General features: G+C 36.6%; 4 protein-coding genes across 8 annotated transcripts; 3 read left to right on the top strand and 1 right to left on the bottom strand.

The window, feature by feature from the left end:
* The first annotated feature begins 17,814 nt into the window (after positions 1–17,814).
* On the top strand, positions 17,815–55,171 carry LOC122015126 (probable anion transporter 3, chloroplastic). 5 transcript variants are annotated; one of them, XM_042571833.1, is made up of 10 exons: positions 18,140–18,272; positions 37,471–37,948; positions 43,609–43,835; positions 43,972–44,338; positions 44,422–44,466; positions 44,534–44,680; positions 54,069–54,206; positions 54,324–54,357; positions 54,464–54,634; positions 54,907–55,171. In XM_042571833.1, coding segments are annotated over exons 3-10 (1,053 nt in total). In that variant the 5' UTR covers positions 18,140–18,272; positions 37,471–37,948; positions 43,609–43,686; the 3' UTR covers positions 54,909–55,171. The 5 variants fall into 5 exon arrangements, with proteins under 5 accessions (XP_042427764.1, XP_042427765.1, XP_042427767.1 ...); XM_042571830.1 differs by lacking the exon at positions 37,471–37,948 and having other exon boundaries at positions 17,815–18,272; XM_042571832.1 differs by lacking the exon at positions 18,140–18,272 and having other exon boundaries at positions 32,980–37,948.
* Positions 55,172–59,712: 4,541 nt separating this feature from the next.
* Positions 59,713–64,289, top strand: LOC122016863 (DNA damage-binding protein 2-like). Its single transcript, XM_042574293.1, has 11 exons — positions 59,713–60,074; positions 60,157–60,247; positions 60,378–60,505; positions 61,002–61,124; positions 61,219–61,307; positions 61,387–61,507; positions 62,422–62,513; positions 62,873–63,002; positions 63,130–63,378; positions 63,537–63,733; positions 63,806–64,289. The coding sequence occupies exons 1-11, from the start codon at positions 59,865–59,867 to the stop codon at positions 64,017–64,019; spliced, it is 1,644 nt and encodes a 547-aa protein (XP_042430227.1). The 5' UTR covers positions 59,713–59,864; the 3' UTR covers positions 64,020–64,289.
* Positions 64,290–71,830: 7,541 nt separating this feature from the next.
* LOC122016871 (cyanelle 30S ribosomal protein S10-like) lies at positions 71,831–89,875 on the bottom strand. The gene is made up of 3 exons (XM_042574300.1): positions 89,631–89,875; positions 89,501–89,560; positions 71,831–72,355 (listed from the first exon to the last, which is right to left on the bottom strand). Exons 1-3 carry the CDS (start codon positions 89,823–89,825, stop codon positions 72,044–72,046), a joined length of 567 nt encoding a protein of 188 aa, XP_042430234.1. The 5' UTR covers positions 89,826–89,875; the 3' UTR covers positions 71,831–72,043.
* Positions 89,876–97,372: 7,497 nt separating this feature from the next.
* Positions 97,373–98,858, top strand: LOC122015597. The gene is made up of 3 exons (XM_042572582.1): positions 97,373–98,139; positions 98,227–98,399; positions 98,478–98,858. The coding sequence occupies exons 1-3, from the start codon at positions 97,468–97,470 to the stop codon at positions 98,629–98,631; spliced, it is 999 nt and encodes a 332-aa protein (XP_042428516.1). The 5' UTR covers positions 97,373–97,467; the 3' UTR covers positions 98,632–98,858.
* The last annotated feature ends 45,321 nt before the right edge of the window (positions 98,859–144,179 follow it).

The raw sequence follows: 144,179 nt of genomic DNA, 5'->3' as shown, positions 1-144,179 counted from the left end.
AGTCGATTAATCAAAGCTTGCTAGTCGGCGATGTCTTGTATGCTCTTTCTTCTTTGGCAAGTTCGGTGATGCGGCAATGGAGGGAGATCTATTTGGCACAAGGTTAATTGTCAAGGTGGAGATCAAAGTCAAGGTGGTCAACGTTTGGATGCCAAAGAGGCGAGCGGAGGTCAATGGCAATAGTCAGTCAGGCAGTCAGACCCCGACCGGTAGGAGATAGGTCCGAGTAGACCTCCAGTCTAGCTCAAAATGATGTGTAAGATAGTCGACGATCGATACGTAACAGCAAGACGTCGAGGGAGATCAGATAGCATGTCCGAACGGGGGAAGGCAGGTGCTACAAAGCCATCACATAGAAGAACCACTGAGGGTAATAGAGCATATCGGAGAGGTCCCGGTCGAGCGGCTACCCCGCTTGGCCAAGCAGCGGGACCTGACCATGGACCAAAAGGAATCTCGGCCGAGCGGTTACCCTGCTCGGCCCAGCAACGGGACTACTATAGCACCTCTCGATATTCTTTTGAGAGGTAGTGTCATTAACACGAGACATGGTCGACAGGCGGATCGTACGATTGAAGCTTCTACTATCTTGTTAGGGATATGCATGCCTTATTAAGATATGGTGTCGGAGGTATTTTCCTGACAGACACTTTCATGGGACACATTGGAGAGCATGCCCATGCTTCGAGAAGCGCACACATCGCCCACTAGGGCTCTATATAAAGCAGGTTTATCATCGGTGGAGGTATGCATTGTTTACTGTTTGCGCATAGTTCTACAGTTGCTCCACTTTTCTCCACATTCTGGTGACTGACTTGAGCGTCGGAGGGTCAACGTCGGAAATCCCTTCCCTGGCCCGGCATTAATGTTACTTGTTTTCCAGAGCGGAGCGAGGTCTTCAGCCGGTCAGCGAAGTCGCCACCTCCCTAACTTTCCAGCTTCCCGCTTTCAGACAAGATCACTCGGAATGTATGTCAATATGAGTGTGATGTCCCAAACATAGAGAGGATGTTTCTCCATATTTAGGCGCATTTATTTTATTTTATGAGCCTCTAATATATATCCTCACTTGACTTATAATAAAATTACCTTCATCCAAATAAATAAGAAAATAATACAAGTTTAAAGTTCTTTTTGGGACTTGCTTTCACTTCACATCATTCACTTTCATTGCAATTCATTAACCTTCAAAGTTGTCTTTGCTTCTTTACTTATAGCCTTCATGTCCTAGTAACAACTTATAGGATCGGATGGACCGACTAAGGGGATGAATAACTTACAAGCTAATTAAGAATTACCACTTCTCTTGCTTTCTAATTAGCAAGGACATTCTTAATTAAACAAAAATAATAACATAAATTAAAGTAAGGAGGCTAGAAATTACTTCGTTACAACTTATGTGATTGTTAATCCAAAATAGATGAAAGCATTAAAAAAAAACCCCTTTTTTGACTAAGTCAGAGGCGGAGAAACCCCTTACAACAATTGGAAGTTCAAGAAAAGAATATAGAAACTGAGTACAAAGTGTGTTTTAAAACTCCTAGTTCTAGAGTGCTATTTATAGCATTATGGAAAAAATTTACCATTGCAGACGTGGCATTGGAGGCACCTCCATATGGATAAAATATTATCCTCGTCACAATGACTACCTAATGACTATTATTCAATGGTGGTGCCCCGATCAGCTGGAGGCGCCTCGGCTACTATTTATCAAAGGCGCCTCCAGTCTCATTTTCAGCAACTTCATTAGCTGAACATTCAAAGCACCTCAAAACATTCGAGGTGACTGGGGTCTTCAAGTTTCCATGGTCAACTTCTATTTCTAGACTCTGCTTGCTTGGGTGATGCTTTAGTCGTCTGAAGTTGAAATCACCCAAACTCAACTCCAACCTTCTCCTCGAGCAGGCTTCCTCCTTGGATTTTCATTTGTCGATCGAATGTGTCGCATGCATTCTTCTCATCCACTAGTGTACTCTTCCGCAGCTCCTCGTCCCTCGGATGCACCAAATTTGTTAACTCCCTTCCTATGTCATCCTTTTCACTTGTTGTGTCTTCCACTCAATTTCTTGTGTTCCTAAGTCCCTGTATACTTAGACACAAGACATTAAATACACAGGGTCTAACTTAACTTAGTTGACTACATTAAAACTAACTCAGGGTACTTACACAGCTTGTTGTTCTTTACTTATTGCCCAATTGATTTCTTTATTTAATCAACTACTTTAGCAATCTCTTCAGCCTTCTACCTACTAATGAATATGTTTGTCAAATTTATATGCATCCAATCAACTATGCTACCTAATAATGGATACTTTAGTTGATTGATCAATTAGTTCACAAACCATCTGACAACACTTGCCAACCTCTATCAAATCATTCATCTTCATTTAGCTTCCAATCATAACAATAATTGATTGCTCAATAATTGATTTTACCTCAGTCGACTTCCTAGTAAACTAACTCACAAATAGAAATATTTTATTCACTTGCAATATCATAACTTGATTTCCTAGTCAACTTACTCACCAGTCGATTGATTCAGACCTTTAGTCAATTGGATCATTGACTATGGCTATCAGTAAGGATAAGTTGTCACCTAAGTCATGTTGATCGAAAACTCAAAGTATAGATCATTCATAAACTCTCATTTCACTTAAATTTTCATACCAAGAGGTCATTCCTCCAAGATTTCCTCATCTTGCCAAGAGGCCTTACTTTGACGCTTCCTCGAATAAGAGAGCTCAACTATGAGACTTTATCATCTATCTAGTATCCAATCTACCTTAAAATGCCAAACCCTCACTTTCCAAAATGTCTCACCTCTAAAACTTCTTCTGTCAAGTATTTGATCAACCTTGAACCATTACTTTACAAGCATTAGGCGAACCTTGACTTATTGGAATGTCTACTTTTCAAACATTCAATCATCCTTACCCATTGAGATTTCATTTCTTAAGCATCCAATTATTTCCACTTTCTAAGCATCCAATCAATCTTAATCTTTTGAGACTTCATTTGCTAAGTATTTGATCAACTTTAAATCGTAGAGATTTTCACTTTCCAAACATCAATCAACCTTGACACCTTGATCTATTGCGACTTCGTTTGCTAAGCATCCGATTAACCTTAAATCGTCTAAATTTTCACTTGTCAAGCATAGTCAACCTTGTGTTGGAACTAATGTGAATGCTTATGTTGGGACGAATGTATACAAATGATTAGATAAGCTAGAGGGTATAAGTAGTGATTTTACCTATAATTATCAATTTATACAACTCTTGTTCATGCTTAGCAAGGTCATACAAGGGTTAGTAGCAAATAACAATTGCACCTACTACAATTGCTAACACGGTACATAATGTAGTTCAAAACTCTAGTTCTTACTCCATGACTTAACTCATAAGTTAGATACTCTTAGAAAGTTCACTATCTTTCTCCTTGATGATAACCTCTACAAGTGGAGAAATCTCTTACAATATAATATGAACTCCAATTAAAGATTCAGAGGAAGGCTTAAAAGATATTACAATGAAAAGTTTCAATATGGTTTAACCAATCAACTTTAAAGATCCATCTTACTCCCCTTTGTATAGTGTTCAATCTCTTCAAGCTTTGTTTATTTTTCTATTAATTTATCACCAATCAATCGATTAGTTTCTTGATCACTTTAATTTGTATAAGGCAATGACTACTTGAGCCAACTAGATTCCACCATTAGTCAACTGCTCCACCATAACATTTAGATCATTCGAATGTTGCAACACGATATTCTTAGATCAATAACTCCTTGTTTTCCTATTATAGTATTAGTTGACTAAAATTTTTCGTTAGTCGATTAACCATAAATTAGTCGATTATCCAATCAACTCAACAACAAATAGAAATATTAAGTTCATTGACGAATTAGCTTGAGCCAATCAATTTCACCAATTGATTAGAATTATCGCTAGTCAACTAGAAGTCTACTATGATCATCCTACTGATTGAGTGTTAGCTAAGTTAAGCTTTATCCTCTCCCGAGGATATATTCTCTCAACTCTCACATCTCACATACTAGAACTTATCTTTCGAAGCTTTACTTCAACACCAAGGCTATCTCTTGTCAAGTTACTCATCCCTTAAATGCACCAAGGCTTGTTCCATAAGTCATTCTTGATGCTTCACCTATAGTTTGTCTCTTTTTTCATCGTTGATGTTGTCATAGATGTTCCTCGACCTTAGTCCCTTGGATGATTTATACCATCCTTCTCTAATCTCCACAGACCTCAGTTTGTCTCTTTTGCCATTGTTGATGTTGTGCATAGATGTTCCTCGACCTTAGTCCCTTGGATGATTTATACCATCTTTCTCTAATCTCCACATACCTCAAGCCATCAAAATACCAACATCATGCTAAGTTGTGCTCCATGAGCTACTTTGACATCAACTTAATGCTTCTTATCCTTTGTGTTGGTGCAGCGGGACCGATAAGAGGGGAGGGGTGAATTGCCTGCAATAAGAAAATACCCTCCTCGATCTTTCAACTCTAAAATAGCAGTAATAAAATAATAACAAATAAAATAAAAGAAGCAAAAAATAAGAGACTCAACAAATTGACTTGGTTACAACCTAGATGGTTGTTAATCCAAGACGGTTGAACAAAACACTAAGAATCTCCTTCTCTAAAGGCGGAGAAGTCTTTTACACACTTAGAGAGCTCAAGAGTTGCTAGGAAATTGAATACTAAGTTAAATGATTAATTTCTAGCTCCAGGGGCCTTTATATAGCTCCTGAAAATCCTATCTCGAGTCTTGAGGACGTCTCCAAGGGGATAAGCGGATAAAACTTTATTCGCTTGTAAACGGTCTGATTGACCCAATTGAGGGTGCCCTCAATGCTGTTGAGGGCGCCCTCAAGCTGAGAGGGTAGAGGCACCTCCGACGATTGTTGAGGACGCCTCCAGTTGCTTTTCCAACATTTCTTCATCTTCTCTTTAGCTTCCGAAGTTCCGATTGCTTGGGTGATTGGGGCCAACCGAAATAGTGCTCACCCAAACCCAATTTCCGACCTTCTTCTCGAGCAGACTTCTGCCCCGGCTTCTTATCCCTCGAACATCGCGCACGTTCTTCTCGCCCACCGGTGTACTCTTCTGCAGCTCTTTCATCCTTTGGACGCACCGAGCCCGTCAGCTCCCTTCCCGTGCCGTCCTTCTCGCTAACTGCGTCTTCCGCTCGACTTTCTGCGCTCCTAAGCTCCTGCACACTTAGACACAGGGATCAAAACCAAACAGGATTTAACCTAACTTGGTTGATCACATCAAAACAACTACGGGGACCAACAATCTCCTCCTTTTTGATGTGCATCAACCCAAGTTCAAGTTAGGAAAAAAATAGACAAGATGTAATTTAAAGAAATTACTAAACTAACATTTTAAGCATAAAGATTGCAATAATAAAATTTATAATTTTCTAAGAAAAAAATATTAACTTGTTCCTATCCAATTTTTTTTAAGTACTAATTTTTTAAAAAATATTAACTCCCCCTAAAGTTGTTTCTATCTCTCCCCCTTTGATCATAACAAAAATGGGGTAAGAATTTTTTAAAATAAATTCTAAGTTAACAAAGAACTCTAATCTTTAGGCAATTTAAACAAAATATTTTTGAGAAGTTTTCAAAAAAATGTTAAAAAAACTTGTTAAAACATTATCTAATTTCTATTTTCATACTTTATCAGTAAGTTAATTAAACATTTTATTTTAATATTTTGGCTTCCAGGCAGTGGCGAGGCACTAGACCTTCTTGGTTATTGGAGCAATAACCACTTTCTTCGACAAAGTCTCAAAAAAAAATTAACTGTTTAATTTTTCTTGCTGAAAGTGCTAACTTACAAAAATTTAATCTAGAAAAGATTTTGGAACTCAGTATAGGTTCTTTCCTACTGGATTAATCAAGTATTTAGGAGGTACATAACTTTTGGGAACTTTTCTAAGTTGTCTCTAATGTTTTCTAATATACCAATTCAACTTTCCATAAATTCTAAGTTTTGATTTTTGAAATTTGTTTGGTTTAAAGCATGCATCAGTTTTCAGATTTTCAATTTGCATTTACAAATTATCGTTTTCTGATTTTAAATTATCTAACATTAATTTTAAGTCAACAATTTCTTTTTCTGATTTTACTAAGTCTTTTGTAAGAATTTTGATAAAATGAAAAGACTGTTTAGGGGTTAGAGTATTGGTTGCTATTCGAAACACTGTTCTGTTTCCCCTATACAAAACTTTGTACAAACACAGAAGTTAACCTAGCTGCCCATGTGCTCTACTGAAGTTAAACTTGGATTGCAAACAATGCTTAACATTATTAATCCAAGTTGCTCTTCAGAAGTTAAACTTGGATTGGAAATGATACTTAACATTTTTACTTCAAGTTTAACCGATGTGATCTTCCTAAGTTAAACCATATTACAGAAGTTGATTAAATATATATTTCAAATATTGGCTTCCAGGTTAAACATAGCGAGGCACTAGGCCTTTTTGGTTATAGGATCATCTACCACTTCTTAGACAAAGTCTTTCAAAGAAATTAGATATTTAACTTCTTACAATAACCCTAGGTTTAACTATAGAGACCACAATAGAAACACAAAATCAAAACGCAAAATTGAAATATAAAATCGATAGCACGAAATCGAAACATAAAATCGCTAGGCTCTTGTGTTGGTGTTTCAGAATCCATGCAAAGAAAACTAACTAATTAATTCGAAGTGGAAAACATTAATTAGTTATACCTATCTTTGTAGCTAATAACCTCTTGATCTTCTGTTGTATTCCTCTCCTCTTCTTGAACGTCGTATGAGCGACGATCTACCAAGATAACTCTACCCGAACCACTTCTTTACCTCCAAGAAACTCGAGCCACCAAGGGATGCCAAAATAGGAAATTTCCTTCTTCTTCTTCTTCCCCTCTAAACAACCGGCCACCAAGGATATCTTCTTTTCTTTTCAAGTTTCGGCAACCAAGATGAGATAGGTGCCGACCTTAGAAAGAAGAAAGGGAAGAGAAGAAGATGGTGCCGCCGGCCTAAGAGAAGAAACAAAGTGAGAAGAGGAAGAGAGAGGGTCGGCCACAAGGAAGAGAAGAGAGGAGGCAAGGCTTAGGTTGTGTATCTCATGAGGTACCCTCTCCTTCTCTTTTATAATCCTTGGTCATGACAAAAAAGGGAAGTTTTAAACATAATTAAAACTTCATTATTTGTGGCCTCCCTTTAAAAAAGAAAATTTTATCAACAATTAAAATCTCTCTCTTTTAAATTTCCTATTGTACATGGCAAGAAAAGGAAAGTTTTAAAATTAATCTCTCTCTTTTAAAACATGTAGACAACTACAAAAAAAGGAAAGATTAATTAAAATTTCTCTTTTTAAATCATGGTTACAAAAAAAGAAAAGTTTTATAAAAAATTAAAATCTCTCTTTTAGATAACTACAAATAAGGAAAGATTTTAACAAAATTAAAATCTCTCTTTAATCCTTTGTAGATAGCTATAAAAGGAAAGATTTTAAAATTTTAAAACTCTTTTTTAAAAACCATGAGGATGACTATAAAAGGAAATTTTTAACACAAAATTAAAAACTCCTTTTATTCTTCATGTGACCGCTAAAAAGAAAAGTTTAAACAAAAATTAAAACTTTCTTTTAACTTATGTGGTCGGCCACATCTTGGACACCAAGATGTGCTTAGGGCCGGCCACCTCTTGGGCTCCAAATAATGCTTGGCTGGCCGCCTTGCTCCAAACAAGGATGCGTCTAGCCCATTACTTGGGCAAGAAGTGGACTTTGTGGATACAAGGTTTTATAGAGGCTACAACAGGGACTGAGAGGAGAAATTGGTTTTGGTCTCCCGATGAGCTTGAGCTTCCTGTGTTCGTCCCGAACACTCAACTCAAGTTCATCAATAATAACTCATACCACTAAAGAGTTATTATTGAACTACCGCATCAATCTCAAATTACATTATGTGCTCCTTCTTATTATGGGTGTATTAATCTCCCTATGTTTAAGATATCGAATGTCCATTAATTAAATGAGTTACTGACAATTCACTTAATTAATATCTAGCTCCAAGAGTAGTACCACTCAACTTTATTGTTATGCTGGACTAAGTCCACCTGTAGGATTTACATGACAATCCTTATGAGCTCCTCAAGGGGGCATCATCGACCTAGATTTACTAGGACACAATTGTTGGGGTTGCAAGGTTGCAAACATAGTTCCATATTGAAAACACATGGAAAAGATCATGGGTTTATAAGAGAAAGATATCTCCATTGGCATGAGGCCTTTTGGGTAGAGCCCAAGAGCAAAACCATGAGGGCTTAGGCTCAAAGTGGACAATATCATGTCATTGTGGAGATATCTAAATTCTTTTCGATCCTACAATTGGTATCAGAGCCCAGACTGCCAAAAGGTTTAATCGCCGACTATGCACAAGAGCTATGGTTTGATTGAACCATGTGAGTACAATATTAACCTCATGGGGGCTCCTATATTCGGATCAAGAGGACCAGACACCAGGCAGGAAGTCCTAGTAGGTCGGGTGGATCGAGGGGTGTAGGAAGTCCTAGTAGGTCAGGTGGACCGAGGGGTAGGAAGTCCTAGTTGCGGCTAGGCAAGGAAGTCCTAGTAGGTCGGGTAGACCGAGGGGTAGGAAGTCCTAGTAGGCCGGGTAGACCGAGGGGCAGGAAGACCTGGTGGGTCGAGGATCGGACGTGAGAAGTCCATGGTCTTTTGTTTGAGGGGGGATTGTTGGGGTTGCAAGGTTACAAACATAGTCCCATATTGAAAATACATGGAAAAGATCATGAGTTTATAAGAGAAAGATATCTCCATTGGCATGAGGCATTTTGGGTAGAGCCCAAGAGCAAAACCATGAGGGCTTAGGCCCAAAGTGGACAATATCATGTCATTGTAGAAATATCTAAATTCTTTTCGATCCTACAACAATTTCTTTTTATAATCAACAACATACCATATAAATAATATTATTTCCTAACGTATCGGGCCTATTGATTTAAAGAACTAAATCTCACCCATTGATAAATTAAAAAAATATATACTAAGTATATGTGCTTGTTATTATATCGGGATTAAGAGTACGCACATCCATAATAACAGAGGTTTTGTTCTTTTATGTAGTCAGTATAAAAAGAAACTACCTCAAATGATCCTGCTCAATACACACATAGTGTACTAGTGTAATTTTATAGTCAAGATAAACTAATACCAAATTACACTACAACCATTCCAATGGTTTGTCCCATTCCATCTTGGTTGTGAGCTACTATTTATAATTTATAAGGAACTGATAACATGATCTTCTGTGTGGCACCACACACCATGTTATCAACAATATAAATTAAATGCCCAACTACATTTAACATAAATACAGATATTTGACCAATATGATTCTTATGTTATACCAAAAGCTAGACTTTTAGTATACCAATTCAACTTTCTATAAATTCTAAGTTTTGATTTTTGAAATTTGTTTGGTTTAAAGCATGCATCAGTTTTCAGATTTTCAATTTGCATTTTCAAATTATCGTTTTCTGATTTTAAATTATCTAACATTAATTTTAAGTCAACAATTTCTTTTTCTGATTTTACTAAGTCTTTTGTAAGAATTTTGATAAAATGAAAAGACTGTTTAGGGGTTAGAGTACGCACCTTACTTACCTCTATTTCTGATGCTCCCCCTTCATCGTAGCTTTCTTTTGATGATTCTCCCCCTTTATCTATGTTCATCTCTGAGCTAGTTTCTTCTTCAATTTGATGGTTGGCCATCAGTGCTACTCCTGAGAAGGCTTCGACTTATGATTTGAAGGATGATGATTCATCCCATGTAGCCTTTAGGCTCTTGCGTTTAGAGGGCGTTGGTCTTTAAGACTTCTCCTTGTCCCTTTTCTTTAATTTTAGGCAGTCATCCTTGATGTGCCCTTCCTCGTTGCAGTTGTAGCATCGGACCATCATTCTATTGCGTTGATGCTTTCTCGACTGCGATCTAAATTTATTAGTCTTAATAAACTTATTTAACTTTCTTACCAATAGCGCCACTTTAGTTTCGTCGATTGACGCTTTAGAGCCGGGATCGTCTATCTCGGTTTGTAGGGTAATATTGAGATTTGACTTCTCTATTTGTTTAGGTTCTGCAATTCGAGATTCGTGAAGTTTGAAGGTAGAGAATAAATTTTCTAACGTACTTACCTCAAAATCCTTAGAGATGTAGTATGCATCTACTAAGGAGTCCATTCTGGAGTTCTTGGGAAGGCATTGAGTGTATACCGGATCGAGTCTCGGTTTGTTACCGATTCTCCGAGGTTGTTCAGGTGAGTTAATAGATCCTTGATTCTTGCTTGGAGTTGTGCTACCTTCTTGCCATTGTTCATCCAGAGATTTCTAAGTTTAGTCCAGAGAATGTCGCGCCTTGCTAACTTCGCTTCTGAGGTGTCTTCGTGGAGCTCCAGGAATTTTTCCTAGAGGTCTTTGGCAGAGTCGTAGCTTCCAATCCGACTTACCTCCTGGGGTGGCAGAACGTTGGGCAGATGGAACTCTGCCTTTCCGTTGACCTTGAAATCAGCTTGTTCCTTATTCGTCCAGTTGTATTCTTCCTTGTCTTTAGGGACTGCAAAACCATATTTCATAAATAAAAGAATATCAAATTCTATTTTGAAGAATACCTCCATTCAGCGTTTCCATGTAACGAAGTCTCCATCAAATTTTGGGGGATGAATACTTGCACCGACCATCGTCTTGATCTTGATGCTTCAGTCGGCGGTCAGTCCTTCTGAGGTGGTTTGGCTCTGATACCATGGTGTTAGCCTTTTTGCATGTCACGTGGCACATCAAATTAATTAAAATTGAAACTCATTAAAATTAATACAAGCGTTGTAGCAACGAGTCCCAAGTCGTATTTTTTTTCCAAGGGCTACTAGTTAACGTGCGATGCCTAGAATATAAAATTCATGTTGAACTTAATTCTGGAAGGAAGTTTGGATTTGTTTTAAATTCAGAATTTAAATTGCTAACTCTCAGAAACAAATGCAATAGAATTAAAGGAAATGCGTTCTTAATAGAATTTATTCTATGCTAAAACTTTTTATCCGAAATAAAACTAGCTTAGACTTAAAGAGATAATAGCAACTGAACTTAAGCTTGAATTCCTACAAAATCTAAACTACTGATACAAAGCAATTAAAACCTAACTGAACTTATTGCAAATTTCATTCAAACTGCAATGTATCATGGAAGAATCAAATTAAGGAAATAAATCTTGACAACAATTCTAAACTAAATTGAGATCTGAAAATTCGAAACTCATTAACAAAATTGAATCTAAATCACGAATTAAAAGTTGAATCCTAAGTATGAATCGGAACTCTAACTTTCTATTTCTGAACTCATTTTCAAACTAAACTCAATTCTCTAAGACAGAACTTCAAACAACAATTCATCATGAGATCTAACATAACATGTTCACTGGATTTTCTTGTAACGGAAAAGAAAACAAATGAGATCTAAAGATCTAACAATTCAAACTTAATAGAAATGCAATTAAGGAACATCCACAAATTCAAGCACGCTTAAACTCTGCCTCCCTGCAATCTCACAGAGAAATTCAAGAAAACTCCCTTGAACAATCACAACAATGATCAAATTCCGTAACTAAAGTTTATGAGAATTGAAACTAGCAGAAACCTCCCTACGAGCTTGCAATCTCATCAGATATTCATCGTCCGAAAAGCAGAGGAAATGGAGTCGCGATCCCAAACCGGTTGATCGGCTCCGATCTGGAAACGTGAGTCCTTGATGAATGGAATGTAGACAAGAACTCTGGAAAAACTCCTCCGAAGCTCCTTCAATTTGATAGGATCTTCCAGATCAAGAAAACTCCCTCGATCTAATTTTCCCGTGAATGGCGTGTTATGGTGATCGCAGCAGAGAAGAACTCCCTCTACTGAGATCTAATGATCGGAAGATGATCTACGGTTCTAGGATCGATTGCTGGTGATGGCCGAACTAAAATGTATCTCGAATTGTGGACGGGAGCCCCGGCATCGCAAAGGTTGAAGACGATGAACAGTGGTGAGAAATCGCGAACCGAGCTCGGGAAAGCACTGTAGCTTCTCAACGTTTTTAAACCTCTCCTCATCTGATCCAACGGTCCAAATCGATCCGTGCTTAATCAACGGTTGAATGAGCTCAGATCTGGATCAAAATCTCTGGATCTTCATCAACGGATAAGATCTGCTCTACATTAGGTCAGATGGTCCAGATCTTCAATGGATGATGTAGATCTACTTCAAACTTCAATGGACGATCCAAATCAATCCAGAGCTTGATCGCCTCGTTTAACCCTAAATCTGAGCCCAAATGCAGCCTAATCTGATCGGGTCCATGACCCTTTTGATACCTACAAGATAATGAACAAATATCAGCATCAAAATACCATGAAAATAGACTAATTTGCAATTAAGTCCAAAATTAACACAAAGTATAAAATGTAGTGTAATATGGGTTCTATATATGAAACTATATCAAATCATGATTGTATGAATGAAAATAATAAAGTAAAATCATGGTTATCATACCACTTGTTGGTGTAGCGAAGCTGACAAGAGGGGAGGGGTGAATTGCCTGCAATAAGAAAATACCCTTCTCGATATTTCAACTCTAAAATAGCGACAATAAAATAATAACAAATAAAATAAAATAAATAGAAAATAAGAGACTCAACAATTTGACTTGGTTACAACTTAGATGATTGTTAATCCAAGGCAGTTGAACAACGCACTAAGAATCTCCTTCTCTGAAGATGAAGAAGTCTTGTATACACCTAGAGAGCTCAAGAGTTGCTAGGAAATTGAATATTGAGTTGAATGATTAATTTCTAGCTCCAGGGGCCTTTATATAGCTCTTGAAAATCCTATCTCTAGTCTTGAGGGTGCCTTCAAAGGGGTTGAGGGTGCCTCCAAGGGGATAAGCGGATAAAACTTTATCCGCTCGCAAACGGTCTGATTGACACTGCTGAGGGCGCCCTCAATGCTGTTGAGGGCGCCCTCAAGCTGAGAGGGCAGAGGCGCCTCCAACGATTGTTGAGGGCACCTCCAGCTACTTTTCCAACATTTTTTCATCTTCTCTTTAGCTTCCGAAATTCCGATTGCTTGGGTGATTGCAGTCAATCGAAATAAGACTCACCGAACCCAATTTCCGGCCTTCTCCTCGAGCAGGTTTTCGCCCCGGCTTCTCGTCCCTCAAACGTCGCACACGTTCTTCTCGTCGGTGTACTCTTTCCCAGCTCTTTCGTCCTTCGTGTTGGGATCGTTTGTACTCGGCTAGAGAGGGGGGGTGTGAATAGCCGACCCCAAATCGTCGTTTCTTTCTACAAAACATGTTAGCGCAGCGGAAAATATAAAGAAACGAAAGAGAAGAAAACCAAACCTTAACACAAGGATGTAACGAGGTTCGGAGATTAGGGCTCCTACTCCTCGGCGTGTCCGTAAGGTGGACGAGTCCAGTCAATCCGTCGGTGGATGAGTCCCCGGAGAACCGGCTAATACAATATACTCCTTGTGGGTGGAGAAACCTCGCCACAAACGTTTGCAACAGCAAACAAAGAGTACAAGAACAGTAAGAAAAGCAATACAATATGAATACAATAGCACTCTACCAATTGCTTGCTTTCTTGTCGACTGGAGGTGAAGCAGCAACTTCACAACCCAAACGCAGCAGCTTGTCGACGACTGGAAGCTCACGCGAAGCTTCGGAGGTAAGCTCAATCAAAGCTCAGTTGAAGCAGAAGCTTTAGCAGCAGAAGAACAGAAGTTCTAAGAAAAGAGAAGAAGACCTTGTGCAGCAGCAGCCCTCGACCCCTTTATACCTGCGAAGAAGACAGCGAAGAAACTAGCCGTTGCGTCGCAACGGCTAGAACCCTGATCGGTCTGTGGACCGATCAGGGAAGAAGCCTTCGCTTCTGTTCCGTCCCTGATCTGTCCATGGACCGATCAGGGAACCTCCTGATAGTCGTCGTGGGGACCGATCAAGCCCTGTGTGATCGGTCCCCAGACCGATCAGCTTTCACAGAAGTTGCAACCTGATGGAATCTGATCGGTCCGGACCGATCCCAGCCCCGATCGGTCCGGGGACCGATCGCTTGGCCTGCATCGACCGAAGCCCGCAACCATGATCACCTTCGTTTGTCATCCGATCGGTCACCGATCGATCGACACAACGATCACCGGATCGGTCCGCACCGATCGAGCTTGGTTTTGCCCAAACCAAGTCCCAAACCTTCCAAACCAATATCCGGTCAACCTTGACCTATTGGTACATCATGCTTAGCATCCGGTCACCCCTTGACCTGCTAAGACTCCCCACCAAGTGTCCGGTCAATCCCTTTGACCCACTTGGACTTTCCTCTTCGTGCCAAGTATCCGGTCACTCCTATGACCTACTTGGACTTCCCATCACCGGATGTCCGATTACCCTTGATCTATCTAGATTTTCCTTGCCTTCACTCACCGGACTTTCACCTAGCTTCACTCACTAGGGTTTTCACACCGCCTAACATCCAGTTAGGACTTTCTCACCGCCTGGCTTCACTCAGGACTTTCCAACCGCCTAACATCCCAGTTAGGACTTTCCCCGGCTTCACTCACTGGACTTTCCACACCGCCTAACATCCCACTTAGGACTTTCCCACTTGCCAAGCTCCTGCTTGGACTTTTCCCTGCCAAGCTCCCTGCTTGGACTTCTCCAGCGCCAAGTCTCCATACTTGGACTTTTCACGTGCCAAGCCCCCTGCTCGGACTTTTCCAGTGCCAAATCTCCATACTTGGACTTTTCAGGTCAACCAGGTCAATCCTTGACCTAGGGTTGCACCAATAATCTCCCAACCATCTATTCTTGTCTCACATCAAGAATAGAACTCTCTCACGAGTGTCAAACATCAACATGCAACTCAACTAGGTCAACCTTGACCTAAGGTTGCACCGACAATCTTCCCAAATCAAACATCAAAATACAACTCGAGTCAAGTCACCTCGAGTCGGGTCAACCAGTCAACCTTGACCTAAGGTTGCACCAACACTTCGGATGCACTGAGCCCGTCGGCTCCCTTCCCGTACCATCCTTCTCGCTAGCTACGTCTTCCGCTCAACTTCCTACACTCCTAAGCTCCTGCACACTTAGACACAGGTATCAAAACCAAACAAGACCTAACCTAACTTTGCTGATCACATCGAAACAACCATGGGGACTAACACTTTGATCCATTAGTTGCTTCATGAAACCTTATTTGATCTTCAACAGAGCTATAAGCCACTAAGCATGCTATCTTTGTCAAACCAAGTCATACTCCATGAGCTGCTCTAACACCACCTTCGTGCTTCTTGTTCTTTAGTTCCTCGATTACCTCCTGCAACCTTCTTTGATCTCCAATGAACCTCCAAGCCACTAAGTGCATTGTCTTGGTCGCACTTGGTCATCATCCAACATTTGACCTTGTCAAGTCACGAACTTTAAATGTGTCCTCTCAAGTCCCTAATTCAAACATACATATCAAATACCTTAGAAGACCTAACTTAAATATTTTGAACCGACATCAAAACCTAAAATTCATTTGACATGATGATAAAAATCACACACAAAAACACTTGTAAATTTTTCTTGCAAACCTCCCCAACATAAAAACATTTAGCTATCAAAAATTATATATCATCAACAGAAAGATGCACATCTTTTTAGGCATGCTCAATCAAAAATCTAGAAAGTGCTCAAAATCCTAAATACATGTGTTTAGATTGTTAAGAACACCCTATCTATGTATACTCTATTGTTGTCAAAAATACAATGATTTGTAGCTATCCACAAGAGATGAACCATATAAGACATTTCTAAGTATTGTGCCCTAGTCAAACTTTGTGGCCCTCTATAATGCCTCTTAAAAACTCATAGCATGCACCAGTGGGTGGACATATACTACTGCATCCCATGCCATTCCCCATCTTGCTCCATGCCAACCAGCAAGTCATACACTAAAAGAAGATGTGGTCCATGTTGGTGTAATCGACTTTTAGTCAAGGTTGACTAAGTTCGATTTGGTTTCGATATTTAATCAATATATTTAATGGTTAAGCAAGGTGTTAAGTATGTCAAAATTAATTGAATAATTAACAATGAAGAAGTCTAACAAGAAGTTGGAAAGGGTGAAGTTCTAATAAGTCATAATTGACTAGACACTCGGTAGTTGAAAGTGTAACAAAAAATTAGCACGACTGAAATCCAAGTAGATCATGATTGACTAGACATTTGACAATGATGAAAGTCCTCATAGAACATAGATGAGATATCAAGGTAACACAAAAATTTATAAATATTTTACCTAACAATATTTGTGTGAGATAAGTGAGTACAAGAATGCTAAGGAATTATGTATGAAACTAATCAATCACTGGCACAGAAGGAGGATGAGTCCTAGGAGAGACACTTATTGCCTCAAGAAGAACATGGAGGTCGAGAAGTGCTTAACACCCTAGATGAAGGAAATTAAAGAAACATCCATCTCAGGGATTGAGAGATTATATCATATGTTTTGAGTGCAAAGAAAAGATGCACTATAAGAACGATTGTCCAAAGTTGACAAAGAAGAATGTTCAAGTGACACATAAGGAAAAGGAATCCGAACCCATGGTACGATAAGGTAAGGAGCATATAGTGTGCTTCTCATGTAACCAACAAGAACATTACCAAAATGAATGTCCAAGGGAGAGGAACCCAAATTAGGATAAGGAAGAAAGCTCAAACTTAGGGTGAGCCTTTAAGATAAAACTTAAGGTATCACTATTTAATGAAATTCCTTTATATCATGATAAAAAGTATGTTAACACTAACTATTATGATTTAAGTACTCACTATCCACCTCATCATATTTTTATTTATGAAAATATTCTTAGTTTTTGGTACGTTGTTATAGAAATTACCAGATCATAATTGTTATAACATTGACACTTCAACTATTAACTAACATACAACTTTAAAAATTGACAGTTGAACTTTTAAAATTGAGATCTGAATTATCTAAATAATCAATATTTAAAAAAAAAATGAATTTCCCAAGTAACTAAATTGAACTTTTAAATTCGATCAATTCGACCGTTAATTCTATTTAATCGACCTTTTGCTCATTCTTAGTCAATTAATCAATTATTCCTTTCGGTTGATTTATTACAATAGTCAGCTAGAATTATATGGAATAAACTAACCAAGTAAAAAAGTGACTAACTTAGTTTCATGAAAATATTTCATCAACCACTAGAATAAAATTTATGATACGAATAACATGTTTCGCAGCCAACGTCTTTAGGATTGTCTTGTCATTAGAGAAAATCAATCAGTTGGCGGTTGTGACTTACCAAGTCGAGATATCCTTTTAATATTAACATAATAAGATCTTGGTTCTTTTGTCCATTTAAAATAAATGCCTTTTTATAAAAAAAATGATAAGCAATAAATGGAAAGAACAGAAGAATAAAAAAGAAATCATGGAAAATTTAGCAATGTTTTAAGAAATTCTTTTAAAGGTACTCAGGTGTAGATAAGATTTAAAAGTTTTAGTCCTTTAAAATCCATGTCAAATTTAAAGATAACTAGTGTTAGAATTTCCGGTCGTTAAAATAGAACTTGATGTAGGGTAACGCAGAAGTAAAATTTCTCAAAACAAAAAGAAAAAAAAAATAGAAGTTGATGTTAAAATAGTTATTTACTTCATTAAACCGCCAGTCCTTATTCCGTACTCGATCTGTTCCGTCGGATATCAAGCCCTCGATCATGCTCCTTCGACCACCCGCCGCCGGTCTCGTCGTCTCCAGCCACCTCGCCATCCGCCGTAGAAGCGATGGAACCCTCCTGCCCTCACTCTGTGCTTCCCCCCATCCCCTTCATGCCGCCTTCGACCTCCAATTTCGGACCTCGTGCCGCCCCCGTGGCACCAAGAAGCTGCTCCTCTCCAGGCGCCCCCTTCCTCCAGTTAAATCTTCCTCCGGAGATGGCGCCTCCGGAAAATTTCTGCAGCTGGACGCTTTGCACTTCGTGGAGTTCCTCACCTCCGAGAGGGTAAAGGTAGTCTCCATGCTCGGCTTGGCCCTTGCCCTCTGCAATGCCGACCGCGCGGTCATGTCCGTTGCCATCGTCCCGCTCTCCAGGGCCCACGGATGGACCCAGTCCTTCGCCGGCATCGTTCAGGTGTTGCTATTGTGCTCTGATTTTCTGTTGTTGATTAAGGTTGGAAGATTAGATTCTTTTGACAGTGCGTTCGGGTATCGTTTGCCTGTTCTCTAAATTTACCCTCTCATCACCACCACTATGCGCGCACTAAAATCTTCTACCAGAGCTTGTTTTTTCTTAATGTCCTCACTGTTGGTAGTTTTGAGAGCATGAAAATTAAAACGAAGCAATTAAAATAAAGATAAAACAATGCGGAAACCATAAACACTTAGAGTGATCTCCCGAAGAACCGCAACCGAAGACGCCGATCGATGAAAAGATTGCTGCTGTCGGAAGCACGATCACGGAGCAACCGGAAAGTGCTTCAACGTTCACGAACCAAATCCCAGCCGAATGCTCTCCCTCGATCTCTCGATGCTCCCTGATCACAAAAGCTCTCTTTGTCGATCTGCACTTGGACGCTTCTTATAAGAAGACTAAGGAAGACGAAGGGGAAATGACGCCCTTTTGTCTCCCATGCGTTTGCAGCAAACATGCGTTTGCAGCAACGAAAGGGACGAATCCTTTCGTCTGCCAAGTGTAATGCCCAACATCTCCCACTCGTTCAAGTCAATCCATATGGTCATATAGACCATGTCAGTCACATAGACTTCAAGGTGATCAAGTCACGAAGACCGGAGCGAAATTAGTCACAAAGACCAAATAAGTCACGAAGACTTTATGAGGATCAAGTCACGAAGATCAGAGCAAAATTTAGTCACAAAGACCAAATAAGTCACACAGACTTTATGAGAATCAAGTCACGAAGACCAGATCAGAACATCCATTCCATACATTAGCGAAAATGGTTCGTGCGACAGCAAGCACAGTGAGCATTCAATTTCTAAGAAGATTGTCACACCTTACTTAGCTGCTCCATAGAACAAATTAGAGACATAAATGTCCATAGAACGAATCATAGACATAAATGGCTTGCCTTTACCCCAGATTAAATTATTTACATCATCATGAACATCTCTAATCCCTCATATTGACCATATGTCAAGAGCATGCTCAACACCTCCAATCAAACAAATTATTCACAATTACATTTTATGTACTGAATTAAAAATGTAACCGGTACCAGTGAATAAATGTCGCAGATGTAAATCAATCTTAATCTTCCTTTTTAGCTAGAATCCATTCATTCTAATCAGTTGCTTTCCTAGTTATGCTCCATAAACCGAATCATCCATAGCCAATAGGAAACATGTTAAAGTAGCAGACACTGATCAGAATTTCAAGTAGACAGCTAAATAGTCACTTAGGGTAAAATCGAGATTAACTTATAATCTCAAGGGTCTCACATAGTAGAGAAGCAGGGATCTATTCTCCTACAACCCTTCTTGTCTCCATAGCACATGTGGTATGAATCACATGCTACGATGTTATTCTCTTTACCAAAAAGAGCGCATGTTTTTCCTAATTTTAACATCGTACAGATTTCGATCTAGATATTCCCAATGTCTAATCCTGAATTCAACATATGAATTCTAATCTGTCTTCAAGCAGATTCAGTAAATGGTGGGTGCATTTACTCCAATCATTACACAAATGATCTCATCTTGACACAAATATCAAGGCGACCTTAACTTATGAGTATGTCTCTATTCACAGCTACAAAAGCTGTCCCATAAGCAACGGTCTTACCTCTATTCGTACTTAACAAATAGAGATGATTGTCCATGTGAGTGGACCAATCCCAATCTGCCAACATGCTTATCGAGACTTTTATTCGAATGTAACCAAGACATATACACTGAATAGATCATGGAAATTTTCATTTATCAAAATGTCTTTACAATTGTTACATTCTCCGAAGTCCCAAAGACTTCATATGCCCATGAAATGCCTCTTTAGTCAATGGCTTAGTAAAAGGATCAGCAAGCATATTTCGTGTAGGGATGTACTCAAGAATAATCTTTTTCTTGTCAACAATATCCCTTACAAAATTATACTTAATTTATATGTATTTTGCTGTGGTATTTGGGATCCTTGAATAAGCTATCGCACTTGACTGCCACAATACACAGTAACAGGACTCCCACATTCCTCAACAATCTTCGATGCTCAGAACCTTCTTAGTCGACACCTCTCGACAACACGACAAGCCACATACTGGCCCATCATTTAGCACATAAGCCTCGCTTCATTGCTCCATGAGATGGCGCCATCATTCAAGAAGACATAGCGGATGTGGATTTTCCGTCATCAAGGTCCCTACCCAATCTGAGTAGCCACTTAGGCTCATATCCGATCCTTGGAAGCAGAGGCAATAATCAACTGTTCCTTTAAGATATCCGAATATTCTCTTCACCGCTTTCCAAGTCTCGATTCTGGGTTTGACTCGAAACGACTAACTAAGCCAACATCATAGCTTATATCGAGACGGCACACAACATAGTGTACATCAAACTACCTGACCTGGCATATGGTTTTTCTTCATTTCTCAGAGTCTTGGGATACATACTTTGCTCAAGATAGTACCTTTCGCTATAGGCGTCTGTTCAAGATGCAATGTTACATATCAAGTGTTGCAGCATCTTAGTGATATAAGCTTCTTGAGACAAACCCAAAAGCCTCTTTGATCGGTCTCTAACGATTTTCACTCCTAAGATGTACTCCGCTTCTCCCATATCTATTATGTCAAATCTTGAGCCAACTTTGACTTCTATCACACACTTTATGTTACTTCCAGCTATTAACATATTATCAACATATAATGATAAAATGACAAGCTTTCCTTTTTCCTTTCTTAGGTACACACAATGATCCTCATTGATCATTTCGAAACCATAAGATAATATTACTTCATTAAATCTTATGTTCCTTTCTTTAATCAATATATAGACTTCCGAAGTCTACATACTCTTTTCTCTTGGCCTTCAGCAACATAACATTCCGGTTGTACCATATAGATTTCTTCGTCAAGATTACCATTAAGGAAAGCTGTTTTTACATCCATCTGATGTAATTCCATGTCATATTATGCTACTATAGCTAGGATGACACGTACTGACACAAACTTCACAACTGGGGAGAATGTCTCTTCAAAGTCAATACCCTCCATTTGGGTATATCCTTTTGCAACTAATCGAGCTTTGTATCGATTAATCGATCCATCTGCTTTCCTCTTTACTTTGAGAATCCACTTATTCCCAATAGCCCTTCGGCCCGGAAGAAGATCGACTAAATCCCAAACTTGATTCTTTCTCATTGACTCCATTTCTTCATCCATTGCAACTTTCCATTCTTTTCTAACTGAGCTTCTCAAAGCTTCCTCAACTATTCGAGGTTCCTCATCATCAACTGGGAGAACCATCAATGCCTCGTTCTCAATATCAAACCTTCTTCGAGGAATAATCTGACGACTACTTCTTAAGTTAGACTGTTGAGAACCGACTCATTCATTGGCAAATTACTCCCACTCGGTTGACTAGATTCTGCATCTCGACTCGTTGATAAAGGAACATTATCCTCCTTTTCTATCTCATAGAGGAATTGTCTTATCAACTTCACCTCGTGTTGAGAATTCAGCTAGAAAAGTAGCATCTCTTGACTCTATCTTAGAGATGGTTCCATCTTGTCGCTCACCAATAAAAACATAACCCTTAAAGTCTCGAATACCTTATAAAGATACACTTCTTACCGGGTCATAATTTTCCATATTCGTGAGTCTTATCATGAACATAGCAATGAACCCCAAGGTCTCGGGACACTCAACCGGTTTTTGCCCAACGTTCCGGGTAGATGGAACCGACTTAAGGCACTTTATATATAGGTCGAACTAATAACGATCTCCCCAATAGGAAATTGGCAAATTTTGCACCATCATAGACCAACCATTTCAAGAAGAGTCCTATTTCTTCTTCAAGAACCCCATTTTCACGTGGAGTTCCGTGGATAATAAGTCGCCTAATAATCCCTTTCATTACACATTGTCTTGAATCGATCGTACAAATATTCTCCTCCACTCGACAAGCAAGGTTTTAACCTTACGTTCCAATTGATTCTCAACTTCGTTCAAGTAAATAATAAAGCAATCCAATGCTTCAGATTTGTGAGAAATCAAATACACATGACCAAAACGTGTGAAGTCATCAATAAATGTAATGAAATAAGAACTCCCATTTCTAGCCTTTATATTCATCGGACCACAAATATCCGAATGAATTAATTGCAATGGTGATTCAACCCTAATAGCCTTACCAAACGGTTTCCTAGTCGTCTTTCCAGCAAGACAATGCTCACATACAGACAAGTTAATCTTAGCATGAGTGCCTAATAGACCCTCCTTAGCTAATCTATTCATTCGTTCTTGTCCTATATGTCCCAATCTAGCATGCCAAATTTCATCATTAACATCAGCATTACTAGTAAGAGCAATGTTTGAAAAACAACTATTATTATTTGGTTCTATATCAAGAACCATAAAACCATTTGTTACATAACCATATCCAATTAACACAAAGTTAATTCGAAGTTCCACACAACGACTATAAAAATTTACATTGTAACCTAAATCAAGAAGACAAATAACGGAAACCAGATTCCGTCGAATCTCAGGAGCGTACAGGACATCATGTAGAAATAAGGTGCCTCCACCACGTAGGTTGAGCTTGCAAGTGCCAATTCCTTTGACTTCAATTCTTGCATATTGTTTCCTACATATATCCATTTGTTGCTAATTGCTACCCGACGGTACTCCACATATGTAGCTCGATCACGAGCTACGTGGTTCGTTGCTCCTGAATCTACAATCCACAAAGGATACGAATCAGCTAACAACATTGTACTTGCAACATATTGCTCGTGGAAAGAAGACAAAAATGGATTTACCTTTTTAGCCTCAGTACAATCCCGAGCAAAATGGCCCTTCTTGCCACAGTTGAAGCAAGTCAACCTGCTCTTAGGTTTTTGTCCATATTTCTTTCCTTTCTTCTTGATTTGGTTTTTCGCAGCAACAGCCAAGGTTTAAAATTTCGACCCGTGCCGAGGTTTCGGTCTCAGACCGGAACGATACGGTTTCGGTATCGTATCGTACCGTGCCGATACAGTTTCGGTATTTTTTTATTTATCTATAGTAATTATAAGATAAATATGTTTATGATGTATATAAAAATAAATTGTATATTGATTTATTATAAGTTCTCAATTATTGAATAATTTAATATTATTAGAAAAAATAATTAAAAATAATTTTATTTAAATAGAATTGATATGTCAATCATTTAAATTAAAATGGAAGTATCTATAATAATAATAATAATAATAAGTATATAAATTAATACAAGATATTACTTTATATTAATAATAATTATATAAATTAATTATTTATTCATTTAATTAATTATTAATTAAATAATATATATTTTAAATAGCAAAAAATATCAAGTAAAAAAATTTTAAAAAAAATATCAGAGTATAAATATAATTTATTAGAATTCTTTTAAAAAAAATTAGAATTTTTAAAATTTTTTTAGAATTTTTAAATTTTTTTTTAAAATTTAAATGAAATTTAAAATAATAAAGAAAATATTAGAATATAAATAAGAATTATTATATTTTTTAAAATTTTTAAATTAAATTTACAATATTATTTTTTTTCAGAATATTAATTAATAAAATTTATTAAATTTATTTTAATTTTAAATATATTTTTTATATATTTTATTAGGATAATTTAATTAGGGTTTATAAAAGCCTCTTCGAAATAACCCACATCCTCCTTAGGAATTGTTTAATTTAATTAATTAAATAAAATAAATAAATATTAAAAAAAAAAAAAAAAATCGCGCGTACGCGAGATCGCCTGCAATCATCGCAGGCGATCTCGCCGGCGGTGTCCGACAGCACCGGAAGCGTCGCCGGACGCCTCCGGCGGCACTGGAAGAGTCCGGCGACACCGGCAGGGTCGCCGAAAGCTTTCGGCGACACCTTTGGTGCCGAAGGCGTCGCGGGACGCCACCGGAGGCGTCCCGCGACTCCTCCGGCGCCGACGGAGGCGTCCCGCGACTCCTCCGGCGCCGACGGAGGCGTCCCGCATCTCCTCCGGCGCTGCCGAGACGGGGACGCCTCCCGTGCCGGTTTCGGCCGCCCGGCGGAACGGTAAAAACCGCCCGTGCCGGGCGGCACGAAACGACATTTCATACCGTGGCAACAGCATTAGCCTTCTTTCCTTTCCCCTTTCCTTTCTTGAACCACTTGTTCTTATTCTTGGAACCAGAACCTTCAACTACAAAAGCTTGACCTGAAATCCTTGCGGATTCAATCCTCTCCGCCTCAAGTTCCACATGGCGTGAGACATCAGTGAAAGTCTTGATACTCTCACTATGGGTCAGGTTCTGTTTCATCGTTTCCCAAGAATCAGGAAGGGAACGGATAACTACTTGTCATCGATCAACGATAACCAGTAGTCTTAAGCTCGAATCATGTTACCCATCTCCCCGAGATGTTGGGCCATGGTAACATTCAAGCGCTTCTTACAACTATCAAACTTGATAGTTAGTGACGGAGCTTACTCCACTGTACTTCTCTCTAAGGGCTACCTAGACAGCATGAGCCGATGGTAATGACTCATACTCAAATACTAGGTCATCCACCATTGAACTAATCAATATACCCTTAGCAATGGAGTCCTTCCTTTTCCATGCCTTATAGGCATCAAGGTCACGTCTGTGCTGTGCTGTGGAACCATCAACCGGTTCCTCCATGATTTGGTTTACAGCCTCCAGAACTTCTTGTTCCTCAAGAACATATTGTATCTTGAGGTGCCATATTTTGTAGTTATCCCCATATAATTTCTCACTCTTATTGAGTTCAGCTATGATGTTTTTAGTTGCCATGATCTACATAAATAAACAAATTATTTATTATTTCAGTGTAATTCATATATGTGCAACTATTTATTGACTGAGTGTAAATTAGAGTTAGTTTACAAAATCAAGTGATAACATTGTTTTCACTCATCATTTGTATGTTCTAATCTAATCAACACTGATCAATTATATTACACATATCCCAACTAATGAACAAATCATTTTATATGAACGAATCATATCATGAAATGAACTAATCATTTCCAAGTTAGTTAACATATAACAACTTTTATTATATAATTCTGTTCGTACAAAATAACAGAAATTATTACATGACTCAAAAACTAGATGAGCTAACACTGCTCGTACATAACGACAGCAAACAGAACACTAATAGACTAGATAAGCTACCACTACTCCTACTAGGATAAATGCTAGAGCAGTGGGTAATTGCATCCCGTTCATCCCGGATTCTATGATGGGTGGATTAGCCTCAGATGCATCCATCAGATCCATTTCTGGATCTTCTACACATTCTTGAGGATCCTCCTCTGATTCTTCTGGATCCATCTCTAGATCCTCCTCGGGATCCATCTCTGGATCCTCCTCTGAATCTTCAGGATCCAATTCTGGATCATCTTCAAATTCTTCGAGGTTCATTTCCGGATCATCTTCAGATTCTTCGGGATTTGGATCCTCTTCGGAATCCATTTCTGGATCCTCCTCAGATTCTTCGAGGTCCATATTTTCGGGATTTGGATTCTCTTCAGATTCATCAGGACCCCATTCCAAATGAAGTAATTGTCTACACATCTCTGAATATGAGATGTGCCCTTCAGATTCATCCCAAAGTTGGAATGCTATCTGCCTTAGATGTTCTGATAAAGAATAAACCAGATACCATCTTCTTTCTGTTTCTGAACTGGATACCCTTCTTGCTCGAGATTCCAGAACAACCAATCGAGCCGACCAATAAGCCTACCGACTCCGTGATCCAGGTTATATTCCAGCTTCTTGATCTCCTCCCACAGCTCATGTTGTCGTTCATAGCGACCAGTCATCGTGTATATCGTTCTTTGTATCTGGAATTGAAAAACATGATGTCAGTACAAAACTGACTGACCAGTACAAAACCGGTCAAATTCAATTTCCACATATAGAACAAAATATACAGTATACACAAGCAATTAAGAAAAACAAATTTCCTTATTTTGAGGAGTCTCATGTGACTGACACATTGGATTGGTCGATCATGAATCCGAATCTTAAACTTAATCTATTGTCCTCATTAGAACTAATCTAATTGGACCTATGTTCTGTTATCGTTTAAGCCCATTTGAGTCAATCACAGACTTATTAATCAAACTCAGGTTCGTTTGACTCGTCCAATTGCCCATTGGATTAAGTCTGACTCATTAGAACAAATCCAATGTTTCTGATCAAATTTGACACAACGAAACTAATCCGGTCATATTTGATCAGCCCAACTTCTGTAATCAAGAATACCCAATTAATTCAATAATAAACCGGACTGGTTAAACCAACAAATAATTTAAACCAGCTTTAGGTATCATTGAATCAAATTGGTCTGCCTAAATCAATTAAAAATTTAAACCAGACCTGGGTTTGATTGATCAAGTTGGTAGGGTTCTATTTTCGATAAATTGAACCATGATTTAATTAAATATTTATTTATTAATTAATAATACATTCCTATATGTATTTAATTAATTAATAAAAATATTTAATTAAATATACCTACTGTTTGTGAAAAAAAAATAAAGGTGTGCGTGCCTTTTTTTTTTCTTCCACGTTTTTTTTATATATATTTAATCGATTCAAATTTGTAATTGAATCGATTCAAAAATAAAAAAATTTGCATGCGGCACTGTGCTTCGTCAAATTCAAGCAATGTTCATTCCGTTTTCTTTCAAATCTTGAATCGATTCAGCGAGTTTTTTTCTTACTGATTCGAAAAAACGGACATACTGTGCACTACGATTTTGAATCGATTGAAATTTATTTCAATCGATTTAATTAAATCGAATCGATTAATGAATCGATTCATGCACAGTTTGCGTTATTTTTTTTTTTTTCTCTGTCATGATTTTGAATCGATTGGAAAGAAAATTCAATCGATTCAATTTACTGTTCACCTTCTTCTTCGCGACAGAAGAAGAAAAAACGCGAGCTTTTTCGCATCGATTTTCATACTTTCAAAACTAAACCTGGCTCTGATACCATTGTTGGTAGTTTTGAGAGCATGAAAACTAAAACGAAGCAATTAAAATAAAGATAAAACAATGCGGAAACCATAAACACTCACAGTGATCTCCCGAAGAACCGCAACCGAAGACGCCGATCGATGAAAAGATTGCCGCTGTCGGAAGCACGATCACGGAGCAACCGGAAAGTGCTTCTACGTTCACGAACCAAATCCCAGCTGAATGCTCTTCCTTTGCTCTCCCTCGATCTCTCGATGCTCCCTGATCACCTCGCCAAAAGCTCTCTTTGTCGATCTGCACTTGGACGCTTCTTATAAGAAGACTAAGGAAGACGAAGGGGAAAGGACGCCCCTTCGTCTCCCTGGCGTTTGCAGCAAACATGCGTTTGCAGCAGCGAAAGGGACGAATCCTTTCGTCTGCCAAGTGTAACGCCCAACACTCACGCAATGTCGGACTTCTCTGATAGTTAGGCTATCACGACAGTCCTAAAGGCATTTTCTGAAAACAGAGTCAATTTTTTCGGGCAGGATAGGTTCACAGAAATCATTGTGAGTCGCAGACTTATTCTGTTTGCCTTCAAACGCCATTCTTTAATGTCGATTTCTTTACTGCGAATTTCTGCTTATTTGAGCAAACGCAGAATCTAACTGAAACACCTTCCCATTTGACACTTTGCATAGTAGGAGCAACCTGATGAGAAGACATATCATTAAAAAATTTATGCCACCTATGACCTGGCTTATTCCATCTCACAAGAATAAAGGTACCTCCCTACATCCTTTAGATTGATAGTTCTCACACACTAGCATGATTGATGCTCACGAGTCAAGCAGCTTGGTACCTCACTAGGATGCAAGGCCAATGACCTGGATCTACAGCCGCACCAAAGATCAGTGACGAAACTTCCTCTCGTGATGTAATTGGACCTGCACAAATTAACATGCGCTAGAGGGCACCAGGAGTTATCTCGGCATCTCTGCTTAAGTTATCACGAGTGCCATGAAAAAATTGAACTGGTAAAAATGTAGAAGGAAAATAAAAGTAGAAAAGCATGCTCTTGAACCCTAATAGGTTATTGGATCTCCGGTTTGCAGGTGCAGGTAGTGTACTGAAGGTGCATTATTAGGGTATCATTAGTCTCCCCCTTCAAGTCGGACTAATGAGTGGAATCGAATGAAGTTTGACTAAAGGAGCTTGGAGTGCTGTCTCACATATGCATTGTGGGGTGCTCGGGTTGCTAAGCTATAAGAGCAACTTGGGAAGCTAGGTCAAGGAGCCAGGCACTGAGCTAGATGGGGCACTTGGGATGTTGAGCACTCAAGTGTGACTCGAGATGTCACGCAGTGGGAGTGACTCAGGGGGTTGATCACAAGCACAGTGCAAGGGGCTTTGGTGAGAGTCCTTCTTGAGGACTTCATGCTCAAGTAGATTTAGTAATATATAAACATGTAATGAACTTGATCCATACATGTTTATATATATGTCCTCTTGCACTGTACGTATATTTGGTAGATTTAATACTTATAAATGTAATTAACTCGGTTCAAGTTCGGTTCACTCCGTACTTGGTCCATCTTTGTCTAGTTGTGTTTGTCTGCTTTCCGTTTTGCTTCCAACTCCAGGCTCTTGCAAAACAGCCATACAAAACACAGACAAACATACAAGTCTAATCCTATAAGTGTACCTGGCCTACTAGGCTACACAAGCCTAATCCTGTAAGTCTACTTGACTTAATTTCAAATTATTTAATTTTTGATTGTTTGAATTTGTATTATTAATTAAATTAATATTTTTTGAATTAATTAAATCACTAGATCTTTCTAACTTATTGTAAGAATTCGAAGAATCTAAATTATCATGCATTTTAATAAGGGCATTTTCTTAATTTTTAAATGTACTGACCTGAATTGCTTCCCTTAATTTATTTCTTTTTTTTTTCTTCTTATCCCTTCATTGTTTCTTATAATGTCTGGATCGCTTGCACTTGAAGCACACAATGTGCTCTTTGTTTATCCAGACTCCTAGCAACGGTTCCTCCTTTGCCGTAATTTTATGAGTAGAACATTTATTTTTGTAGTGCCCTCTCTCCCTGCATTTGAAATAAATAATATGGAATTTGAACTTCGTATTTAAAATCATACCTTTTACGTCTCTCCCCTCAATCTTTGGCCAACTTGCTCCTTTCGCGGTTAGCCCAATCAGGAGACAGTTGGCTTTAATACCAATTGTAGGACCATTAGACGTGCTGAGGGGGGGGGGGGGTTGAATAGTGTGTCTCGCTTTTTTGCTCATTTCATCGTGTTTGTTCTTTCTATCTAGTTAGTATGCAGCGGAAATATAAAAACAATAAAGACAAGAACAACACAAGACTTTTACTTGGTTCACAACCCGAAGGTGCTACATCCAAGGCCTACACACTTAGCGAGTCCACTATTTTTTCTCCTTTTCGGAAATCTTTTGGAGGCTGAGAAACCGCTTATAATAATAGATATGTGCACAAGTATTAAAATCAAGCACTTATTAATAGTACAAACATAGTTTGTCGATCCGGTCATCAAGTCTTAGTGTTGCGACACTCCTAGTGCTTCCCTGGTTGCAAAGCTTCGAGAATAGAGATGAGCTGTAGAAATTGATGTCTTGAATGTAGAACTTTCATCTCCTTATATAGAGTTGGATGTGACCTTTATCGGTGAAACTTTATCCGATCGACTGAAGACTTGGTCAAACTCTATCCAGACACCAAGCCTCGCGATCTCGTCTCTATCAAGTTTATCGGTCACCTCTTATCGGTTAACTGAACTTTTCTGTCACCCGATTCAAGAGATCCAGGACCCAAACCCGACTCGGGTTCATTCCATCCATTGGACCAGCTATCCGGTCGACCAAACCGGTTCGGGTTTGGTTCGACCCTGTTCAAGTCCGGTTCACTTTGGACTTGGTCCAACTTGGTTCGGTTGCATTTGTCTACTTTCCATTTTGCTTCTGTCTTTGGTTCCTGCAAAAAAACCTTAAAATTACGAACGACACACAAACCTAATTTTGAAAGTTTACTTGATTTACTAGACCACACAAGCCTAATCTTGTAAGTCTACTTGACCTACTAGGTTCATATTTTGCTCAGAGTTCACTTTTCCGAGACTTTTATGTAGAGTTCACTCCCCTAGGATTTTTCCGTTGTCAAGCATTCGATCACCTTGATTTTCTTGGATTTGCCACTTGCCAGATATCCGGTCATTCTTGACCTGACTGGACTTTCCCTTGCTAAGCATCCGGGGTCACCCTTGACCTGCTTGGATTTTTGCTAGTCATCCACTAGACTTTCCCTTTGCTAGTCATCCACTTGGCTAGACTTGTCATTGCTCATCATTCGATCAACCTTGACCTAACAAGATTTCTCACTTAGTTCACTTTCAAATATCTGGTCCTGTTTGGATCAACCCTTTGTCAAACTTGACCAAATACATGTATATTGTCAAATATCGAAACTTTGGAGGCCGATTGCACCAACAGAAATCTTCAACAAAGAGACCTTCAATTGCTTCCGCTTCCATCAAGTTGACAACCTCAGGCAGTACAAGCCATTGATAGTCTTGTCCTCCTTGTCCTTCTTGGAGCAACCCTTTTGGTCCTTGTGGTTTGGTAGGTGGCTGTGGAGTGCTTGCTACAAGGGGAAGATGAGCCTCCTTGGCTTGCTCTGCGTCCGTGATAGGAGGAGAAAGGAGTCAGTTGTTTTTGCTTTGATCCGAGGTGGAGCGATGATGTTGTCGTGTCTGGCCACATTGGGAGGTGGCTCCTCATGCAGCCATGCAACCCTCCAAAAGAGTTGGAAGACTTGTAGAAGACATAACAATATAGGGCCAATGATAGAAACAGGGGAGGCTCACCTTGGTCTCTTTGCCGGCCTCGGGGATGTGAAGTGGGCAACATGCTTGTTGGCCATGTGGGTGAGCTTGAGGCATTTGCAGTTTGGCTGAAGCCCTTGGTCGCCTGTTAAGGCCCTTGTCGACAGCCATGGCGATGGAGAGGTGGAAGTGGTAGGCCAAGGTCTTGGAGTGTAGCAATATACAAGATGTGGGCCTTGAGCTGTTGCGTGGGGGAGGAGAGGTGCTACGTGCTGGACTGTTTGAATGACAATTATGCCAAATTGCTATTGTCATTGTTTTTTTTTTTGTTGCAGTGTGGATTGACTTCGTCGTTGTTGTTGCTGCCCCCGCTGTAGCATTTGGTTCGGAATGCTAAAGTCCTAGCTTCCTCCTTTATGCCCTAAGGAAAAGCATTGATCCCTATGGTTCACATCAGGGAAAGAAAGAAAGTGGCAGCGACAACGACCTGCAATTGTGGGTTTTTACCCCTCTAAAGTTTCTCAACGTCTTAGCTTGTTTTCCCATAGATGATGCCAGAATAATGTGACAAAAATTTATAGTCGCACTGAAGATCAATGATGAAGCTTCCTCTCGTGATGTAGACTTGCACGAATCAACACACATCAGAGGGAGTTGGGAGTTATCCTGGTGAGATCCCTTCGATGTTTAAGTCATCACGAATGTCATAAAAGAAATCAAATTAGTAAAATGTAGAAGAAAGTTAACTGTGCTATTTATAGAGAACCATGCTCTAAAATCCTAACGGGTTATTGGATCTCAGGTATGAGTGTCGTGGGTCGTTCATTGAAGAGGCCTTATTAACCGGGGATTAGTTTCAAATAGATCTTTGAACTGATCCAAGCTTTTAAAAGTCTTTGTAGGTTATATGCTGCTGAGCCATTGTATAATGCCAATTAGTAGGAAAACACATCTGGGATTCATATTTTCTTTTTTAAAGGAAAGCTAATATCACTATATTGGAAATAGTATATAACATAATGTATCAAAAAATATGAGTTTGCTTCTACTTTATAAACCTGAACAATCAATATAAACAAAATTTACTTCTATTTAAAATAAAATTAATAATCCTAATTAAGATATGATTTCATATAAATATTTTGCATATGAATTTAGGCAGTACATATAACATAAAACATATAACAACCTATGTTAACCAACCAATGCAATCAAAACAGAAGAAAATTTGCATGTCAATCAAATGAATAATTACAATAAGTTGTCAAGTTACTGAATATAACTGAATGGGTATTAACTTGGGCATGAGCTGAAATATAACAAGTTTAGGATTGGTTTAATATGTATTATGCAATCATAAACAGATGTCATGTAATTTGCTAATGCATAAGGCTATGTGATTAAATAAGTGACTTATGCAAAGTTTTCTAAAGAATGAACTAGCCTTTGGCTTTTCCAACCTAATTTGGTGTTAGCCAACTTGACCAAATTTATTGCCTTCCTGATTTGGTTTTCTTGTTTTGTTCCTATGTTCTTTCAAGTGGACCAGGTGCATGGCAACTAAATTGGTGCTTTTCCTATTGGACATGGTGCTTGGCCTGACTTAGTCTCAGTTATGTTTAAAACCTAATATTTAAGGAGGGGCAAATCATCTCTGTGTGATTGGATTTATGTTTACTAGGACATGATAAAGATCTCACTTTGTTGCTGCAAATGTAAGAAATCTTATCAAACCATATGAAAATGTCAATCTCTTTTCTTCCCATCTTCTAAATTTTTAGGTTCTTCAAATTTTGTGTTTATATCTACTCACAATGAGTAAGATACTATTCGATTGTACTGAATAATATCACAGCTCTATCATTTCTATGGGAGTTGATGGTCATTGTTTCAAAGGTGATTTTGGCTTTTGAAAGATGTAGGTTTGACATTCACTGCAACTTTATTTTCAACACCATGAAAAAGAAGACCATGAAGTATTTGATGAAAATCTACCAGAGATATATTGCAAAATCATCTACATCATGTATGTTATTGTGTTAATTATTTAACCTTGAGATACTAAAAGATGCATCTATTGCAGAGCGCATCAATGAAATCTATAAATTCTCAAATCAATTGTGTTCGAGAGACATCACTTTTGATGTTGAAATTTAAATGTTAATCATGTTATATCGAGGCTACAATTGTAATTAGTATAATTGTGCAAGTAGTTTCAATGAATCTACTAAATGAAAGTATATTTTATCAGATATATCAGGTAAATATTTTTCAAAAAACATTTTTAGAGTAATCTACTAAGATTTTATTTTTTAAAAAAATTATTTTAGGGGCAAAACATGGATGAAGTTTTATGCTAAAATTTTATGAAAACTTTCATAGGTTGGTCTAGATATTGTATCCATTCAAGCATGTGTTGGTGTAAATAGGCACGAAGCTTGTTTTAGGTGTCTAGCTTGTTTTGACACAATTTTATGTGCTTACCTTGGACATGGAATTGACATCGGCAAAATGGGCTTATTTTAGGTGTTTTAAAGGTGCTGTTTAACTTAGGGTTGGTGGTGTTCTAGGTGCCACTCTTAGATTTTCTATGTTACCTTCCATAAAGTAATAGAAGACTAGATTGGCATTTTTGGGGCTTAAGGTGCCAGTCCTAGATTTTCTATGTTACCCTCCCTATTGTCATTTTTTATGGAGGGTAACATAGAAAATCTAGTAGAGGCACCTAGTATAGTCTTGCCTTTTTAGGGTGATTAAAGGGGTATATTTTTGCCTCCAAATATAAGGGAAGATCCAGACTCACCCTTGATCGAAGGATGAAGCTAGCCCGAGTAGACTTGAAAATCTCTTGCTCTGCGTATCCTTCCCGTTGGGGGTCATAGAAAGATACGAACTGCCTACTTGCCCAAGCTAGCTAAAACTCATCTGCAATCCCTCGCTACTTCTCTTACCTACTTTGACTCATATCTTCGGTATACTTCAATACTACACAGGAAAGAGCTTGGCCAGTCGCGAGATTATGGTTAGGTCACCTAGAGCGAGCTTGCAGGGGAAATGTTGGATATTTGAGATGTTGGATTATCTAATTCAAGACATTGAATTGTTTGATTTGGGACGGGAGGAAGGAAAGATGATTTCATCCAATTTGAGACGGACATAAAAAGGATTAAAAATGTATCCGTGGAAGCCCTTTAATTTTACACCAAGTGAGGGAAAATGTCTCATTTCTTGTGCAACCCATCCTTTTCTTCATCTGTCCTTTGGGGTAGCCAGAGCATTACTTACCATATATCAGGATAAGATGAAGGTGAGCTATGGTTGGCTTGGTTTGGCCATATCACTTGGACCTATTTCATTGGGATATGAGTTTAATGTTAAGATCTTATCTTTATCTTGTGTGTGTTTTTCTATGTCCAATAAATCTTTTTAGGCATATACTCATCTTCAATGCATTGTCCTTCAAGACTCTATTACCTACACTTAAACGCAACTGCGATGCTACTATGAACATAGAAATTATTAGTACATCACGATCAATCACAACTAAGATAGAGCGCATAGATGTATACTTTTTCTACCACTCTAATATGTTTAAGTCTTTATTATTTTGTTTTCAGTCTTCTTAATTTTCTAAACTTTTAAAATAACTTATGAGAAACTAAGCTTGTTGCCTCATGGAGTTTAATGTTTTAGACTCCATTTGGTTAACTTGAACGAACACTAGCACAATTAAAACTCTATGAAATATAAACATTATACCTCGATTTTAATGAGAAGATAATACTGAAGGTTGTAATGTTGGTCGAGGATCATATTTGCAGAAAATTAAATATGTTTTGTTTAATCTTTTTTAAAATGTGCATAGGTTTATTGGAAGTTTCTTAATTTTTAATTTTCATAATATTCACTTTTAATATTACAATATCTTACATAATCCTAGGATCTTAAAACATGGCTATACAAATAATATCTGGATATTAGAATAATATTTTTTTTTTAATTTTCTTTTATAACTTTAATAATCTTGTGAAATCGATTATAATATCTATAACTTTTAAACAAATAACTTATCATCCATGATGAATGATGCATTTGGTACGAGGTTGGGTTATATGCCGACCAAAAATCATTTCTGCAAGAAAAAAGAAATTCTAAAGTGGATACGTGCAATTTCATATAATCATTCATTAGTGTCTGTTGGTTAGCACTAAACCTGTTGGCTTTAAATATTGCCAATTGATCAAGATGTATCAAACGCAATGAATGTGGAAAAAAATCTACATGCTACCATAAATATCTCTTTTAAACTAACTACTATAGAATCCTTATTTAATGTATTATCAAATATAATCATTTTTTGTATTTATGTCATACAAGTGAACAGCATTAGTAAAATGTGTAGAAATAATATGACAAGTATGAAAAGTCAAAATTTTTACTACTAATTATTCATTTTTGGATATAGACTAATTGTAGTCTATTCATTGTGTAGTGCAACATATGTATAACTGTGTTATGACTATTATAAATATTAGAAACTAGTGTTGTTCTATATTTATGAGATGTAACAATATTAATTGAATTTTGTTGTGCCTTTGGAACATTTTTATTGTGTCAGAATGTATTGTGTTGTTAGATACTTTCCTAAAATGAGATTGGAGATATGTTCTCATAAATATTCGGAGACACGTGACTCAGATTTTATAATAAATTTTTAAGGACCTTTTCTTGCTTCCTTATTTTAAAAAATAAAGTTAGTTTGCCACTGTTAAGGGATAGTGTTACTTGTGCAACAGTTATCTTAATGTCATGAGACATATGTGGTTGAGTTTTAAGGCGACTAGTTCTGTTGGAAGATTTGCAAGTAAGCATTTTTTTGCAATTCTTGCTTTGAGCCCTTTATGATGGTAATCTTTCACTGGACTCTTTCTATTGGTGCAATCATGCTGCAAGTGGTTTGATCAAGTTGTTTTAATGGGTTTGATATTAGGTTCAAGTTAGATTTATCTTATTTTTCTAATTTGTGCATCAAGTGCACGAAAGCTTAACATAATGACATATGAACTTAGAGCTTGGTTGTCTGCACATGCATGCTGGAAATCTAGTGATTGTGAAGTCGAATTAAAAGAATGTTGGACTAAGAGGTTGAGGTCAATTAGGAGCTTGATGGAGAAGGAAAGGTTGTGACTGAAAGGGTGAGATAGATTCTTGTACTAAGAGGTAGAGGTTGACTAAGAGTTTGGCAAGTTGCTCATGGAGCATGAAAGTCTGTGACTCAACAGGCAAAGCGAAGGTGATGTAGTGAAAGCTTACAAGACGGTGCATTTGAGGGTTTGAAGGTATGATGTAATGAACTTGAGTGTGGGAAACATCAATAGATATAAAAAGTTAAAGATACATGTGTTGTGAGAGATTACAAGGGAATATAATTTTGGATTGTATCTCTAAGTAGGGTCTACCTAGTGGTTTGTATGATGAAGGAATAAGTTTTAAGTTATAGTCAATGTTTCAATTTTATCTTGAATTAAGTTGGGATGTTTGAGTAGACTTAATCGACTGTAGTGTTGTGATGACTAATCTAGCTCCTGTTTACTAGAGGAAGCCATTGAGTTGACTAGGTCCATTGGGCTGGGTCATAGGCACCCCACCCCTTTACACCACTAAGTTTGTACTATACCCTGTTTGGGCTTATGTTTTGCTAGGGATGACCATGTCCAAGAATGTTTTCTGATTAACACATGAGCAAGGAACTCACCTACATTCTAGGCTTGTCCTAGCACAACCTATTTAGGTCTAGGAATAATCTAAACATTTAAGAGTAAATAATTGGAGTTAACAATAACTAAGGGTAATTAAGGTATAATGGTTAATTTCTAAGACCATATTTAATATTTTTGAGGTGGATTAATACTGATCAGAAGCTAATTATAAGTTAAGTGGAGGTTTGACTCAAATTTGGGATGGGTTGACCTTTTTTAATGATGAACCATTGATGGTAATTAGGGCTTAATTGGAGTAAATTTGGTTTTAATGAGTTGATCAAGTAGGCCTTGTGGTTAGAAGTTAGTGAATTCAAATTGGGCTCGATTTGGATTAATTTTGCCCAATTTAGGGCTTAACCAAAATTATATTGGATGGAAATTGGTTCAGTCGGGTTATACTAAATTTCATAGAGTTTGGTAGAAGCCAGATCACCATGGGAACAACCACCATGAATGGCAGTGCTTCTCTCTCCCTCTTCTGACAGTCTCTCTTTCCTGATCTCTTCATGCCCTCCTTTCCCTTCATGCAGTGGTTCTTCCAGATTGCTACCATGAGTGAAATCCTACTGGCGCATGGCTTCCTATGCTGGCATCGGGTTAATGAAAACAAACTCCTTCCTCCTGAGTTCTTTCATCTTGAGCCTAGATCTAGAACAGATCCACTCAGACCACCTTTGATTCATTTTCTGAGTTCCTGTGATTGGGTAAATGCCTTTGCCAATCTCTTTATGAGTTTGATTTCTTGTTTCTTACAGATTTGGTACCTATTTTCTTCCTAAATTTGTTTATAGATGTAGCTATTGCTGTAGTCTTTTTAGCCTAATTTGATTTTTTGGTTCTGACCATTTCTAACTTAATTTGGTCAAGGATCATTTCCTGATGATTGCTCCTATTGCTGGAGACTGGCATTTGTCTTTTTTTTAGCAGTGATTCTCTTCTTTCGCAAATTCGAATCTATTTTGGGCGTGGAAATTTTGGCTGCTTTCTTCAATCCAAGATTACGAGTGGGTAAGAGTTCTATCTTGTTCAAAATTCTGTTTTTGGGTGGAATTGATGCCATGGTCGGGGCATCTTCATTGGATTGAATCCTTTGCTCTTGGGTGTTGATGCATCTTAGATCTTTTGATCCTACATGCTTCTCTTGTTATATGTTGGTGTTCACTTGGTTAATTTTGATGTTCAGGAGCTGTTGGTTAATATTGGGTGTTGATAAGTGGTTTTTTCTTCTCTCATTGTTGTTTGCAAAAATGATAATGTTTCTTGTTTAAATTAAGCTTGTGACAGTTGGGTTAGAGTGTTTTCCACCTTGCTAATAACTCTGTTTAAAGGCTATTTTATTGCTAATTTGTGGAGTTGGTTGACTGAGATAGTGCTAGTAGTGCATGTTGTCATTGGGATTGGTTATCTTGAGTTGGTAGGATAGTTAATTAGTTTAATACTTTGTTTTTGGTCTTGAGCATGTTTATGCTATTCTTGGTATATGGTGTTACTTTTTGTGGTCTTCTAAATAGTATTTTGTTTAATTGTAGTGATAAATATGGATAGAGCATGTTGATTATCCTTTTAGGTTTTATCTCTTAGTCACATTTTTGAGGTGCTTAAATCTATTCCTATACTTGCTTATTCTTGAACTCAGTTATATGATTCCTTGTACATGAATTAAATTGTGAAAAGATCATATATATATATATATATGCTTCCATAATTGTCTTAAAACGTCTAAACAACACTAAACTAGTTTGAAATGCTTAAACAACACTAAACTAGCCAAATAGGTTTTAAAAGAACTAAACTATTGGAGGGTTAATTAAATGATATTCTTTCCTTGCTATATTATCATGGCGGCGATTTTGTGGGGATTAACATGGGATTATTTTCAAAATATTGATACATCTAGATTCATATATAAAGTGCTTTATCCTCCATATAGCCACTATATGTTGCTGTCTTTGTTGATTGTATATTTATGCAATGAACACTATGCGGAAATTATCGACTTAAGTTAGTCTTTCAAAATAACCATTTCTTAAGAATGACATAGCTAAACAATAAGTGAACCTAAAGTGCAATAATCATTGCATGAAGACTCAAAGTGAAATAACAACTATTGTAAATAGTTAAAATAAATGTTAAAAGTGAAATTTCTAACTCTAGTCTTTTAATGACATAGTTAAATAATAAGTAAACCTAAAGTGCAATGTGTGAAGGCTGAAAGTGAAATAACAACTATTATAAATAGTGAAAATAAATGTTAAAATGTAAAATCTCCGAGTCTTGCCTTTTATTAAGAGTGCTTGACCGTGCATAGAGACACGGTAGCGTGGGTTGCTCACGGTCAATATTTATATTGCTCCATTAGATTACACTGAGTCAAGATGTAACTCAAGTGATTCACTTCTTAGTATATTTATCTTTCATAAATAAATGATGACAATTAAAAGTGAAATTTCTTATAACAAATAAATGGTGGTAATTAAATATGTATTTACTTGTGATAAATAAATGGTGACAATTAAAAGTAAATTTTGATGTGATAAATAAACGACGATAATTAAAGGTGGATAATTATAAGTGTGATCATTAGCAAGTGACTATAGTAAGTATGAATCAAAGGTCAAAATGTCAAGCAAGTTCTACTGTGTATCAGTCAACAATATTGACATTCCAATGTATGGTATTGGTGGCTAATTGGAAGTTGAAGGAGGAAGGAGATAAAGAGGAAAAAGTAGTATACTTAAGTTGAAAGTTTGATTTCCATCCATTCTACATTGTCTTGTATAGAGACAAATTAAAAAGATAACAATATTATGTCTATTTATCTAGCATGCCGAGGAGTGTTGAGTACTGGTATGAAATGATACTCATTGAGATGATTGATACAATGACACCAGAAACGTATGTGCCGAATAATGTTGGGTTTCAATAATTTATCAAAATGGTTTTGGCTCGACACGATATAAGATTTCAAATCGTATTATAAATACTGTTATTATCCTAAAGAATCTAATGCACATAATGAAGTACTAAAAATGAAAGTTGAATGGTATATTTCTTTGAGTTTTTAATTGTTGTTATTTTTTTGAGTTCTTAATTTAGGATAATAATTTCATTCACATCTCTATTGTGTACTGACGTTGCAATTTATACTCACTTTTTAGAGATTATTGACCTCCAGATGTTGGTCTTAATTGCGTCACCATTTTAGTTAGATTTGTGTCCCACTTTGCTCTAAGATTATTATAGACTGTGCGCGACAACTTGCTTCTAGACGGACCTAGCTCGGGCATGGTATAGACATCTTAAGTACTATGGATTATGTCATGCCAAGCTAGTCATGCAGTGCAGCTTGCTTGCTTGCTACCTCTAGGTTCAACATGAAGGCTTTTTTGTTTTTAGTAATGATGACCTAGTTTGTTAGTTGAATAAGAGATGTTATTGGTTAAAATAGACTTTAGGTAGAGGTACAAGGTAGGAGTAAAGCATGATTTCTATTGTATGTCAAGTTAAATATTGCTCTTGTATTAAGAGTTTTGCTAACTTTAGCTATATATTACTTGGATGATGTTAATTGCAAGAAGTGATATCCAAGATATCAATAGGATGGTTGAAAATCAATTATCAGTTGGATTTGCAATGCAAGACTTTTGTTAGTAATTAAAATTCTTAGTTTAATTTTTGTGACATAGATGGCAATTTTAGCACAACAGATATTGAAAGGATTTTTATCACACATGAATCAAAATCAATTTCAACCTCTTAGCAATCATGTCTATATAGAACAAATGCACTACTACATGACGGGGAAGTTTGATGGACCTTTTGTTGCTTGAGACATAAGGTATATCACTTTCTTTGAACATAAATCAAATGATACTATATGGCTTTTTAATACAATCTTGGGCAGAGATATTGGTTCTATGAGTACCGTTGTCTACATTTGTACATTGGGTGGTACTATTATCAACTAGGTGTCTTGGTTATTAGCATAGTTGGTCTTTGCCACAAGTTTTTGTTAAAAAAAAATGATTTGGCTGAAGAACCTTCTAGAGAGTCCTACAAAAAGTAGGGCATAGTGCCCAAAACACAATTAAGGTGTTGCACACCTTACAAGAAAAGCATTCTCCATACAAATGCAATGCATTATTAGCTGAAATATCATGTCATTCCTACATCATTTGACGATAAGATTTTCTAGAAAATACAAGAATCATAATTTCCAGCATACATGTTAGCCAAGGTAGTAATTGCAGAAATTGAGCCTTTGCAGGACCTCATTGTTTTCCATTATGTCCAAGGCTACAGAAAGGGCGAAGCTTGTGAACTGAATTGGAGGGAGATGATTCTTTTTAGTAAATCAATCACCCAGTGGGCGATTGTAAAAGTGGAGTTTGATTGATGCATGACATAAAGATTCACAATTTAGCTTGGCAATGAGCTCACCAATGGTGGGAGTGACATGGTGCAAGGGAAAAGCTCGAGTTGTAACAATTTCAATTTGGCCTTTGAGCATGTCTATCTTTTCCTCTTATTTTTTTGACCTGGCTTAGTGTTCTACCGACTCAACTATTTATGTGGAACATAAAGATTCAACAATTGAGCTTGACAGTGAGCTAACCAATGGTGCAAGGGGAAAAAGCTTTTGAGTTGTAACAATTTCAACTTGTGCCTATGAGCATGTCTATGCTTTCCCTTTTGATATTTTTTGACCTGATTTAGTGTTTTCAACTAGTGCTTTGATTTGTAGTAAGTGCATTGTTGATTTGACCTCTTGTTGTTGCCATCTTGTCTAGGTGTGCTGCCAATCTGATTCATTGCTTACTCAATTGAGTCTCAATTATATATTAAATATAGTATGAATGTTATGCTGTATGCACATGATCTGTTTATTTGTTTATTTTATATTTTTTAATAGTGTTGAAGTTCTATTTATGCCCCAGACACCTTGTTTTTGAGTGCCAAACATCTTTGGCTGATATAATGTGTCTGTTGTAGACATAAGATATCTTTGTGTGCTTTCATCAAACTACGTAAAATTTGAGTCTCTTGTTGATATTTTTTTCTCGTTTTTTGTTTTTTTCTCTTGAAGGGGAGTCTTGGCGCAACAGTAAAGTTGTGACCTAAAAGTCATGGTTTGAATCTCGGAAATAACCTTTTGCAAAATAGGGTAAAGTTGTGTTGAATAGACTCTTCTCTGGGCTCATTGGTGGGAGTTTCGTGCACTGGGTTGCCCTTTTTTTTCCTCTTCACTTTTTTGTATTTTTTATGTCACGCTGCATCTATGAGGGTTTTCATTCCCAGCAATCTAGACAAGCCCTTTAAAAAACTAGACCAGGGGTTACTTGATTGTCTCTTCATTTATTTTCTTTGTAATCCTGTCTAATACAGAGATTACCTACACTGTGAGTGGGATACCCACACTAACACTTTTTGAGTGAACACCCATTATTCCTGTTAATTATATGTAAAATTATATGAAAATAATTGTGCATAACACTTAGACCCACACCCATGTCGGATACGTACATGAGGTGAAGTAACATAGAATAAGCATATTTTTAACCTAACTGGATTAACAAAGAGTGCTCTTAGGCAGAAAAATATTATCCTTCCCATTGTTTTCTTTGCTGAGGCATTCATTGGTTCCATAAAGGGAATTCTTATTAGACATAAAACATCTACACAATTAGGGGAATTTTACATATTGGACCACTCTTCCACTTTATTTGCTTGTGTAATCTTGTGTGTCCAATGAACAAGTTGAGGATTCTTGTAAAAAATCAATGGTTCACAGCAATGTGTTGCAGGAAGTATGCATTTCGACCCGTGCCGAAGTTTTGGCCCTGGACCGGAACAATACAGTTTCGGTACCGTATTATGCCGTGCCGATATAGTTTTGGTACTTTTAAATATAAAATATATTAATTAAAAAATAAAATATTTAACATAAATATTTAAAAAATAAATAAAATAAACAATATAAAAAATAATCTTTAAAAAGAGAAAAGATATGAAAATAGATAAATAAATAAATAAAAATTTTATTATAATTTTTAAATTAAAATAAATGAAATATAAAATTTATTAGATAATTTATTAGGATTTAATAAAGTCTCTTTAGATTATCTCCATCATAGCTAGAAGTTGATTAAAATAATTAACTTAAGTATAATTTAAAAAATCCGAAATCTGACACCACTCATGAGCTCGCGCGACTTCGGCACTCCATCCATGGCCGCGGGGATCGCATGACTCCTCTGCAACGGCTGTACGGTCGCGCGACCCCTCTGCAGCGGCTGCAGGGTCGTGCAACGCCTCCGCGGTAGGAGTGGAACGGTTATGCGACCCCTCCGCTACTGTTGTGGGGTCGAGCGACCCCTCCACTGTAGCCACAGGTCGTGCAACATGTCCCAAGTGTTGTGGGTCTGGTGCCGGTTGTCGGGCGGAATGAGATGTTTCGGCCGTCTTGACCATCTTGGCACACCACTTTAAACCATGGCTTTAACTAAAATTCACTTTATGTGTGCCAAAATGAAAATGATTGCCTAGGCTCACCATCATATTTTGCTCTTAAATTCTTGTACTTTACTAGCTGTAATCACAAAAAATGTCCTCTAATAGTTGTGTTAGTATCATCCTTTTCTCTAAATTTTTATCAGCTTCCATTGTAGTCATCTTTCCTGTGGGGGTATCTCTTGTCACCCATAGCTGGAGGAGCTCTTGTAGACTATTATGGTGGCAAACTAGTAATGGCATGGGGTGTGGCTCTATGGTCTTTGGCTACTCTTCTTACACCTTGGGCTGCAGAGACTTCTTTATGGTCACTGCTTACCATGAGAACTCTTCTAGGAATTGCTGAAGGAGTGGCATTGCCAAGCATGAATAACATGCTTTCAAGGTATTGTTGTAGGAAAATTGTGTGAATAATATCTTTTCATTGAATGTTTGTGCTATGAGTCACCTCCTTAATTCTCTGAATTGCTTGCACTTATTGTGGAAATGTAAAAATGTTTTAACCAGCCTTTATCTTATAGGTGGTTCCCGCAATCTGAACGATCTAGGGCAGTGGGAATTGCGATGGCTGGTTTTCAACTTGGCAATGCAGTTGGACTGTTGGTTTCCCCGGTCATTATGTCACAAACTGGTACTTTTGGACCTTTTATAATATTTGGGCTATTTGGATTTCTCTGGGTGTTGATGTGGGTATCTGCAACATCAAGTACGCCTGAGAAACATTCCCAAATATCCAAAATGGAGCTAGACTACATTAAAAATGGCAAGAAAGAACCAATTTCAGGAACTAAGGAATTCACAAAGGCAAGAATTATCCCTCCTTTCAGAAAACTATTATCAAAGTCTCCTACATGGGCTTTGATCTCTGCAAATGCCATGCATAGCTGGGTAAGAAATATGACATTCATAAATTGATAAGGTACCATTTTTTTTGTTTGCTAACAGCTAGATTCTTGTGATTGTTTTTACAGGGGTATTTTGTTATACTTTCATGGATGCCAATTTACTTCAACACGGTAAATACTTTTAGCACTTGTACATGCTTCTGGTTTGTAAATTTTTGAATCAACTAATTGAGAACAGGTATATCATGTTGATCTACGACAAGCTGCATGGTTCAGTGCACTTCCATGGGTAATGATGGCTATTTTAGGCTATTTTGCTGGGGCTTTGTCAGATTTGCTGATTCAGAATGGTTTTAGCATTACCTTTACCAGAAAAATTATGCAGGTGAATGTGACCACATTCCTAGTAGAAATAGGATCTTGTCAAATGATGCATTTATGTTGTTGTAAACATTATTTTAAAAAAAAAATACTGTGGAAAATGAAGCATTTCACCTTCTATTCTTGATGTTTCTAAAGTAGTAACTAAGCCAATTTTGTTCATGTTTCCAATGTAAACCACCTACTCAACTTTGTACTCTAGTTCTAATAGAGAAACCTTTAATTTGGCGCCTTCACTTACCTTGTAAAGTTGTCGATTGATCTTTTGACAACATTTAATAATTTTCTAGTAGTTAGTTTTGGCAAAATATTATGTATTTATACTTCTATAATTTCTGAGTTAACATGCTAAATGGCCTTGTGAATTGTGATACCATACGAAGGATATACTGAATTATCTTTTAGAAACATCTATTTCTGGAGTTTGGATTAGGCATTAATTTTTGCGAATTACCTAAATAGTAAATACATCTCATTAGCTAAAAGACATTTCTAGTGGTGTTGTTATTTCAAGGTGTAGGAATGAACTTATTCTCTCGGTCATACTTTACACGTTACATGAGCAGTATAATTGGTATTGGTCCTTGTGTATACCAATAATTTTATAAGGTTATGGATGCTTTGTTTTCACAACTTTTCTTTCAATTAGGAACTAAAGTGAAACATTGTATGTCACACCCTAGGAGTGTAATTCATGTACTAACTCAAGATAAACAAGAAATTCAACAAACTTTATATATTTATTTATAAAATTTTTCACTACAAGTACAACAAAATTGAACTATAAAACATCCGATGAAAAAAAACAAAAAATACCACGAAACAAAAATCAAACAAGAATCAATAGTTTGAGTTCTCTATGCAACTATGCTGAAACTAGCTACGATATAAAAGGGTGCCTTTCTTTGCAAAATTGGAGGCCATGAAAAGGAAACGACATAAATTTATTAAGTGGGTAATCAAAAAAAGATATGCATAAATTTAATTTGTTTATGAGGTTAATGAACTAAAGAAAGTAGGTCACAATTTCATATTACAACTTAAAATTTTCTTTAGGTTCTTTTAACTTATACATATATGGATATATAGATATATATCTATAATCATCTACTATTTATTTTTGGTAATGTAAAAAATGTTGTCAAATAAAATGTTTTTTATAGGATGAGATATAAATGAGTATGTAGGAGTAAAAAATGAGGAATATGATAGAATGCATAAGGGTTATGCTTTTAGAATAAAAAAAAAGGAGGAAAAATTATATTGAATTTTGCGATAGTATTTGAATTTATAATAGCTAATATGTTTTTCTAAAAAAGAAATACTTTGTTGCATTTAAAAGTTGGAATAAGTCACAAATTGACTTTCTTATAGTTAGAAAAAAAGATAAAAAAAATTTATAAAGATTACAAGGTCATTTTGGAGAAAAATACCCAATATAGGTTAGTAGGGTTGGATATGCGCCTTAAGCATAGTATCAATAGAAGGAAAACATGTACGATTTCTAGAATCAAATGATGGAAATTAAAGCATAGGAAGCAAAACATATTTAAGGAGAGGATATGAGTACAAGTATTAGGAGAAATACATGATAGCTCAAATAAAATATGAGATAAGATGACATAAAAGTTAAAAATGGTAGCCAAGGTGAATCAAAAGGATGTGCATTACCGAGTAAGTGGAATGAGAAAGTACAAGAGAAATTGAAGAAAAATGAACAACCTTTAAATTATTATTCACTTGTAAGAACGAAGAAAACTTTAAAAAGTATGCAATAGCCAATAAAGAGACCAAGAAAACAATGAATGAAGCTAAGAATAAAATTTTTAAACGTTTGTATTCACAATTGGATACAAAAGAAGGAAAAAGGGCATCTATAGAATAGCTATAGCGAGTTAGAGGAAAACAAAAGATCTTATCTAAATAAGATGCATTAAAAATGAATGCAATATGGTATTAGTGAATGATGATGACATAAAAGAGCAATGGAAGAAGTATTTTCATCAATTTTTTAATGAAAATTTAAGTGACCAACTTAACATAGGTAATTTAAGTAGGTTAGAGGAGTAAGAATTTAATTTTTATCATAGACTTCAAGTTTTAAAAGTAAAACAGGCTCTAAATAGATGCAAAATGATAAAGTAGTTCGTCAGATGATATTCTGATAGAGGTATGGAAGTGCCTAACGAAAGAAGTTATTCAGCTTCATATTAAAAATTAAAAAAATGTTAGATCGAGGGTATTTCTAGTCCCCCTATATAAAAATAAAGGAAATGTACACAATTGTGTGAATTATAGAAATATTAAGTTAATGAGTCATACCATAAAACTTTAGAAAAGAGTAATGGAAAAAAATAAAGAAAAGAGACTATAGTAATTAAAAATTAATTTGGATTATATGCTTAGAAGGTCGACAATAGAAGCTCTACATCTTCTTAGTTAACTAATTGAAAAGTATTCGGCATAAAAGTATGACTTACATATGGTATTCGTCAACCTAAAAAAAAGCTTATGACAAAATTTTGAGAGAACTTATGTGAAAAATTCTAAAAAAAAGATGTGTTAGCGTATTATATATTGAAATACTGAAGGATATCTAAAATTTTACTTAGCAATTTATTTAAAAGCTTTTTTCAAATAGTTTACCTAAGACATTTTTTCACAAATTTATTTTGAAAAGCTATAAATTTTGGGAAACTCTAAAAATCAAGTGGGTATTTTTTCAAATATTGGCTGGAAATATAAGTTGCAAAAATATATTTTTAAAGGAAAACACTCTAAAATTTTTAAGTTTTATTCAAAGGTTATCTTTCACTTTGAAAAATTTTGTTAAATTTTTTTTTATAGTCAATATTTCTAAAATTATTATTTTACTTGAAAATTTTTGAAACTACTTTCAAAAATATTTTGAAACAATAATTTGCAAAGTCATTTAATTGTTTTAGTTTTTAAATCTATCTTGACAACTAGTTTGCAGAATTCAGTTACACAATCAATATTCGAAATGTTGAAAATCTTTAGAACAAAAATCACTTTTGCAACCTATTCTTTCAATAGTTTGAAAAGTTAGCTACTTTCGAAACTTTGAAATTAGTTTGCAAACGTTAGCTTTCAAAACCTATTCCAAAATTAAATTGAAATTATTTTGTTACTTTCCCTAAAAGTTTTGTAATTGTTTCGCAAAATTTTATTACTTTTCATGCTTACTTTGCATGACTTACTATATTATTTCATTCCTCTGTGTATTTTTTTAATTAATGTCAAAAAGAGATGGTTAGGATTTAAGTTAGAAAATCAAAGAAAATTAGGAGAACCTGATCCTAAAAATGATCAAGAGAACAAAACTAACCGTCTTATCTTAGACTTCTCTTAAAATCATTTTTTATATATCGTGGTGTGCTTGCATTGTGTCGGTCCGTGGGCAGAATGAGATGTTTCACTAGTATCGGGTAAAATGAAATGTGATTTGAAACCATGAGTGAAAGGTTTTAGGCTTAGTATAATAAAAGAGAAAATATGAAATTTAAGTTTAGCAATATTAACGTAATAAGATAATTGTTAAGATAAGAGATGACAAATTAGAGTTTTAAGTATTTGTAATCGTTTTTGTAATAGGATGGAGGGGTTGAAAGAGATTTCTTACATTGAATATAAGTAGGATGGTTAAAATGGAGGAGAGCATCAGGTGTTCTTTGTGATCGTAAATTATCTTTAAAATTTAACAAGATGTTCTACAAAATAATAATTAAATCTTTTATGTTATATAGAGTTGAATGTTGGCTTATGACTTGAGTACACGAGCAGAAGATAGAGTCACAAAGATGAAGATGTTAAAGTAGATGTGTGGACATATGAGGATAGACAGGATAAGAAATGAGAACATTAGAGAGAAAGTCGGGATTGCATCTACAACAACAACCAAGCCTTTTCCCACTAGGTGGGGTCGGCTGTATGAATCCTTTTACGCCATTGAGCTCTATCTCCTATTATATCATCATCTATATTTAAATAAATTTTATTCTGTTTTATTGTTGTTAACCAAGTCTTTTTTGGTCTTCCTCGTTTGATATGCATGTTTATCATAGTTTCACATCGCCTAACTAGAGCATTTATTGGTCGTCTAAGTACATGTCCGTACCATCTTAAACACGTCTCTCGGAGTTTTTCCTCAATAGATGCAACTCCGACTTTCTCTCTAATGCTCTCATTTCTTATTTTGTCCATCTTCGTATGTCCACACATCCACCTTAACATCCTCATCTCTGCAACTCTCATCTTCTGCTCATGTGCTCGAGTCATAGCCTAAAGTCGGGATTGCACCTATTGAGAAAAATTTTCGGGAGATACGTTTAAGATGGTATAAACATGTACTTAGATGCTCAATAAATTTTCTAATTAGGCGATGTAAAACTATAACAAATACACACATTAAATGTGAAAGAGGAAGACTAAAAATGATTTGGGTAATAATGATAAAATAAGTTAAAATTTATTTAAATATAGAGGATATAATTAAAATTTATTTAATTATAGAGGATATAATTAGGAAGGAGGTTTGGTTTGTTATTACATCTACACGTGTGTAGTTAGGTACTCAGGTATAAGGCTAGATTCAAAGTTTTTAGTTTTTAATATTTTTTTCTCCGTTTAACATCTTTATTATTTTACTTTAATTCTTTTTACCACGGGAAACCTTGGCGCGATAATAAAATTGCTCTCGTGTGACCTTGCGGTCACTTGTTTAAGTCGTGTAAATAAACTTTTGCAATGCAGGTTAAGGTCGCATACAATAGACCTAATGAGATCCAACCTTTCCCAGGACCCTATATTAACGAGAGTTTTGTGCATTAGACTACCATTTTAATTCTTTTTGCCATAATTATTCTATTTTTAGTTTACATCTTATCGGTTTGTGACCCACCTAAATCAACATTTTACGGTCGGTAGATAAGAGCTATACAACATCATGAAATTATAAATATTTATATTTAAAATATCAAATAGCATGGAAGGTCAAACAATTCTAATGACATATATCAATTGAAAAGTAATTCAAGATATCCATTTTAGTTTTTCAAATAACCTTTCGGTTGTTAATTCCTATATTGACCTAGATGTGAATATGAATAAACATTAATTTTTATCCATGATTTAATTATTTTAAAATCCATTTTATTATTGTAAATATTATTTTAGTTGCCTTTTTCAGAAATATACAAACATATATAATCTATTTATCTATTATTCATGCACAAGGAAATATATAGAAGTCATAAATCTAATAACAGTCGTAAGATGGATTTACCCATCTCTATATGAAAATAACTTAGAAAATATGGGATAATATCCAATAATGGTAATAATTCGATTTAATTTCAATTCCTACATGAGACCTCTACTATTTTCAAATAACAAATTTATATATTTACTCATTTTTTCCCCATCCTAAACTAAACAAACCAAACTAAACAAGAATTTAATAAAATAAAATATATATCTCGTAACTTTCTTCAACTTATGAAACAAGAGAGGGGTTTCGTTGATACAAAACACTTGGGCCCATCAAACCTAAACAAATACCATGATTAGTCGAATTAATCAATTAAATTTTAATAACAATCAAGCCTTTTTACGTTATTAGGCTCTATCCCATACTATATCATTATCTACTTGAATAAATTTTATCTTATTTTGTTGTTGATAACTAAGTCTTTTTTTATTTTCCTTGTTTGTTGTGTGTATTTGTCATAGCTTCACATCGCCTAACTGGAGCATTTACATAGCAGGTCTAACCGCCATTTTATAGAATATCTCTTTAAGTTTTAGAGGTACTTTACGATAATATAAAACACCTAATGCTCTCCTCCATTTTAACTATCCTACTTTTATTTTATATAGACATCTCTCTCAAGCACAAATGTTCCAAAATATTTAAAACTCTCGGTTTCAGACAACTTGTCATCTCCTATCTTAACAATTGTCTCATTACGTCTAATATTGCTAAACTTAAAGTTCATATATTTTATCTTTACTTTACTAAGCCTAAAACCTTTCACTTCTATAATTTTCCGCAAAGATTCTAGTTTAGCAATTACTCTTTCACATGTCTCATCTACCAAAATAATATCATCTGCAAACAACATACATCACGATATTGTGTCTTGAATGTGTCTAGTGAGTTCACCCATAATTAGTGTAAAAAGATAGGGACTTAGAGTTGATTCATGATGCAATTCTATCTTTATTGAAAATGCTTCAGTTAATTCGCTTGAAGTCTTCACTCTGGTCGTTACATCCTTATACATATTCTTAATTTGTTCAACATATATTTCGTTAACATTTTTTTTTTCTAGAATTCTTCATATAAGTTATTTGGGACTCTATTGTAAACTTTTTCTAAGTCAATGAATATCATGCGTAGATTTTATTTTTTTCACCCAATACTTTTTAATTAGTTACCTAATAAGATGTATAGCTTCTATCGTCGACCTTCCAAGCATGAACCCAATTTGATTTTCAGTCATCGTGGTCTCCTTTCTTAATTTTTTTTCTATTATTTTTTCCTAAAGTTTCATGGTATGATTTATTAGTTTAATACTCCTATAGTTTGTATAATTTTGTACGCCGTCTTTGTTCTTATATAAGGGAACTAGAGTACTTACCCGTCAATGATTAGACTTTTTTTTTTATTTTCAATATCATGTTAAATAATTTTGTAAGTCATTCAATATCTTATTTCCCAATGCACTTCTATATCTCTATTGGAATATCATCTAGTCCAACTACTTTTCCATTGTACATCATATTTAAAGTTTGTTTTACTTCTAAAAGTTTGAATTATGATAAAAAAAATTTAATTTCTATTCTCATTTGACCTATTTAAATTACTTAAGTTGGTCATCTAAACCTTCATTCAAAAGTTGATGAAAATATATTTTCCACCGCTTTTTTATTTCTCTATCGTTTACTAATACCTTATTACATTCATCTTTAATATAGTTTATTCGAATAAAATCTTTTGTCTTTTTACTCTCTCACTTTAGCTATTTTATAAATATCTCTTTCTCTTTTTGTATCCAATTTTCGATATAATCGTTTAGAAATTTCATTATTTGCTTTATTCACTACTTTCGTAGTTTATTTCTTGGCTATATATATATATATATATATATATATATTAAGTTTTCTTCATTCTTACGAATATATAATTTCTTATAAACTATTCATTTTTTCTTCACTTTCTTTCGTATTTTTTCATTCCACCATCAAGATTCTTTGCCTGGAGGTGCATGTCCTTTTGACTCATCGAGTACACTCTTAGCTACTATTTTCAACTTTGATATCATCTTATCCCATGTCATATTAAAGTCCCCTAATACTTGTACTACTACATTCTCCTTAAATATGTTTTGCTTTCTATCTTTTAACATTCACTAGTTAATTCTAAGAGTCGTAGGTTTTGCAAACCTATGTTGGGTAGTTAAGTTCGTTCCTCTTCCTAACCATAAGAAAGTCAATTTGTGATTGATTATTCCTACTTTTGAATGTGATCAAATGTTCTTCTCTTCTCTTAAAAATTATATTAGCTAATATTATGTCATATCGCAAAATCTAATATAGTTTTCCCTTCTTCATTTCTCGTTTGAAATTCATAACCCCATGCACCCTCTCATATTCCTCATTTTTCACTCCGACTTACCTATTTAGATCCCCTCCTATTAAAATTATTTCATTTGGTAGAATATTTTGTAATACTTCATTTAGGTTGTCGCAAAATCTTAATTTAGTAGCTTCATCTAATCATACTTGAGGTGCATGTATGCTAATTATGTTCATAGTTTCTTTCACCACTACTATCGTAAGAGCTATAATTCTATCCCTTTTTCTAATTACTTCTACAACTTCATCCTTTAACGAACTATCTTCAATATTATCCATTCCATTTCTTGTTTTACTCTTTGTTGTATACCATAATTTAAAACCGAGTTCTCTATCATCTTTGCCTTATCATCTACTCATTTTGTCTCTTGTATACACAAAATACTAATTCTTCTTTTAATTATCGCATCAACTATCTCCATTGATTCATGTTCCAAATCTTAAACTATTAGTTTTTCTATAATATTTATTCTTATCCAACCTATGATGTGAGAACCCGTACCTATTTAAGATGACACCCAAGTTCTCATAGAAATGTAGTGGTCATACGTTAGAGTCAGACCCTACAATGTGAACTCTTGCATATTTAGCACTACATCCGAGTTCTGGAGATGCAACAGTCCTTGTTGAGATGTTATAGTTGAATCCTATAATGCGTTCCTTCTAGAAAACAACCTTGCATTAGCACAATAATTTAATAGATTCATTCATTGAATATTTGTCTTAGTTTTAACGTTAGCCGGCAATCGAACTCAATCTTCCTCTTTTATCCGGACATGGAACTGGTCATGACTAGTGGGCGGAGTTATCAATTAAATTTTAATATTAATAAATAATTATTGATTTATCGATCATAATTGTTTAAGACAAGAAAATTTGTTCTCCCTATGATTTACCGATCATAAGGAGAAGGCGAAACATTAAAAAATAGGAGAGATAAAGGAGACCATCAAGTGAAGCAACAAGATTAGATGTTGAAGTTGGAGAAACTGAGATGGATCCATGTCCAAGTTGTTCCATTTTCAATTGTGTAAATTCAAGTCTTACTCTGGTTAACTAAAATATATTTACAGATATTAGAAGCTAGGTTTAGACATCTTAGGAAATTTAATCTAAGTCTTGTAAAATTAGAAGGCTGATCTCACTAGGATGCTAGAAAAAGTAATGGTTTCATGTTTTGCACGATACAGATTTTGGTATTACTAAGAAATAATCATTACTATTACTAGGTTTATATTTGAAGGGAAACAAGACAAGTTCAAGAATAGCTGCATAAATGACTTTGAAGGCAAAATTTGAAGTGATCACATTGCAACCACATATGGTATCTACACTTTAAAAATATTATTGATAAACCAATTGAAATCCAAATTGACATAAAATGCTAAACTTATAACTAACCTGTAATTTATAAGTTAAACAATTGTTTTGCAATTCTAGATATTAGAAATTAAAGTAATATTTTTTTTTATATTTTATATTGAAGCATATACCTTTGCATATGCCTCAAATACCACACGATGGTTCGATTGCATGTTCTGGGTATGTGCTTTTTGAAATTATTACAAACTTGTATTGGTCTTGGCATGCTAAAGTTTTCTAGGACACGTTGAATGTTGGGATGACGCCATATTAAAACTGTGCCATTTTGTCTGCAGATTAAAATTCTACTCATTTTAGACCTTACTTGTAGATGCAATCTTTTGTTGACTTCTTGATATTTATATATGCAGTCAATTGGCTTTTTGGGTCCTGGGTTGTCTCTTCTGGGCTTGAATGCAACTAAAAATCCTTCAGTAGCTTCTTTTTGGCTTACAGTAGCCGTCGGCTTGAATTCTTTTGGCCATGCTGGTTTTTTGGTGAACTTCCAGGTAGGATAAATGTTTTTTCTTTTAACTGCTTGTATATATATAAAAAAAAAATCTTGTTTCACGGTGCTCTCTTGTGATGCCCCCACAGTATGTATGACCATTCTTTTCTTATTTTAGGAGATAGCCCCACAATATGCAGGTGTGCTGCATGGTAACAACTTTGTGCTTTCTTCACTTTTTCTCACTCAATAATGTGTATGATAATTGTTGCGATGAACAATTACATACAACTTGTATTTTTGATGTTCGGTTAACAGGAATATCAAATACTGCTGGAACTTTGGCTGCAATAACAGGAACTGTTGGAGCTGGTTTCTTTGTTGAGAGGATGGGTTCTTTTAAGGGCTTCCTCATTTTGACATCATTCCTTTATTTCATCAGCACGCTTCTCTGGAACCTCTTTGCAACTGGGGAGCAAATCAGCATATGTAAGTTTGTGCTACACGGTTAAATCTTCATATTAGAATATTCTAGCCGTTGTTAATAAAAAAGGGGCAGTTTCTTAGGCATGAAGATCATTATTTCCTATCATAATTCCCATATAATGAATGCCTTATCGAATATAAAGTTAGATATGTGATTTCGGAAATATCTTCAAATACTGGACCCGACAATGACAACTCAATTATTTTGCATCCTCTATGAATCCATGGCTGCTACAACCGATGTCGATATTCATCTCAATATATTTCTGTGTCAGGATCGCTACTTTGAATCTTGTCTAGGTGATGCATGGCAGCCATTGCAATCAACAAAGAAGCTTTGGGCTCCTCTATCATGTACATATAATTGTAAAATAAAGCTCAGTTCTTCTATGTTATGTACAATTCATTGACATCCGCTACCATTGCTCACTATTACTGATGTGGATAATTTTTTTTATCAGTTTAGGATGGATATAAGTGTATTGAGATTGTAGAATCATCAAGGAGGAAATAGAAAATAGGCTGCTGTTTTTTTTCTCAGATATAAAATTTAAATCAAACATTAGGAATGTGTATTGGAGATAAAAATGTGCGAACGTGAAAGTGATAAAGAATAACACTTTTTAACATGAGAATTTGTGGATAATATTGCAGGATGAAGAAGTCTCAATCAAACCAATGAGATTTTAAATTGACAAAAAACCACAAAATGAATTCTTCGCTCAAGCAAATTAGCATTTTGGTTGATTTATCTTTGTATAATAATCTAATAAATTGATATGGAGAGAAACTCTCAAATCACTCTATAAGATAGAAATCCTAGGCGAAAAAAAGTTATTAAGAGATCTTTAATCACAAGTTAGAATACCAATAAAAGTTTTAGTTGCCTTAACTAACTTAGGATGACCAACTACGAGTGTTAGGTTTGTTGATGTGAAGATTGATGAAAACCATCCCAATTAATGGGATTTTTGTCAGTGGACTCAATTGAATAAGATCTACTTTGAGTGGCCTTATTTTTAAAATTGAAATAGTATTTTAGTCGACTAAATTCCTAAAATCTACTTATAAGTTAGATGGATTTTATTTTTGTCAGCCTACTATGGCATGCTGAAAAACTTCAATCGACTTGATCTACAATCCATTAATTCAATTGTTGTAAAACCCATGTGTACAATCAGGTCCCCAATCAGTTTAAAAATGAGAAGCTCTCCTTCTCTCTAGGCGAAGGGGCGACCGGACAGCTGTTGCAGGTTGGGAACTCAAAGTTGTGGGCTAGAAACTCCAAGGGTTGTGCACCAGTAGCAACTTGTGTAGCTAAACGAGAACGTAGTGTGCAAAGTTTACTCATCGGCTGAGACAACAATTACCTATGTCTGCACGCAGGTGGAAACCTCTAGTCCGCAAAGCAGGCGAGATCCTCGAGTCCACAAAACAGAGGATGGATCATAAAGAGTGATTGATTGATTTGGATATACCCTACTTATTAAATAGATAGGGCTCACCCAAATCAACTAATCAATGTAATGGTCTTCTGGATCGCACTCTGCTCTCGTCTGTACGACCCCAGCTTGTGCATGCAAGTTAGTTGCCGATATCACCAGCGCTAGAATTGCACAAAGGACACGGGAAGCCAAAAGCGGATGGACAGAAATTGACAAAGTGCTGAATATGTGTGAATGGAGAAGAGGTGGAAGAGGATAGAAGCTCCATTGTGAATGAGACTTTAGTCCCACATTGGGAGTTTCTTGACATATTAGTTGATTTATATTGATTCATTTACTTTGATGATGTGAACAAATGCATGGGGAGATGCTCTCTCTCAAGCGTGGGTATGCAGGGGGTGCAAATTCAGGGCTCGGATTGAACTGAACCATGTTGACTTGTGTGCGGGCACTGCGATTCTCGCAGTTCTGTTATTTCTTCCAATAATCTTGAAACAGTCTCAGTTCTGTTGAGTGCAACAGACTGTGTTTGAAAAATGTTTTCTTAAAATTTTTTGAAAACTAACTCTTATAAAACTAAGTTGTTTTTAAGAATTGGGTTTTACTTCTTATTGAAAAGTTAAATTTTACAAAAATTAGTTTTAAAAATTACTTTATTATTGAAAATTGTGGAAATTAGATTTTTCAAAACTTAAGTTTACAAACTAAGCTTCTCAAAATCATTTTCCTTAATTTTAAAAATTGAATCTTTTACAAACTTAGTGTTGAAAAATAAATTTCAATCAGTTTTGAAAAATAGATTTTTCAAACTTAGTTTTGGAATTTTGATTTTGAAAACTTATGTTTGAAAACTTAAATTTTTAACTTTGACCTTAAAAATTATACTTGAAAAATTAGCTATCTTTCAAAATTACAAAGTTATAAATCAGCTATCTTTCAAGACTTAGTTTTTTTTTCAAAGATTTAAGAAATAAAAGCAAAATAATCTATATTTTAAACTCCCCCAGATTAACTTGACATTATTTCTTACTTTGTCTGAGGTCTGTATTTATGCTTACTTAATCCATGCTTACTTTTAATGAATGCCAAAGGAGGAGGGTTAGATGGTTAAGTTAGCTAAACCAAACTCAAAATACAAACTAACTTAAAAACCACATAAATGCATGTTGTTACTTGTTTTTTCTTGCATATGTTTTCACTAACTTAGCCAAGTTGTCATTCCATCAAAAAGGGGGAGATTGTTGGTGCGGTTAGCACTAACGATTTAACCCAGGTTTTGATGAATGACAAATAGATTAAGTTAGGTTTGTCGTTATCTAATGCTTTGATCGAGTATGCAGGCTAAGTCCAGACACGTCGACGGGCTGACCGAATGTCTGGCACGAAGTCCAAGCGGGTCGACGGGCTGACCGGACGCTTGGCGAGAAGTCCAGCTAGGTCGACGGGCTGACCAGATAGCTAGCATGAAGTCCAAGCGGGTCGACGGGCTGACCGGACGCTTGGCACGAAGTCCAGCTAGGTCGACGGGCTGACTGGATAGCTGGCACAAAGTCCAGACGGGTCGAAGGGCTGACCGAACGTCTGGCAGGTAAGTAAAGGTAAGTCACTGGAGGAGAGTGACTGTGAGGACGCATCCCAGTTAAGGGACAGTAGGCGTCGGCCCAGTTTAGGTCCATTTTGGATCCCTAAATTGAGACCTGACTAGGTTCTAGTCTCGGGAAGACAGGACCTAACTCATAAATCTATATAACATGTCTATACATATATTTTTCTAACTCTATTTTGTAGATACAAATGTAGAGCTTCAAATTCTGCACGCGTAGCAATTGACAGAGCTTGATTCCGAGTTCGGAGTCAAAAGTTATGACTTTCGGAAGATGACTGTGTCAAACAAGTAGTTGGAGACGACTCGGATCAGCCAGATTCGAACTCTCCTCATCTGATCCGAATTTTTGGGATCTGATAAGCTCTGGAGACCCCTCCAAAGGGCTATAAAAGGAGGGGGTGAGCAAGCTTCAAGGACACAACTCTCAGAACGAAGAATCTGCTTCTTTGTGCTCCTGCTGCGCTGCGATCTCCGACAAGCTTTTCCTTTCTGTTCTAAGTCTTTTTATTGTCGGTAATTTTTCCTTATTAGCAATATTGTACTTAACTTGTAATCTCTATTTCGAATTGCTAGTGAATTGCCCAACAAAAGTACTCACGGAGTACGGGCCTTCGAGTAGAAGTCGTCACAGGCTCCGAACGAAGTAAATCCACTGTGCTCAATTTTCTTATTCCGCTGCGTTTATACTCATTGTTTTTCGAATCGATATTCACCCCCCCCCCCTCTATCGACGTTTCACGATCCAACAACTGTGACTCTCACAGGCCTCAGTCCTTTTTCCCGCTCAGGCGACACTGTTCACGAACTGAGCTTTCCGATCGGTTGTTTGCCCGCTCGGGCTCCTCTGCTCATCTAGCCGCTCAGTGGCTCTGCTGTTTGCTCGACTGACCACTTTCCAATTCGACCGCTACGCCTGCTTGAGCTGCTCTGTCCGATCGGCTGCACTACCCGGTCAGTCCACTCGGTCTCTCGCTCGGACTTCTTGGACGGCCATTCGCTCGGCAACACAGACCTGTTGCTTGGCCAATCTGTCCGCTCAGCAACACAGACCTGCAGCTCAGTTGATCTGCCCACTCGGCAACACGGACCTGCTGCTTGGCGGATTTGCCCGCTTAGCAACTCAGTCCGCTCTGCTGCTTGGCCGATTTGCCGGTTGGCAACACAGACCTGCTACTCAGTCAATCTGCTCGCTCGACGACTCTGTCCGCTCTGTCGCTCGTCGGCACGTAGCAGAAATCAACCCCTGCTAGCAGTTTAAGATTATACACTCAGGTCATCTCGATTGTAAGTTGAATTTAATTCAGTATAATTTAAATTCAATTAATACCTCGTAAATATCTAAAAACAAATTATTTCTTCCAACACAAATAAGGTTGTTGTGCTAGACAAAACCACATACCAATCAGAAGCTTCCAACACCCAAAAGGAGCCCGCACAACCCTTCATTAGATCTGAGCATGGAGCAGGGAGCACAAAGGAGCAACTTTAACTTGGCACACAATATAGCAAATCGAACTACTACCACAGGTACGTAATACGATCATGGCTATAGATTTGATGGACAACAAGGAGGTGGCTATTGGCTTGGTGGATAATATGGCAAAGAGAGTTGATCTTGATAGCCTGGGTGATACTACAACCACTGAACCTCGAGTGCAATTGGAAACACAAGGGGCACTAGTGGTGCAACCGAAAGCAGTGAAACAATGGGCTACCCTGCTCAAAGATAATCGGAAGGTCAGCATGGCGACTCCGTCACAACAATTTTGACGTGAAACAATGGGCTAACCAGTCATGGGGATTGAAATATTAGACATATAAGTGAAGTGCTGATAGGTAATGGAAAATCAAATATTAGGTATTTAATTTATTTTTATAATTATATGTTTTATAATATAATGTTAATTTTAATATGCATATATATTTTTTAATGATGATAATTGAATGTAAAGAAGAAAATCTAAAATAAAATAAAATTTTAAAATATATATTTTTATAAATATACATGAGTCTGGTTCAAGTTCAACCACGTCGGCGTCGCTACACCCGACGGCGGAAGCAGAGTATGTCGGTTGCCCTTGTTGTCAACCTCTCCTCCCTCTCATTCTCATCTCCCGCCTCGCACTCGCTTTGCCCTCTGTTGCCGTAAAACCAACCTCCCCCGTCTTCCTCCTCGGACCCCATGCCCTTCGCTTCTTCTTCTTCATCTACGCCCGGCTTCGTCCGCCGGACTGCGGAGTCCGATGAGGAGAGCGAGACCTCCTCATCCGACGAAGAAAACGGCTTCGAGGAGGAACCCCCGGTCGAGGAAGTCGATGCCGCTGAGGAAGCTGCTCTCCGCAAGAGGAAGCGCCCGCCCCCCATCACCATCAGTCTCAAGAAGGTCTGCAAGGTTCGTTTTTGTTCACCCTCGCCTTCTTCGCTCTCGCTTCCAACCTAGGGTTCACTTGATCACTGCTGCTATGGTGCTGCAGGTGTGTAAGGAGTCGGGCCACGAAGCGGGGTTCAGGGGAGCTACCTACATCGACTGCCCCAAAAAGCCTTGTTTCCTCTGCAAAATGCCTGGTGAACTATTGTTTCTCGTTTCATTTTTTTTTTAATTTCTCCCTTTTTTCATCTTTCTTAATTAGACAAGTTCAGTGGAACCATTCTTGCATGCTAGTTTGTCTTATCGTGTCCACGTTTAACTTTGTAGGTCACACTACGATGTTCTGTCCCCATCGGGTAGCAATGGAGCATGGGGTGATTCCGGCCCCTGAAAAGAATACTAAGACGTCATTGGATTATATCTTCAAGCGGCAAATTAATGATAAAATTCCCAAAGTGAGGAACTTATGTGAAAAAAATTCTTTTGAACCAATTACTAATGTTTTTTTAAAGGTAGCTATAAGAGCCCTCAAGCACTCATATCTTGGTGAAAATGAATTTTGAATCCAAGATCTTGGTAACAAATTTTTAGATGCTTACCAACTAAGCTAGCTAACACAACCAATTACATTGACAGCAGGCTTTTGTAAATAAATACAGTCGGCTACCTTCCCCATGGCCCAGCCACAACAGAAGATTCATTCTTGGCAAGGATCATGTGGTGACAGCTGTTAGTCAATTGATTTTATTTTTCTCAACATAAATTGATGACTAAACTCATAACATACCAGATGTGATCTTCCCTATCAAAACTTTTGTGAAGTCAAAGAAATTCAAGAACAAGCATTTACTGAATTTTTTTTTGTTTCGTTTTTCTCGTTATGTTTTTTTTTACATCCACTTAAGCTGTATAACTTACATGATGAATCTTTTCCTTCATTGTTTTTTCTAGATCAAACCTGAATTTGTGATCCCTGATCAAGTAGACTGTGGGTTAATAAGGTTTCATAGCAGACGAATAACATGCTTGGAATTTCATCCAACAAGGAATAACATTCTTCTATCCGGAGATAAGGTAAACAGTCCATGAAAATTCACTGATTGTTATTATTGTTCCATCTGTGTTTTAATCAGCACTTTCTTGTTATCTGATTTCTCCTTTGCCAAAGAAAGGGCAACTTGGAATCTGGAACTATGTCAAACAGCTTGAAAGGACAATTTATGGGTCCATACACTCATGCATAGTTAACAACATAAAGTAAGATTTCTTGCTGTAATAATGGGTTATACTCTCTCACTTTAGTCATCCAAGAAGTTATGGTTTCTTCCTCATTCAGGTTTAGCTTAGGCAATGATGCAATGGTTTATACATCATCCTCTGATGGAACTGTCAATTGCACTGACATGGAGACTGGAATCAAAACTCTTTTGTTTGATCTTAATCCTGAAGGATGGAATGTACGTATTGATTTCTAAACAATGAGATCTATTTATATTCAATGTTTGAGTGGCACGAGCCTATTTATTGCACTGTTGTTGTTGTTCTTGGCTACTATTTTTAATTTTGAAAATGATCTTCGGATCCAGCGAGAAGTAATTTGGAAGGGATTTTGTGTATACTACTTCAGTAATATCTTTGCTTTGATCCATATATTTACACTGTTAATAAAATGTTTGGTTGTGTTGCAAATGTCAAATCTTCATACATCTTAGTTTGTCATGGTTTTTGCCAGTTTCCTGGGAATGACAAATTTATCTATTGCTTGATATTCTAATAAACCCCTCGGCAATGTTGCAGTGTTGTCTGAATAATGTCACCAATAAAAGAATATCATTTAATTGTAGTTACATCTGTGTGTCTTTTAGATTAAATTTCCTTCTTATTGTTATTCTTGTTTTTCATTTTGTTCTTCTCTTGATCTCTTCTAGGAAGGAGAAATCAGTTAAGTCCATGTCTACTTGAATGCATAGTTGTGGTCCCCAACAACTCTTTACCTTTGCATCTTATGTTAGTTTGAAAGATTATCTAATGGTTTTTCTTTTTGCTGATTGTTTGATTTACCTTGCTTTAGTTTTTCCTTTATGCTGAGTCTTTTTTATGAGTTGGTCATGTATTCTTGCAATCTATCACTTGCCAAAGTGATCAACTTCAAAACAGGAGGTCAAGGGGAAAAAAATAAGCTATGTTATCATCCATGTGAAGGGTTCTAGAGCTTGTCTTTGTACACTTTAAATGTGTATGTGGATGATTTTTTAGAGCTTATCTTTAAATGGTTGTCATATCAAGTTTTGTTTTGTTAATATTATTTTGCTGAAGAGAGTTGGATCTATGTAAGATCTAGTTATGAGCTTTAGTCGTAATTGCATTTCAGGGACCTGCAACTTGGAGGATGCTATATGGCATGGATGTTAATATTGAGAGAAGTGTTTTATTTGTAGCAGACAACTTTGGATATCTCTACTCGTGAGTGCCTATCACTGATTTCCTACTCTGGTCCTTTCATTTTGTTTATAATTTGTCTCTGGTGCCAACATGATAGGAGGTTTGTTTTATTTTATTATTTGCATAGTCCTACTGTTGATCTGAGTACTTGCATTACTTCACAATAAGAGTAGGAAACATTGCATATCTTGAAACTAGCATCTTACCATCTTGAACTTAGCACTTTACAATCTTGATCTTGTATGCAAACACTGTAAGATTATCTGGTCCTTCTACATTGATAATACTTAACCGTGGTTACAATTCCTTGTCTTGCTAGCTCAGATTTTCCTCATTCATATGCAATTTTGGTGGCTATCACATGTTTTCTGTTTGATTAGTGTGGATATGCGATCAAACAAGCACACTGGCGAACCAATTTTAATACATAAGAAGGGTAGCAAGGTTGTGGGGCTTCATTGTAATCCTGTACTACCAGATCTTCTTCTAAGCTGTGGCAATGACCACTTTGTAAGTTTCTTAGATTTTTACCTCTGCCAATTCCTTGATTATTGTTTAAAAGGAGAATTTGAGGTGAATCCTATATTCTCTTCCTTTAAACAACTAAACCTGCTAAACCTTTGAGTTTGCATGTCAGGCTCGGATATGGGATGCAAGACGATTAAATATTGATTCTTCTCTCGCTAGTCTTGCACATGGACGTGTTGTTAACTCAGCATATTTCTCACCTTTGTCTGGAAACAAAATCCTAACTACATCTCAAGACAATCGCATTAGAGTGTGGGATTCAATTTTTGGCAATTTGGAATCTCCAAGTAGGGAGATTGTCCACAGCCATGATTTCAACCGTCACCTAACTCCTTTCCGAGCCGAGTGGGATCCAAAGGTTGGCTTTATTTTCTTCACAAAAACTAAATTAATTATGCTTAAGGAAGGAATAAAAGATGTGTTTGATATCTATTACCTTAGCAAATGGTCAAATTTATGATGATTTTGTATCTATGAGATGCAAACATCCAACTCTGAATTTGGTAATTTGTTCAGGATCCTTCTGAATCTCTTGCTGTTATTGGTCGTTACATAAGTGAAAACTATGATGGAGTGGCTTTACATCCTATTGACTTTATAGACACAAGTACTGGCAAGCTTGTGGCTGAAGTAATGGACACAGATGTAACAACAATCACCCCTGTTAATAAGCTTCATCCTCGCGAGTATATTCTGGCATCAGGAAGTTCAAGGTTTTGACTTAATTTTTGTTTCTCAGATTATCGGTGCTCACATTTGACCGTTTTAACTCTATTTCCTTGCAGAACAATATTAATTTGGAAGATAAAACCAGAAAAGTGGAAAACAAAGACAGAACCAGAGAGGAAGCAATTCATATTTAACAACACTGAGAAGAAACGTCATGGAAAAGTTGACAGTGACAGTGATGGTGATTCTGATATCGACCCCAAAGGGAGACGAAGCAAGACTAAGAAATGCCAGAGTAAATGCACTAAATCTGGTATGAAGAAATCTTGACCCCGAAGGGAGACAAATACACTAAAGCTCATATGAAGAAATCTTCTAATCGCTGATGACTGGTATAACTTAATTGAAATGTGAAGTTTGAATGCCTATGGCTTGCATAGTTTTGATGACCCTTATTTTGTAGTTGGCCACATTTTGTTTGTCCCTATTGGCATGTGGCACTAAATATAAACCTCTTTACATTGTAAATATTGTGTTGTGGGGCTACATCAGTCGCAGTTTTTAGTTACAGGATATCTGCCTAATGTGGATCTTTCATTACCATCGTTCCGAAAGTTTAATCAGTATTTTCCTTAAAAACAAATTGAGCATTTGAGGTTCTGTTATTCAGCCAACTTCCAAAATCTCAGCCATGTTCTCCTCAAATGTTCTTGTTATGGTAGTAGAAGTATTAGAGATTGTAAAAGATTGTTCATTTCGGAAACTTAACTCTGATATTGATTGGAGAATGAGGCTAAGGTGACCTCGGTGGGTCCGAGTTGGGGCTGGCTGTTGGGGCTGGCTGTTGTTAAGGTTGAGTTGGGTTCGTTCGAGCAGTCGGGTAGGAGTTAGGGCTGGCTACAATTAAGATTGAGTTGGATGAACTGGACTTAGTTCGACTCAGGTTTGTAGGATGATATTATATAGAGCTGAAGTTTCCCAAGAATTGGAAGGCTCAATTGAGTTCAGTTTCGCACTGCCCTTGTTCATGTTTAGATTAGATGACCGATCTAGAGAGGGTGGGGGAGTGAATTTAACCTGTAAATGTGATTTTAATCTTCCTCTCAACATGACCATATCAGCAATTAGCGGAGTAGAATAGGCATAAACAAATTAACAATCGCCAACACATTTGTTTAGCGTGGTTTAACAGCACAGTCTATAATCCATCGATCGATTACTCACAGAAAGCACAACTAATTTTCTAATGCTTAGTCAATTATTGAAAATAGAGACATTTTTTACAATCACAAGGAATATAAATATTATAAAAGAGAAGTGTTAATCGAACCTTTGACGGATAAGTAATGATTTAAAATTTATTTTGATTGTCTTATGGACTAATATGTTATGACAACTCTGTAGGCGACAAGTAACATTGCAGGTGCATTGTGAGTCTAGCAACATATTTGGTAAATGAAATCCTGATAAGTCAAGTAAATCGGATAAGACCAATGAAGTCTTGGTAGGTTAAATAGATAAGATATTAAGTAGCTAAAGTCTTAGTAGGTTAGATTAGATACTAGGCAAGTGAAGTCTTAATACATCAAGGATGATTGAATACCAAGCAGGTGAAATCTCAGTAAGTCGAAGTTAACAAAATACCATGCAAAGGAAAAGAAATCCAAAATAGAACTGGCATGAGAGTTGTGAGAGAGTGACCTATATTTTTAGGTGAAGGTAGTTCTTCTGCAACATAGGCACCGACTTAATCCAGAAACTAATAGGTGTTTTAAAATTAAAGTCAGTCCAGTAGATTGTGTTGGTTGCTACTCGGAAAATCTATAGATTCCATTGTACAAAAATTTTGTACAAAGGTCTGAACCTTTTCCTAGCTACCATGTGTTCTTTTAAATTAAATTTTGGATCGCCTGCGGAACTTAACACGTTTGATCCAAAACTTAATCTATTTGTTCTTTTAGGTTTTGATTTGGATCTCCTGCGGAACTTAACACGTTCGACCCAAGTCTCCTTAAGTTATTAATTCCATTAAATATTAATTTCCATAATTGGTTCCCAGTACTGACGTGGCGAGGCACATGGCCTTCTTGGATATGGGAGCAACCACCACCGACTAGACAAAACCTTTTATAGAAATCTAATATTTAATTTCCTAAAATAACTTTAGGTTAACCAAAAAGAACAATCAAATCACAAGGAAAAGAAAAAACAAAAGAACACAACATCGAAAAATATATTCGAAATTCTAGAACGTAAGCCTCTTGTATTTGGTATTATTTCCATAAATAACTAGTATGATGCGGAAAGAAAAATTACTAGTTATACCTTGTAGAAAAACCTCTTGATCTTCTATCGTATTCTTCTTCTAACCTCGGACGTTGTGTGGGCAACGATCTTCCGAGATGAGAAATCACCAACCACCTTCTTCTCCTCCTAGCTAGGTTCGGCCACAAAGAAAGAAGCTTCACCAAGGAAGAAAATCAAAACACTAACCAAGCTCCAAGAGATGCTAGCTTCCTCTCCTTCTTCTTCTTCTTCTCCAAGTAGTATCCGGCCACCACAAGAGCTCCAAGGGAAGAGAGGGGTTCGGCCACCACAAGATGAAGAGAGGGAAAGGATGGCCGGCCACACCAAGGAACAAAAGAGGGAGAGAAAATAATAGAGGTTGTATCTCTTGAAGGCACCCTCACCCCTTCTTTTATATTCCTTGGCCTAGGCAAATTAGGAAATTTAATTACAATAAAATTTCCTTAATTTCCTTGACATGATTTAATTGAGAAAAATAAAATAAAATTTCCCCAATTGAATTCAATGGCCGGCCACATCAATGAGGAAAAATTAGACAAGTTTTAATCAATAATTAAAACTTCCTAATTTGTTTCCGGAAATTTTAAAAAAAAAATAAAATTTCTTTTTAAAATCTCTTCATGGTTGATAAAAGGAAATTTCTATAATTTTAATTTTATCAACATGTGGATAATTTTAAAGAGAAAATAAAATATCTCACCAATCTACAAATAAGGAAAGAGATCTAATCTCTTTCTTTAATCTTTTGTAGATCTTTTACAAGAGAGATATTTTAATTTTAATAAATTATTTCTTCCACATAATAAAAATTAAAATTAAAATCCCTTTTTAATTTAATTTGGCCGGCCCCCACTAGCTTGGGTTCAAGCTAGGGCCGGCCACCCAATTTTATACCTAGGCCGGCCCTAGCTTGGTTCCCAAGCTAGCTTGGCCAGCCCAGAATTGGTGGGTATAGAAGGTGGGTATAGGTGGGTATAGTACTCTATAAATAAGAGGCTACGATAGGGACGGAGAGGAGGAATTGGTTTTGGTCTCCCGATAAAATTAAGCATCCCGTGTTCGCCCCAAACACACAACTTAATTTTATCAATAATAATTCATTCCACTAGAGAACTATTATTGAACTACCGCACCAATCCCAAATTACATTTTTGGGCTCCTTCTTATTATGAGTGTATTAGTCTCCCTGTGTTTAAGATTTCGAATGTCCACTAATTAAGTGAGTTACTGACAACTCATTTAATTAATATCTAAATCCAAGAGTAGTACCACTCAACCTTATCATCGTGTCGAACTAAGTCCACCTGCAGGGTTTAACATGACAATCCTTATGAGCTCCTCTTGGGGACATTATCAACCTAGTATCTCTAGGACACAGTTTCCTTCTATAATCAACAACACACACTATAAGTGATATCATTTCCCAACTTATCAGGCTTATTGATTCATCGAAGTAAATCTCACCCATTGATAAATTAAAGAGATAAATATCAAATATATATGCTTGTTATTATATTAGAATTAAGAGTACACACTTCCATAATAACCGAGGTCTTTGTTCCTTTATAAAGTCAGTATAAAAGAAACGACCTCAAATGGTCCTACTCAATATACTCTGAGTGTACTAGTGTAATTATATAGTCAAGATAAACTAATACCTAATTACACTACGACCTTCTAATGGTTTGTTCCTTTCAATTTTGGTCGTGAGCTACTGTTTATAATTTATAAGGTACTGATAACATCATCTTCTGCATGTGACACCACATACTATGTTATCTACAATATAAATTAAATGAACAACTACAAAATGTAGACAATTTGACCAAATGTGATTCTTTATTCATAATGAATATTTACAAAGCTTAGGCTTTCAGTATACACTCCAACAGATTGAAGTCTCTTCCAATCGACTCTATGAGTTGTTTGACCAAATTTATCTTATTTCAAAATCCAATTGATTAATGTCACTATTAATTTTGAATTATTGTAAATTAAACAGGATAAAATCAAAATTAGTTGATTATTATGAGCTTTCTAGTCGATTAAGAATTCTATCAATGATAAATTCAGTCCAAGGAAACTCGACTGAGGATAAAATCAATGGTAGTTGACTAAAAAAGACGAGTTTATCGACTACAGACAAGGTGAGTTAATCAAGAAGTAGATTGTGGTTGACTATGATGGATAGTTGACTAATGAACATATGTAGTCAATTCAACGCAAATAATAGTCAAATAACCATCGTCGTGGATAATGATTGAATCTGTTGGATAAATCAACTAGAGGGTGGTAACCGGCCAATTAGAGCATATTGATTTGCATCTATAAAAAGGGACTTGAGGTTGCTTGATCAGAACATCACAAGATCTTTAAACATTGAAGACTTCTTAAAACAGCATTCCCTCTATATTTTTGTAATGGTTTGATATTTTTATTTCAACTTGTTATTATAATGCTCATTTGATTGCTACTGCTTAATCTTTGTGCATTATCTTTTTGACGCTAAAATCTTGATGTATAAGTTTTTCGAACCTTTTATTCCTTATTGTATGAACTAATTTTGTAAAGGTTTCTCTACTTTTAAAAAGTTTTTTAAAGGAAAAAATGATAGTGTATTTGACAGAGTGATTGATCATAATGGATGGATCAGTTTTTTTTTATCGACTGATAAAAATCTGATCTTGCTCAATCTAGTATTCAAAATCAGATTTTTGGTCAATTGATCAACAGGTTCGATCAACTGATATATAACTGTGTCATCTTTCCGTCAGGTTCAATCACTTTTTCAATCGCCTTATCATCAAGAATGGTCGATAGATCCTAAACTTTCCATTTAGAATCGGATCGCATCCCGCCTGATCCGTTGATCGGATATGTCGGTCACCCAATCAACAGGTTCGGTTGACCAATCTGGCATTCGATCTTATCTCGGCCACGTATCATACATCAATCATTTGATGTCATGTTATCTTTGTCTCTCACATCATCAATCGTCTGAACCCATTTATTTGGTTGCCTGAATCGTTCGATCGATCGAAAAATCTCTTTCGATCTACCGAATGATTGTTTCCTAAAAAACAGAGTTAGCATAATAGATAAAAATAGTAATAGTCATGCAAAACAAAGTTAACAAATAAAATATGATCGTGAATGCTTTATTATTTAGTTGAAAAATTATTTGATCTCGACTTTGAAATCTACGTTAGTCTCTTAGTTAGATCACTACCTAATTGTAGGATTACCCTCGTCCCAAGATATTAGACTCTCCTCACAAACTTATGTTCAGAAGGACTTCTGCTAAACTTACCTTATTTTTCTTACCTGTCAAATGTCCGGACATGCAGATTCATTTGAACTTCCTCTGCTTAGTGCCTAATCAATTCATCAGAGCTTCCTCCTACTTGATGTCTGATCCTATTGACCCATCAAGTATGTTTTGTCAGATGTCCGATTCATTAACTCATCAGGTCTTCCTCTTCCTAGTGTATAGTTCTCTTGATCCACTAAATCTTTGTCATCTAGTGTTTGGTCCTCTTGACCGAGTAAAATTTTCCTTGCTAAGTGACTTGCACACTCAACACCTATATCAAATCCATAATATCTCACTTTAAACTTTTTCTCTAATATCAAAATACGAATTTGATTATCTGATATTGTTTGCATCAACACCCCTAACTTGTAGTTCATAACCTATACTCCTTTTGATAGATTTCTCTAAAAGGTCACTATCTTTCTCCTCTTCAGAGTGTCAGAGGTAAAGAAACCTCATAAAAGGGAATTATAGTTTTACAAGAAAGCATAGCAAAATAACAAATAAAATTTCTTTGTTGTTGTGTAGATGGATGCTTCTCTTCATACCTCTTAACCCTATTTAAACACCTCCTCCACTCAACGAAGTTTTGACTCAATCTTATTAACATGGCAAGCTTTAGTTGTTTAAGTGCTCTTTTCTAGTTGACCAAAACAACCACTTCTCTTGCTAGTTGTTGCTTCTTGTGAAGACCTAGCGCCACACCCTTTGGTCGTCTAAATTGCTCAATTTGATCGACTAACCTTGACTAGGTCCACATGTGCTCATTTGTCTATTAGTCGACTAAGGCGCTCCATTTGGTCAACTAACTTTGACCGGTTCCTCAATTCTAATCCACATGGTTTTTGGTCGACTAAACCACGTTCATTAGTCGACTAAAGCTATTAATGGACTAACCATGCGGTTGACTAACTTTGATCGATTCTACCATCACTCCTTCCACCCATAGAAGTCAACTAATAGTAAATAGTCTCTAATCATAAGCCATTAGTCAACCACACTTCATGCGATAGATTTACATTAGATTTCTAGTTGATTGTCTTAGTCAACTGACCCATAGTTGACATTATAGTTTGCCTACTTATTTGACTCAAGCTCATCCAAGGACCGAGTTTGCCTAAGTTAAATTCTACCCTTGCCCAATTACATTAACTCAACTGTCTTTCCATCTCTAATAGTCTTTCGCTAAATTTCTCACTTGATGGATACACCAAGTCGTCGAACTTCCTTCTTGTATCATCCTCATTGCTCTACCAATATACTCTTTCATCAAACTCCTCATCCTTCATGCTCACTTATGTCTTCTTCTCTCCGGGCACAACTTAAATGCTCCGCATCCTGTGGTCTCAGATTTCTCATATCACCATTCTCTTATTTAACTCAGATCTTGAGCCACAAAACACTCCATTTAGAGACACAAATCAATTCACAATACAAAGTCTAACTTTGCTCAAACATCAAAACTCGTAATCACACCAAACCACTAATGATTCCAACATATTTGTTCTTCGACCTTTTATGTGCTAATCATTATTCCAAAAGTTAATAACCGTCCGTGATTTATCTCCTCCGTATTGGCCCTGAGACGGATTGACGGAGAGGCTAGGGACGAGCGTATTCACCTTTTATCATCATATTTGTTCCTCGGCCTAAGATGTCTTGACTCAGTCATCAATAAACTAATTTCCACGTTAATAGACTCAACTAAACCACAAACCTTGAACAAAGTTTAGAATTACCAAACCATTAGTTGTTCCTCGACTTGAGATGTGTTTACTCAGTCATCAATAAACTAATTTCCACATTAATAGACTCAACTAAACCACAAACCTTGAACAAAGCTTAGAATTTTGAGTTTCCCAACTGACTTACTATTTCCATTAGTTGACTCAATCATCAATCAATTAGATCAAATTGATTATTTTCAACTAATCATCCTAGTGATTGTGTCTCACCCAAGTTAAGAACTATCCTCAATCGAGTACATGTGCTCTCAACTCATCATAAATCCATCTCTGCCACAAAATTATCTCCTCTCTATCTTTTTCACTCTCAAATGTACCTGTGCCCTTAGCTCCTTCCTCGTGCCATCTTTCATAATCTACTTGCGTACTCTGTCTACCAGCCAACACCAAGTCGTCTCCGTCTCCATATGTACATCCACTAAGTCCTATATAACTCAAACACACTTATCAAACAAAATCACATGCCCCAACTTAGACATTTTATCCATACATCAAAATCCAAAGTAAAACTCGAACACTTGAGGCATGATTACAGTGACAAAATTGAGATATAGACATATAGTTAGTTCAATCATCTTGCCTAACTATAGAGAAATAAAGTCCTCAACAAAAACCAGATCTCGTACCATCTGTCATACACAAACCCACCGAAGGCCAGACACGGAATAAACAGACTCACTCACAGTTACAATATACAAGGCATATGTTGTCCAACTGTCCTTCAAGCTTCATCCTGTTCAAATGAATTGGGTACGAACAAGAAATAATCATGTGCAAAAACCAAGAAAAAAGTCAAATAACACAACTTGTTGCTACAACTGGAATCAAACATCTCTCAACAATTTCACAGAAAAAAACTTAAGAAGAACACTGAACAAGCCATAGGTACAAAGTATAAAGCCTTGCCTTCTAGTTCCTGGCAGAGCTGAAAATGGATGAAAAGAAAATAGAAACATATGGGAAAATAAAAAACATCAGTTGTGATGGTATCATAGCTTGACCTCAACATCCACACCTGCAGGAAGGTCAAGCTGCATTAGCGAGTCAATTGTTTGGGCGGTTGGATACAAGATGTCAATTAGCCGTTGGTGAGTCCGAATCTCAAAATGGAACCGAGCATCCTTGTGAACATGGGGTGACTTAAGGACACAATAGACTCTCCTCTTTGTGGGAAGGGGCACTGGGCCCATGGTCTTTGCATTGGTTGTTCGGGCAGCTTCAAGTATTTGCTTGCACGAATCCTCAATCAGTGACACCCAGTAGGACCTCAATTTGATTCTTATTTTCTGTTTCGGTGCCATCTGGTAATAGAAGTTCACAAGACATCTATACTTAGATTGATAGCCAAAAGAGAAGGTTAGTTAGAAATTAACCCTTACTATAGAAATTCAGACATCCAAGTCAAATTTAATAAAATCAAAGACAAGAGCTGTCAAGGAGTCTTAGTATGTACATTAAATTCCAAAAGATTATTTTCTAGATCAGCAATCAAACCAAAATGCAAGTGACTTATTCAGAATAACTCAACAATCATTGTTTAGCTCAACACGCTCAATTAGATTAAGGAACCACATTTTTTAGTTAGATTGTCTTCACAAAGACCAAGGAGAGAGGGGATGGTACAAAAGACCACGGCTCATTGTCACTGACACAAAGCCAAAAAGGTTAAATACGTAGATTGAGCTCAACTCCATCAGAATACATCCACTGTGGGTGTATTTCCAAAGAATGTTGATCCTACTGTACATTAAAAATGCAAGAAATACTCAAATATAGTGCCATCTTGCAAAAAAGGAACTCAAATCAACTAAGTCTCATCGATCAGAAAACTATTTCACACGTTTTGCTGAGTTGAAGCATTGTGTAACTCCACCATAGAACTATCCAAGCAATAGTTTCAGCATTTCTGTAACTAAAATACATTGAGTCATTCTAATGGACATCTACTGTTCTACAGATCTGTTGATCAGAAAACTAGTATGCAAACAAATATATAAGAACCTTAAGAGTTCCTAGTTTTCTTGGTGGAATAAAGCATTATGGCCTTCTTATTTATCAGGCTTCAAAAATATCTACCTTTGGTCATGTTTTGTTGCTTCTACTACACAAGGGAGATCAAGATGCACCAAATTCAAACCTGAAAGACTTTGGGAACCTAATAGGAAAGGCAAAATCTTGTTTCATATGTAGGAAATTTAAGGGAAAAATCCTCCAAATAAGGCGCTTTTGTATCACAGACCAAGAGTTGTGAGTACTAAGTTGGATATCTTATGATACCTACAGCAGTTCGTACGGGGACAGAGCGTCATGCTTATGTGGCCTATTTCAAGAAGCTTTTGGTTATACTAAGTACGAGTTCAATGTGGCTCCTTACTCATGGATCAGCTCCCAAACCCTCTGACCAGTATGGCCTCCTGAGCTCCTCATCCAACTCGGCTACCTAAGCTCTTAGTCTAGTTCGGCCTTTTGAGTCCATCTAGCTTAGCTCGGCTACTCAAGCTCTCGATTCAGTAAGGGTATCAGGTTGATGTGACCCACAACCCTAGTAATAGTCCCTCCTTCATGACCCGCCATATCAGGCCAACATTGGCTGAGCAATAAGCACTATCATCATTAATAACAATTAAACTAAGAAACGACTGAAGCAGCCAGAACAGCCATCTTTTCCCAGAGATCGTGGTCACAAACTTAGTAGACTTCTCACGTCACTTGTAAGTATTTAGGTGATGTGGCTCGCCCTGCTGTGATCTGGGTGGGTTCTGACCAGTAGAACACCTTCTTCCCCCCATCCGGGCTGCCTCAAGGCTTGCGCATCAACATGGATTAGCAGGCACCAGCGATGACCAACATGACCTCTCTAGCGCTCAAGTTAGTCCAAAACCACAAGAGGAAATGAGAAGAAAGCGAGCCTGCATGCTTGAGAGCGCGTATCCGGGTTTTCTCCTTTACCAACCTTTTTTATACTGGGGTGCGACCACCCACATAGGATGCCACCTCAACTTGTGTCTGGCCTGATTGACGGGGCTGTCCCAAGTAGTAGAGGCGACAGCATCAGCACCATATGCCTGCTACCGTCTAGACATCCACCGCGAGTCATGTTCATGCCCTCTGGCATGTCAGTGACGGGTATTGGCATTTTGGCTGACGATCGCAGTTGTCAAGAATGGTCGGGGTTCTAGTTTTGCGGTATCTGGCTTGATGGGGATGTTCTTGGTCAAGGATGTTCTCAAAATGTGAGTTATTACATGAATGTTCTCAATCGGGGATGTTCCCAAAGTGTGTTAGTTGCTGTGGGGCCAATCGGACATGTTCCCAAAGCGTATAAGCTGTTGTAGGGATGTTCCAGATCAGGGATGTTCCAAATAAACCGTCCCGGACAAGACCCCCAAGTATATCATTAGGTATGGGCATCATCTGTTGGTGCGGGAAGCATCCGACGATCGAACCTTAGTTTTGATAATGGCAAAGGATTCAAAGTTAAGTTAGTGTGTGATCTAACATGTTTGAATGAGTGTTTCAGGAAAGTCCTAGCTGCGGTTAGGCAGGTGAAAAACCCTAAGGGGTGGTAACCTTAGGTCCTAGGGGGCGGTAACCCTAGGTGAGGGAAAACCCTAAGGGGCGGCAACCTTAGGTCCTAGGGGACGGTAACCCTAGGTGAGGGAAAACCCTAAGGGGCGGCAACCTTAGGTCCTAGGGGGTGACAACCCTAGGTGGAGAAAAACCCTAGGGGGCGGTAACCCTAGGTCCTAGGGGGTGGTAACCCTAGACGGAAAGTCCAGTCGGTATGGAGGACCGGACTGGCATCAGGTAATCTCTCCTGAGGGGAGTAGGTGAGGACGCGTTCCCCGTAGAGAGAACAGTAGGCGTCGGGTCGACCTAGGATTTCCGGTTGGAAATCCGAAGTCAGACTCGAACAGTCCGAAGACTGTCAGCTCTTTTTCACTTATGAATTATCAGATTCTAACATTGTCTTGCAGGGTATGCAATTGCTCGGACTAACCTTATTTTGCAGGAGAAGCGGCTCCTGGAAAAAGGAGGTCCGGGCGCCCGGAAGTCCGAGCGCCCGGAGGTCCGAGCGCCCGGGACCAACTTTTATCCCTTGCGCGACTTCACCACGTGGAGCAACCTAGTTGGCTGGCCACGTCACACTCCAGGCGCCCGGAACCTCATATAAAAGGAGGATTGAGGTGCAACTTTAAAACAACAATCTTCTAAACATCTTCTAAGCAATCTCTGTGCGACAAGCTACTAACGTCTCAACTCAGAAGTGCTGCAACGACAACCCGGAGCTTCAGTTTTAGTCTTTTTATTGTCGGTACAATATTATTTACTGCTTAAATTGTACTTAGCTTGTAATAGCTTTTACGAATTATAATTGTTGCCCATCGGAAGCGATCAAGGATCGCGGGCCTTCGAGTAGGAGTCGTCACAAGGCTCCGAACGAAGTAAATCCTTCGTGTCCACTTTATTTACTTTCCGCTGCGTTATTTCTGAACAAGCTTTTACGATTTCGAAAAACGAAATAGCTACGAGCGCTATTCACCCCCCCACCCCCCTCTAGCGCTGTCGATCCATCAATTGGTATCAGAGCGGGGTCATTTTGAATCGGTGCAACCACCATTCAAAATATTTTTTCGTGGTATTTTTTAGATTTTCAGAGTCGATTAGAATTTAGCCTCATAGCTATATTCTAATTCTTTTTCCCTCGAATCGATTTTTCTCGGAATTGATGCAACACCACCCGAGTTCGTGATCCATTTGTTTTCCTTCCGCACTACTAAGCCAGGACCAAGTCCTGGGACATTTTGTTGGTTGTTTTTCGTTTTAGGTTAATCTGAAATGGCCCTTCAAGAAGGCTACAGTACAGCCCGCCCTCCGCTATTCACTGGAGACGACTTCGGGTACTGGAAGGGTCGGATGGAGGCATATCTCCAGACTCACTTTGAAGTCTGGATGATTGTCAAAACCGGATTCCAATTACCATCTGATAGCGCCGGCAAACCACTACCGTACGAGGACTGGGATGCATCTTTGATCAAGAAGGTGGAAGCTAATGCCAAGGCAACCTGTACCCTCCAGTGTGGTCTATCAAAAGAAGAACTCAACCACGTCGGCCCCTTCAACAGTGCCAAAGAATTGTGGGAGAAGCTAATTGAACTTCACGAAGGGACATCCGACACCAAAGTAAGTAAAAGAGACTTAATTTTTAATAAATTATTTAACATCAAATTGCAGGAAGGTGAAACAGCTGCCCAACTCCATGCCCGGATTCAAGATCTGCTCAATGGTCTTCATGCAATTGGACAGAAGGTAGACAACCGGGACATCATAAGGTATTCTCTAAACGTCTTTCCAAGGAACACCTTGTGGACATCCATGGTAGATGCCTACAAGGTCTCCAAGGACTTATCTACCGTTAAAATAGATGAACTTTGTCAAGAATTCGAACTTCACGAACAGACTAATGCACGCCCGACCGAGAAAGGGTTGGCTTTGGTTGCAGGAACAGGGAGATCGCGTGAGTCAAAAATCAAGCGAAGAACCGAACCTGAGTCAGAAGAAGAACCAGATTCGGAAGACGATAATGAACTTACAACCGAGATAGTCAACTTAGTAAAGAAGCTCTGCAAAAAGAAGGGCTTCAACAAAAAGGATCTCAGAAAAGTCATCCAGTCTAAAGAAGCCCAGCCAAGCTCGAAGGTTAAATTCGAAGTGACCTGCTACGGGTGCAATCAAAAGGGTCACATCAAGGCAAATTGCCCGAACCAGAAGGATTCAAAGAAACCCAAAAGAAAGAAGGCATTGAAGGCAACATGGGACGAGTCTTCTTCCGAGGAATCCGACGACGAAGAACTGGAACAGACGAACTTTCTCGCCTTGACAGCCAAGGACTACACCAACGGATCCAGAAATGAGGACGAATCGGAAGCCGAGTCCGAGAGAAGCCACGGATCCGCATCCATTTCCGAAGGGCCGAACCCCTCTGTAAGTAAAAGTCGTTTATATAGTTTAATTAATTATTTAATGCATAAAGCAGCTAAGTCCAAGATTCGAATCAAAGCGCTTCTAAAGGAGGTAACACTCCTTAAAGAAACGCCTAACAACGAATCCTTAACTAATCAAGTTCAGACTGGAACCTCAACTCAAGTTCAAAAACTTGAGGAAGAGAATTCCAATCTGAAAAGTCAAGTCAAGGATTTGAAAACAACCCTAGAGCGATTTTCCTTGGGATCCAAGAATCTTGACTTGATTCTTGGAACTCAAAGGGCAATCTACAATCGAACTGGACTAGGATATAAAAAGAAATATAAATCTTACCTATCCTTAATAAACAAACCAAATAGTAAATCAGTCCAAGCTTGGGTTGCCAAGTCCAATCTGATCAATCAAGTAAGACTTGGACATTACTGGGTTCCTAAGGATCAAATACATTACCTCGATAAACCTTATCGAGGCTATGATCCAGGTGGAGCTAGCAGAAAAACAATTAAAATTAATAATTCAAATTCAAATTCAAAATTCGTAATTAAAATTTAAAATTCAAACTCAAAATTCGTAATTAAAACTTAAAATTCAAATTCAAAAATCGTAATTACGAAAATTTAAAATTCAAATTCAAAATTCGTAATTAAAACTTAAAATTCAAATTCAAAAATCGTAATTACGAAAATTTAAAATTCAAACTCAAAATTCGTAATTAAAATTTAAAATTCAAATTAAAAAATTCGAAATTAATTATTAATCAAATAGAAGGAGGGTCCAGAATAGCTGGCAACTCCGATATCTATTTACCCGACAGGGTAACCGAACTTAATCTACCCGAAACGGGTAAACAAGAGTAGATTACCTGGATGGGTAAATAAGGATAGATTAAAAAGGGTTAGAGTTAACCTGAAACACAGTACTGGTGAAGTTTTTGGATGATAGTAAGTTAGGAAAGCTTGGGCATCGCATGTCTAGGAAGATATGGCTTCGACCTGGTGCATTTGGCCAAGTGGAACTGACCGAAGCTACCCTTAAATGGATCCTAACTAGTTAGACCAAGGTTTAATATTAAGTTCAATGGGTAGGACTATTTGGAAAACCTCGAAGGCATGGTTACTTTAATGAGTTCCTTGTGACTCACCATAACCCAGAAGTTTATCCAAAGAATGCTTACTTGTTGAACCCAAAGCTAAACCTGAATCTAACACAAAGTTAAACCAGACCCTTAAATTGAACCTCAATTCATCTCACAAAAATTATAGGATTCCTTGATTGAAAATTCAGATCGGGTGAGATGACTAAGTAATTAAAAACAAACTGATAATTAATTGAAATTCAAATTAATTTCAAAATTACTTCAAAACTTAATTTTTAAAATTCATTTAAAAAATCTTTTAAAAATTATTTTGAAAATAATTTTAAAATTCATTTAAAAAATCTTTTAAAAATTATTTCGAAAATCGTTTTAAAATTCATTTAAAAAATCTTTTAAAAATTATTTTGAAAATCATTTTAAAAATTCATTTAAAAGTCCTTTAAAAATTATTTTGAAAATCATTTTAAAATTCCTTTAAAAGTCCTTTAAAAATTATTTTTGAAAAGCATTTTAAAATTCCTTTAAAAGTCCTTTAAAAATTATTTTGAAAATCATTTTAAAAATTCCATTAAAAATCTTTTCAAAATTAATTAAAAATCTTTTAAAATTTAATTTCAAAATTTCTTGAAAAATCTTTTTAAATCATTTAAAACCGAATTTTAAAAATTCTTTAAAAATTATTTTTTAAAAAAAAACTCTTTTAAAAATCATTTAAAATTATTTGAAAATCCGTTTCAAAAATCTTTTGAAAATGCATTTCAAAATCAAATTATGATTTTTAATTAATTTCATAATGTTATTCAATTAATTTAAAAGGGTTTAAAAATCTTTAATTCTCAAATCATATTATAAAATTATGATTGCAAATGTTAACTCCATCTCACGTTCACTCATATGCTAAACATGCTTGTTTATCTAGGATGAGTGAGATGGAAAGATAGGAAAATTGTTTTTTAACCTCTCATGCTTGGACTCCTGAACTCAAAGAATTTATTAAGGCATTTATTAAGAGGAAGTGATTTTAAATTGGTTTTAAAATTAGTTTTTCGTTAAAATAAAATTTTAACTTGACCTCAAAATTAAAAAACTAATTTTTACTCATCTTCAAAAAATTAAGGTTATTCTTAACTTAACTTTAAAATTGAAATTATTTATGACCTGGCTTTTAAATTATAACTCTTCTAGAATGTTTTCAAAGCTAAGCCTTTATGTAAAACCTCTTTAAGCTAAGTACTTAATCAAGTCTTCTTTAACTAAGCTTAGTTAGACTACACTCTAAACTTAGCTATTTGGCAAGAAGTTTTCTCAAGGCAATCATTTTTAAGCTGAATATATAGCTAAGTATTTTCAAAATTAGCTAAGTGTCTCTCAAAGCAATTGTTTTCACATGCTAAGTTTTGCTGAAAATGCTAAGTATTTTCTAAAGCATTCTCAAAATTTCATCAAAACAATTATCTTCATAAGTCTTTTTAAAACTAAGTCTTTTTAAGGTTAAATACTTAACAAAACTATTATCTTCATAAGTTTAGCTAAGTCTTTGATAAAAGTATTTTTTCTTAGCTAAACTGAGTCTTGATCAAATTTTTTTTGCTAAACTCCCTCTTTAAAAACTAAGAAATTAAAGTGTTGTGATATCACAAACATTTGTTTAGTTACTTGTTAAAGACAAAAATAACCTTATCTTAGCTAAAAGTATCTCTCAAACTAAAGGAAATGGAAATATTAAGATTAAGCATGCTTGTACTTAAGGGATCTGATACCTGATCAAAACAAATCTTAACTCATGCTTGGATCTTAGGGCTCTGATACCTTACTAAAACAAAATTTGTAAACTATTAAACACTAAGGTTAACGCTTCTCCTTTACCTTAAGTATCTTTGCAATTCATTTATCTTAAACAGCTTTTTAAAAAACTTTTTCAAATTTACGACTTTCAAGTCTCTTCTATTTAAAATTTTTTTTAATAGAAAACTCACTAAGTTAAAAAGAGCTGAATATATCACAAAGAAACATATCCTCTAAACTATTTTCCTTAGCCAAATTTTGAAAAATATTGCTATTCTAAGGTGTTACCTTTCACTTGCTCCTTGCCTAAGTTAAAATGTTTTCTGCTAAATTCTGTCTTGAAAAATTAAGTTTTTCAAAACTAGCTCATTTTTGATATATGGCAAAGGGGGAAAGTAGAGAAATTCAATTCAAAGAAGGAAATAAAAATAGAAATTCAAATTCAAAGAAAGAGTAGAGAAATTCAAAGAAAATACTTTAAAGGGAGCTTGTATTAAGGGGGAGCTATGTTTATGCTCATCTTGCTATCACGCTTATCTTGTGTCTTGTGCTTATACATAACAGCATATTTCTTTTACTTAACATTGAATTTCGGTTGTCATTATCAAAAAGGGGGAGATTGTTGGTGCGGAAAGCATCCGACGATCGAACCTTAGTTTTGATAATGGCAAAGGATTCAAAGTTAAGTTAGTGTGTGATCTAACATGTTTGAATGAGTGTTTCAGGAAAGTCCTAGCTGCGGTTAGGCAGGTGAAAAACCCTAAGGGGTGGTAACCTTAGGTCCTAGGGGGCGGTAACCCTAGGTGAGGGAAAACCCTAAGGGGCGGCAACCTTAGGTCCTAGGGGGTGGCAACCCTAGGTGGAGAAAAACCCTAGGGGGCGGTAACCCTAGGTCCTATGGGGTGGTAACCCTAGGCGGAAAGTCCAGTCGGTCTGGAGGACCGGACTGGCATCAGGTAATCTCTCCTGAGGGGAGTAGGTGAGGATGCGTTCCCCGTAGAGGGAACAGTAGGTGTCGGGTCGACCTAGGGTTTTCGGTTGGAAATCCGAAGTCAGACTCGGACAGTCCGAAGACTGTCAGCTCTTTTTCACTTATGAATTATCAGATTCTAACATTGTCTTGCAGGGTATGCAATTGCTCGGACTAACCTTGTTTTGCAGGAGAAGCGGCTCCTGGAAAAAGGAGGTCCGGGCGCCCGGGACCAACTTTTATCCCCTGCGCGACTTCACCACGTGGAGCAACCTAGTTGGCTGGCCACGTCACACTCCAGGCGCCCGGAAAGGCCCCAAGCGCCCGGAACCTCATATAAAAGGAGGGTTGAGGTGCAGCTTTAAAACAACAATCTTCTAAACATCTTCTAAGCAATCTTTGTGCGACAAGCTGCTAACGTCTCAACTCAGAAGTGCTGCAACGACAACCCGGAGTTTCAGTTTTAGTCTTTTTATTGTCGGTACAATATTATTTACTGCTTAAATTGTACTTAGCTTGTAATAGCTTTTACGAATTATAATTGTTGCCTATCGGAAGCGATCAAGGATCGCGGGCCTTCGAGTAGGAATCGTCACAAGGCTCCGAACTAAGTAAATCCTTCGTGTCCACTTTATTTACTTTCCGCTGCGTTATTTCTGAACAAGCTTTTACGATTTCGAAAAACGAAATAGCCACGAGCGCTATTCACCCCCCCCCCCCCTCTAGCGCTGTCGATCCATCATCATCCAAAGATTCAGAATCTCTCCTCACAATTTCTACTCTGCTGTTGCTTCCATTACCCCCTAATGACTTGAGCATCAAAGAGCTTTGTCAAACAACTCCAACGCCCTCTAACATTTGTTCTAGTGTTCGCAAGTCGTGCTACACCATCCCAATCTGATTATGAGGTGCCAATCAGGCAACATACCCTCTTCGGCATTTACCTCACTGGAAAGCCCCACATCCTCATTGCCACCTCAACATCCAACTCGATAATCAATTTCTACCGCATCATTTTGGTGTCGTTTGTGGAAAATTGAGTGGATCAAGTGCAAACATTGAAATTGTAACGACAAGAGCAAATCCAGAATACCCCGGGTCTTCCATGAGCGGATACGACCAATCCCTTCCAAATAACTCGAAGAGAGCAGCAAGACTCCTCACCCTGGCTCAAATAACCCAAGTTTTTTTCCGGGGGAGGGGAGGTAGTTCTCTGAAGGTGAACCGCTCAGCACCCTCCCTCTTCAAATGCTTGAGACGGCGAGCGAGAACCTCAAATTGAGCTGCCTCAGGATTTCATGGTCTAGAGGGCTCAAAGTGGCCAAACTCACCCGAACGACCAAGTGTATGTGTATATATATAAATGGCAAGCGAGAACCTCAAATTGCGCTGCCTCAGGATTTCATGGTCTAGAGGGCTCAAATGGCCAAACTCACCCGAACGACCAAGTGTGTGTGTGTGTGTGTATATATAGCGTACAGCTAACCCATCTAATTACATTGATAGTGGAGGAAGTTCTCTGAGGTGAACCGCTCAGCACCCTCCCTCTTCGAATGCCTGGGATGGCGAGCGAGAGCCTCAAATTGAGCTGCCTCAGGATTTCATGGTCTAGAGGGCTCAAAGTGGCCAAACCCACCCGAACGACCAAGGAGATCAATAAGGTGACTTTCAATAAGCCTACAAGCAAATGAGAGAAGTCGCATTATGCAAGTGAACTCCCTTCTCGGCAAGAGTTCTTGCCAAAGAGTTACTGACCACCTTCAGGTGTGGCAATGGTTCCTTTGACCTAGAAGACCACTTGTGTCGATTCGAGAATCTTATCCTCTTACACCATTATCTAAAGTGAACTATCTAGTCTTCCTTATAACTCTAGTCAGACTGGCTTAGCAATGGATTAACACATTGAAGCCCCACACAATTCTATCCTGTCCTTTGAGGACTTATGCTTGGCATTCTTACATCATTTTGCTAGCAGCAAGAAACACCAGAAGGCCCCCTTATTCAATTTGAAGGAGGGGCATGAGTTACGTTGGGGATACTAACCAACTCGAGAGGGATTGTTTGAGCCAGGGTGCAGTGGGGCCCAACACCAAAAGGTCCCTTTTGCCACTCGAGAGGTACTAACCAACGCCTTCTCCTAGGGCCTCCAAGAGGGGAATTCTTCAAATCCTTGGCACTCAGCTACGACAAACTCTTCAGGCAAGTTGAGAAATATATTAACATTGAGGAGGCTCAACAACTGAAAAGAAAAGAGCATAAGCCAATTGCTTGACCTTCCAGGAGGATAGAAAAAGGGACAGAATCTCAACAACCACCGAGGATTGAGCCTTGTGGACATCTCACCACTTGTACACCCTTAAGTTTGTCCAAGGAAAGGGCGTTGCAAATCTACAATGAGAATCTAGTCTTACAATGACCCTCGAGTTTTAGGAAAGGACCTAAGAGGCCTTCGTTTGACCTATTTTGCTCTTCCATCATCGATATGGCCATGCTACTCATGATTGTTAGCAACAACAAATCAGTCGGGAGATAGAGCATGTTATCATATAAGGCCCCTCTCTGTTTAGAGAGGTATTCCCTGGAAAAAGGTCAAGTAGTGTAGCGTCCGAGATCCCTAAGGATGGACACAGGTTCGCAAAGAGTCCATGCCTGAGAACGACGTGACTCACCTTCTCGAGAAGAAAGGATAACACTGAGGAAGGGGTTGGATGCTACAATCATCCCACACTTGGGATCATCGGCATGATCTCAAGAGATTGACAAGACATGGACATTGAGGATGTATTCTTTACTCTTTGTTACTTGAGATATTTACTCCAAGAATGTGCTTAGTATTAATTTTGAAAATAAGGGTTCACTTATACGTAGATATTTATGTTCTCACCCATTAGGCTTGTGAGTTAGGAATTGAGTCTTCTATAATCTCTACTTGATCTCTCCCCAATTTTAAAGGTTTGGCCAAGTTGTAGGACTGAGTTTCCAACTCTCTACTTGAACTCAAAAGTTTGCCTAGGTTATGGAATCGAGTCTTTCCTACTATCTCTCCTTGGCCTCAAAAGTAAACCCAAATTAAATAATCAAGTCTTCTCTCCAACCTTAGAGGTTCGCCCAAGTTGCGGGATCGAATAAATTATCTCTCCACGACCTTAGAGGTTCACCCAAGTCACAGGATCAAGTTTCCAACTATTTCTCCCTGATCTTAAGGGTTCTCCCAAGTCATGGATCAAGTCTTTTATCCCTCCCTTAGGTCGCGGGATCGAATCTTCTGTCTCCCCTGCCTGACCTTAGAGGTTCACTCAAGTTGTGAGATCGAGTCTTGTATTGCTCAAGACCTCAAGGTTCACACGAGCCTTAGGATCAAGTTTACTATGATCTCTCCATGGCCTCAAAGGTTCGCTCAAGTCGCGAGAGTTTCTTACAATCTTTCCATGACATTAGAGGTTCACCCATGTTGCGGAATCGAGTCTACTATCTCTCACAAACCTCAAAGATTCACTATCACGTTTTCTACTATCTCTCCTTGACTTAAGAGGTTCGCCAAGATCTTGGGATCAAGTTTTCTATCTCTTCCCGGCCTCAAATGTTCACCATGTTGCGGAACCGAGTCTACTATCTCTCACAAACCTCAAAGATTCACTATCACATTTTCTACTATCTCTCCTTGACTTTAGAGGTACGCCAAGATCTTGGGATCAAGTTTTCTATCTCTTCCCGGCCTCGAATGTTCACTAGGTTGCAGGATTGAGTCAATTATTTCTCCCCAACCTCAGAGGTATACCCAAGTCACAAGATTGAGTTTCCTACAACCTCACTCTGAGTTCACCCAAATTGCTGGATCAAGCCATGTATCTCTCCTCGGCGTCAGAGGTTTGCCTAGGTTGTAGGATCAAATCTTTTATATCTCCACGACCTCGAAGGCTTGCCTATGTTGCGAAATCGAATATTTTATCTCAACTTGACCTCTGAGATTCACCCAAGTCGCAAAATCGACTTTTTATGTCCCCGACCTCCAAGGTTCGCCCAGGTTGCGAGATCATGTTACTATATCTCCTCTCACCAATCTCAAAGGTTCACATGGTCAGAGGATCATGTTTTCCATCTCTCTACGATTTAGAAGTTCACACAAACCATGGAATTGAATCTATTTTCTCTCCAACATCATAGATTCACCCAAGTCATAGGATCAAGTTTCCTACTATCTCTCCCCAACGGCAGAGGTTCGCCCAGGTCACAAGATCTCAAGTTTAATATTTCTCCCTCTCTCCCTAACCTCATAAGTTCGCCGGGTCACGAGATTGAATATTTTATCTCTCCAGACAAGAGTTTTGCCTAGTTCACAAGATTGAGTTTCTTACTCTCTCTCTGGGTCATAAGATCGAGATATTTATCCCTCCCTAAACTCACAGGTTCGCCTAGGCTGCAGAATCGAATTTCCTACAATGACTCCCCAACTTTAGAAGTTCACCTACATCGCAGGATTAAGTTTGTTATCTCTCCTCGACCTCAAAAGTTTCACCCACATCACAAGATCAAATCTTTTATCTAACCCGGACCTTCGAGGTTCAACTAAATCATGGATCGAGTTTATTATCTCCCTAACCTCAAAGGTTTACCCAGGTCACAACATCGAGATTCCTATTATCTTAGAGATTCTCCATATAGTGGGATCGAGTCTTCTATCTCTCTTCGACATGAGAGGTTCACCTAGGTTAAGGATTTGAGTTTCCTACTATGTCTTCGTGACTTCTGAGGTTCGCTAAGGTCACGAGATCAAGTCTTCTCTCTCTCTCAAACCTCAGTGGTTGACCCAAATCGCGGGATCGAGTCTTTTATCTCTTTGACCTCATAGGTTCCTCCATGTCGCAGGATTGAATTTCCTACTAACTCTCTTCAACCTTAAAGTTCGCAAGATTAAGTTTTCTATCCCTCCCTAACCTCAAAGGTTCACCTACGTTACAGGAGCAAGCTTTCTTTCATCTCTCCCGGACCTTAAATATTTCTCAGGTTGCAAGATCGAATCCTCTGTCTCTCCTCGACCTCAGGAGTTTATCCATATTGTTAGATCAAGTTTCCAACTCTCTCTCTCTCCAACCTTACAGGTTTGCCTAAGTCATAGGATCAAATCTTTTCTCTCCTTGATCTCTAAGGCTCACTAAGGTTGGGAGATCAAGTATCTCTCCCTGACTTTAGAGGTTCACGCAAGTCACAGGATTAAATTTCTTACTATCTCTCCTCGACATTAGAGATTCACCAAGGTCGTAGGTCGAATATTATTTCGTAGACGTTAGAGGTTCCCTGAGGTTCACTTAGGTTGCGGGATCAAGTCTTCTATCTCTCTCTGAACTCAAAGGTTCTCCCAAATCGCAAAATCAAGTCTTCTATCTCTCCCTAATGTCGAGGGTTCCCCAGGTTACACAATCGAGTCACATATCTCTCCCTAACCTTAAGGTTCACTCAATTCGCAAGATCGAGTTTTCTATATATATATATCTCTCTCTCTCTCTGACCTTAGAGGTTCACCCAAGTTGGTTGCAATATCGGGTCTTCTATCTCTCCTTGACTTCATAGGTTCGCACAAGTTGCAAGATTAAGTCTTCCATCTCTCCTCAAACTCAAAGGTTCATCTAGGTCGCAAGATCAAGTTCCTATTATCTCTCCTACCTCAGAGATTCACCAAATTGTGAGATCGAGTTCAATTATCTCTCTGGTTCAAGATTCACATAAAGACTAATTGGCTTGCTCACCCACAATTCAAGTACAATCAAAGATGCATTCATCACAACTTGTCATTTCATTCAAAAATGAGTCCATTACATGGTTCATATAAGTTACAACTATTGCTTTTGCTCAAAATCCTTCTAGGAAATGCTCTCCAAGGCTCAACTACAATCCAGCAAGTCTGTTGGCATTCCATCTAGCGAATAGTCTTGTGTCTTGAATTGAGCTACATACCCCTCAAACTCAAGTTCAAAGAAACGGGGTAGCTAAATCAACTAGGATCTCGTTTGGGTCCGAAGATGGGAGAAGGTCTACCCTCCACTTTTGTTGTGGTTCGTCCTCCCCTATTCAGTGAACCGCTAGTTCAACCTTAGTTCGATCAAGCTCTACCTTAGTAGTCTCCAACTTTATCATAACCTTGGCAAGCTACTTGGAGAGGTGTGCCTCCTGGGCCTTAACGGCTTTAGCCTCCTTCTCCCAGTGCTCGGCGATCTTAGCTCAGTCTCCCAAGACCTTCTATGGTTTGATTATTGCAGATATGCATAATCCTCTTTAGCAACTCCCGATCTAGCACTAACGTCTGTGTGAGCATGCGCTACCCAGAAAGGAATAAAGTTAGTTATCTTAAGGTGTTGCACCAAGTAGCCCAACGACAAGCAACATATCTTTTGGAGGTCTTCCAATGGAGGCAATCTTGGCTGAGCTGAAGAAGGGACACACTTACAGGATCCCCGCATTAGAAGCTCCCTACTCTCCTATTGATCAGATGGTAGGGGCAGGACTTGGCTCTGACATTGAAGGCTTCCCCCTAGAGGATGATGACTAAGGCTCCAAAGGTGCCAACGGGGCTTCCAAAGACTCTTCTACCTGAGAGGGACTTCTAAGATCTCTGAAGCCTCGAAGAGGTGGACTAATGTTGCCTCTTCCATACTAAAGAAGCCCCTTCAGCCTCTCAAATAGAGGTTGAAGCTGGAAGACCGTTAAAGGTCAGTGTCTGCTTGTCGACAGGATCTATCGAAGTTTCTAGGAGGCCACCTTTCTTTCAGAGCTTCTTTAAGGCGACCACTTATGACATCTTCTCCTTTGCATAAATAAAGCAAAGGTCATATCTCAATTGTTAGAATTGCAGGAAACATGAAGATATAGATAACTGCCTAGAGGCATCTTGAGACAACCCATATTAATAAAGTAGGTCCTCTTCGATAAGGACGCTGACGTCAAAAGGCAACCTCAGAGGGTACAAAAATCAGGTGGAAGGTATCCTCATCCTTGAACTTAGTTAAATCTGACATGGGAGGGAAATTCTCCTCCAAGGGATGCAAAACTGAAAAGGAACAAAAGGACGCACAAAAAGGCAAAACTCCTTCCTGTGTTTATATTAGGACGGATAAGCCCCAAAAAATTAAAAGTTGGCTCGAACAGCAATGTAAATCACTCAGACCTCAGACCTCTACAGATAGAAAAAATAATAAAAGATACGGGGTAAGGGGATGACATAGATGCCAAAAGACAATTTGTCCATCTCAGCTAAAAGTTGAAAAAAAAAATTAGGGGTAACTGGCTCAAAGAGATCCTAACGTAGTCATCTACTTGTTGGAAGAAAAGAGAGATCGGGATGCGTAGGTCACCCTCCAACTAACCTACAAATTGGGTAATGGCTCGAAGTATTGGATGATGAGGTCGGTCGCTCAACTTGGGCAATATTACCTCAAAATTTGGAGGAATCCTGTATCCTTCATCGATTGTTATCATAGTATCCTCGGTGCACTAAGTTCTCCAGGTCTCATGTCATGGTCTTTGGGCTGATTCTAAACAAATTTCACCGAAAGCCACCTCAATGGCCCCGATGACTCATTCCCAAAGTCTATTAGTGAGACCAGGAGATCAACCCTAACCCTAGAAGGGCATCTAAAGGTGGTGAATGAAGTACTTCCATTTAATGCAAAGAAAAGGATACTCCTCTATGTTTAGAAGGAAGGTTGACAAAATGCGAACAATGATATGAGTAGTAAACATTTCAAATTACAGGCAGAAGATTCAAAATTGCAAAATGGGCAAACTATCTATCAAAGTCATCCCTCGATTGTCGACTTCTCCGACTCAACCATGCCCCTTTTAGTCCAGCAATGGCCGGCTGACCAGAATGGCCGAGTTGAGTCTCATATACTTCACCTCAATTTGAGGACTAATGATACGGTAAATCGATTTGTTCCAGGTCAATAGGTCATGGTTACATGCTCTATTTCAAGAAGCTTTTGACTATATTAGGTTCATGTGTGGCTTCTTTCTCAGTGTGACAATCTCAGGTTGACATGGTCGGCGACCCCAGTTATGACCCCTCTATAACTGTCGTATCCAGCCAACAATGGTCGAGAAGTTGACGCTATCATCATTAATGATAACTAAATAAGAAATGGTTGAAACGATCAGGGCAAGCCCTCTTTTCCTGGAGATTATAGTCACAATCTATGCAAGCTTCTCAGTTCTCTCACACGTATAAGAGGTACTGAGTATCATCTACAGGTTCAGAATCTCTCCTCACAATTTCTACTGTGCTTTTGCTTCCACTACACTACAGTGAGTTAAGCATCAAAGAGGATTTGCAGAACAACTCCAAAGTCCTCTGACACTTGTTGTAATGTGCACAGATCGCCCTACACCATCCTAATCGAACCACAAACAAGATCCCCACCTTAGCATTCACCTCGCTGGAAAGCTGTGCATCCTCATCACCACCTCAACATCCACCTCGACAACCAATTTCCACTGCATCATTTTATCCTAGTTCCTTAACCATACTAAGACCTTCAACGTGAAATGATTTTTTCAGTAATAATAGCATCAAAAGTAACAATTATATGCTACAACAGAATCAGCCAAAGAGCTGAGTACCTTATCGGTATCCGCCTCGACATCGAAGGAAGGGGCGGCAACAACCGAGTCCTCTTCTACCTAACACACAAAGAACAAACACCTGAAGAAAAACAAAATAGATTTTGCTTCACCGAAGAAGATGAAGTACCTCTGCAGCATCTACGGCTGCGGCTGCGGAGAAGACATGGGAGAACGGAGGCGGACGGGAGCGCAGGGACATAGGAGGGTTCGAACACAAGAGCGGTAGGGAGAGGGTTTGGGGGCGGGAAGAGAGTGAGGCGCGATTGGAGAGCGGAAGGAGGGGCAGTGTCGCGGCGGACAGTGAGGAAGACGTCGCCGCCATGGTTATGGACTCTCCGGCTCGCTCGTGTCCGCTCTATCCTCTCGCGTTATCCGGATGAATATACCATCTTCTTATTAATGTTTTTTATCTGTAAAAATAAATTCAAAATTAAGATAATTAATTTTAATTTTAAAAATAATTTTATGTAAATTAATAATTAACATATTTTAAATTTGTTAAAAATGAAATTAAAATCAAACTAAAATAAGGTTAAGTTGCTTTAAATTTAAAATAACTAGAGTTAATAAATTTAAATTTTCAGAATATTAAATATTTTACAATTTAAAATTGATTTAAAATCTCATGAAATTATAAAAATATATAAGGCAAAAATTAAAAGTCAAAATCCACTCATGAAATTTAACTTGATTAGTCAAATAGAAATTACAATATCTAAATTAATACGTCATGCTACCATCAATGTAAATCAATCTCAATAAGTCTAAAAAGGATTATCTTGTTTCAAACTTTATACAAAATGACACACGACTATAACTAAATTCACATTGTTTAAAACTAATATTCCACATTATATCTATGTTATGTAGACTCATCCCTTCTTAGTGGTTACAAGTTTACACAAATCCAAATAGCTTAGGTCCATTAATGAATTTCGAGCAAAAACTACTAATCTTCTTAGATAAGTCTGACTGGACTCATTTTAGATTATATGGGTTTCTAAGATTGCAAGAAGTCCAACTATACCTTTCATTACTTATTTCGAGCTATCTGGAGGTGCTCTAATGTTTTGCTAACTTTTACCTATAACGGTGTCCTGGTATCTGAGAAATCAAGTCCACGTTCGGCCTAATCTGAATCCAACCAAGTCTATGGTAATGTTAACTCCTGACACCATGCTCACGTTGTTCCTTGATCATAATCAATATTTGACATCATATGTACCTTATCCTTGCTCAATCATTCGTACTGGTTACAAGTTTGTAGAAATCCAAATAACTTAGGTCAATCAGTGGGTTTGGGTAAAACCCCATATTGATCCACCTAGACATGTTCGATTACACTTATATCAGGTCTTGTGGATTTCTGAGGTTACAAGAAGTCTAATTGTATCCTCCTCCACTATTATGCTAACTTTCAGCTACAACGTGATCCTGACCTCTAGGATATCAGTCTCACGTTGGGTCTAATATGAGATCATATCAAGCATATGGTAATGTTGATCTCCTGACACCAGACCCACGTTGTTCTTTGCTCAGAATTAAGGTTTGATATCATTTGTACATTGTCCTCAATCAACCCTTCCTAGTGGTTGAAAGTTTATAAAAATCTAAATAGTCTAGGTTCATTAGCGGATTTCGATCAAAATCCACTAATCGACCTAGACAGATCTGATTGGACTCATTTCAGATCCTGTATATTTTTAAGACTGCAAAGAGTCCAACGGTTTCCTCCTTTGCTTATTTCAATCTCTCAGGAGGTGCTCTAATGTTATCCTAACTTTTAGCTAGAACTTGGTCCTAGTATCTAGGAGATCAGTCTCACATTGGGCCTAATATGAATTAGACCAGACATGTGATAGTGTTGATCTCTCGACAGCAGACCCACATTATTCCTTAATCAGAACTTATGGTTGATACCATATGCACCTTGTCCTCACACAACCCTTTCTAGTGGTTGTAAGTTTAAAAAAATCCAAATAGCCAAAGTTAGTTAGTGAGTTTCGGTAAAACTCTACTGATCTATATAGACAAGTCCGATAGCACTTATTTCAGGTATTGTGAGTTTTTTAGGCTACAAGGAGTCCAACTATTCTCTATTTGTTTGACCTCTTCGTAGGTTTTCCAATATTATACTAACTTTCAGCTAAAATGTGGTCCTAGTCTTCGAGATATCAAGTCCACATTGAGTCTGATCTAGAATCAGACCAGGCCCAACTTATTATACAAATGGTTAAGACTTGATCCATTTACTTAAGTCAACCCAATTTCCACTGAACTTAGTAACTTTAAATGACACTTTCCTCCTGCTTAGGACCGCCATCATATCCATTTTCGAAACCTCTGTTTTTTTCTCCATTCGAGCCATGTATATGGCGATAATTATGCAACCATCATCTCTAGCATCCCTGTCATCCGACCATAACTGATGTATGTAGCTCCATTGCTTATTTAGTTTTCTTTCTAGAATGGGTTCTTTAGGAGTTATAGTTAGTGTTTAAGGCATGGTCAAATTCGAGCAAGCATTTCAATTATGAAGCAATTAGGGTTTCAAGTTGTCTTGTTAGGATAGTCTATTGAAAAAAGTTGGTTTAGGGTTCAGGGTGTCTAGGAATAAATGGTTTTAGGGTAGGTCATGCACTTACCAAACTAGGATAGTTTGTTGTCATTATATTGATTGATGATTTATGGTTGCTTAGTTCAGGATGACTTCAAAAACATAGTCGTCAAGTGGAGGTGATGCTCGATCCAATTATCTCAATAGAAGACAAACTAAAAGAATGAATTAAAAAAAGTAGCCTTTTCCATTTTAGGTAATTTATTGTTGGAGCAATCTAGGTGCCCTAAGTTTTGATGTTTGGGCAAACATTTAAGTTAGACTTATTATTATATTTGATGTGCCTTTAAGTGTGCAAGTACAAGAAAGTCCAAGTGTGATCTTGGTAAAAAAAAAAGGAAAGTCCAAAGGTGAGTCTTAGCAGTGTAAGTCCAAGCATGTAGTCTTGGCAACATAAGTTTAAGTATGAATTGGCAAGGTTGAAGTTCTGAAACAAGGAGCTCTTGGCAATGGAAGAACCGATAATAAGGACAAGGCTGAAGGAAGCTCTTGAAAGTAAAATGTGAATGATGCAGAAACATCTGAGGGATGCAAGACTGATGGAGGAGACTAGAAGGCAAGGTCAAGATTGTACGAGCGAGGACGAGTGCTAAGAGATTATAATCGGAGTAAAACCCTAGGTTTAGGGTTTACCAATCGACTGGTGGTTGGACTGAAAGAGAACAGAAACTTATGTTCTCTCAATCGAAGTGGACCAGTCAACTGGTCCTGGTACCAGTCAATTAGTATCAAGCCATTGAATTATAACAGTCGAATTTCATAGAGGACCAGTCGACTGGTAACGACATGAACAACAAGTTGTTCCTCCCGAACTCTATTTAAGAGAGCTCAGGGTGAGTGGCTCAAGTTGATGAAATAGACTTGGTTAAAGTTTATTAGAGTCTTTCAAGCTCTCGTGTGATCAAACGTGCTTGTGTGAGGTTATGACGAGATTTCTCCATCGACAAGAAACTTGAGCTAGCTGGTGCTTTTTGGGGAATAATCCAACGATGGATTAGGATCATCCACCTTACGGATAGCCATGGAATAGGAGCTCTAATCTCCGAACCATGTTAAACGCAACGTATATTATGGTTTGTTCTTCTTATCGTTATAGTCTTCTAGGGTTAGCTTTCATTAGTACTTGTAGTTAATTTTGTATTCCGCTATACTAACAAATATAGGAAGTGAACGTCGTAGATGATCGACTATTCACCCCCCTTTAGCCGGGCATCACGATCCCAATATTTATTTTATTTGTTCAACCGACATCATAACAACGAGATTTGATTCTATGCATGATGTGTGTAGATTTTACACACTTTTATACATATTTTGACATACATCTACTTGTATTTCATGAGCATAATCTATATTTATTACACCCTATTTAATTATAATATAATATTTCCACTCTTTTTATTCAGAGATTTGTTTTTTGCTTACTTTAATTGATAGGACGTATTTTTGGAGGGAAAATGGACTAAAAAAAGCTTAAAACTTTAAGTCAAAGGAAGGAGCATGCTCACACGAAACATACATGAAAGAAAAGGTTTTCAAAAGACCTTCAAATTAGAGATTTAGTCAAGAAATATGCTCTAGCCATATTCCTTGACACGTACATTATCCTACGGAAGAAATTTGATAGAAAACGAAACTTAAACGGAGTCTAGAGCATCCAAAAGGTTCGGACAGTGCTTATGAGACATGGCCATGTGAAGATCAAGTTTTTCCCATGCTTTGGTCGTGTGGATTTAATATATATTCTTAAATCATTTAAATTCCTTATAGTAAGAATGTTGAACGATATATAAACTTGTTGTATAGCCTACCAGATGAAAATGCCCCTCAAAACAGAATAAAACAATAGGTGTCAATTAACTATCATATTGTAAAACTTCTCTATTCACACCAGATAAGAAGAAAGATATAGTTAAAATAAAAGGTGATTCCTCCTAAACTAATTCAGTTGAAAACCTGCAAAGTAAATCAATTACTATAAATCAGGAAAATAAATTTCAAAATTAAATAATTATCTTAACTTGTCACTTAATTAAATAAAATATGTAATTTATAATTCATACTATCATACTTTAACTTCTTTAATTATTTTAACAAATAGGTCCCATCTTTCTCTTGTTTTTTGTTATTTAAAGTCTTAAATTGCTTCTTGACATACTACAACCATAAACATAAAACATATTTAATTAATAAATTAAATCAAATGACTAAGACTAATTTATGTACAAATACACACTTATGACAAGGACTTATTTTCTCATTTTGTTAAGTTGGGTAATCCTTATTGTATCCTTCTCTGCCTCTTCTTCAAAATTGTCTACCATAATTGAGAGAGTCTTTCTTTCTTCTTCTATACCATTCCCATCAATTTTTTCCTTTCCCCTGTCTACAGCATCATCAAGTTTTTTTATAAATTTTTCACCTCCTTTTGCTATGATGTTCTCCAAAGGCTCACAGATTTGTTTCTTGCTCTACTTTCTCTTAGGTAAAAGCTAGAGCCACAATGAACTATCAATTGGAGTATCGTTATAATCATAGCGACTTTGAGCATGCCCTTTCTAACTTCTTGTTCTGAAAGTCACTAGTTCAGGATGAGGATCAACTACAGGATCGATTAATTTAGCCTACATACCTTTATTTTATATTATTTTGAGTAATTCTTTCACCATTTCATTTAACTGCATGCTCTCCGATGTTAGCTCCTTGAATCGGTTTGTTTGAATGATGCAGTTACAACATTCGTTATTACTTTGGCATCTAGCTTCTGGGCCATCTAATTATGAAGTCTCCATTGGATATGGAATATCATCAATGAAATCAAAATTCTTAACCAATGTATTTTTATATTGGATATCATTTAGTTCAATCATAATTTGTCAAATTATAAAAATAAATCTTAGAAATTGTATATTAACCTAAGTTAGGTGACAATCTTCAATAGTTATCTCTTCAAGAAAGATTCTATCGAACATGACTCTCACTTCACTAATATGTGAAGGAATATTCCTCCACTTGTTTATTCGTGCTCTTTCATTATTGTATGATTTCTAGATTGGAACATGCTCTAAAAAATCATGCCTAATCCATCATAACAAGGGTTACATATTCATAAATATCCATAAAATAATATCAAATTTAATATCAAAAATAAACTTACAGTCAGAAGACTAGCAAATCTCTTTAAATAAGGAAGTGTGATGTTGGATTGATTTATATGAGTTGATGAAAATATGTCTTCAATCTTAGGTAATTGTGAAGCCATAAATTGATGGATGACTTCAACCCAGTTGAATCTTCTAAGTTTGTCAAAATCATCTACTTTAACTATAAGACCTAAAGGAACCTTATATATACAAAAAATAATAATAATAATAAGGCACAAACAAATATATACAAAATGTATAATTTATAAAATACTAAAACATTATCACCTATTTCAACTCTATGGGAATACAATTTAAGTAACTCCTCAATTGTTGATTTGGTAGGTTCTTTTTAATTTGAGAAGTGAGCAACAAAAAGGTCACCCAATGCTTTAGTTGAATTCATAGGAACCTAAGAACCTTGGTCCGCAATACCAAGCAATAAAGACACGTATCTTCTAATGAAGGTAATTGGCACATCTGAAAAATCTAAAATGATTAGTTATATTATAGGATATATTTTCTGCTGACCAAAATAAAAAAAATATTAAGTTTCTCAAACTATCTGATTTTATTAAAATACTTACTACTTCGTACTTAAGTTTCATAACTAGAAGTTGTACCTGAGAATCTAAAAGTTTCATATGTTGAATCCTAATTTTAAAATATATTGACCAATATACCACAGATATGTTGCATATCTTGTATGTCTAAGAAAATACTAAAGGGAGATTGTTTGAGAATCATTATATGTTGATCATGTAAACGAACAAAACTACAATGTTTTCCTTTCATTGTGGATGCTGCAAAAAAAAACTGTTAAAGTGACCTAACCCACTATTTTAATACAATTTTTGTCCAACACCAACTGAAGCCTATAATTTTTAAATATTGAAATTATTAACAATTAAATTCACACTTGTAGAGATTTTTCAAATCCAGATGCACATTATTCTAAACATATCCAGTACAACAGTAATGCTATTTTGAAATCCAATGAAATTTACATCCTAACTAGTCAATGAAATTACAAACTTAAACATATCAGTGTGTTTGTTAAAAACAATGACATCCAAACTCACATGAGACAAACACAAACACTAAAGACTAAACATGTCCATGATACATACCTTTGCGGATGATCAAGAACCAGAGGTTGAAACATTTGCCACATCTTATGTGTCATTCTAAAATGATAGTATAGGCGACAAACAAAACCCTAAACTTAAATACAAAGAGTCGAACCAGGCCAATATGTGGGTTTCGTCTAACCCTCTAAGTGAGTTGTTGTTGCTTGAGAGGTACATAAGAAGACACTCGCAAACGCTTTTGCCTACTAAAATAGAGTGTTGGATTTTTACCTCTGGTGACTTAATGGAGAAGAGATTAGGTTTGCATGTACGAAGAGAGTAGGGGAGAAAGATGTTGATATTGCTGCATTCGAAATACCATAATTATTTTTAAATTTCAATATTTCAAAAATGAATCGGATACATTAAAAATGTCACTCAAATCCGTTATTTAATCCATCTTCAAATATGATGCATGATTTAATTTTTCTTTTTAATTGCGTCCTTTGTTAAATTTCGGGAGATACAGAGATGGTCCTACTTTCATTTAGAATGGTCAATTAAATATTGACGCATAGGATCGTTCGCGAAAGGAACTCAGCCATGTATGTCCTATTAAAAAAAATCAAGAATCAACTAACATCGAATTTGAGGCAATTGATTTGTCCCATAAAAATTTTCTATCTCCTATCAACCATCGGGATTAAGAAAACAATACTTCAGAAATTCATTATCTCATAATTATAGGTCCCATCTAAACTACATAATATATATTTAAATAATAACTGAGGTAGCGAATGACTATGAATATTACCTAATTGTATGAATTTCATTGAATCCTATAAATTTAAAAATTATTCTTAAATTATCATTTTTAAATTCATAATTTAAATATTATCCCTTATTATTATTTCGTACCCTCGTTCCAAATCCACCTAATTATACGTCTTCTCGCTACGTCACAGCGGCCCTACTCGAGGGTCCCACGACAAGTGGTGACCAAGCTTTAATGACCGAGAATGTATCAATCTCCGTCGAATCTATTTTTATCAATGCGAGCGCCTCTCTCTATTGCCGCTGCTGCTGCTTCTTCTTCTTCCTCTTCGCTGTCCTGTTCTTACTCTGTTGCGAACGATGCTACTTCGCAGCGCTTCGTCTCCTCTGTTCAACTCGCCGTGGGTGGCTGCGGCGAAGGAGGCGACTGCACACGAGTTCTCGGCGGGGGTTGCAGAACTGCCCCTATACAGGTCTCGCTCCCTAGCCCACCTCACCTCTTGTTTCTCCTTCTGCTCAAGCTCCACTTTTTCTTCCTCATCCTCTGCCTCGTCTCCCGCCTCCCGGAGGCGGACGTCCACGCCCATTTCCCGCGCTCTGTCGGACAGCGGCCTCTCCCACCTCAAGCCGAGGGCGCCACCTTTGCCCTCCCTCTTCCCGTCATCCGTCTCTCAGGACGAAGCGGAAATAGGGAAGACCGATGGATTGAGGCAATTCCGAAAATCCAATTCCGTTTCTTCCTCGTCGGCCAGTCTCTTCTCCAGCTCCCGGATGGATGATCCCGGCGCTGTGATGGTGGTGGAAGAAGAGAATCAGTGCGTCGTCGTTTCCGAGGGTTGCGTTGGCGGCGTGGATGGTGGTGGGAAGATATACGGCGGCGGTGGAAGCGGCGGCGACGATGGAGACCGGGGATTCCATCTCTCGGATTCTGATGGCGGAATAGAAGCCACCGATGCGTATTACCGGAATCTGATCGAAGTCAACCCGAGCAATTCTCTCATCCTTGGGAACTATGCCAAGTTCTTGATAAAGGTAAATTAAAATGGTTCTCTAACTCTTTCCGCTTCGATCTCCTCTGTTAATTAAGTAGCGTTTGTGCTGGGCGATTCATCATTTCAGTTTCGAGGAGACATGGCCGGAGCGCAAGCGTCCTGCGAGCAGGCGATCCTGGCTAATCCAAGCGACGCCAGCGTGCTCGCCCTCTACGCGGATCTGGTGTGGCAGAGCAGCAGGGATGCGCCTCGAGCTGAGGGCTACTTCGCCCGTGCCGTCCAAGCTGCGCCCCACGACAGGTGACGCATGTACAAACAGATCCATCTTTCTGTTAATTCATCGACATGCATAAATTAAACGAATGTTTGGAATTGCAGCTACATCATGGCTTCCTATGCTAAATTCCTGTGGGACACGGAGGATGAGAGCGGCATCGAGAGCCCGCCTGCCGTGTTTCAAGGATCAAGTCCGCCACTTCCTCCCCCTCCTCTACCACCACCACCACCACCTTCAATTGTTGCTGCTTCCTAAAAATGTTGAGGTGCTACCTCTTTCTCACCGGTGCAACTGTATGCGGCCGTAAATTTTGCTAGGATAATCAAGTGGGGGTGTGGTGTCCAAAGTTGTTTGATAAGAGAATGTATCTTATCCTCCCAAATCTTAGAAGTACTTGGTTTTCATGTTGGGAATATGAATGAAAGAATAGTTCCTTGTCTTGTTGGGAGAGTTTTATGATAATAAAGTTAGTTTATATTGAATCTTATTGTAAAACTAAGAAGATAATATGAACGTGAGAAAAGAAGAGGATGATATTTATTTGATTTTCAATCAAAGTATATTCCACTAACTTTGTACATGTCATATTTATAGAACTAAGAATATAAATAATATATTAATAAAAATAAGATGAAGTGATAGCCTATTGGCATTAAAGGGAGGAAAAAACCAAAAGTAAGGCAAAGAATAAGTCTTCAATCATGACATCCATTTATATTCTTGACACTCATCCTTGGATGTTATTTATGATATTGTCCCATTAAAAATCTTATCAGAAATATATAGTGAGAAAAAATCATGTTGAAGGAAAAAAGTGTACAATATAATTACTCTTCCTCTTTATCACATATCCTTATATCTTTCAATTTCCACATCCCAATGTTATGTACTATTCTTGAAAGAATGTCGAAGTAGGCAAAGCCTTTGTAAATAAATCGACTAAATTATCTGATGATCAAATTTGTTAAACATTGATATTACCTCTCTTCTAAAGATCATGCGTACAAATTTTTTTGGGTGATATATGTTTCATTCAATCACCTTTAATGTAGCCTTCCTTTAGTTGAGCAATGCATACAACATTATTCTCATATAATGTCGTTGGGACATTTTTTATTTAAAGGTAAATCGGATGTCTTTCGAATGTGATGTATTACAGATCTCAACCATACACATTCCTGACTCACCTCATGAATTGCTATGATCTCAGAATGATTAGAAGATGTAGCAGTAATCGTTTATTTCATAGATTTCCAAGATATGATTGTGCTACCACATGTGAATATATAACCTGTTTGAGATTTACTATTATGAGGGTCAGATAAATAACTAGCATCAACATATCCAATCAATATCGCTTCAGGCGTATGAGGATAATATAATTTTATATCTATCGTATCTTGAAGATATTGAAATATTTGTTTAATGTCATTATAGTATCTTCTTGTTGGAGAAGAATATCTTGCTAATAAATTTACAGTAAATATTATATCAAGTCTTGTATGACTGGTAAGATATATTAGTGCTCCAATAGCACTAAGATATGATACTTTAGGACCAATAAGTTCTTTGTCATTCATTTGAGATCAAAATGGATCCTTATTTACATCAAGAGACCTTATGACCATTAGGCTACTCAATGGATGTGTTTTATCCACCTAAAATCTCTGTAACATCTTTAATATATAAGCAGTTTGATAGACAAATAATTCATTTTCAAAGTGCTCAATTTACAAACCAAGAGAGAGTTTTATTTTTCCAAGATCTTTCATCTCAAACTCTTTCATTAGGCAATCTATCGTTTCAAAAAGTTCATCAATAGTACTAATAATATTTAGGTCATCAACATATACTACGATTATAACAAATTTAGATCCAAATTTCTTAATAAATACACATGAACAAATGGGATCATTTAGATATCCCTTTTTCAACAGATATTCACTAAGACGTTTATACCACATATGTCTAGATTGTTTCAATTCATGTAGAGATCTATATAAGTTAATCAAATATAATTTTCGGTGATATGAATCATATGTCTCTGGCATTTTGAATCCTTTAGGGAGTTTCATGTATATGTCACTATCAAGTGAGCCATACAAATAGGCTGTAATGACATCCATTAATCACATTTCTAATTTTTCATGGATTGTCAAATATAACAAATATCGAAATGTTGTTGCATCCACCACAAGAGAATATATCTCCTCATAATCGATTCCTGATCTCTGAAAGAAACCATGAGCAACAAGATGTGCCTTATATACGACAATCTCATTTTTCTCATTCCATTTACGCACAAACATCCATTTATATCCAATCGGTTTTACATCCTCAGGTGTAGGGATAGTAGATCTAAAAACTTTGTTTTGTGAATGATTTCAATTCTGCATCAATCGCATCTTTCCATTTACGTCAATCATTTCTTTGTTTGCATTTATAAACAGACTTTGGTTCAAGATCCTCATCATCTTTTATAATATTGCATGCAATATGATATGCAAAAATATTATTGACGTCGATTTCATCTCGCTTCCATCTTCTTCCAGTCATACTATAATTTATTGAGATCTCTTGATTATCAGGTATATGAGGTTCTTCTAGAATCATATTATTAATGATTGGAGATTCTTCTGGAGTTATTATTTCCTCGTTTTGAGCCTCTATTTTTTTTTTCCTTTTTTTGAAGATTTTGTTTTTGGAATCAATAGGTCTACCATGTTTCACTTGTAGTTTAGGCTCATTAACAATCTTAGGTCATCCTTCGGGGACATCGATTTTGATTGGAGCATTAGCAACTAGAATACATGTTTTTGTCACTTTTTTTAGTTCAATAAATGCATCTGATACTTGATTGGCTAAATTTTTCAAGTGAATAATCTTCTAAACTTCTAGTTCACTTTGCTTTGTTTAAGGATCAAAATGAGATAATGATAACTCATGCCGTATAATTTCCTTTCCTAACTGTTGATTATCCTCTTTTAATGTTGGAAATTATATTTCATCAAATTGACAATCGGCAAAATGTGTCGTCAATAAATCTCTTGTCACTGGTTCTATATATTTAATAATAGATGGAGACTCATATCCAATATAAATTCTCAATCTCCTTTGGGGACTCATCTTAGTTTATTGTGGTAGAGCAATAGGCATGTATACCATCATCCAAAAATTCTAGGATGGAAATATTTGGTTCCTGACCATGTACCCATTGTAAAGGAGAGATCTCATGATAATTTGTAGGTCTGATGTGAATTAGTGCCACTGCATATAGAATAGCATGTCCCTAAGCAGAAATTGGGAGTTTTGTCTTCATTAACAAAGGTCTTGTATTTAATTGAAGACATTTAATCAATGACTCTATGAGGCCATTTTTTGTGCAAACATGTGCTACGGGGTGTTCAATATTTATTTCAATGAACATGCAATAGTCATTAAAAGCATGGGAAGTAAATTCTCCAGCATTATTGAGACGAATGGTTTTAATCGAATAATTCATAAAATAAGCTCGTAATCGAATAATTTATGCAAGTTACCTCACAAATGCATGATTACAAGTTGATAATAAATACACTTGTGACCATCTTATTGATGCATCCATTAATACCATAAAATATCTGAATGGTCCACAAGGCGGGTGTATGGGCTGGCATATATCACCTTAAATCCGTTCCAAAAATGTTAAGTGTTCTACCTTAACCTTAGTTATTGATGGCCTTATTATTAACTTCCCTTGTGAGCAAGTAGTGCACGAAAATTCATTGGGAAGAAAAATCTTCTAGTTTTCAATGAATGCCCACATGAATTCTTAATGATTCACTGCATCATTATAGAGCTAGGATGCCCCAATCGATCATGTCATGTGATGAAATTATTTTACTCAACAAACATCTGGTTTGCAATGGTATATACTTTAATATATATATATATATATATATATATATATATATATATATATATATATATATATAGTATAATCCCGATGATACTGTGGGTAATTTTTTTAATATAACTTTCTTACCGAAGATAATATTCATAATGCATAAATATTTTGTATTATTTTCATTCATAGTCTTGACGAGATATCCATTTCGACGAATATCTTTAAAACTCAATATATTTCTTCAAAACTTAGGAATATAAATCATCATCGATAACAAATTTTATTTCTTTGGGTAAATGGATATTAGCTCTTCCAAAGACTTCAAACATTTCTATATTTCCACATATAATGTTTAGATTTGCACTATTCATTATTAATGATGTAAAAAAATTTCCCGTCTTTAAAAATAGTATGAGTTGATGCGCTATCTGCGAGACAATCATCATTGTCGTTGATCGAGAATTTGATTTGAGAATTTTCCATTTTCTTCATATAAACATAGGAAAATTATAAACTTTAAATAAAATATATCACAAAGTAATAAAGTAAATGACAATTATTATTCATGATTACAACATAAAAATAAAATACTAATTCATGATCACTTAATAGTGTGATCAACATTATTATCAGGCTCGACAAAGAAATCTACCAAATCAAATTGGGAGATATCATCAAAACCATAATCAACTTTGTCATCATTAGAGACAAAATTTGTCTTTGTCACTTTCTTTCATTTGTTTTTCACTTATTCTTGATGGAGATCAATAAGATGTTTCGGCATATGATAAGTATGCGACTAACGACTTTTCATGCCACAATGATAGCATATATTTTTTATATTTTTACTGCATTGGCCATTTTTCCTCATGTGTCCCTGTAGTACTTTCCCCCTTTTTCATATAGCGAGGATGATCATTGCGAAAATATTATTGACCATGACCACGACCAAGGCCGCGACCACAACCACGAGCTTGACCTCCAAAGTTATATGTTGTCACATTTACTTTAGAGAATGGAGTTGATCCAGTCGAACAGACCTCATGATTTTTCATCAAAAGCTCATTATTTTGTCTGGCTAATAGGAGAGATGAGATCAATTCAAAATACTTCTCAAAACTCTTTGCACAGTATTATTGCTGTAGGAGCACATTTGATGCATGAAAAGTGGAGAATGTTTTCTCTAATATATCTCAATCAAAAACAATTTCTCCACATAATTTCAATTGAGAAGTAATTTGAAATAAGACCGAATTATATTCACTTACAAATTTAAAATCTTGCAAACACAAGTGCATCCAATCAACCTGAGTTTTTGGGAGGATTATTGTCTTTAGATGATCATACCTCTCTTTCAAATTTTCCCAAAGAACAAGTGGGTATTCACGGTGAGATATTCAATTTTCAAAGCCTTGTGAAGATAACAACGAAGGAAGATCATCACTTTGGCCTTTTCTAGGTCGGATGTCATAATTTTGTCTTTAATGGTGTTTCTAAGACCATTGACAGTAAGGTGAATTTCAATATCTAGTTTTTTATGGTGATATCAAGAGACATGAACTCCAATTTCATGAGGTTCGGCATGATAACTCAAAGAAATATTAATGATGACTTTAGAAACAAAATGAATGAAAGTTTTCAAAATTACCGTTAACTACCCCAAACAACTTAACTTCCTCGAACGGGAAAAGCTTCGTGCTGATAACGTATTATAAAACTAAGAGCATAACAACAAGAGAGCGATAGATGAACATGAGAAAAGAAGGGGGAGATATTTATTTGATTTCTAATCAAGTACATTAATAACTGTGTACATGTCCTATTTATAGGACTAAGAATATAAACAATACATTAATGAAGATAAAATGAAGTAATAGGTCTCTTTACATTAAAGGGGGGAGATGAAAACCAAAAGTCTCAATCATTAATCGAGGTAAGGTAAAAGGATAGGTCTTCAATCATAATGACATCCACTTATATTCTTAACAATGTAAAAAACTAAGAAAAGGAAAAAAACTAACCATCTTATGAAATCTTAAAATTGATACAAAGTATAAGGTCTTATATAGTTAAGTTAAGAAACCCTAAACTCTATAAAAAAAAGGAAAATGTCCAAATTTCCCTAAAAGCTATAAACAAATAAATATATAATCAAACATCCTCCCTCAAACTCACGATGCTACAACTAGAAGCATTGAGAGTTTGTCAAATAAGAAACGAAAACGTGAAGTGGAATGTGCCTTCGTAAATATATCAGCAATCTGTAGCTTTGAAGGAACAAAAGGCAATGTGATGGTGTCAATCTGAAGATGGTGACGAGTAATGTGACAATCAATTTCAATATGTTTCGTTCACTCATGAAAAACTGAATTGCGTGTATTTGAATAGCACTCTGATTATCATAATATAACGAGTAGGTTAATGAAGTGAGACACCCATATCCGTAAGCAACCAACGCAACCAAACTATCTCACAAGTAGTTGAGGTCATGACACGATACTCAACTTCTGTGGAATATCTAGAAATAACATCTTGTTTTTTACTCTTCCAAGAAATGAGGGAATCACTAAGAAAAATACAGAAGCAAGTGGTAGATTTGCGATCCGTAGGATCACCAACCCAATCTGCATCAGAGTATGCACGCAGCTTAAGAGATGAAGTAGAAGGAAATAAAAGGCTTTAAAATTGAGTGCCCCGAAGATACCTGAGAATACGAAGAACAGTAGTCCAATGAACTGTAGTTGGTGCAGCGACAAATTGACTAACCACATGAACAGCATACGCAATATCTAGATGAGTCACGGTGAGATAAACCAAGCTTCTAACAATAGTTATGTACAAACTAGGATCCGGCAAAGGTGAGTCATCAGATGGAGAATATCGAGCATTAGTCTCAATAGGAGTATCAACAACTATATTATCAGTAAGACGAGCACGCTCAAACAGATCAGATATATACTTTGACTGAGATAAAAGATAACCTTTCAGGGAATAAGCAACCTCAATGCCTAGAAAGTAGTGTAGTATACCCAAGTCTTTCATAGCAAAACAATGAGCCAACTTACATTTCAAGGAAGTAATTCTATCAGAATCATCACCAGTAATAATCATGTCATCAACATATAATGATAAAAGAATACGACCTGCACTCGTACATCTGACAAACAATGTTGAATCATGATTACTGGGATGAAAACTAAATAAAGTAATCACTGTAGAGAACTTCTCAAACCAAGCACGAGGTGCTTGTTTGAGATCATAAAGCACTTTATGAAGCCTGCAAATTTCACCAGGTTTATGTGAAATACCAGGAGGAGGTGTCATATAAACTTCTTCATGAAGATCACCATTTAGAAATGCATTCTTGACATCCATATGAGATATTCTCCATCGACAAACAGAAGCAACAACAATCAGAGTACGACCGGTTGTCTTTTTTGCAACAGGAGCAAATGTTTCTTAATAATCCATGTCATACTCCTGAGAATAACCTTTAGCAATAAGACGAGCTTTGCATCATTCGATAGATCCATCAGATTTAGTCTTAATCTTATATACCCAACGAGAACCAATAGTTTGTTTTCCTGGTGGCAATGAAACCAAATCCCATGTATGACTCTGATCCAAAGCAGTTAGTTCCTCAGTCATAGCATTCTGTCAAAGTAGATTACAAACAGCCTCTTTATAGGATTCAGGCTCAGAAAGATAATGAATAGATACAACAAATGAAGCAAAAGAACGAGAATAACAAGAGTAAGCAAAATCTGGTAGTTTAGTAGACTTACGAACACGAGTGGCTTGACGACGATGGAGAGAAGGATTATCCGCAACCTTATGAGATAATTGGGTAGTGGCAGAAGAAGGAACATGTGAAGAAGATATCTCAGAAACCAAAGTACCAGATTCAATTGAACTACCAGTAGGATTTGTGGGTGAATCTTCCTCAGTATCAGTATTGAAAGGATCAATACAAAACAAATCTAACTTTGTCATATTATGCGAACTAGCCGGAATAGAAAAGAATGGAATATGCTCAAGAAACACAACATGACGAGAGATATACAATTTTTGACTAACAGGATCAAAGTAACGATATCCTTTTTGACTAACACCATAACCCAGAAAGACACAAATAGTAGACAGAGAGGCTAACTTATTACGCTCTGCATGTGGATGAAGGACAAAGCAAGTACAACCAAAAACACGCAAAACGGAATAGACAGGAGTATACTCATACAATTTTTCAAAAGGTGACAAACCTGAATTGTAAGAGGTTGGAATTCTATTAATGACATGAGCAGCAGTAAGGATTGCTTCCCCCCCCCCCCCCCCCCAAGGCATTAGAAACACTACCAGACAATAAAAATGAATAGGCTGTTTCAATAAGGTGTCTATGTTTTCATTTAACCACGTCATTTTGTTCAGGAGTATCTGTACACGAGGTTTGATGAATAGTACCATCAAAAGCAAGTAAATATAAAAATTGATTCGAAGTGTATTCACCCCCTAAACCACAACGAAAACACTTTATGACACTAAACTATTGAGTTTTCACAATAGCTCTACAGTTGTTGAAAATTATAAGATCATCAGACTTGTGTTTCATAAGATAGACCTAAGAGTAACGAGTGCAATCATCAATAAACGAAACATAAAACCTTGACTCCCCTTTTATAGGAATAAGAGAGGGTCCCCACACATCAGAATGGATAAAATCAAATGGAGCAGAAGAAAAAGAAAGATTTTTAGAAAATGGTAAGGCGAAAAATTTGACCAGTTTACAACCATTACAATCAGAAATATCAAACCTTTTTAAAGGTCCTAATGCTCCTGTAGAGGCTAAAAACTGCAAACAAGGTGCTGAAATATGACCTAAGCGAGAGTGCCACAAATAAAAATTGGAAGATGAACAACTCAGATGAAAAGACGATAAATCCACATTCGAAGCTACAACTTCTGGTAATTTGAGTTGATCTAAAACATAGAGTCCTCCTTGCTTATGGCTTGTCCCAATCATCCTCTGAGATTGTGGGTCTTGAATATAATAATTGGATGAAGAAAAAGAAACTAGGTATCCAGACTCACATAATTGACTAACTGAAATAAGATTTAAAATAAGACTCGGAATATAATAAATATTAGTAAGAGATAAAGAAGATGTAACAATTGAACCATAACCTACTAATGACATAGGAGTATCATCAGCGGTCACAATAGATATAGATGAACTAAGAGAAAAAGAAATAAAAGATGATAAATTGGATGACATATGATGGGAGACACCAGAGTCCAAAATCCACAAGGATAAAGATATACCTGAAATATCAGACGACGACAAACCTATATGAGAGGAAGCTGACATGGCAGAGGGTTGTAAAGCAAGGAACTGTTGAAACTGCTCAAACATGTATGAATTAGATTTCCATGAAGCATCTGCACGACCATGCATGATGACAGAACGAATAATTCTCAGAATAACCAAATTGTAAGGATACACATTTGTATGATCCGCAAAAAACTGATGTCAGGATGACCCGTGGTCACACAAAGAATCTGAGGCAGAAAAGGTTGTCAAATGTAGAAATCAGTAGAACAGGGCGTTAGTGTCAAAATCAATAGAAAAGGACGTCGGTGCCGAAATTGGCAACTTAGGACTTCAGCATCGAAATCGGTAGAAAAGAACGTCAGCGCCAAAATTGACAGCACAGGATATCGGTGTTGAAATCGGCAGAAAATAGTATCGGCGTCGAAATCGACAGAAATAATGTCGACGTCGAAATCGACAGAAAATAGATGCTGGCGCCGAAATCAACAGCAGCAGGACAAAAAATAGATGTCGATGCCGAAATCAATAGCAGCAGTAGAAGACGGTAGCGGCAATATGAAGGAATAACACGGGGCGGTAGAAAAAATTAGGTGAGAGAAGGAGAACCGCTCTGATACCATGTAAAAATTAAGAGAAGGAAAAACTAACCATCTTATTAAATCTTGAAATTGATACAAAGTATAAGATCTTATATAGTTAAATTAAGAAACCCTAAACTCTATAAAAAAAGGAAAAAGTCCAAATTTTTCTAAAAGCTATAAACAAATAAATATATAATCTAACAGACAAATCTCGACTTAAAAATATTTAAAACAATATAGATCTGCTATATTAACGGCTCCTAGTGTCGGCCCTACGGATATGGAGGAAGGTAAATGTAAGTATACAGACATTAGGTGTATTGTGGAATAAACTCCAGATCGTCAGTTCTTGAAATTTAACCCCTGGCTATTACGTTAAAGATACCATCTGCACTATGCCTTAGGTGTCTTATAAATATTTTTAAAAACTAATGGACGAGAGATTTTTTTTAGCACAGGAACGAATTTGCAAATCACCCTGGATTGTAATAAAGCCAATTGCCTTATGTGAGAAGGATTCAGATTGCATTGTAAACTAATAGTGCAATTAACATTTTATCATTCGAATTATTTTTGAGCCAATAAATAACGCAATCAGCTTCTGTCACGATTGTCTTAATCCACTGCTACTCTCTTCTTTCTCTGGCTTTTGCCTTTTGGTGATAATATTTAAGTACAATGTTCAGTGTTGGACACAAACAATCTAATGTCGGAGATTTATGGGTATTAGTTGAATTTAACCTACACTAAATTAAATTCAACTTACAGTCGAAATGACCTGAGCGGATAATCTCAAGCTGCCAGCAAGGGTTGGTTTCTGTAAAGTGCAGAGCGCAAGACCAGGTCTGCAGAACGGAAGACCAGCAGAGCTGAAGACTAGCAGAGCGGAAGACCAGGTCTGCAGAACGGAAGACCAGCAGAGCTGAAGACTAGCAGAGCGGAAGACCAGGTCTGCAGAACGGAAGACCAGCAGAGCTGAAGACTAGTAGAGCGGAAGACCAGGTCAGCAGAGCAGAAGACCAGGTCAGCAGAGAAGAAGACTAGAGCAGGTCTGCAGAGCGGCAGACCAGAGCAGGTCTGCAGAGCGACAGACCAGAGTAGCAGGGCAGGTCTGTAGAGCGGCAGGGCAGGTCTGTAGAGCGGTAGACCAGAGCAGCAGACCAGAGCTGCAGTGCGGAAGACCAGAGCAGCAGGGTAGGTCTGTAGAGCGGCAGACCAGAGTGGCAGGACAGGTTTGCAGAGCGGCAGACTAGAGCTGCAGTGCATAAGACTAGAGCAGCAGGGCAGGTCTATAGAGCGGCAGACCAGAGCAGCAGATCAGAGAGGCAGCGCAAGTCTGCAGAGCGGAAGACCAAAACGGCAGATCAGAGAGGCAGCGCAGGTCTGTAGAGCGGAAGACCAGAGCGGCAGATCAAAGAGGCAGCGCAGGTCTGCAGAGCGGCAGGGCAGGTCTGTAGAGTGGAAGATAAGGTCTGTAGGCAGAGCGAAAGACCAGAGAGGTAGAGCAGGTCTGTAGAGCGTCAAACCAGATCTACAGAGCGGAAGACCAGGTTTGCAGAACGGAATGACAGGGCTGGTCTATAGAGCGGAAGAGCAGGTCCGCAGAGCGGAAGACCAAGTCTGCAGAGCGGGAAACTAGGTCTACAGAGCGGAAGACCAGGTCTGCAGATAGGAACGACAGGGTTGATCTGCAGAGCGGCACTTGATCTGGTAAAACTGACCGAGGCCTACGAGAGTCGCAATTTCCTTGAAACAGATTTGCCCACCTCCGGCTGTGCTTCGAGGCTTACAAGGGTCGTCTGTTTCCTAGGATATAATGGTAGGCCGTGAATCCGACCAAGCACTAGTGGTCACGGTGAACTAAATGGCACCCGATTGCTATCACCTGCATTAATCTTCCTTTAATGCATCCGCTACACAAGCAGCAAAAAGGTTTACGTGGCAAAATGTTAGCTGTTCCACTTGGGCGAATTTTGCCCTGATCAGTCCGGCATTCGTGTGCGCAGGTCACGCTCGTACACGAATCAACTTGGTTCAATCTAAATCCGGGCCCTAGATTTGCACCCCCTTTGCACACCCACGCATGAGAGAGAGCATCTCCCTATGCATTTGTTCACAACCTCAATGTATGTGAATCAATATAAACCAACAAAAATGCCTTGAAACTTCCAATGTGGGACTAAAGTCTCATTCACAATGGAGCCTCTTTCCTATTCCATTTCTTCTCCATTCACTTATTCAACATTCAGTTCATCATAAACGGTCAATGTTTGATTGCTAATGTAGTTGAGTCGTTGTCTCGTAAAATAAACGTGTATTCAAACTTCTAAATATGGAAAGAGAGAGCACAAATCTTTTTTTTTTTAAGAAAATTATATTTGTAGGTCTTGATTGTGCTCAGCAGACTCAGCTTGCTCGATAATTTGACTTTAGACAACTTAACTTAGCTCTCGACTTCTCGACTTAGTTTCTTGAGCTGTCCCACAGATCGAGCTCTCAAGTCACCTTTTAGCCAACCGTCGAGTACTCCTCCACCATCACTATCAATTGTCTTGGTGTATTCAGCACAATCAAATTTATATTTTGTCATATTTGACAAAGAATTTAAAGTTACACATTGGAAATTTGATTTGGGTATTGATCGTATGCATGCCAGTTAATAGGAAAAATCTTAGTAAATCAGACAAATTGGACACTAGGTACAAGAAAGAGTTAGTGAATCAAGTAGATCAGACACCAGGCCTGGAGAATATCATTATTCAACAACACAGTCTATGTTGTTTATCCACGTTCATATAACCCGGGCCTTCTTCTGGTCACCTGGACTTCCCCTTTGTTAGCTTTTACATCCACGTATATGCCGTATCTTGTGCTGATTGGATATCAATCTAGACATTCAAGTCGCTTGGATCACTTATAGTCACTCAAAGATAGCCATATCAACGCTTATCCTAACTAAGGCTTATCTCTGATTTTAAATTGCCCTTACCTTCGCCCGGCATCCTGGAGCATCTAGTCGACCTAAAAAATTTTCTAATATCGTAGAATCCTATTTTTCCTATAACACAAGGATTAGTCCAAATACAACATAGAATATACAAAGTATGTCTACTATTTGGTCTATCTGGCCTTCTAAACCTACCTAGTATTTAATCAATATGACTTACCAAGACTTCTAACTAGTTTAGAATTCACTCCTTAAAAACTTCACACTTGTATATAGTTTATTCGTTTAGGATTTTTTTTTTTTTTGCGAAACATCTTGTCCCTCTTTGATCTATCTGGACTTTACACCTACCTATAGTTCACTCCTCTAGGGTTTTCACACTTGACTAACATTCTAATTCTTACAACCTACTAGGACTTTCACTCTTACTTAGCATTTGGTCTCTTTGACCATGGCTAGACTTTCCTTAACTGCCAAGCATCCAATCACATTGATTTGCTTGGACTTTCACTAAGTGCCAAACATCTAATTATCATTAATTTACGCGCTTGGACTTTACACCAACTGCCAAGTATCTAGTTATTATTGACTTGAACTTTACACCCATTGTCAAACATTCAATCACTGTTGATCTACATGGACTTTACACTAACTGTCAAGTTTCTGATCATCGTTGACATGTTAACACTTAACAACAACTCTTGGTCAACCATGACCGGATGTCTATTGTACCTACAACCTTCCTCTCATACTGACACAATCAAAACATATGATCAAATATCTAAACCTTAAACTAGAGATCGATTAGATCAATAATCTCCGTTTGATATTTGATAATATGTTTAAGTTAAAATAACCCATTAACCTAACTTTTCAAGTCTTATACCAAATCAAAAATAAAGATTTTTAACTTAAATTCCTTTATTCTTCCCTTTTACATACATCAAAAAAACTTATATGAAAAATAAAAACACTTGTAATCTATCTACCTTCAGATAAAAAAAATATGAAGTCCTCACCATTAGTCATCGCACCAACAAATTCTTAAATTTATAAACCTAAATAAAATTCTAACTTAGCTTTTCCCTCCATGAAATATATTTCATGTATTAATTTTTCTTTGAAAAATAATTCAATAAAAAAAAATTAAAATACTTTCAAAAATTTTCAAAGAATGTTTGTAATGAATTTTGAAGACCATTTTTAAAAACCATGTAACAAATTTTCAAAGAAATTTTGAAGATAATAAAGAATTTCAAAATATATTTCTAAGACTATTTCAAAGAATTTTTCAAAATCGAGAATGTATATGACTGGTGTTGACGTGCAGACGTGGGACAGATTGTTGGAGCTCACTGAATTCAAATAGGGAGTGTTACCCTTTTCATATCTCGGCATCCCCTGGCGGCCAAGAAGCTATGCACAGCCAACTCTGGAGCCTTGATATATAGAGGCAATGGTGGATCAAATAACCTCTTGGCCAAGACACACTATCTTATACTGGGAAGTTGGAAGTTGGTGAAGGTATGATTCTATAAAGCATCAAATGATTTTGGCTCTCCATATACTAGCATGCCTGACTGGGGTCATTGACAGGTTATCAATCTTACAGATAACCAAACTGAAAGAAGAAGAATAGGAAGAAGAAAAGAATACGAGAATAATAATAGAACTTATTATTTTCTATTGATAATTATCCTAAACATGTGGCAAAAAGGCGAAATCGCTCACTCCCAGCGCCCCCGCCGCACCCGACCCAAGGCCATCACGAGGGAGATACATCACAGCATCCTGAGCGAGCATGATAATTATCCTAAACATAGTACAATATATAATGGTTAAAAAGGTACTCGGTCAATTAATTAATTAACAAATTACAGAATAATTCTAAGAAATATTCTGAGAATTATTCTAATAATTATAATAGAATTATTAAAATAATCCTAATATTATTTTGAGTTAATTTGGTGATTTGATCCGATCAATCTTGGTGATTCTCTTTTATCTCTTTTACCCCAGACAAATTCAACGGGAGATCTCTAACATTGAGTTTGCTTGCTAGCTTGTTGAAACGATGTTTGTATAATGGTTTAGTAAAGATATCAGCAATTTAATCCTCCGTAGAAACATAAGAAACTGATAATTGTTGAGTCGCCACACGCTCTCGAAGAAAATGAAAATCAATTTCCACATGTTTTGTACGAGCATGAAAAATCGGATTTACTGTGAGATATGTTGCTCTAATATTATCACACCAAATTTTGGGTGGAATATTTGATGCAAGATGAAGTTCAGAGAGAAGTGATTGAAGCCAAATAATTTCAGACGTTGTATTTGCTATAGCTTTATATTCTGCCTCAGTGCTTGAACGAGAGACAGTAGGTTGCTTTTTCAAATTCCATGAGATAAGGTTTCGTCCAAGAAATATTGCATATCCACTCGTAGAAAATCTATCTTCAGGAGAACTTACCCAATCCACATCACTATAGGTATGTAAATCTCGAGACGATTGACGATATAAAAGAAGACCATGTAGAATAGTATCTTTGAGATAGTGAAGTATTCTTTTTACATTATCTCAATTTTGTTCAGTTGGAGCATGCATGAATTGACAAGCACGATTTACTGCAAAGGTAATATCAAGGCGTGTGATAGTGGCATATTGTAAGGCTCCAACAATGCTTCGATAAATTTACGGATCAGTCAAAGCAGAAGAGGATGTAGTTGTAGAGTTGCATATAGCAATTGGTGTAGAGACCGGACGTGCTCCATCCATTTTAACTCTTTGAAGAAGCCCAGTAATATATTTGTTTTGAGAGAGAAGATAGCCTTCCTCATGTGGAATAAGTTCAATACCAAGAAAAAAATGAGCAATACCCAAATCTCGTGTAGGAGACTCTTGATTTAAAAGACTTAATAAACTTGTGATACCCTTGTAATCATTGTCGGTTATTAGGATATCATCCTCATAAATAAAAAAAAATATCATATATCCATCATTATATTTGTGGAATAGAGATGAGTCAGTTTTTTATCTAGAAAATCCTTGAGCTTGTAACCAACTAGATAATCGATGAAACCATGCATGAGGAGCTTGTTGAAGACTAAATATGGATTTCTTGAGTTGACAAACATGAGATAGAAATTGTGGATGAATGAACCCAGGTGGTTGCTCCATAAATACAGTTTCCTCAAGATGGTCATGAAGAAATGAATTTGAAATGTCTAATTGTCGTACGGGTCAATTAGAACTAACAGCTACCGATAATAATAGTCTGACAGACGTAATTTTGTTGATTGGCTAAAGGTGTCATTGAAATCAATACCTAGTTGATGACTAAATCCTTTAGCTACAAGTCGAGCTTTGTATCGTTTAAGAGAACCATCAGCTCGATGCTTAAGACGGAATACCCACTTAGAGCCTACAACATTCATGGAGGGAGTGCGCAGAACTAGGCTCCATGTTCTATTGCGGAGAAGTGCATCAAATTTTGTAGTCATTGCACTACACCAATTTGGATCTTTATTCGCCTGTGTAAAACAAGTTGGTTCAATAAATTTTGAAGAAACTACTAGAGCTCGTGGAAGGGGATGTCGAGTTGTCATTGATGGGCAACGTGCATAGATATCACTTAAGGAAAGCATGCGACGAGGAGCATTATCATCTGAATCACTTGTTGATGGTGACGAGGAAGTAGGTTGACATGGTGTTTTAGATGACGGACTTGTATTATCTGAAGATCTAGAACTAGAGAGCATATTATCTTCAATCGGCGATGCTTTCAAGGTTGGACACAGAATAGGTTTCATAACATCGTTCCTTTTATCAGTATGCACTGCTCTCAATGGAGTAGTCATCTGGGTTGATTCTGATGATCTAGGAGAATTTGTGGAAAGTTCTGGAGCAGTGCCTAGGATGTCATCTCCTCTTGCATCTCCCATGGGTTTAATTGGATAAGCAACTTGTGGTAATTCAGATGGGATATTATATGGTGTCAAGAAGGTACCACCGTTTGAAGATGGAGTTGTTGTGAAGGCTGCAAAAGGAAATAGAGATTCATCAAAAATAATATGCCGAGAAATATATATGCGTCCTGTCGATATATGTAGACAACGGTACCCATGATGCAAATTACTATAATCAAGGAAAACACATTGTTGGGAACGGGGATTTAGTTTATGCTTAGAGTAAGGTCGTAGCCATGGATAACATGCACAACCGAAGATACGTAAGAAGGTATAATTAGGAGATTGATTATGGAGTTTTTCCATGGGACTTTTATGGTGAAGTAATGGAGTAGGTAAATGATTCATAAGATAAATTACAGTTTGAACTACGTCATCCCAAAATTTAAGTGGAGCTGATGCATGATTGAGAAGAGCTAAGGCAGTTTCGATTATATGACGATGTTTCCTTTCTGCAGAGCCATTTTGTTCGGGAGTGTGAGGACATGAGACTCGATGGAGAATGGCCAAAGGGCCTAGATGATGATGAAGTGCTTGATATTCTCCACCCCAATCAAAGTGGAGGGAGAGTATTTTACGGTCAAAGAAATGTTCTACGTATTTTTGGAAATGACAAAAGATATCGAAAAGATCAGACTTTCGTTTCATGAGAAATACCCAAGTAAACTTGCTAAAATCATCAATAAAAACCACATAATAAAGGAAACCTTGATTTGATAAAACAGGAGCAGGACCCTAAACATCAGAATGAATTATTTCTAAAGGAAAACTGGACATATGAGAAGAAGAAACAAAGGACAATATTTATGACTTTTTACTTTCAAACATGCTTCACAAGAATGAGATGAGGATGACAGAGATGTCGGTAAGTCAAACTGATTAATGATTCCTTGAACAAGACGTAGAGATGGATGACCAAGCCGTGCATGCCAAGAGGTTTTATTTGTGCGTTCTCCAATTAGAGCTTTGGTGGATGTAGGTTGAAGTAGTAAAGACCATCTCTAGTTTCTCCTTTGAGCAGGGTGGCTCTGGTTGTGGAATCCTTCACAAGACAATAATGAGGATGAAATTCAAAAAACACATTATTATCAAGAGCAAATTGATGGACTGAGAGTAAATTTTTAGTGATAGAAGGAACATAAAGTGTATTACGCATAGAAAAGAGTCGACCCGATGAATGAAAAAGTGTATTTCCAAGGTGAGCAATTTGCAAACATAAATCGTTGCCTACTTGTACAGTGTCAGGACTATGATAGGAGGAGGCCTCTATAAGAATGTCATAATCTGATGTAATGTGATGAGTTGCTCCCGAATCTGGATGTCATCCTGAGATTGAAGAATTTGTCATAGGTATATAAGGATTGCTTGCAAGAGAGATTGCTTGCAAGAGAAAATGCTCCTGGGTGATATGATGGAGTTGAGGTTGATCTTGAGTTGTGGATGCAAAACCTCCAGTAAAATTTAAATCATCTCTTATAACATTGATGAGCAAAGTGACCATTCTTGAAACAAATCTGACAACGTCCTCATCCTCGACCTTGTCCTCGGCCTCGTCCACATCCTCGTCCACCTTAATCTCCTTGATGGGTAGTACTATTAATCTTGTGTGCCGAAAGAGCAAGAGAATCTGGGACCCTTTGAGATTGTAATTGTAGAAGTATCTCATGCAAAGAGAGCAAGCCATGAAGGGTATCAAGGGACACTTGATCTAAGCGAGTAGTTATACTAGGAATAAAGCTGTCATATTGAGGCCCCAATCCTGCAAGGGCATGTATTAGTAAATCTGGATCTGAAATTGGATGATCAATCGCAGCCAAATTATTGACAATGGTCTTGATTGATTGGATATATTCATTGATAGATTTATCTCCTCGTTGCACCGATCGTAACTGCATGCGAAGTTGAAGAACACGTGCTTGAGAGTGTGAAGCAAAGGTTCGAGTAAGAGCTTCCCATATTTGATGAGAACTAACAAGCCCTACAATTGTAGGAAGTATAGGCTCACTAATAGTTGAAATCAACAATGTCATAATTAGTTGATCCTTCTTACTCCATATAGTAAAGTTTGAATCATCTTCTTACGGTTTAAGAAAGGTACCATCAACAATTCCGAGTAAATCATGAACACGAAGTAGCGAAATAAATTGTATCTTCCAAAGCATATAATTATCATTATTGAGTTTGATAGGTAAATAAGATATGACATTTAGGGGTAAAAAAGAGAGTTGTTTCGCAAAATTTATTTATGTGGTGGATGATGAGAAGAAAGTTCCGACATTAAAAAGAGTTGTGTAATGATAACTTATGTAGGGTGAAAGATGGAAGAGAGATTAGGAGCAAAGGAACAAATTTGCTGTGAGGTTGCTGTTGTGAATGAGTTGCATGGACAAGCAACTCAATTTGTTTGGTGTTGCCAATAACGACCACCAGAATATCGTTCTTCACGTTGACGTGGCAGAAAAGAGAAGGTTAATTAAAAAGTGGAGCAATTTCGAAAAGCACGGAGCAAATTCGAAAAAGCATGAAACGAGAGAAACGACAGCAGTGCAATCAAAAGGTGCACAGATATAGCCAAAAAGACGTTAATAAGAGTTCGTCTTTTATTATATCTATGTCTCAAAAAGATAAGGGAATAAAAAAAGAGATGACTTTAATATCATGAAAGAAGAATAATAGAAAAAAGAAAAGAATATGAGAATAATAATAAAATTTATTATTTTTTTATTGATAATTGTCTTAAATATAGTATAATATATAATGGTTAAAAAGATACTCGGTCAATTAATTAATTAATAAATTATAGAATAATTCTAAGAATTATTCTGAGAATTATTTTAATAATTATAACAGAATTATAAGAATAATCTTAATATTATTTTAAGTTAATTTGATGATTTGATCCGGTCAATCTTGATGATTCTCTTTTATCTCTTTTACAAACATCCCCTATCTCTTGAGTTACAATGTGCTAGCAGAATTCTATGCTAGTCAATTGTGCTCTATGAAATATTTAGCAAAGGAGGACTCATTTCGGGTGAGATAGATTCATTATCAATACTTGGGGCAACTAACCTTTGGGTGTAGCAAGCAAAGGCATCCGACTCTCCACTCATCAAAAACTATTACAGATCTGAGATGGCCTGTCTTAGGCGCATAATCACACTAGAGCAAGCTGTTTCAGTGCTCACTTGTTGGTACGCACAAGGCTAATAAGGACCTTCGAAATCTACAACTTCTTCCATCCGAGAAGTAGTGCTCAGTCATGGACCACCATTGTTTAAAAGCCTTACCTCATGACAAAGCATAGTAATACAAAGAGTATCGAATGCTGCCACGAATGCAAATAATGATCAATCGGATGCTGAGCTAGGTTGAAGTTAAGGAATGTCAATGGGACCATCTCTTTTTCACTGAGTTGACTAGCTAGAGCCAACCGATCGATCTCCTAAGGCTGACCCGTCAGAGCTGATCGACCAATCTCCCTAGGCCAAGCCGTCAGAGCCGTCTAGACAGTTTTCCAAGGATGACCCGCTAGAGCCGACTGAACAGTCTTCCAAGTCAATCATTCAAGCTGACTAAGTAGTACATAAGCCACATATGAATTGTCAGAACATGAAGATTGTTAGAACACATGGATTATTAGAACATGAAGATTGTTAAAACACATGGATTATCAGAACACGTGGGTTGCCCAAACATGTGGAGTAGTATGAGTGACATATATAGTATACATCCTTATAAGATCTCCACTGTACAATACATGAACAACATAACCCTCTGACATATATGACATAATATATTCTTTATTATAAATGTGACGTATAATCAATTCAGAAATTACAAAATGTTATGTAAGGTCCATCCCCCGTAGGCGCAAGTACGTTTTTCTCTACTCACAAAGTCAACACTCAATCGCTCATCTGCCATTTTTTCCTCTACTGTACTAACTTGAACGTCAGAGTGATCGTGACAGAGAACCCCCTGCTTGTTTACTTATATTACTTTTTCATCCCTTCTTTGTGTGCTCGCAGACATTTCTTGTTCGAGGTCTTCTTCTGATCAACTTCCTAGGCAACTCATCAGTGGTCTAGCCTCATCAATTTTAGATGGGATCACACAGATTCACCTTGTTGCTTCTTGCACATGGATACTTGCGAACCAAGGATCGTCTACCATAAGTGCAATATATACAAGACGTGCTTGTTATGTCAAGGGAGAATAAAACGTCGATCACACCTTCTTTCAGTGTCCTATCAGCATGGTCCTATGGGCCAAAGTGCGGGCACGGTGGGCATGCGATAGGAGATCACGGCAAGGAGAAAGTTATAGGTTTTCAAGTGGACGTTCCGAGGAAGCTGTCATCTCACTAAGATGCGGTTTGTAGCTATATATGTTGTGCATAATTTATCTTATATGGCAAGTTAGGAATCAATTTATTTCAACAACAACATGTCGAATATTGATAGAATGTTCATAAAGATTCAAAGGCATGAATTTACTATTTGAACACCTAGTATATGTATATTTTTCTCGATTTCTTAATAATATTTATCTTAGAAAAAAATTATGAAATATATTTGTTACAACTGTTATAACTATAATTAAGTATTTTTTTTTAAAAAAAAATATTATAGTGGCTATGATCTGTACGTGCTATAAAGAAATTTTTTGAAAAAAAAATAAGAAGAGGTGTCTTTTTCATAATAAATATATATATTTTTAATGATTTTAATAAATAGGGATTATTATTATTATTATTATTATTATTATTATTATTATTGCATATATAGAGTAATTTCTTCAACCACGTGATTGATGAGAGTAATCAAGATAACAATCATCGTCATGATTTTATCAGTGTCGTTATTGGAAAATACAATAATTTTGGTGGATGTGCAAATCAACGAGATCAATACAAGAGTTAATAACGATAATAATAATAAATATAAGTGGACCCCTTCTCAATTTGTAGTTAATTATAACCATGGAAGAAGATCAGAAAGGGAAGCCAGAGAGATGAAGATGGCTGGGCCCATCAAAATTGTGCAAGATCTGTGATTAGATCTGGTGAGGTTGGAAGGTAGCTGCCACTTTTAACTGCCACCGTTGAAGTCATAGATGGCAAAATCACCAAAACAGACAAATCTAGTAAGAAACCAAATGAGATCGCCAGGTTGCATGCGGTCACACTGTTTGATGGATCCTCACTGATTAGCAGAGCCAATTATTTGCTTGCATGTGTGAATGTGAGATATATCGCCAGGCCAGATGTTCATTGGACGACCCCAGCTGCCTTAATTGTATTTTGTTCTTATTTGTATTTGATTACCGTGCATGTATCTTTCTATCTCATCGAATACCATCCAGAATAATCAAAATTTGGTCAGCTAAAATTAATACATGCAAGTGTATACATGGATATTTTAGTAATATCATATATGTACATTAATTACATGCATGTACATATATGCATTCTAATTAAAGGATAAAAAAATTCTAGCCGACCAGATTCTAGATTCTGACGAATAAGAATTACCGAATTCTAAAAAGAAGAACATGTTGTGGTTGTGGAATAGAAAGAAATCTTAAAGGGAAGTCTAATCACATTAAATACTCTATAATTACTTTATTTAATTAATTTTTCCTGTACAATCACTTTAATTACTTGAATTTCATTATTATATATTTGTTCTGGTTGCCATTTTGGCCATTAACCTACCAATTAATAGTCATTCATTATTTATTTTTTTTACGTTAGCATACTATTTGGATGAGTAAATCATCTTTTATTATGTTATTATATATTTGTTACATTTGTATTTCATTGCTTTATATTTTGATTAGACTAAGAGGGTATTTGACTAAAGTTATTAAAAATAACTTATAAGCTCGTACAATTTATAAGTTGTTTTAGGAACTTATAAGTTGGTAGAACTTATTTTAAAAATAAGTTGTTAAAGTGTTTGGTATTATAAGATTTTTTTATTAATAAAATTATCCAAAAGAGTATAATACTATTAATAGAGGATTTTGAGATTTTTATTAATAGAGAGTTTTGGACGAATTTTTATACCGGGGAGAGAAAATTGGAAAGAGGCATTGGCCGAGAAGATGACATGGTGTTGGAAGAAAAGTCGACGGAGATAAAAAGATATTAGGCTTATAAAAATTTATGGAGGATAAGATGAGGATTTATGAAATTATATAAGGATATTTTAGAGAAAAAAAATTATTAAAATAAGATTTTTTTTAAAAAGTAAGGACTTCCATATTTTTTTAAAAACAGCTTATAAACTTCAAAACATCTTATTTTGACAGCTTATAAGTTGTTTGAAAAAAATTTTACCAAACAAATTTAAAGAGTTTATAAGCTCCAAAACAGCTGATAAACTGTTTTAGATAGCTTATAAGCTCAGCCAAACACCCTCTAAATTAAGAATTATCATTTCAATTAAAAGTTATGTTATTCACCCCACCAATTTTATTAATAGATTTCATATATTCAACGAAAAATAAATAGATAAATACCAAAATAAATACACGTGAAGTTAAAAAAAACCTTTTATTATTTCGCTTTAAACCAAAGTCATATTAAGTAAAAAATTAAAGTTTTAGGACTATTTAAGAATACGTAATGAGTTCGAAATTAGATTGATTTTGAAGTAAAAAAAAATTCTTTTACTTCATTAGTTCCGTAAAGATACAAAAGTATTTGATATATGTGACTTCAGATATTATATTAATTGACAAGGTAAGTTATTTATATATAACTTCACAATTTTTTTATTGTGGTGTAGTAAATATTTGCTTTTACTTCTGTATAATCTGACTTGATCTATTTTTTTTATTGTATTACTTCTTTGTAATGTAGACGTAATAAAACATATTTTACCGTAGCAAAAATTTTAATTTAATAAAGTAATTTACACGAACAACTTCACAATTTAAATTTATCAAATTATTTTATATTGTATTACTCCACCAATAATTTAATGATTTTCTAAAATAAACTGGATTAATCATCTCTCCTGGGAGTATGATGCAGCGGTAAAACATTCAGATTATCACTCAGACACCCGCAGTTTGATTTTCAGTTATGATGAATTTGTTAACTGTCCATTACGAACGCTTACCGATTTACCTGATGATTGATGAAAAAATTTTATGAACCAAGTTGATCATCCAATACTAGTTAAGCAAACTAAATTTATCATTTTTTTTTTCCGTCCCACCGCCAACAGTCCACTACTTGTATTGACCTATAATTCAAAAATATACCCAACAGGTAACATAGGAATACTGGAATAAGAAAGTGTAACATAAAATTAATTCTTACAGCGAACAATAAAAACACTGGGCAATCATTTGTCTTCTCCTTAGATTCCTGAAAAGCATCTTGCTTCTTGTTCCCACGGGGAGTGATAGGACAAACATTGTACTTGACACTCTTGTGGATATCATCCTCACTGTAAGATTTTATAATAAAAAAACTTGGCATCTGAATACATTACAGGAAATCCTACTTGTTGTATTGATCTTTATCAGGAACTTGAGAAGTGTCCTGGGCATTTGGAGGAAGACTTTGTCCCCTAGTTGCAACAGAAAAATTAGGCCCAAATCCCTTCTGATTTCTGAAATGACCTGCCCTCGGTCCTTTATTAAGCTCACTTAGCCCTTCTGAGTTCTCATTACCATAGCCACTGAAGCCATTGACCTAGCCTCTATGCTTATACTTGTGATCCATGGACATTACCCATCTTCCATTCATGCTAGAGTTATAGATATTTTTCTAGCGCGTGTCTACGAAATGCATCACGGATCACCTAACCTCATGTAAAGAGCTACTGTGCTAGGCGAAGTCCCTCATAATTTTGATAATTCTTGTAAAACCTAAGCCGCATGAATTCTAAAACATAAAGAACTCAAATCTAGGAAATACAAGAAGATCTAGTTTCATCAATTAAACATGACATAAGAAAATAAATATATATAAATACTGTAATTACGAATAATCTGAACGCAACGGAATTAGAGCTCGTTGATCCGATAATCCTGCGGAAGAAGAAGGAGAAGAAAGTTGGTTTTCCGGGGGAGTAAAGGTTGACGGCGCCGAATCCTCTTCGTCAATGGGGAACGAAGAGACGTCTCAAAAGGATGCCCTAATTCTCTGGAGACCAACACATTATATAGTGCACATCTATTATCAGCCCATAGATGATAATCAATATGAGTAATGTGTTCTACGCATATTTGATCCACATCCAATAACCCAAAACCTCAATAACTTTTAGTTAGATCACTTAAACGAGTTTGGATCATATTCACATGTACAACTTACAAATAAGCCCACCTAATAGGAATAATTATATCCAACAATCTTCCACTTGGGCTACATATGAGTTGTATATAAAATACAAGTAAAACTTTAGTTGATATCAAACTTTATAGGTACAAGATACCTCTGTAAATAATATGGTCCATTAACTTCATTGGTATAAGACTAAAGAGGTCATAACTACTGTATATGATCGTAACAAGCCCCAACAGTAATCGCAACACCAATATCATTAATGACATAGATCAAGATGTAGATGCGTAGAGTGGGAATTACATGAAATGTGATTAATACATATCAATTTTCAACTAGTCCTAAAATGACCTCAAAAAAGATTAGATCATATTTGTAAAATACTTTATGCTAAACTGCAATAGTAAATCATGATCAACTTTATGATTCTAAAAAGAATCTGTATCATATTTACAAACATCAAATGCTAAACAACAGTAGTGAATGTTGATATCATAGTCAGAGTGTCAAACAAACATATAAATTCCCATTAATGTTCTAAACTTTAAGTACATACAATAATCAAAACAAAATGTTTGTCTTTATTATCAAATATAGAGTAATAAAATAAATACAGACTCCCACTAGATGAGTTCTTCTTCCATAAGAAGGACTCTCATATCCACAACATGCGCATGAAACACCTTAGGCACCAAGCCTTTGGTGAGTGGATAAGCCAACATGGAATCTGTACTGATGTGATCTATCATAATCAGACTATTCTGAACTCTTTCTTTAACCGCTAGAAACTTGATGTCGATGTGCTTGGACTTCGACGAACTACGGTTGTTCTTGATATAAAGTTCTGCGGCTTTATTATCACGATAAATCCTTAGTGGCTTATCAATACCATCAACAATATGTAATGCTGTGATGAAGTTCCGTAGTCAAATCTCGTAATTAGATGCTTCGTAGCATGCTACCAACTCTGCCTCTATAGTAGAAGTGGCTACTAGCATTAGTTTGACGCTCTTCCAAGATATAGCCCCTCTAGCAAGCATGAAAATATAGCCTGAAGTAAATCTCTTACTATCCAAGCATCCAACAAAATCGAAGTCTGAATTTCCAATCACCTCCAGATGATCTAATCTCTGATACATGAGCATATATCTTTTAGTTCTTTACAAATACCGCATCACTCTCTTTACCGCTTTCCAGTGCGATGGTCTTGAGTTACCTACATATCTGCCTAACATCCTCACTATAAATGTTATATCTATTCGAGTACAAATTTATGCATACATGAGACTTCCCACTACTAACGCATATGGGAATTGTTCCATCTTCCTTATTTCAAGTTCAAGCCGTGGACACTACTGCAAGCTGAACTTGTCACCTCTTGATACAAGTGTGTCACCAGGTGTACAATTCTACATATCATACCTTATAAGTACCTTTTCAATATAGGCATCTTGTCAAAGTCTGAGAATGCCTCTTAAACGATCACAATAGATCTTTATGTCTAAAACAAATGATGTTTCACCAAGATTTTTCATTTCAAAATTACTAGGTAGAAATGACTTGGTTTTATGTAGTATACCCTTATTATTGCTCGCAAGCAATATATCATCCACATACAAAATAAGTATAACAAACTTGCTTCCACTGAACTTGACATATATTCACTAATCAACGAGGTTCTCTTTAAATCCAAATGAGATAACCACTTGATCAAATTTTTGGTACCACTGATGGGACGCCTGCTCTAAATCATAAATGGACTTCTTTAATCTACATACTAGGTGCTTTGAGTCCTTAGACTCAAAATTCTCTAGTTGTAGCATATATATAGACTCCTATATGTTTTCATTAAGGAATGTAGTCTTTACGTCCATTTGATGTAGCTCTAAATCATAATGAGATAATATTTCATCGACACAGGTGAGAAAGTCTCCTTGTAATCAACGTCTTCTTTCTGAGTGAATCCCTTGGTAACAAGACGAACCTAGCTTATACTTTTCGACATTACCCCTTGAATCCCGCTTGATTTTAAATATCTATTTACAACCAACGAGCGTCTTTCCTTTTGGCAATTTGACAAGTTCCTAAACGTCATTATCTGCCATAGACTTTAACTCTTCTTGCATAGCATTAATCCACCTTTCAGGGTTAGTGCATTGCTTGACTTCTTGGAAAGATGTAGAATCATCTTCCAACCCTATGTCAAAGTCATGCTCTTAGAGATAAATATAATCATGAGAATTCGTGATTCTCTGCTCCCTTGTGGATCGCCTTAAAGACACTTGTGTTTAAGGTGGTTGAGGTACTTGCTCATCAATATGAAGTAATACTTCAATTTCAATGGCAGACTCCTCTAATTCCATTGGAGATGTCATGAAAATATCTTAATTCACTACGCTTACTAGATGTGTAATGCCCATAATGTGTGGTATGGTAACCAAGCCGCTACTAGTCGTACTAGTAGTGACTACAAGAGGATTGTCAATGCATTCCTCAAAAAATATTTTCCTTACCTTATCACTCCCACTGTCCTCAATGAACTTGGCATTTCCTATTTTGAAGAAGGATCTATTAGAGGGATCATAAAATTTATACCCTCTTGACTTCTCAGAATAACTTATAAAATTGTAGCTAACTATTCTTGAGTCCAGTTCCCTTTCATTAGGCCTGTAAGGTCTAGCTTCAACTAGACAACCCCAAACATGTAAATGTCTAATGCTAGGCTTTCTACCTGTCTACATCTCGAATGGGATTTTAGTTACTACCTTATTAGGTACTCTATTGAGAAGGTGAACTGCAGTCTTGAGTGCTTCACCTTATAAAGACTCAGGTAGAGCAGTGAAAGTCATTATACTTCTTACCATGTCTTTTAGAATTCGATTGCGACACTCAGCTACACCATTCTGACTGGGTGTACCAGGCATGGTATGTTGAGGCACAATCTCACACTCGGCAAGGTAGTTCGCAAAAGGTACTAAACGTTGTTCACTTGATCCATCATATTGACCGTAATATTCACCTCCACAATCGGATTGGACGACTTTAATTTTCTTACCTAGTTGAAGTTCAACTTCAGGTTTGAAAATTTTATTATATCCAAAGATTACGATTTCTCATGAATAAGGTACAAATAGCCAAATCTGAAATAGTCGTCTATGAAGCTAATAAAAAATGTGTATCTATTCCAAGATGCCTTAGGGCATGGTCCACAAATGTCCGTATGTATTAGCTCCAAAATGTCACTACAACGGCTAGCCCCCTTGTTCCTTTTGTTAGTGGTCTTCCCCTTAACACACTCTATGCAGATATAAAAGTCTAACATGTTATAGGAGTTGAGAATTCCATGTGACATTAACCTTTCTAGGCGTTGTTTGGATATATGTCCTAAACGTCTTGCCACAACATGGAAGAATTCTCGTCGATCAATTTGCGTTTAGTACCTATACTATGCATTATTACGTTGTCAATCGTAAGAGTAAATGTGTTCAATTTATAAAGATTATCAATCAAGGAATCATTACCAACCAACACTGAATTAAAGAAAATACTGAAAATTCTATTTCTAAATGAACATGAATAACCTGATTTATCCAAACAAGAAATTGAAATTAAATTCCATCGAAAAGGTGGTACAATAAATATATTTCTAAATTCAGAAAAATATTGGTTCCTCAACAAAGCCTAAAAACACAAATCAACTCGATTTTAGCTTTCTTTCCATTTCCTGTATAGATATATCGTTTACCATTAAGTGAAAGTCAGCTCCTAAGACAACCCTGCATAGTGACACTTATGTGAGTAGTAGTACTGGTATCTATCCACCAAGTGTCAGTTAGCTAGATTGACTTCCGAACTAACAAAGTTGAGAAGTTTAACTTTCTTTACACGCTAGTTGGCATACTTGAAGTAGTCTTTCTTCATATGACCTTTCTTCTTGCAAAACAAACAAGTGAATTCCTTATCCTGCCTTTGTGCTCCTTATGACCATTACCTCTAGAATTTGCAGTTTATTTTTCTTTTCCTTTGTTATTGATCCTCTTTCATTTCTTGCTCGCACTTTCAGAACTAGATGCTAAGTGAGCACTCTCAAATGTCTCAATCTTTAGTCTCCCTTCCTCTTGCACTCATTGAGCAATGAGCTCATTCAATGTTCACTTTTTCTTTTGAGTATTATACAATATCTTAAAATGAGTGAACCGTGCAGGCAGAGACATCAAGATGAAATGCACTAATATACTCTCAGACATATCAAGTTTTAGTGCATTTAGACTTGTCGCTATGTTGGACATCTCCATAATGTACTCCCTTATGTTTCATTTATCATTGTACCGCATGGTTACCAACTTTGTAAGAAGTGTGGTAGTCTCGACCTTTTCATTTGAGATGAATCGGTCTGCTAATTAGTCCAAGAAACTCCTCGCATCTCCTCCCTCTGCTATTGAACCCTTTATTGATGCCCATATGGAAAGCTTTATGATACTCAGACATATGCGATTTGATTTCTCCCACAGCTGAAATTCAGCCCTCTACTCTATAGTGCTAGCATTGGTCAGAGGTGCGGGACAATCATTCCTTAATGCATAGTCTAAGTCCATGCAGCCTAAGACTATGGTCACGTATTCTTTCGATTCAGTAAAATTTGAACTAGTTAGTGTTGGGATGTTATTAATATTGGCAGTTACAGATTGTACTGAAATTAAAGAGAGAAATTTATTTAAACTCACGATTTAACTAAATCCATGAACATATAAGCAATATAAAATGTAAATAAAATAAAATTTTAAATACATATAAATGGGCTCTTTATGAGATACCAAGTATAACATAATGTGTCTTCCTTTGGGCCGACACATTATTTGTTATCGATACTCTCTAATATAACTCAAACTTTAATTGGTCACACAATGTGTCTTCCTTTGGGCCGACCCATTGTGTGCATAATATGATACATTATATGAGTTATATTTTGGTTCATAGCTCACAACAACCTTAATTGGTCACATAATATGTCTTTCTTTAGGCCGACATATTATGTGCATGATCTGAATAAAATAATATTTTATTCCATAGTTGTAAATTACCTTATGCATATATCTAGCATAAAAGCAACATTCCTTTAGGCCGATTACTTTTAGCATAGATATACGCCTACCAACACAAAATATACTAACCCTACCTAAGGTGTCTTCCTTTGGGCCGACACATTAACTCAACTTAGTAGCACATTATGTAGATAGATTCAAGAAAATTCTAGAAACTTAATTCGAACAGAAATTACTTAATCAGCCTTAACAACATAAAATTAGACTTATTAATCGATTGATACCTTATAATAATTGATTTGTATAATTCAATCGATTATCTCAATCGATTTGAAAGCCTATTATATATGACTGCATGATTATATATAGAACTCTTACTATGTTAAGCAAGAAGTTAAAACTTCTTTTAAGTTAAGTTCTATCATTAAATAATATTATTTAATACTATTTAATTTCTTAATTAATTAGGATTAAAAATTTAATATTTTTTTTCCGTTCTTTTGGAGTGCTTCGGATTGAAACAGTATTTTTTTTAAAAAAAAAACACGAAACAGTTTTTTTTTTAATTTCTGTATCACATTTGAAACACTATAAGTTGTTTCATGTTCAAACACTGAAACATTTTTTTTTCTCTTTTACTGTTTCACGCTAAAACAGTTTGTTTATTGTTTCACGTTGAAACAATTTCTTGTATTGTTTCATGCAGAGATCGAAAAAAAATATTTAATCGATTAAAATCAAAACTTAATCGATTACTTATTCATCGATCACGAGTTTGGACTGAAAATTGATTAAGGAAAAATTTTAATCAATTCCTATTTATTCTATTTGATATTTTAGGTTTGATAATTGATTGGCCAACTAAATCAATTGATTAAACTATCACTATATAGAAGATCAAGTCTTTCCTAGATTTTAAAGATTTCGGCCATCAAATACAATTTATACTAGTAAAACCTAATCCAACATAAAACCCAAAAGATCGATAAAATTTTAATTTTAAATTATGAAATTGATAAAACATAGTCAATATTTAATGATAATAATGGAAATAATCTCTAATTGATTTCAATCAATTGAAATTTATTATATTTGGCACATCGACATGAATTAAATAGGAAAAGTAATATTTCCAAGTCTATTATATTACTATGTTTATAATTATTATGATTGTAGGCCTTATTTAATCTCTCCATTATTATGTTGGACAATTTATATAAATAAGTCTATTGACTTTAGTAATAAAATGATCAAAAAGTTTTATATTATTTCTTTCTTCTATCTATTGATTTCAACATGGTATCAGAGCCATCTTCTCTTCTTTTTAATTTTCCTTTTCCGAATTTTTATTACAGTAGCTACAGGAATTTCAACATCAAGATTTGATATCATTATCTGCAGTGCGGCAACCTTGGCAACTTCGGCAATAACAACTTTTCTTCTCTTTTCATCAACTTTTTTTTATCGACAGTAGCAGCTTCAATAACATTAATCGTAGCAAGGCAAAATTATTATTTGTTCGTTTAATTTTTTATCTCTCTTTGTATTTTTTTTTCCCTTTTTGTCTGTTTATTTTTCTTCTATTTCTGTTAGGATGAAAAAAAAAGAAAGCAAAAAAAGGAAAAACCCCAGCAGAAAGCAAAAATAAATAAATAAAAAAAATGAGCAGAAAAGAAAACATGCAAAAAAAAAAGGCAAAAAAAAAAATAGAGAGGGTGAAGAAAAAAATCTTCTCTCGAGTCTTTTTTTTTTTCTTTCTCTATCTTTTCTTCTGACGCTATTTTATTGCTAATTAGTCTTGTTATTCTCTGTTGTTGTTCATCTCTATCGTAGCAAGTGCTTCTATCCACCATCTATAGCTGCCTAAGCCAACGCAGAAAAGTCCTCTGCTTTCTTATCGACATCGATAAAAAGTTACTCTGCCGCCTACAACAAGTGACCGTCACCATCCACCAAGCTTCTAATTTGTCGCTTCCGTTGGACAGCAAGGTTCCAGTGCCAAGTATTATTTCCGGTCACCGAAAATTCTTCCAGTAAAGTCTATCAAGGGACGAGTTATTTATTTTTGATTTTAGAAACAACAACATCAAGGTGGCCAAAAGCAAAGTTTAGACCGATGTCAAATTTATCACATCATTGGTCATACTGGTATTCATTGCTCTAGAAGATTTGATTGGTCTTATAGTCGGAGAAGATGTCAAATTTATCTCAGAATTGGACATATTGGTATTCAATGTCCTAAAAAATTTGACTCAAATTTTACTGGTGGTCCTACAGCATTGGGGCAACCATCTATTTCATAAGGAGAGCACACATCTTCAAATCGACCACAACCTTCTTGGCATTCTACAGCCCAGTCATCTCGTTCTGGAGCATTCTCACATTCTATCTCTCCTAATATAGTTTCATCGACTCTTGAGAACATAGGATGACATCTGGATTCTGGAGCAACTCATCATGTTACACTGAAATATAATATTATCACAGAAGCTTCACCTTATGATGGACCTGACATGGTACAGATAGGTAATGGCTCAGGTTAATTTACAAATTACTCACATTGGAAACACATCTTTTCACTCATGCGGTCATACTTTTCGCATGCGCAACACTCTTCATGTTCCTTTTATTACTAAAAATTTGCTTTTCGTCCGGCAATTTGCTCTTGATAATAATGTGTTCTTTGAATTTCATCCTCATCATTGTCTTGTGAAGGATCACACAACAGAAAATATTATACTTCGAGGAAATATTAAAGACGGTCTTTATCATCTTCAGCCCACCTATACTAATGTGTTTATTGGAGAACACACTGATAAATTCTCTTGGCACGCACGTATTGGTCATCTGTCTCTACGTGTTGTTCAGAATATCATTAACCAGTATGCTTTACCAATTTCTTTAGCCTCCTCTTCTCATTTATGTGAAACTTGCATGAAAGCAAAATCTCATAAATTACCTTTTGTATCTTCTTCTCGCACTTCTAGTTTTCCTTTAGAAATTATTCACTCTGATGTGTGGGGTCCTGCTCCTATTCTATCTAATCAAGGTTTTCTTTATTATGTTATTTTGATTGACAATTTCATCAAGTTTACTTGGATTTTTCCTATGAAAAGAAAGTCTGGTCTCTTTGATATTTTTTTTCGCTTTCAAAAATAGGTTGACCGCTATTTTGATCGTAAAATCCTCTCCCTTCATTCTAATTGGGATGGAGAGTATCAAGCGTTTCATCGTCATCTTACTTCCTTTGGCATCATCCATCGAGTCTCTTGTCCCCACACTCCTGAACAAATTGGATCCGTCGAGAGAAAACATCGTCATGTGGTTGAAACTGCCTTAGCTCTTCTTAATTATGCCTCGGTTCCTCTTAAATTTTGGGATGATGTCGTCCAAACCACAGTCTACCTTATCAATCATTTACCCACTCCACTACTTCAAAATAAGTGTCCCTTGGAAAGACTTAATAATTATCTTCCAGATTACTCCTTTTTTCGTATCTTTGGTTGCGCATGTTATCCTTGGCTACGACCTTACTCTAAGCACAAGTTAAACCCTCGCTCTTTACAATGTGTTTTCCTTTGTTATACTAATTTGTATCATGGATACCGTTGCCTTCATATTTCGACCGGTCAGATATATATTTCTAGATATGTTACTTTTAATGAATCTCTATTTCCATTTGCAGTTGTTACCACAGATCCTCTTTCAGATAATCAAGACAACTATCTAATATCACCAAGCAATATACTAGAAGCCCCACATATTGATTTATCAGGACATATTGAAAGTACAAGAGGGGATGGTATCTTGGGTCCTGCTCCATCTCCACAAGTTTCTGTAGACTCGGCGGCTAGTGGTGATCCACTATCTAGTTTTGATTCTCATCCATCTGACCACTTATCTCCAAGAAGCTCTGATGATGATATTCCTCGACGGATGTTTCCTCTAAGTGATATTTATGCACGTTGTTAACCAATTTCCACTCATTATCCTCTTCCACGTGCTCTTATTGCTTCTTCAAATTTTGTTGAACCTTCTAGTTTTACATAGGCAATCAAAGATCCAAATTGGCGTACTGCAATGGCTACAGAATTTGATGCTCTTATTCGTAATGCAACTTGGAGCTTAGTCCCTCGTACCCTATCTATGAATATTGTGGGCTCTAAATGAGTTTACCGAATTAAGTTTCGTGCAGATGGTTCTATTGAACGTTACAAAGCTCGCCTTGTTGCTAAAGGCTTTAATCAACAACCATGTATTGACTTCAATGATACTTTTAGTCCAATCGTCAAAAATACAACTATCAGATTGCTACTATCTATAGCTGTAAGCTCCAATTGGCCAATACGTCAATTAAATGTTTCCAATGCTTTCCTTCATAGACACCTTGAAGAACTTGTTTATATGTAGCAACCTCCTGGATTCATCCATCCGTAACTTTCAACACATGTGTGTTAACTTTAGAAGTTTATATATGGTCTTCGACAAGCACCTCGTGTATGGTTTCATCGTCTATCTATCTGGCTTCATACTCAGGGATTTTCTAGCTCAAAAATAGACTCTTCCATATTCTACAAATGTAATGAGGAATTTTCAATATTTGTTTCGATTTATGTGGATGATATTTTAATATCTGGTAGTGATCAAATCAGTATTACTACTTTACTATATCTTTTCCGTCAAGAGTTTCCTATTCGGTATCTTGGCAATGCTCGTTTTTTCCTTGACATAGAGTTTCTCTCACATTCTGAAGGTTATCTTATCTCTCAGAGCAAATACATTACTGAGCTTCTACAATGAGCTAAAATGGAAGGTGCACGTCCTATCTCCACACCAATCATTGAAGGTGGTTTCACTGTACCTTCATCCTCCTCTTCGATGTCTGACCCCAGATCTATCATAGTATTGTTGGTGTCCTATAATATGTCACAATTACATGTCCTGATATTGCTTTCGCTGTGAATCGTGCCTGTCAATTTATGCATGCTTCTACTGAACATCATTGGGAAGGTGTTAAGCGAATTCTTCGATATCTCAAAGGCACTATTCTACATGGGCGGCAATAAATTTTTTAAAGACAGTCGGCACGCCGACGCTTCAACCGTAGATAACAATTTTTCGACCTTACTCTTTATTTACCTGTTTATTACATGCTTATTTTTTTTTGGGTACAAACATATTACTGTATTAGTGCTCTCTATCTACAACATACTACTGTTGGTTTCATTTTGGCTTTTGTTGTTCCATTGTTGGTATTTGCATTTGCTTTAGCAGTTCCATTCGAATCAACTTTTGTTGTATCTACAGGGATAGGAGGAAGATCGATGGCAGTAGATGTAGAAACATCTCCTTTCGAGCTAGGACTTTGGCTTGGTGTGTATGGTGCACTAGTGGGGGAGAAAGGAGAAGGATGCGGACTATATGGAGCATAACCATATCAGTGATGGTACATATCCCCTTGAACTCCCTGCCAATGACCATAAATGATATCAAACAGTGAACATAATAAAAAGACAAAGCACAAACGTAACACATGAGCAATACTGAAAAATAGAATGGAGAGTAGATTACTCCTGAAGTCTTCATAGAAACAAATAAAATCAACACATTATTCTCCTTTCAAAAGAAAATGATAGAAAAAACACCAATAATAATTTAGCTAACAAACTAAAAAAAAAGGTACCTTTATAACTTGTGAAACTTCGTCATTTTAATTGTAGAGTCCAAGGATAACTTTTGCATAAGATCTACATATTGTGAGACATAGCTATAGGTTAAAGAAAGAACAAAAATTGACAAGGTATGACCCAATAGTTATAGAACTCAACCCAGTATGAATCACATAAAAAAGTTGAGTTCATACCAAGTTCCAGATTGTGAATAGGAATATCTATGAAATAGAAATCATAGATCAACTTAAAAGTTATTCCTTCGCAAGATGAGCATAATAAAAACATGATAAAAATCCCTTACACTGGGAAACCTCGTGATGATTGAAGAAGTATAAAGCATAAATATTTTATCCTACGGCTAACATGTAGCAAAAGAAAACAACCACCCCAGGAAAACACACATATACCACCGTTTAACTTCATTATAATTGAGGCTTCCGATCCAACAATAACGAAGACAGAAACCTAAATAAACAACACAGAGAAGCAAAACCTCTGCATAAGAACACCACATCACTCGATATTCCATAAACTCGAAATGAATAGAAAAAATTGGACTAAAATCGAAGCTTAAACTCGATCGGCTTCCACACACCTTCCAAAATGAACTCAAAAATCAGTCCTAAGGTGGCCAAGAATGAAGATTTCCGCTAACAAGGATGCACGAAGGAGATGATGGGATTGAGGCAATGACAAGGTCACAACTATCTTGCAATGTAGTTTAACTCAAGAGCAACTTAGTTGGACCTTTTCAAAGCGCAAAGGAGCTATGAAAATAATTAATTGAATTCCATGAAGGGTTGACTCAAGGACGGCCAAAAGAGTTCTTCTGTTGAGTCAACTCCAAAATTGTCAGATGGAAGAAGGATAATCTATAAGCCTAACTTCATGGCAGATTCAAGGAGCATCTCAACCGTCTTCACTCACTTGGCGAATGGGTTGAAAATTCTGACGTAATTAAGTAAGCTTTTGAGGCATTTTCACATGCTATCATCCCGAGTAAATACATATAAAATATCTAGGGACCTGTATAATATAAAATTAGATGCGTTATTTTCTTAATTTAAATTTTATAAACATACTATATATTATTTATATGTGAGAAAAAGATATAATTTTGATTGTAGGTAAATCTAATGCAGTCGATAAATGTAAAATATATAGGGTTTCATCATGTTTTCACGTTACATTTGACTAGAGGTGTCAAAAATAAATCCGATCTGACGACTCAACCCGAGTCGACTTGAAAAAAATCAGATTCGGATTGGGCATTTTTAGATTTGGGTCGGATTCGAGTTGGAGGATTTTTTGGTTGAAATTTTTTAAGTTGGGTCTTCGAGTTGACCTGAGTTGACCTGGGTTTACCAAAATATAGGGTTTAATGAATTTTTTTTGGAGCTAAATCGAATTTTATTTTAAAAATCCAGATATTGGTCGGGAACATATTTGATCATGTCTCAATAACAACCTTTTATTCAGAATGTCATATACAATTAGCCAAACAATAACATGTGGGCTTTATTGCTCATTTTCCCACCCTCCTATATAAAGTCAGGTCGGTAAAAAGGTGATTGGAATTATAGGGCTCGATATCCTTAGACCCACAGAGCATGCCAGATAGCTCTCAGGAAAAACCCAACTCGATTTAAATAACTCGAGATATTACTTCAATGACCAAGGACTAGTCCCCAGTAGTAAGGACAACCGATTAAAAGGTTGGTCGGGTCTCTCGAGGCTTAAGAACCCACTCTTTAGAAGCAAGCATTCCTGCATATATATGATTGTCCTGTCATAGAATCGCTTGGATCCAAGGGACTCGTTTCTCTATTATTTCATACTCAGATCTCCAGTATCACACAACATATATTTGAGCGGCCCTAAAGACAGAGCGTTCTTACAAAAAGCAACAGCTCCGTTATACATATTGATCTATCACTAGATTAAGTGATCGGTCGACTAAATTTCCAGTCATAATATATCTAATGGACAATCTGTTAGAGAATACTAGTAGTTTATCAGAGAATATTCCTCTATGAACACAGACCTCTCATGGAACCTTCCTTGAAGATGATTAAACTTTCCCTCAACCAACACATTCTGATAGCATATTCCTTCAACCGTCTCATTAATGGTGTCAATTACCAAAAGGGTATACACGGGTAATAGAATATTCCTAGGACTATGTCTATACGCCTTTCCATGATGAATATATTCCCTTGCTTGACAATTTATGACACATAATATTCTATGTTATCTCATGATTGCGGAGGTTGTAGAGGTGATATATAAATGGGGATCCTCTCCGATGGTGAGGTACGCACACTTCATATATTTTACTATACGTGCATCTTGCTACTCATTTACTGTTTCGCTTCCCGCTTGGGCAATACACTAACTTGAACGTCGGAAAACCTTTGTTAGAAACTCTTTCCCTAGTTTTTGAGCACTGACGCCTTGTTTTCTCATTTCAGTGTGTATAGGAAGAAGTGCACATCAATCCATAGACCTTGATTCAATCTGGAAGTCTTTTCCCAGTCAACACCGCGACTACCTACTCAGCATACCATCTCCAATTTTCATATAGGAACAACATGCATGATTTGTGATATCTTAATTCTATGCTTCATTTTTCATGCTTTATTACTCCTAGATGTTGTAATCTATAAGCAATAATACAGTAATGTATTTGCACAAAAAAAACAGCTAGCATGCAATAAACAGATAAATAAAAGAGCAGGGTTAGAAAATAGTTATCCGGGGTTGAAGCGTCGGCGTGCCGACTGTCCTTAGAGAATTTATCGTCGCCCCACGGTGCAAAGGCTCTCCGGCAAAATCCTCCCAAGATCCGACAACCACTCGTGACGATCGTAGGTACACTCCAAGACGATCGTCACACTCGAACCCAACCTCAGATCGCACAGACCAAGCCTCAGGACTGTAAAACTCGGGGACCAGAAAAAGACCTCAGATCGCAGAGAAGAGAGGAGAAGAAAGTAGGAATAGCTTGAGTGAATAAGAGGCACAACGCCTCCCCTTTTATTCACTATGAAGTGACTCGAAGCACTGCTTCGCCAGCGAATAGAACCGGAGAATCAAACCAACTGGTTTGAACCATACCAGAGACTAGTAAAAACAGACCGGGCGAGGCCCACGAGCTGGGGATTTGCACCCCCCTGCGCGCGATAATCGCGTGCGTCGCGCCCGATTTATGGATTTCCGGCTCGAACCCCCCGAACCCACTTGATTTGGGCTTGACCCGCGCATGCGTGTAGGTCCACCCAACTTTGCTAAGCAAGGATGGAATGACTCCATATATAAGGTCATTCCAACCTTTTTTGCTTAGTAATGTGGGACTAAATGCATACACATATGCATTACAAAAAACAAAGAAATAATTTGAATTTTCAAAAGAAAACAATTTTTTAAAACAAAATTCAACAATCCCCCACAAATTCAAATCATTTCGGTCGAAAACAAAAATATGTCCTGAAGCTTGGTTGCACTTACAGGCGGTCCGGTCCGTTTTTGCCAGTAATGTATAAGCAATAATACAGTAATGTATTACTCCTAGATGTTGTAATCTATAAGCAATAATACAGTAATATATTTGTACAAAAAAAAACAGCTAGCATGCAATAAACAGATAAATAAAAGAGCAGGGTTAGAAAATAGTTATCCGGGGTTGAAGCGTCGGCGTGCTGACGGTCCTTAGAAATTTATCGCCGCCCCACGGTGCAAAGGCTCTCCGGCAAAATCCTCCCAAGATCCGACAGCCACTCGTGACGATCGTAGGTACTCTCCAAGACGATCGTCACACTCGAACCCAACCTCAGATCGCACAGACCAAGCCTTAGGACTATAAAACTCGGGAACCAGAAAAAGACCTCAGATCGCAGAAGAAAGCAGGAATAGCTTGAGTGAATAAGAGAGACACAGCGTCCTGCGTCCTTTCCTCACGCGGGAGTGCCACTTCACCTTGAATCAAACCAACTGGTTTGGTTCAGACCGAACCATACCAGAGACGGGCAAAAATGGACTGGGCCGCCTGCAAGTGCGAGGCCCACAAGCTGGGGATTTGCACCCCCCACTGCGCGCGATAATCGCGTGCGTCGCGCCCGGTTTATGGATTCCCGGCTCGAACCCCCCGAACCCACTTGATTTGGGCTTGACCCGCGCATGCGTGTGGGTCCACCCAACTTTGCTAAGCAAGGATGGAATGACTCCATATATAAGGTCATTCCAACCTTTTTTGCTTAGCAATGTGAGACTAAATGCATACACATATGCATTACAAAAAATAAAGAAATAATTTGAATTTTCAAAAGAAAACAATTTTTAAAACAAAATTCAACACTAGATACTTCTCCCATTTAATTTAGAGGGCAGGAGTGAAGGTTGGAGCGAAATGGAAAGTGAAGACATTAAGTTTGAAGAGGGCATGGCATGCCCAGACATGGGTGCCTGTGCCCAGCGACATAGCCTATGCCCCACTCGACCACTTTGCCAAGACCACCCATGCCTAGCAACACGGCCAGTGCCCCGCTCTACCGCTTTGCCTTATCGCTTGTGCCTAGTGGCACCATCCATGCTTAGCTCTGCTAGTTTGCTATGGCCGCCCATGCCAATGGCATAGGTCGTCCCCCGTCAGATCGAAAGCCCCCAACACCTGACATGGGTACCCATGTCCTTGGCATGACCTATGTTGAATGTTCAATTTTCTGCACTATTTAAGGTGTTCTCTTCATTTGGATGGGGGATCTCAATTTGGGGTCATCCAATGACCCCAAGGAAGCTAGAGGAGGAGTCTTTTAGGTGCTCAAGAGTCATCTACTCATCAAGGAGAGATCGGAAGCGACTAGGAAAAAGATTCATAAGCAATCTTAAAATTTTATTTCTCTTTGTTTTCCTAGATTTGAATATGATTGTTTGAGATGTTAAACATGTTTTGTGATTGGTAACCCCTTTTCTAGATCAATGTTAGAATCCATGTCAACTCAAAAAAAAAAAAAAGGAAATGATTAGTGCCTCAAATGATTCTATTGATAAGGTAACGAATTCCTTACTTGACAAATTATGTGTTACAATCCCTTACTCAATTAAGTCTTTAGTTAAGTCCGAGTCCAAAGTCAAGTCATTCCTTAAGAAGGTAAAGACCTTATGGGGGGGGGGGGCTAATCTTGACTCAACTTAGAAGGTTCAAGGTGCAACCTAAACTCAAGTGTCATAACTTGAGGAAGATAATTGTGCTTGGAAAACTCAAGTTGAAGAATTAAGATTAATGTTGGACAAATTTACATTGGACTCCGAGTACTTAGATATGATATTTGACTCTCAACATATTGTGTACAAAACTAGACTTGGATTTAACTCAAGTCAAAAGCATATATAGTTCGTACATGTCTTTACTAAATAGGAATAAGATTGATTATGTTAAATGTAGAAAGAATTGGATTCTTAAATATTACTTAGTGAACAGAGTTAGACTTAACTCATTTTAGATACCTAAACAACATGTTCATTATATTGACTCATTGAAGAACCATTATAAACATAAGAAGAAAATTATAGAAAGCTCTAATTTGGGAGAGTTGAAACTTAACTAAGTTAGCCTAACTTTTTTTTTTTTATTTATTTATTTTGGTACTAGATATCCATCCGACTAATCCTGGGTTGACCAGTCCGACCCCATGAAAGTTTCCACCTATCACTAGATAAAATGGGGAAGCGCTTGCAGTGAGCGATCCAATAAGTCAACTTTCTTAGGTCAACTATCTATTAAAGAAAATTCATTCGTTGATTCACCCATGCTGGAACTCGATCCTTAGATGTCTAATAAACTGAGAAGACACTCGGTGCACCATTACCCCAAGGAAAAAGCTAGCCTAACTTTTGAACTTAGCATAAGACTCTCACATATTTATTTTACTCAATTATTTTATCTACTATATATATACACATATTTGTTTTTTGAAAATGGACTTAGCCTCAAATCTACCTTAGAATTACATGAACCTATAGATATAAGCATCTTTCACATCTCACATTGTAAGTATATTGAGCCACATAGATGAGCGTGAGATGGTAGGACTTGTGCCTTGATTCCAGATGCTTATTATTTTGCATCAACATGAACGAAGGTTGTTAACCTAAATTGATCACTTACATAACCAACCTATTTAAAACTTATATCTCATAGGAATTAAGTTGAAAATACTTAGTCAGACATATTAAAATAGTTTGAAAAATTGGTTTCAAAATATATTTATTTTCTTAAAATAAATTTTTAATGTGCAGCTAACATGTACAAACAATTTTGATCAGCCATCTTATTCAGGGCAACCTAAATAAACTTAAGGTTCAAAAATATTCAAGTTGGGGTGGTTCATTTTATTAGTCTCTTGTTTGATGAATATATGGATTTTGGATTTCATCAACTTGACTTAATTACCAATTTAACTTTGATGCATGACTTAGAAACTTTTATGCTTAGCTTTATATTTTATGCATGTTTTACATTTTATTTTTTTTAATTCATTTTATCTATGTTCTTTTATGCTTATTATTCTGTCCCAGGGCTATGGTATATCACAGTAGGATATTCAGATTATCATTCAGATATTTGCAATTCGAATTGTAATTATGACATATTTGTAGGAAATTTTTCTTCAAATAGAGGGTGCAACCAAAGAATATTGGGCTTCTGAGCTAGTCGTCGGGTGCACTACTCGATTTATCTTGATGGCCGGTGAGAAACTTTCATGGGGTCAGGCCGATCATCTCCGGAATAGTCAATGAGGCCAACTAGGATTATCATTTTATGCTTCTTATTACTCCCACATTCTAGCCATTTAATGATCGACTATAAACTGACCTTATGATTTATCTCTCTTTATATAATCTAGGAATAAATTGTAAAAAATATTTAAAATGAGCGTAATAACTTTTCACTATAATTTTATGTTTCTTATTGCTTAAGTTTTATTTATTGTTTATCATGCTCATTAATTTTTTTACTTAAATATGATGTTTATTTGGATATTTGCAATACTAGTTGCTCATCTTATTTTTAAATACTTGAAAATTCAATATTTATTCCTTTATCCATTACATGCTTAATTTATGTTTTCATGAGTAAATTAAAAATATAGTATTTAATATAGGGGGGTAATGTATTTTTTAAAGATTTTTCAAAATCAAAAGAAGACCAAAGTTTTCAAAACTTACTGAAAATGTTTTGTAAAACCTTTTTTTAAACTTGTTGATTGCAAAATATTTAATTTTTTTTAAAAAAAATTAAAATATTTTTGAAAATATTTTTGAAATTTTTTTTGAAAATTAGAAAGTATTCTTTAAGAAATTATTTTGAAACATAGTTTAAAATATGGAAAAATTTAAAAGATATTTTAGAAGGTTTTCAAAGTCTTTTTCAAATAATAATTGATAGGTGTTTCTTTCTCCTTAGGTTGTCCCATGTCTGATGTATGTTATATAGGAATTATATATTCATTGTACAAAACAATTAAGTCATACCTCATTGCGGTAGAATTCGGAAAGAAGAGAATACTGGGTGGAGGAAGCCGCCTCTTGTTATCGGAAGAGCGATCACAAATACAAAACTGGAAAGCCCTTTACAAATCCACAAATCAAATCTCACAGCTTCGGATGTTCTTCTTCCACGGTGAAAATGAATCTCACATTCTTAACCTCTCTCGAACCACCCTTGGATGCTCCCTTTTTAATGGGAATTACCCCAAGTAAAAGAGATATTTTGTCCCAAATAAAGTGGGCAATGTAGGCATGCCTACATTCCCATTTCCTATATCTCTCACTCATTCAAGGTAAGTCACTAAGACTAGTTAGCCACAAAGATTAAATAAGTCATATAGACTATATAAGAGTTTAGTCACAATCTATATCAAAACATCCACTCCATACTTAGAGAAAATGGTCGGTACAACATCAAGCACATTAAGTCATAGTCACTAAGAAGATTGTTACACCTTATATACTTTCTCTCTGAGTGATCAATGCTAATAAAGTTATTACACTTTACTTAGTCGCTCTTCCAAATGAATCAGAGACATTCTCATAATAACATATAGTCACTCTCATAATGGTACATATCTGTTATCCAGGAAACATCTAATCTTCCAGTGGCATACAACCATTATCTTGGAGATATCCATGTCTTACTATTTATCCAGATTAAATAATCTTTATTTACATCAATATGAACATCTTTAATCCATTATAACGACTATTATGTCAAGTGCATGCTCCATATTCAATATTCACAATCATTTCTATATATAACAGAAATAGATCGATCAGTGAATAACATCAAAAGATATAAATCTATTTAAAGTTTCTTTTTAGCTAGAATTTATTCATTCTAATCAATCGCTTTCCTAATTATGCTCCATAGACCGAATCATATATAGTCATAGGATATATGCTAAAGTAGCAAACACCGATTAAAACTTCAAGTAAACAACTAAATAGTCACTAAGGATAAAACTGAGATTAACTTATAATCTCAAAGGTCTCATATAGTAGAGAAACATAGATCCCTTCTCCTACTACCTTTATTGTCACTATAGCACATGTTGTATGAATCACATGCTATGATGTTTTTCTCTTTACTAAAAAGAACACATATTTTTCTTAAATTTAACATTGTACAGATTTTGATCTAGACATACCTAATTCTAATTCTGAATTCAATTTATGAATTCCAATCTGGCTTCCAACAAATTTAGTAAATGGTGGATTCATTTACTTCGATCATCACATAAATGATCTCATCCTAACACAATTATCAAGACGACCTTAACTTATGAGCATGTCTCTGTTCACAGCTACATAAGTTGTCTCATAAATAATAATCTTACCTCTATTTATACCTAACAAATAGAGATGATTGTCCATGTGAGTGGACTATTCTCAACCTGCCAATATGCTTATTGAGACTTTATCCAAATGTAACATAGACATTTACACTAAATAGATCATGACATTTTATATTTTTAATTGTTTTTATAAAGTGTTACATTTTACGAAGTTTCAATGACTTTACATGCTCTTTAAATGACTCTTTAGTCATTGGCTTAGTAAAAAGATCTACAAGCATAATACGTGTAGAGACATACTCCAGAATTACCTTCCTTTTAGCCATAATATCTCTCATAAAATTATACTTAATTTCTATATGTTTGTCTTTACTGTGATATTTGAGATCCTTTGAGAAAGTTATTGCAACTTGACTGTCACATTATATAGTTATTGGACTCTCACTATCCTCAATAATGTTCAGATGCTTTAAGAAACTTCTTAACCAGACTGCTTTTTGCACAGTGAAAATGAATCTCACCTTCTTAACATCTCTTAAACTATCCTTGGATGCTCCTTTTATAATGAGAATTATCCTAGGGGTAAAAGAGATATTTTGTCCCAGAGAAAGTGGGCAACGTGAGCATTTCCCATTTCCTACATGTTAAATGGCAGAGAATAGAGTTCAAAGTTAGAAAAAAGGAAGAGAGAAAAGTTTACAAGGATAGAATAGAAGTTTTAATCAAGTTAGTCAAGGGAGAATACTAAATTACTTTGAGGATTAAAACTAAGGAAAAAACTCTTTTACACAGAAGGAGAGTAAGAGATTTATTCAATTACTGTAAAAAAGGTAATATGCTGACCCCAAGTGTCCCATATGGCTAGCTTCATAGCCATTTGTAGAGAGGTAAATTAGAAAATTATAATTGACCAGCATGTGAGAGGGTGTTATGCATGATTTTTACCAAGATTCGACCCATGCATACTCATTATAGCCATATTACCACATATTAGTCAACTCAGCCATGCCTGGGTAGTAAGAGATTTATTCTAGGAAAGAGAGAAAGTTGCATGCATTGCATTATTTAATATCTTCCTCTAACATTAAACAAATTATCATATATAAAAACGAGAGTGATTATTGATGCGTACATATTGAATATATATTTTAATGTATGATAGAAGAATTTAACGCTAGGTTGTGTGTGATATGATGTGTTTGTCAAGTTTACGAGTGTAGAGAACT

The sequence above is a fragment of the Zingiber officinale genome, chromosome 8B, assembly GCF_018446385.1.
Source record: "Zingiber officinale cultivar Zhangliang chromosome 8B, Zo_v1.1, whole genome shotgun sequence".
Classification (NCBI taxonomy): Eukaryota; Viridiplantae; Streptophyta; class Magnoliopsida; order Zingiberales; family Zingiberaceae; genus Zingiber; species Zingiber officinale.
This window is presented reverse-complemented; position numbering and strand designations above follow the sequence as displayed.

Bases quoted from the DNA above. Each gene is read 5' to 3' on its own strand.
- LOC122015126 (XM_042571830.1), top strand. From the start codon at position 17,859: ATGCTCCTTCGACCACCCGCCGCCGGTCTCGTCGTCTCCAGCCACCTC. The intron at 44,681-54,068 runs GTGAATGTGACC...TTATATATGCAG, and splicing joins TTACCAGAAAAATTATGCAG to TCAATTGGCTTTTTGGGTCC. The intron at 54,207-54,323 runs GTAGGATAAATG...TTCTTATTTTAG, and splicing joins GTTTTTTGGTGAACTTCCAG to GAGATAGCCCCACAATATGC.
- LOC122016863 (XM_042574293.1), top strand. From the start codon at position 59,865: ATGCCCTTCGCTTCTTCTTCTTCATCTACGCCCGGCTTCGTCCGCCGG. The intron at 60,248-60,377 runs GTGAACTATTGT...TTAACTTTGTAG, and splicing joins TTTCCTCTGCAAAATGCCTG to GTCACACTACGATGTTCTGT. The intron at 61,125-61,218 runs GTAAACAGTCCA...CCTTTGCCAAAG, and splicing joins TTCTTCTATCCGGAGATAAG to AAAGGGCAACTTGGAATCTG.
- LOC122016871 (XM_042574300.1), bottom strand. From the start codon at position 89,825: ATGGCGGCGACGTCTTCCTCACTGTCCGCCGCGACACTGCCCCTCCTT. The intron at 89,561-89,630 runs GTACTTCATCTT...TTTGTGTGTTAG, and splicing joins CAGCCGTAGATGCTGCAGAG to GTAGAAGAGGACTCGGTTGT. The intron at 72,356-89,500 runs GTACTCAGCTCT...TTCTATTACCAG, and splicing joins TCGAGGCGGATACCGATAAG to ATGGCACCGAAACAGAAAAT.
- LOC122015597 (XM_042572582.1), top strand. From the start codon at position 97,468: ATGCTACTTCGCAGCGCTTCGTCTCCTCTGTTCAACTCGCCGTGGGTG. The intron at 98,140-98,226 runs GTAAATTAAAAT...TCATCATTTCAG, and splicing joins ATGCCAAGTTCTTGATAAAG to TTTCGAGGAGACATGGCCGG. The intron at 98,400-98,477 runs GTGACGCATGTA...TTGGAATTGCAG, and splicing joins CAAGCTGCGCCCCACGACAG to CTACATCATGGCTTCCTATG.